The 144,179-nt window shown below is 37.9% G+C and overlaps 1 protein-coding gene across 1 annotated transcript; it reads left to right on the forward strand.

Annotated features, from left to right (window-relative positions):
- Window positions 1-32,369: 32,369 nt before the first annotated feature.
- Window positions 32,370-108,787, forward strand: ARHGAP20 (Rho GTPase activating protein 20; the record flags this gene model as incomplete). The annotated part of the gene is made up of 14 exons (XM_080709939.1): window positions 32,370-32,449; window positions 57,065-57,229; window positions 64,543-64,692; window positions 71,897-71,938; window positions 72,893-72,977; window positions 77,293-77,370; window positions 79,298-79,364; window positions 82,285-82,473; window positions 89,746-89,924; window positions 90,936-91,097; window positions 95,338-95,447; window positions 104,075-104,264; window positions 105,364-105,478; window positions 106,947-108,787. The coding sequence occupies 14 exons, from the start codon at window positions 32,370-32,372 to the stop codon at window positions 108,785-108,787; spliced, it is 3,453 nt and encodes a 1,150-aa protein (XP_080566065.1).
- Window positions 108,788-144,179: the final 35,392 nt, after the last annotated feature.

Consider the following 144,179-nt stretch of genomic DNA (forward strand, 5'->3'; position numbering starts at 1 on the left):
TAAGTTTTGCAAGAAAGAAAGTTGTGGAGGTAGATGGTGGTAGTGGTTTCACAATGATATAAATTGTACCTGCTACCACCGAACTCAATGCTTAAAAATGATTTATGACTATTTATTTCAGGTTTGGTTTACCACAATAAAAAATTAAAACAAAATTATACCAAATCTTGAAGACGAGGCAAACATATCATTTAGAATTTAATTTTCACTCTGTGGGAAGTCTGCTACCATACCAGTTACCTGAACCTCTTCTTACAAAATGCGTTTGATAACAACTAATACAGAGTCCTGAGGACCAACTACCAAGATGGAAAAGGAAATTTTTAGTATGCTTTTATTGATGCATTATAGTCTCACATCTCAATGTAAATCATGTTGACAATGGCATACATGCACACAGCACTTGGTGGGCCACCCTTATATCCCCCCTTCCTATCTTCCTAATATAAAGCACTGAGATTGCCATTGGTATATTCACATACATACACATAGACAATGGCAGTGTTTCTATTAGTGAACCTCAGTCTTTTCCCTCCCCTTCCCTTAGACCATCTCCCTGGCTCCACTGAGGTTTCTCTCCCATTACCTGGAGTCCCTCTGTTATCCCAATTACTCCCTAGGTAATTCATATTAGAGAAAACATATGACCCTTCACTCTCTGTGACTGGCTAATCTCATTTAACATAATGTTCTCTAGGTCCATCCATCTTCTTACAAAGGACATAATTTTGTTCCTTTTCATTGCTGAGTAGAATTCTATTGTGTGACCATTCCATAATTTTGTAACCCGTTTATTTGTTGATAGACATCTAGGTTGGTTCCATAATTTGGCTATTGTGCATTGTGCTGATAGGAACATGGGTATGCAGATATTACTGTAGTTCTCTGATTTCAGCCATTTTGGAAAGATACCCTGGAGTGGCACAGCCAGATCATATTGTGGGTCTGTTCCCAGTTTTCTGAAGAGTCTCCACACTGATCTCCATAGTGGCTGAACTAATTTGCAATCACACCAACAGTATAGAAAAGTTGCAATTTCCCCACATCCTTTTCAACATTTATTGTTTTTTGACTTCTTGGTAATTGCCATTTTGTGTGGGGTTAAGTAGAATCTCAGTGTAGTTTTGATTTGCATCTTCTTGATTGCTAATGATGTTGGAAGAAAAACATTGAAGATCTTAGAAGATGGAAAAATCTCCCTTGCTCTTGATAGGCAAAATAAATATTATCAAAGTGGCCATTCTATCAAAAGTGACCTACAGAGTCAATGCAATCCCTACCAAAATACCAATGTCATTCTTTTTTTTTTTTTTTTTTTTTTTTTGCGGGTCTAGGATGGAACCCAGAGGCATTTGACCTCCGAGCTATACCCCCTGCCCAAATTTTTCTTTATTTTGAAACAGGGTCTCACTGAGTTGCAGAGGGCCTCACTAAGTAGCTGAGGTTGTCTGCAAACCACGATCCTCCAGTCTCAGCCTTCCAAATGCTGGGATTACAAGTGTGCACCACCACGCCCGACTCCAATGTCATTCTTCATAGACTTAGAAAAATCAGTCATAAATTTCATATAGAGAAACAGGAGATCCTGAATAGCCAAATCAATTCTTAGAAATAAGAACCATGCAGGAAGCATCACAATTCCTGACTTCAATTTAGACTACAGAGCTATAGTAGTAAAAACAGTTTGGTATTGGCACAAAAATAGACACAAAGACCAATAGAACAGACTAGAAGAAAGAGAAACAAACCCACATTCTTATAGCCAATTGATTTTCAATAAAGGTGCCAGTACATACATTGGAGAAAAAAAAAACAGCCTTTCAACAAATAGTGTTGGGAAAACTGGCTATCCATTTGTAGAAAGATGGAACTAAATCCTTACCTCTCACTCTGCACAGGCGTCAACTTGAAATGAATCAAAGACCTGGAAGTTAGATCAGAGACTGTGAAGCTACTAGAGGAGAGTGTAAGTCCAACACTTCAACATACAGGTCCAGGTAGAAACTTCTTCAACAAGAACCCCAAAGCTCAGGAAATTAAAACAAGAATTAATAATCAGGATGGCATTAAACTAAAAAGTTTCAGCACCTCAAGAAAAATCAAGAGTCTAAAGAAGAGGAATGGAAGAAGATTTTTGCCAACTCTCCCTATGATAGAGGACTAATATCTAGAATATACAAAGAACTTAAGAGACTTTACACTAAAAAAGCAAATAACCCAATAAAAAATGAGCAACTGAATTGAATATACTTCATAGAAGAAGAAATACAAATGGTCAATACATACATTAAAAAAATTTTAGCCTAGTAGTTTTATGGCCTTCTATGAACTATATAAGACTTTAACACACTGTGATTAAAAAAGAGTGTAGCTACTACAAGTATGGAGTATTGGAAAAGTCAAATTGGCTTTGTTTCTAATATAGACTTTTCTCCCTTCCTGAGTGGCTTTAAAGACAGGTACTTAAGGTCTCCAAGTGTCAGTAAATTTTAGGCATTAATATCTCTACTTGGTATTAGTATAAAGATCAATTGAGATAATTTAGATAAGGTCCCTGGCCTATAGTCAGCTCCATAAATAGTGTTTATTTGCACTAATGATTCTTTATGTCTGTTCTTTTCCTACCTCCCCACACTTACCCTAGATAAAGAGCTAATTCTAGAAAGCCTTACTGACCTAGACACGCTTACCCAATCCGTAGTGTATCAAGTACGTTGAATTCTACACTTGCTCTTACCACATGAATTTTAATTGCTTGTATATGTGTCTCTCTTACTATACTGTGAACTCTGAAATCAGAAATGGTCATATATCTTTATATTCTCCAAATTTAGCAATGCTTGTTATATACTTATGAAAACAATGTGATATGGTCACTAATGTAATCTTCAGGAGAATTTATAGAAATAGTGTATCTTCTTTTAAAATGTTTATGCATAAATTTGATGCCATCTTGTAGAACATTAGCTTCATGGTTGGGTGAGATTTACACTTCCCAAGTGTTTGAGGGTGTGGCAAGGGAGGGGAAAAGCTTTTCAAGCATTCTTTCTTGGAAAACTCTTCTGAGACAGTTATTATATCCTTTTGTGATGAATTACCCCTTTTTGAACAATAAAAACAGGATAATAATATATGAATATTTAGGGAATTGGGATTGTTTAACTCATTTGGTTTAATATTCTTAATTGTCAAAACTAAAAAGTGGAAACTTTTCTGTTCATCACCTCCCTGTATCCCACATTTTAAAAAAATTTAGTGGTCAGTGAAACCAAAAACTCAGAAACCAATAAACATTTACTTCAGACCTCAGTCCTCTAGATACAGCATTTAACTATACATATAGGAAATTTTAGAGTTAAGGAAACTGAGAAAATATTCCAAACTTATACTACCAACTTCCAGTAAGATTAATTCTAGATTTTAGCTCAATGACAAATGTTTAAAAACTCAACTCAAGTCATTAAACCTATGCCCTCTAACACTGAGAGATTGGGTTTTAGAAAGATGTACTAGGGCTGGAAACATGTGGAGTCCTGAGAGAACAGTTCCACTGGTAAAGTGAATGCCCCAGTTGACTGCAATAGACTGCAGCTGTAAAGTTAATTTATTTTCTAGAAATAAAATCTAGGAAGGAATGACCAATGCCCAATCAGCTATTCTGTGGAAGTGTTGCTACCACAAACAGACTGCTTTTTACCAAAACTTTATTAAGCCTTCATGTGATTTTCCAGAATTTCCTTCCCCAACAATCCTAACCAGCAAGATGCATTAAAAAAAGAATTGGTTCAATAATTCCCTAGTCTTCGTATTAACTTAAATATGTAAAAACCAGTATTTATGACATTTCAGTGATAATCCATACACTGAAATTGGCTGATGATAAATAGCCCACTATGAATAGGAACTTCTACTAAAAAAGTTAAGTAATTAATATGCGGGAAGATGGTAAGTAAAAGAAGGAATGGAATGTGGTTTAGAGAAATCTTGATAGAGAAACTAGACTATTGTTTGAGCACTTACACTCTTCCAATATTTTTAAATAATTTATTTGTATGAAAAAGCTCTTGTCCACAGATCTGGTTTTATAAGTTTTAAAAAAGGAGCTGTTTACTATTATTTGTGATTCCCCTAAAACGCAGCCTTAATAAGTAGGGGAAGAATAGAAATAATTCTAGAACCACATGTTGCCTCTAAAACTAATTTGTGGACAAAAGTGGCTGAAGACTATCCTGATACCTAACAAGAGTTATTTAGAAAGTGTCAGAAGGCTAAATAGTCTAATGGCTACTTATCCTGAAAACAATCCTATTGTCAGAAATTTTACTGCAATGATCCTCTTGACACTAGGAAAGAAAGCAATTCATTTTGACTAGAATTGCCACATATCCCAGGTAGTATTTATCTTTCCTGCCACAAAGCCTTGGCCAGTACCATCATCATATACCCTATGAAGAAAAAGTGCCATTTTCTAAGCCAACATAAACTCTGTGAGGGTCCTTAATGTCCACCTGGGTCATTTCTTGGTACTTCAGTCCAGTTTTGATTGTAAATATACAAGTGCTGCAGCCATGGTGTAGGAGGGCATGGTGACCAAGGCATAAATGCCTCAAATAGAAAAGACTTCCAGCCTACCAATTGGGCCATTTAGACCTGGAGAGGGGCTAGGGTGAAGATCAAAGGACGCTAGAATGGGTAGTAGAGAGATATGAGGTGTGACCACCAGACCACCTGTAGAAGAAAGGGCTATACTAAATCCTACTAATCTTCCTCTTAGAAGTTTCCAGGAAAAGAGACCAACCATAATCTGGAGATTTTCCCAGATGATAAGAGCATCCTACATGAAACAGATATCTGAGCAATCTAAGAGGTGAATTTTAGTATATTCTGTTATAACACCAAGAAGCTTCTTCATGACCAAGACATATATGCTTCCAATAACCAGGAGTATTTGCTGCTGCTGATCTGCAACTGTGTCTTGTTCTAGGGCTGGCCCTCAACTAAAGGGAGTGACCTTGCCCAAAGTTATGCTCCTTTCCCCAGGGCAGATCACTTCTGGTGTCTGTTCCAAGTGGGTTTACAAGGGCTCAGTCCTCTTGCCTCGACTGTGGACCTCTCTGAGGATCATCCCTTAGGAGTTCCCATGAGACTGCCTGAGGCCTGGGTTGCAAATGCATCGTAAGTCCACATTTCTATCTGCCCAATCCTGTTTCCTTTGCTTCCTGATCAATCTAACTTCATATAAGTCTCATCATCTCACAGTCTACCCTAGAGGAGCTGATGCTACTGTAAGTAGAACAGGTAGAACTTAGAAAGAATATGAGTATGAGAAACAGCTATAAAATTGTAAGGATCTAAACAAGAGAAGTCTAATGCCTGAACTAGGAAAGTGTGTGCCTGAAGTGAGGGCCGGGAAGTAACGGGGAAGGGGAAGGGAGAAGATATTTATTTGAGAGGTATTTCAAAAGGAGAACCAGTGGTATTCCAGATGTATTCATGATAGTGAGGCTGGAGTCCTGAAAGTTTAGACCCCCAGATGACTAAAAAAAAAGGCACAACAAGTGAGAGAGAGGAGGGGAACCAACATAATGGAGAAGAGAAAGAGTTCCGCCAGAACTTCACATTTAAGTGATGGTGTACACTTGAAGGATAGGAAATTACTATATGTAATGGAAAACATCTAAATTGAATGAGTACATCAGCTCCTCAGCTGTCCTTGTGAATAGATACTTTAGGCCTGTAGGGCACTAAGGGTGAGCTTCACTAGACCACAACTGGAAGGATAATATAACGCTTAAGTTTTCTTCCCTTCATTGTTCCCATATCTACATTTAAGGTCTGTTGGCAGAAATGCTCTGGGAGATATCAATCTTTACAACATTTTTCTTCAAGAAATAAAAAAACAGACCATAATTATACAATATAGCAGATAGACTTGTAAACTAAATAGAAAAAAATATTTGACAAATCAGACCACAATTCCAATGGAGAGATTCATAAAAAATATCCCTCTGAAGTCAAAGGAGAATATCTTTATTTTTTAGAGAAGGAAATACACTTTTCAATGACAGAGAACTACTAATGGCATTCAAACCACAACAACCTATATGGAAAACATTCTGTAAGACAATCTAGTCAAGACAGCCTATCCTATTATGTGTTACTTTCCTCAACCCATCTGCAGTTTGGGAAAAATCTGTTTTTAAATTTTAATTATGTGGAGTCCTTCTATTGTATGCTCTTTTAGCCATTTAGCTTTTCATCTGCAATACGTTTCCTTCCTTAAGAAAAGGCAGGCACTGAGCCGGGCGTAGTGGCGCACGCTTGTAATCCCCACGCTTGGGAGGCTGAGACAGAGGATTGCACAGGTTCGAAGCTAGTCTCAACTACTTAGCGATGCTCTCAGCAACTTAGTGAGACACTGTTTCCAAATAAAAATATAAAATAGGTCTGGGAGTGTAGCCCAGAGGTAGAAGGCCTCTCCGTTCCACCCCCAGTACCACAAAAAAGAAAAAAAAAGAAAAGAAAAGGAAGGCACTGTAGTCACAGAGTACTGCAACCAGTTTGCACAATGTACTTCAGAAGAGGGCTTGAAGTGCTTCGGTGTCTTCTCCACTATAGGCAATTTCTAGTTAATGTGATTAAAGGCTTAATCATTTTCTATTTCCTAAACTTAGGTCAGTCCTTCACATGCTGCTTAAAGGTTTGGCAAACCAATGCTTATTTGTACATAATTTCTTTTCCTCCCTTTTTCTCTCTCCTTCCCTCCCTCTCCTTTCTTCCGTCTGTCTCCCATCTTCTCTCCCTTCTCCCCTTCTCCCTTCCATTACTAAACACAGATCTGGAGTCTTCAAGGGCAGCAGCTTGACCTTGATAGTTCATGGAATGTGATCACCTGTGGGACAATTGGGTGCCCGTGCCTGTGTTCTGGCACAGAATAAGACATATGTGCAAAGCATCAGCCAAGAAAATACTTACATTCAGGGAAACCCGATTTCATTAGCATTTAGGAAGAGTACTAATATTTGGTTAAGCTATGTCCTGTTGATGCTTTTGTCATGATAACATAAAAGTGCCCTATCAGCTGTAATTTTTATCTTGTCTTCTCTTAAAATCCCCCTATAGAGCAAAAGTATGCCTGCAGCCATCGGAGGTGAGCTACTAGATATATCTTAACTTGATGTTCAAATATTATTTTCTCACTCTGCCCTTGAATTCAATGTGAATGGCACCTAACCAAAGGATTTAAAATAAAACCACTGCTTTGATGTAGCTATCACATGTTCTTCTGAAAATGAATGTGTATTTCCTCTCCCTTCCTTGCCACACACAGTGCAAACAAAAGGTTCTACTGGATCGCCTGACCTGATCCGGCTAGCCCTTAGGCCATGTAAGCACATCTCTGTGAAATTTAATTTGCTAAAAAAACCCATTAAACATTCATGTATACTTTATTTCCTTCCATTTTTTGCTGATTGCTAAAGCATTTCTGTGTGTCAACATAAGCATTTTCTATTCTCATCATTCCCCTCTTCCCGCTCTGTTCTTTGAGTTATAATGCCATTCAGTAATTTAGCACTGCAGTATTTTATCACTAAAACTGTGGAGACAGCTTTGGGTGCCTTAATAATCAGATCACCTCAGAAAGCAAAGTCTTCCAAGTCTAATTTACAGGCAATCAATTTCTATTGTTTCAATCTTATTTGCATACTGTCTGGCTTTGTATGACTTTTTGCATGGCTTGGGAAGGAAGAATGGAAGGCACCTTCCTTTCTCTCTTCCCCTCTTGCTCTTCTCCCAACATCTTCTCTTTTCAGGAACATAGCCTGTGCCTGTCACAAGACTTAGATAGCAGAAGAACTGGATGGGGAGGGAACACGGTGGGAATTGGGTAGGGGCTAAATGGTCAATGTGTACGTGTATGTCCACAAGTTTTTTTTATCCCAATATGATGTATGAATACAATGTACCAATAGAAATTTAAAATAAAATAAAAGTTTAAAAAAATTCACCTGAGAGTTCCAACCTAGAACTAAGGTTCAGGAACATCCATATTGGATTAAAAATTAGAAGATAATAAATGTTGCTCTCATTGTGCTTTAAACAACAGTTTTATTTATATTCATCTCATATATACCAAGCCAACAAACCCTTAAGGTAAATATTAAAGATATCTGAATGAAAGTTTAGAGTATATAAGTGATGTGTCAGTGTTTGCACGGTTGAGAAATGGAACCAGGAAGCAATGTGAACTTGTCTCTGATATTTTTCTTCTAAGAAGCATTAGCAAAAAACAGAGAAACTACATTTGGAGTCAGAGATTGATGCTTGCTTCCTGGTTCCATATTTCAACTGTGTAAACAAATTCACAAAGTTAAGCTTTTAAAGTTTCTCTTTTTAAGGATTAATAAGTTTCCAAAGTGCTAGGTAGTCAAGAGTTATCTGGTTATCAATAATGTACATGTAAGTGCAAGGAGCATGCAATGACTGCAAAAATAATGTAAGTATACTTGTAGAGATTTTAAAAATATTTTTATGGGCTAGCTACTTGTTCTTACTCAGCATAAATAGTGCAAGTTTTCTTGAGCATTGTAAAATAAAATAGCTTTCAGGATTCATTTTTTGTGTGGTTCTGGGGATTGGACCCAGTGGCACTGTACCTCTGAAATAAACCACCAACCCTATTTTATTTTATGTTTATGTTTCTAAGCATTTTTGAAAGAAAAATACATCTATTTTGTATGACTTATATGGAGATCATAATTTTATTATTTAGGGAAAAAGCATCCTGGGAATTTCTGAGATGCCTAAATATTAGCAAATATTAAATATATTATGAATTCCACATGTGATGGAAGCAGAACCATTAAAAATCAAATTTCTGAGAAATATTAAATAGCATGATAAAATGTCATGATCTAATAATTTAATCAAAAACAAGATATAAAACTGGATCTATTGCATTATCCCAATTTTTTTTTAATTTTTGAAGGTAATATGAGAAGAAAGTTTCATTGACAATGATTTGATGTTTCTCTTTTATACCTACTTTCGATGAGCAAGTTTTGTCTTTATACTACAAAAAAAGTCCCACCTTATTATCTTCACAGAAATAAAAAGTAACCATAGAGGCAGATTCTTGCTAAATTGCTGAGGCTGGCTTTGAACCTAAAGTCCTGTCTCAGCCTCCCAGCTATTGGGATTACAAGTATGCACCTGTCCTGTTATGATCCATACTTTAAACCAACTACAAAATCTCCCCATTCAAATGGACACCATGCAGTAATATTGTTGGCCCAACCTACTTATAGATGGGAGAGTAATGAAGTGCACAGACTGAAGGCTGTTACCCAGAGAAGGACCTATTTATAAAGTTATAAACCCAAACCAGCTAACTGCCTGAACCAGCTAATCAACAAATACTATTCTAGAAAATCATACTATTTTATATTAACCTAAATATGGTAAAATTAATAAACTACTCATCTTATCAAACAAAATTTGCACATTCCTAAACCAAATGTAAATTATTAGTATGATTACCTGAAGTTTGGGATTCATTACATGGCGAATCATCTGAATTTTACAGTTTTTCTAAAAAACAGTAAACACAAAAACAAATCTTGTGGTTTAAAATTTTCAGGGATGAATTTCTGATTCTTTTATCTATGATTCCTTGAGGGCATATCATTCTCTCCAAGAAACTAAAGAATAATTTGGAGAGAGGATGGTGGGAATTTCTTTCTATGGCCCATTACCTCAGAATGTCGGTTTATAACATAATAGGATAAGACATAATAGGGTAAAATCAGAACATAAATTACTAACTGAAACATTAGTTTCTTCCACAACAATCAAAATTACATTCACTGATTTGCTCATCCCTGAAGCAATTTGACGGTGTGCAGTATATAATTCTGTAGACATATCGACCACTTTTATTTTTACAGAGCCCATCTCAAAGCAATTGCTTCTCTTAGGTTACTGTTTTCAAGTTCACAAACATAAGCACTTGGTTATTGCTCCATAGAATCATACTGTAAAACATCTCCAGATCTGTCCATCTTACAGTAACTTAAAACCTTTCATTTTAAAGTTTTAAAAGTGTGCGTATGTGTGTGTGTGTGTGTGTGCGCGCGCACGCGTGCGCGCATGTGCACAACAAAAGAAATAGAACAATAGTATTTAGTTGTATTTTGAGAACCTCACATTCTGCCCTTCTCTAATTTCTTGCACTTCAGGAACACGTCTAGAACCACAAGCTTTGTAGGTACACAATTTGGTTCTGATTTGGAGTAAAAGTTGCTTCAGGCATGTTTACTAGATCACAAAGTTGAGTTGGTAAGTGAAAGTCTTAGGAATCAAGCTATTTTCTATAACACATTTTCAAAAAAAAAAGGTGAAGAAGGAGGAAAATGGATAGAAATCAAATAATATTAAGTCACTATAAAAATTGTCTCTGTGGTAGCACACGTGTGATTGTATATACATACATACCACATATACACACTACATTAAAGACTGGCATACTGGAAATCCTTTGAGTGGTAGAACATATAAGCCTGGATTGAATCCTAACACTGTCATGTGATTCTAGAAAAATTATTTCTCCTTTAATACTTCAGTTTTCTGATCTAGGGGAAGAAAATATCCACCACAGAATTAATATGATAATAACTGAGATAATTAATATAAAGAATTTTTAAGTCATATAACCATTAGAATCTTGGCTCAGGAACAAGTGATTTAATGTCATAGAATTCTCATTTTTAAAATCAGGAACAATACTACTGCCTATATCATAGGTTTACTGTGAAGCTAAATGAGATAAAAAAAAATAAAGGACTTAGTCTAGTGCCCAACACTTAGTAAGTATTCATGAGTTGGTCATTGCCTTTTCTTAAATTTTGGAATGCATCTTTCTGTATTGCAATTATTCTTATTAAAATTTTTATCAATTTAACTTTTATCAAATGCTCTACTATTAAATTTTAGGGCCAGGTATAGTGGCACACATTTGTAATCCCAGTACTTGGGAGGCCGAGACAGGAGGATTGCAGGTTTGTGGCCAGCCTCAGCTACTTCGTGAAGCCCTCTGCAACTTAGTGAGACTCTGTTTCAAAAATAAAGAATAAAATAATAGGTCTGGGGGTATAGCTCAGAAATAGAATGCCCCTAGACTGAATCCCCAGTACCACATTAATTAATTAATTATTTAATAGAAATCTGGGCAAAAAAATCATCTGAAACTATCTGAGATGTTAATATGCCTATTTGCAAGTGCTTTTTTCTTTAAATTCAATGAGTTTCTAAAGTTGTTTTAATTTTTTGTTAACACTTTTTAGAAGCAGAAAAATGTTAAGTACAAGAAAATGAAAATAAAAGATTTTTATTATCAGAATTACTGTAAACATTTAACCAGATTAACTTTCATTTTCTCCTTTATATTAATAAAAATCATTCTATTCTTTTTGCAAAGATGACACATGTTTATTATAATAGATCACACACTTCAGAAAAGTAAAGATTTTTAAATTGCTTTAGGCCCCATTACCCCAAAATGACTATTATTATCATTAGAGAAGGTTAATTCCAGATATTTTCTATACAACTACAGATGGATGGATGAATGCATGCATGTGTGTGTTTATGGATGGATGGATAAATGTATCAATGGAGTGTTTTTAAATTTTAGTTCTATTTCCTTGAATTTTATGAAATAAAACAATTAGAGAATTTTACAGTATTTTGCCCTGGTTTCTATAGTCTCGCATTCTATATTTTGATTCATCTTTTATCTGACTAGAATTTTAACATATTCACTCAATAAGGCTTTGTTCCTCAAATTATATTATGTTTGAGAATGTCTGTTTACTGCCTTTATTTCAAAATGACATTTTAGCTCAGTGTGATTCCAGAGTCACATCTACCTTCAAAACTTTGTAGAAATTCATTTTTATTTTTTTCTGGCTCTGGAAAAGACTGAAGTCAGCCTCATCTATTAATTTTTGGTAAATAAACTGTGTCTTATGCCTGGCTAAGTGAAGATATCATTCTTCATTCTTTCATTCATTCAACAAATATCTTCTGAGCACCTACAGCTTGTCAGACATGGTTCTAGGCAATGACAATGTAGCAGCGAAAATCAAATGCCCTATTTCCATGGAGCTTGTATTATAGTGGAGTAGTGTATATTAGAGTTTTATAAAGAATTCTTAATGCTAAGTATTAAATTTACCAAGTACACAGGATGATCTTTTTATTGTCAGCTTAAGTTTTAGTTAATTTTTCATTTGTTCTATAATGACATTGATCTGTGTCTTCAGTTTATTTTCTTAGGTATGAAACTTCTTTTCATTACATCTGTCACCCTAAGCATTCATTTCACTGAATATTGGTTTTCATTTAGTCATTTTATAGCATGTAGCATCTTATGAAGGCTTGCTACATGATATACCAGACATAGTGTATGCTGTCAAGAAAAATTATGAGGCATTCCAAAATGAAAAGTGCATGTATTTTTTTTTTCAGTACTGATAGGTCTTGCTTTGTTTCTCAGGTTTCCCATGAACCCCAGGGTTCAGAGAATCCTCCAGCTTCGGCCTTCAGAGTAGCTGGGACTACAGGTGTGTGTCATCACACCCAGCCCAAAGAACAGAATTATGAAAGACAAAGGAACTATCAGAAACTGACATGACAAGCATGATAAAATCATTAGTGCAGGAATGTTAAACAACTATGATTAATATGTTGAAGGCTCTATTTGATACAATAGATATCACATAAGAACCATTGGTCAACGTAAGCAGAGAGACCGAATCCCTAAAAAAGAACCCAAAACACAAACACAAGAGTTCAAAAGTACCACCACAGAAATTTCTCTGATGACTTTTTCTTTTTCCTTTCATTCAGGGATGAGGGAAAAGAGAAAAAGAAGACCACAAAGAGATGTGAGAAGAAAACCAGGAGAAAAATGAGTCAGCGATTTTCAAGGGTTGAGTGAGGAAGAACCCAGTCCATGGTATGGTGTACCACTCTGTCTACTCCTACTAGTTTCTCAATTCTCCTGCCCTATTGTTCTTCATCAAACTCAGCTGGCAAGCCCTCTCCCAGAGAGAGAGAGAGAGAGAGAGAGAGAGAGAGAGAGAGAGAGAGAGAGAGAGAGAGAACGAACTAGGTATTGAACCCAGGGGCATTCTACCTCTGAGCTACACCCTCAGCCCTATTTTATTTTTTATTTTGAAGCAGGGTTTCACTAAGTTGTGAAACCAGTCTGGCCAAGACCCTGTGATTCTCCAGTCTGTCTCCCAAATCTTGGGATTATGAGCGTGCACCACCACACCTGAATTCTACTTTCCAGAACCCTTGTCTATATACTGTGCAGGCAGTCCACTATGAATTCATGGCTGTGAGCCTTGGCTGAGCCCTCAACAAATACTTGTTCTCATTCTTCCGAGTCTATTTAGAACACTCTACTCTCCAAGCTCCTATCCTTAGATGCCTCCCCTAATTCCCTGCAGAACTCACTGATTCACAAATTACTTGAAGAAATATTTACTGACTCGCTAGCCCCAAACTGTGTTCAGTGTCTCCTACTTTATAAAGAAAATAGAAACATCAGAATAGATTTATGCTTTTGCCCCCAGTCCTTCCTGCCCTCCATTATGATAATGAAATCAATGCCCTTGCTCTGATCTAGACGGACCCCTTTATTTTCTGTGCTCTAGAGATCCTGTTGCCATTCCATTTGTCTCAGTATCTTTAGGTTCTGTGTCACCCCTAAAGCCTCCCCCTCAGTATTTAAACATACTCATGTCTATAGTTAGAAACATGTTGGTTCCCTTCACATCCTTATCCCGCCTCCCAGCTGCCTTCTCTGTTCTTTGTCATATGCAGCCTTCTGAAGAGGGCTGTGCACATTCACTGTATCCCCTTCCTCCTCGCTCCTCAATCCCTATTTCATTCCAGCTATTCGTTAAGGTCACCAATTACCTCCTGATTGGTAAATACAATACACATTTTAGTCTTATCTTTTGTAACATTATTGATCACTTTCTTTTTCTAGAAACATCTTCCCTGGCCTTGTTTTCCAAGTGAAGATTAACATCTCTCATTTACCAAACCTGCCTCTTAACTTTAGCAATAAAATAGATCCCAACTTCCTCTGATAAGAATTTCCCGTTTGTTTGTTTTGTAGTACTGGGGATTCAACCCAGGGACATTCTACCTCTGAGCTACACCCCCAACCCTTTTTAGTTTTTACTTTGAAACAGGGTCTGCGCTGCCACGCACGCTCATGCTGAACCTGCAATTCTCCTGTCTCAACCTCCCAAATTTGGGGAGGACAGGTGTGAACCACCATGCCCATGTTCCTGCCCTTTCTCATCCCTATTTCAGCTAAGCTTCTTTGAAGAGCAGTCTCAACCTTCCCCCTTCCAGTTACACCTTAGTCTTTACCAGCTTGATCTCTTGCAATACAAAACACTATTAACCATTTTTCTTATTAAAAACGCTATTATATTGAAAAATTTTAATGCACCCACTTGGCATTACTCTTTCTCCTCTTTTGTCTCTTGCCAGATGTTTACTTCTCATTACTTGTGAAGAAAGAAAATATAAATGCAATATTTTATTTTCAGGTAAGTAGATGATAGTAGTGTAATATGAGTTATCAAGAGAAGGAAACACACACTTTTCAGGCGAGGAAGTTGGTCAGATGGTTAAGACTGCAGATGCTGAAGCAGACTCCCAGCTTCCAAGCTTGGCTTGATTACTTTGCAGCTCTTTGAGGCACAGTATCTAACATTCTCCTAGCTGGGTTTTCATCTGTAACATGGTGGAGTAAAGGGACCTACCTCATAGAATTAGGTATAAAATTAATTAGTAAATGTAAAATTTTAGATGAGTGGCAGAAAGTAAGCACCAATAAATGTTATCACAACTATAGAAGATGCACTTAACCCTGTATGTCTGGAGGTAAAGAGAAACAAAGTCAGGATGGTTTTATCTGAGGTAATTACTGATTGAAGTTCTAAAGATTTCCTCAACAAATATTTAGTGTGCATTTTCTATGCACCAGGTATTAAGTTTAAAGGGGAGGGATATAGAAGGAACACTTCTCCAGCAATGAGAACAGCAGGTTCAAAATCACGATAGTAAGAGTCAAGGTGAGTTCTTGAAAGTATAGAGAGTTCAGTGTGCCAGTAAATAAGGTGAGAATTGAAGAGGAGCAAGAAATGACAAGCTAAGGACTCAGGGATATGGTATCAGATTAGAGGACAGCCTTTCATATCTTATATACCATGGCATTTGACATTTATCCTTATAAACTCAAGGGCCAAACAAGGGTTTACACGGGGGAGTGATATGATCAGGTCTGTGTTCTTAAAACCTTACTGTGGTGATCATCTGAGCCAATTCCATTTTCTTTAGGAAATGAAACTTGCCTCAGAACTCATGAGGAAGGGGTAAGGTGGTGTTCTATGCAAAGCCAAACTAACAGATTTAGAATAAAAGCACTTACAAATTAAGAAGTAAAAGTGAGTTTTCCATGCGTGTAGTAAAAATTATACTTTGAATTGGATCAGGAGGCAATTATCCCACACACACAAAAAATACTTTATATGACACACAGGGCTCTCTGAGTGAAAATATAAAAGACTAACTCTAGTCTGGCCCATCTGGGCATTTCTCATATCCTTTGTGTGTTTCATTATTCATTTATTGCCCCAGATACCATCCTATGCCCTTGGAATTAAACACTGAAGGAAAAAGTACAAAATATCCCTGCCCTCTGAAAGCTTACACTTCTCTGAGATACAGAGAAAAAACTCTAAACATAAATTACATTAAAATTAGGAAATAAATATTCAAATAAAACTAAAGCCGAGTAACAAAAACTGGGAGTGTTCATTCATAACAGAAATTAAGGGAGGCGAAGAGTACGATTCTAACAAGAAATGAAAAGAACCGCAAGCCCTCTGTTGTGCAAAATCCATGAAAAACCTATGGTGACTGCAAATCCCTGTTGCTGCTCTTCGATCTCAGCGGCCACAGGAGTCACCCTGAAAAATGTGTGTCTGCGATTACCTATGCTTTAAAAACCTCATCTGTATGTATATGATTCTTAAAGACCTGCGTAAGCCTACTTTACACAATGTCGTGGAGGACGTGGCTTAAAATGAGCTAGAACCCGGTCTCTCCGTTATTTTCACCATAATTCGGGGTTGGGTGGTGGTGGTGGGCGTGTGTGTTTTGGACAGCATCCCTGCTTGGAACATAGCCGGCCAGAGTCCAATGAATGCTTCTGCAACCGTCCTAACAACAGCCGAACCTTGCGTTTTTCCTCATCACAAAAACAAACCGGCGACAACCTAGTATCATAGAGTGTCCTTTCTTCCTTAATCAGCTGCCGGTTTTTTGTAATCCTGACTCCAAGGGAAGAATGCCACCTACCGAATCATCCGCACCAGTCAGCCGGCCGGTCCTGCAAAATGCTGCAATACTCAACCCAGGTCAGCTCCAAATCCCCTCCCTCTGATTATGCTTTGGCCAAAAAAAAAAAAAAAAAAAAGTCGCTATTTGGGCTAACAGGAAGTTATGCTCTCAACGCAGATATCTGATAAACACTTCCACAAATTGTGGCCCTCTCAATAGCCAGCCCAGATTTCCGCGTCCTCGCTCTCTGCCCGCATTTTCCTGAATTGAGCTCCGGCGGTCAATTAAGAAGCGCCCGCACCTCTGCAGCCCGCAGCCCGCGGGAGCCCGGCCGCCCGTGCCGCCGCGGGGCGGGGGCGGGGCGGGGGTCCCGGCGCGCGCCGGGCGGGGCCGCGGGCGATCTGCCCCCCGCAGCCCCCGCGCGGGGCGGGGCGGGGCGGGGCGGGGCCGGCCGCCGAGCCGAGGTCGCCCAGCTCGCGGATGCTCGCGCGGCGGCGCCGCCTTCCCCGTCCGCGGGCGCGGGAAGGGATGGAGGCGGCGGGCGGCGGGCGGCGTCCCGGAGGCCCCGGAGCGTGACCGGCCCGAGCTGCTGCGAGCGGCGCCCGGCGCGGCGGCCGAGGTCAGGCCGGAGGGCGGGCGGGATGCGCGGGCGGCGGGCGGGCGGCTGCGGTCCTCGGCCCCGACGGCCGCCCGAGCCCGGCTCCCTGCGGCGGCGGGACGCGCAGCTCCGCGGGGGACGCGGCGTCCCGCGGCGGGAGACCCTCGGGCGGCCGGGGTCTCGGCCCGCGGCGCCGGCAGGGCGAGGAGCGGAGGGGCCCGCGCTCAACGGCCCGCAGCGGGCGCCGCGCGGGACCCGGGCGGGAGCGGAGCCCCGCGGCCCAGGCGGGTCCGGCCGAGCCCGCGGCGCACGTGGCGGGGCGGCCCCCCGCAGCGCAGACCCTCCCTCCTTGCGGGGCGGCCTCCCGCAGTGCAGACCCTCCCTCCCTGCGGGGCGGCCTCCCGCAGTGCAGACCCTCCGGCGGGGTCCGTGCCCGCGCGGCCGCGTCTCCCCAGCCTCTCGGCAAACGGGTGGCGCTGAGAGGGCTCCTCGGGCTCTCCCCTCCAATGTTAAGACATTGCCGCCCTGTGATCCGAGGCTGGGGGCCGCCCGGGCCGGTCCGGGTTTCACAGCCCTCGTACATCTTCCCCCCGCGGTGGTGGCGGGCTGGCGAGGGCTCGGATGGAGAGACGTGAGGGCGCCCTGCCCGCCGCGGACGTGCCTGGAGATCCCGGGGACCTCGGCCGCGGCGCAGTCACCTCCGCTGTCCGTGAACTGGATGCGTGAGGCCCCAGCGCCAGCTCAGCCTCTGATGTATGGAGGCTGCTGCTGGTCCTTGGCGTCTTTCCCCTTCAGAAATGGAAGGGAGGTGTGTGTGTGTGTGTGTGTGTGTGTGTGTGTGTGTGTGTGAATCAAATCTTTACAAAGAAAACGTGATTTTACCAGATTAGAGGTGCATTTGGGAAGAAGGTAAAAATCATTATTTTCGTAAACTTAAAAGAATTGAGAAAACTCGGGTGATTTTCCTTAATTTTCTTCTTTTCCTTTTTTTTTTTTTTTAACTGAGGCTAATTAAGAATGCTGGGAACTGGAGGAAGCATTAAAGAGTAGCTTCATCATTTATCAAGTGCTGCTTGTCCAGTAAATTAAGGGTTGCTTTGCCCTTGTGTTCTTTTTATGGAGCATAACCACTGTCTCCAAAATGGTGGCTTTTATTAGAAAACATAATGGGTTGATACGTTACTAAATCTACCTTCCCAAGATTGTTGGGAAATTAAAAGTGAAATTGAGTGAATAATGACATATGACAGGCACTTACGATTAGCACTTATTGTTTATAATTTTCCCCATATTGCTCATTCATAACATTGTGTCCCAGTTGTTTAGGCCAAAAATCTAAGATTCATTTTCAACTCATTGCCTCACTCTGCAAACAACCCATCAGAAAAGCCACTATCATTCCAAATCTGTCTTGAGCTTCTCCACTTCATCTCCACTGCTGCCACTGTTGTCTCAGCCAAGCCACCACCATCTCTCACTTCATATTCTGCCTTTGTAGAATATCCTTAACACCATTCTTATCCTACCGTGATGATCCTGTCACTTTTAGCAGCACCAGGATGATCTTTTAACACTGAATGCATCGTGTTGCTCAATTTTGACCACTTTCTTGGCTCTGTCTTCTTCTCTCACCTATCTACTTTGGGGTGTGTGTATTCTTCAGTCATGTAGGCGGCCTTTGTCATCCATCAGATTGTCAAGTTCATTCCTATTTTGAAGCCTTGGTGGTGCTGTTTTCTCTACATCTGCCCAGGTCTCCCAGAGGCCTGTGGTCACTACCTAAAAGGAGTCTCCTCTCAGTCATATTCTGTACCTTCTGCTTTATTGTCATCAGGATTATACTTTACCTAATATTTTCTTCTTATCTATTACCTGTACCCCTCAACAGATTGTTAAAACCATGTGAATAGGCATGTTACCTGTATTGTTTCAGGCGCTCTCTTAGGAAGCCTAGAATAGTGCCTGCTATGTATTATGTATTCCGTAAATATTAGTTGGGTGATGTAGAGCAGTAAACCTGTCCAGGTATGTCCTCTAACTTGAGGATTTCTGATTTAGAGCTGGGTTGGCAAACCTTTTCTTAAAGGACCAGACTGTAAATATTTCAGGTTTGCAAGCTATATAGTCTCTCTACAGCTTTTAACTCTGCCATTCTAGCGCTAAAGCAGCCGTGGACAACGAACAGGATAAACTGTTTCAATAAAACTTTATATTTTCAAAGTACAGTCCATCCTCATTGTACAGTTTCCTGACCTCCATTCTAAAGCATTGCTTTTGAGTGAGGGTTTGTGCAGTGATGGAACCTTATCTGTGATGTCTAATTTAGTAGTCACTAGGTACATTTACCTATTGAACTCTTGAAACGTGGCTGGTACAACCACAGAGCTGAATTTTTTTAAATAGCTTCATCAGGTATTATTGATATACAATACTTCCCATATTTAAAGTATCTAAATCTATCAGTTTTAATAAAAGTATACACCTATGAAACCATCATTGCATTCCCAGGTAAACACTGGTCTGCTTTCTAATGCCATAGATTAAATTTACATCTTCAAGAATTCATTTAAAGGAAATCATACTTTATATTACTTTTTAATATAAACTGTACTGACTCCTTTTTTATTTTAATACTCATCCCATCCATGTTTGCATGTGTTTTAGTAGTGCCTTTCACTACTAAGTAATAGCTTTTGAATATTCTTTATTCAGAATGCTTGGGACCAGACAAGTTTGGGATTTCTGAATCTTTTGGATTTTGAAATATTCGCATGATATTTGGGATTGTGTTCAAGTCTAAACATGACATTTATTTCATGTATATTTCATGTATATATATGGTATATACACCATATATACAAGACCTTAAAATACCTTTATACAGTATTTCTTAGTACAACCTGTCACAGTAAGTCTTGTGTGGAATTTTCTACTTAGAGCATCATGTCATCACTCAGAAGTTTCAGATTTTGGAGCGTTTTGGATTTTCAAGTTAGGGATGCTAATCCTGTAGACCATAGTTTGTTTAATGATTTACCTGGTAGTGAGCATTTGGGTGCTTTCTAGTTTGGGGCTTTTGTAACTAGAGCTGCTATGAACATTCATGTATATGGAACATTCATGTATATGGAACTATACTTTTATTTCTTTGGTGTGTAGAATAACTGGGCCATATATTAGGGTATATTTAACTTTATAAGCAATTATCCAGTTGATTTTTCCAGTGATTTTACATTCCCACTAGCAGTATTCGAGCGCCCAATTTCTCCATATTCTCACCAACACTTATTAGTATCTATCTTTTTTGTTATAGTCATGGTTTGCATTTTCTTAATGACTGATGACTTTGATCATCTTTTCATGTGCTTATTTGTCATCCATATATTACCTTTGGTGAAGTACCTGTTTAAATATTTTCCCCAGTTTTAATTGGGCAAAGTTGGGTGGCTAGCTAGCTTTACCATTGACTTTTGAGAGTAATTTATACATTCTGGACTCAAATCCTTTATCAGATACGTAATTGGAAAAATGTTTTCTCTCAGTCTGTAACTTTTTGTTCTCTTAGCATCTTTCAGAGAACAAAAGGTTTTCATTTTGGTGAAATCCAACTTGTTAGTTTTTTAAATTCATTTAATTGTAATTAATTTGAATTTAAATTTAAGTAGTTATGTGTGGTTAGTGATTATTATATTGTACAGCACAGGTCCAGAGGAAGAGACAAAAATAAAAACAAAGAATTACTAAATGGTGATAACTGTTAGAAACAAACATGGCCCTGATTTGTATAAAAACAGATTTGTTAAGCTAGATCACTTTGCTTTAGAATGTGCAAGAGAAAGTCTTTTTTTTTTTTTTTTTTTTTGGTGGTACTGGGGTTCCTGGAAGCCCTTCTACCTCCGGGCTACACTCCCAGACCTATTTTTACATTTTTATATTTGGAAACAGGGTCTCCTAAGCCAACGCGCGCGGCTGGCTTTGAACCTGCGCGATCCTCCTGTCTCTGCCTCCCAAGCGCGGGGATTACAAGCGTGCGCCACCACGCCCGGCTAAAAGAGAAAGTCTTTTAAAAATGACCCTTAACTTTTTTTTTTTACCTTTCGTTTATATGGATGAAAAAGAACATGCTATAAAAAGATTTCAAGAGTGTTTGAGGAACTAGTTTGTAGATGCAATGCAAGAACTAGTTTCTTTATTTTACGGTCACATTTATTAATTTAGCCTGGCTGGACCCTTTACCTTTATTTGCTAGTCAGAGAATTTTGACTTTTTAAAAATCAAATCCACCCTCACAAAACAAAGATTTTTCCATTGCTGAGACTTTTCAGAAAATATATAATAAATTCACACAGTAATTCCTGAAAATGAGGTAAAATAAAATGATTGTCATATAGATAATACTTTAAATTCTGGAACAGTGCCTCCTTGAGGATAGCCATACTTGTACAGAACAGTTTAATGCATGTAAGCACATATTAGAATCATTTCTGTTAGGGATGATATTTGTGTCAGACTCAAACACATTGACCCCTTGGTTTCACTTACTAGTTGAAAATTCTTTAACTAGGTGAGTGTTGGAATAGGGAAGAGAAACTTGCACAGAAAGACAGTCAAGGAGAAATCACATTAAAATAGCTCTTAACATTTTAAAACGTAGCAGCTGCTGTTGTAAACTTCATTCCTTCTTTTCTTTCCACATTGTCTGGGTTTAATCTATTCATAGCACCTCATGGTAGAACACCCCCAAGAACTGACTTTGGCCATGTGTGTGTCTGGTACTCAGGCTTGAATGAAACATTTTAATTAATAATCTTTAGTTTTACTCTTCAATACTGAGAAAAATATGTCTGTGGCTAAACCAGTATCCTACTAAGCCCATTTCTGGTGTTGTTTACCAAGCAAATTGCATAAAATCAGGTATATAAGATTTTTTTTGTTATATTCATTGCATCCACTAGGTAAATGTGAAGTAAACATTGCCCAGTAGTGACAACTAATGACACAGTCACTGGACTAATTACTTTGGTACCTTTGAGGGGTTTATGCCTCAGTGTCTGTCACTTTCCAATGTTTTGTATGAGGTAGATATATTTTAAGAGCTCTTCAGCCAGGCCTGGTTTCCATGCTGGTACCTCAGCCTTTCTTGCTGTTAGAAAGCTTAGCATATTCTCCAGATAGACTTAAGGACTCTATTTCAAAGTTTTGTGTGGGTGCAACAAATCCTCTCCTCAAATAATTCTGCTGTGGAAAATCGTGTGTGGGGGAAACCCAGCTGAAACATTCTCAGTTCAGTAGGCTGTTATAAATCTTGAGTCTGAGAAAAAGCACTCTTACATCCAGTTATTCTTACTTAAAATGTGAGCACAATTATGTATTTTAACAGGGCAAGAGAAAAGTGAGTTAAGTTATGTAACCTTAAAATTCATATATTAGAACAGAATAAATCATAGTTTTTGTAAAATAAAAGTGATGGACAATCTTTTAATGCATTTCTCTAAAAGAGTAGTTATTAATTTTAAACATTGAGTCCCCTACATTAAGACAGTCATAGCTTATAGACTGAAACGTCACAAGTCATATATACCTAAATAGTTACTGCGGTTGTTGCTATTAGTTCTGAAATGGAGATTGCCATGAAGCACTTCATCACAGCTGTGACTTGAGGTTAGGATTTGGTGAAAAATCTGCAAGACAAAAGGTGGAATATGTTCAGTCGGCCCAGGAGAAGGGAGAAAACTGACAGTACATACAGAAAATCAAATTCCTTTCCATCAATAACTTAGATGTATGAATTCTTTCAGTTTTTATTCTTTTGTCTAGGATGTGGTACTTTTTTTTTTCAACCAAGAGGCATCTTGTGCCTTAGAGGACCACATACAATTTACCCAAAACCTATAATTATAAAACTTGACTTCCTGTCAACTTAAATTGCCACAGATGTGTTAGAAAATATAGAGTGTCAAAAGATAGCTATATAATGTCAAGACTGTATATGTATAGTCTTGGCTTGCAGGCAACATAGCCTAGTTTGTTTGCTTTTTTGGTTCTGGGGATTGAACCCAGGATCATTCTACTTCTTTTTTTTTATTTTTATGTGGATCATACTGAAAATGGCATACATTCACACAGTGCTTGGTGCACCCACCACTTCTTTCCCAACAATGAGTGTCCAGGTTGACCATGCTACATTCACTCTTATACACATATTCAAATATTAATCACCCTCAGCCTGCTTCCTCTCTTACCCTTGCTTTCTAGCTTTGCTGAGGTTTCCCCTCCATTATCTGGAGTCCCTCTAGTATCAATACTGTTTAGTTTGGGCATATTAGAGAAAACATAGCATTCTACTTCTGAGATATACCCCAGTCCTATTTTTTTTTTATTTTGAAACAGAGTCTCACTAAGTTGTTGAGGCTGGTCATGAACCTGTGATGCTCCTATCTCAGCCTCCCAAATCCTGGGATTTTACAGGCATGTGCCACCACATCCAGCTCACCTTCTTTTATAATTTTATTTCAGCCTTATTTTCTTTATCTAGGACAAGTTTAGATTAGAAACACCCAACTGACAGCAGAAGCAGTCCCATCAGTCAGTGATGTGTGCTGAGCAGGCTTGACCTAATTTTGACAGACACCTGTCAAGTGACATAACTGAAATATAAAACCTGTTTTTGGATGTCTGGTCACTTGTGTGTGGCCTCTGAAAATGGAATGTGTGTGTGACCACATTAGCTCACATATCAAAGATCTGGAAAAACCCAGCTGTTCTGTAGCCTTTTGCTTTCCTTATTTACCTGGGACCTAATTTACACCTAGGAGAGTGTCTTAATTCCCTCTTTTAATCCTACATTCAGCCTCTTGAACATTAATAGTAATCATTACTAGGTGACACTATATCTGAACCTAGATAGATTTGTACTTTTTTTCTCATTTAATATACTCCCCCCTCTCTTTTTTTTTCTTTTTTTTTTTGGTGCTGGGGATTGTACCCTCTAGGACATTCTACCTCTAAGCTCCACCCCCAGCCCTATTTTATATTTTAGTTTTAAACAGAATCTAAGTTGCTGAGGCTGACTTTGAACCTACAATCCCCCTGTCTTAGCCTCCCAAGTACTGGGATTAAAATTGTGTGCCACCAAGCCTGGCTTCATTTATCTTTTGATTGTTTGTGATAGGGCAGGTATTATGTTCATTTTGGAGAGAATATGAGAAATATGGGGTAGGGCCCATAATTAAGGTGCAATGTCTAGCTCAGTACTCATTCTATACCACATAGATTCTCATGTTTAACATTGTACTCCAAAGTGGTAATTGTCATGTGGAAAGAGGAAAGAACCAAAGTAAAATAATTTCTTTCTTAACCTCAGAAAGGAATTTATGTTCCTTCATAGCAGTCTATACTATGATGATGTTTGTTTTAGTTAGATGCTCAAAATGATTCTGGATGGGGTGATTTACGAGTAAATAAAAGATTATACTTACTACAGCCCAGACTGACAATAGTGGGAAACTTGAACTTATTCAGTGGTCAAAATCTTGTAATGATAGGAGCCAGAACCAAAGTACAAGGTTAAAAAATAATTCTCTTTTTCCCTTGTAGACCCAATATCTTTGAACAGTAATTGTTCATTGGCTCGGGTTTTGCCTTCACAAATAAATGCTGCAGGCATGCAGGAGAGGCGAAAAGAAAGTGTACTGCTAACCAAATTGCACAGGATAGCAACAGAAGGACAAATAGTCAAATTTGAATAAGCTAATTTATGAATTTGATTGAAATTTTCTAGCCTTGAAAATTTAGAGTTCTTTTCAAGCTTTCTTCAAAGCCCATAGGATATGCTGTTTATTTATTTTAAATGCTTGAAAGTGACTTCATCACCATTTCACTTAAATTTGACTGAAATGCTTGGATTTCATTTCTAAACAAAACATGAAAATTTGCAGTTCACCTCTGACTTAAATCTTTTATCGCATTCTTTTTTTGATATGCTTTATTTACTTTAATTGCTACAAGAGCTAAGAATGGCTAGATTCAGAATGAATTAGAGGTTGCAAAATAGTATTGCATCTCTTTTTTGAGATGAAGTTAAAAATTCTGATGAGAGTTCTTAGACAGGTTTTCATGTAAAAAGTGTTTTTGGAAATGTTGAAATAAAAATATAATTTTTTTTCATTTACCTGTTTGTAACTTTATATTTCTACACAGGCACACTTTTATTACCAACTTAAATACTCATCTATATGTGATGTTAATTCATTCACTTAATATGCAACTCTTGAGAATTTACTTTGTGTGTGTGTGTGTGTGTGTGTGTGTGTGTGTGTGTATGTGTGTGTTACTAGGGATTGAACCTAGGGGCATTATGCCTCTGAGGTACACTCCCAGCCCTTTTTTAAAATTTTTTTTTAAAAACAATCTAGGTATGGTGCTGTGGCCGGCCTCAAATCTGTTATCTTCCTGTCTCAGCCTCCCAAGTACTGGGATTACATGCATGCGCCACCAAGCCTGGCTAAGAATTTACTTTATGAAACCATAAGTAGGGCACAGAAGCAGTAGGGAAGGAATGGTGGCAAACCACAATAAGCAGGTGGGAGATTCCTAGGGTATCTGAGGAATCCAATGGAATAATACTGAAACATTTTGTCTAATACAAAAGTATATCAGACAAAAAGCAAATAAGTCATTTTGCATTTGCATATATTATACTTCAGGTGATCGCTATAAGAAAGAAATTGAAGCTCTGGCTCTGAACCATTTTGCTGGGATAGGGCCCAGTGGTTAGTGGTTAGGTAGTTTTATTTGTTGTGGGTTTTTTTTTTTTTTTTGCTTTTAGACAATATAATTCAAATACCATATAATTCAACCAAGTGAAGTATACAGTTCAGTAGCTTTTAAGGTCATAATAGAATTGTGCATCTCTAACCAGTTTTAGAGCATTTTCGGTACCTCAGAAAAGAGCACACCTCTTAATCATCATCTAACAATCCCTCCATCTTCCCAATCCCTGGACAAACGCTAATCTATACTGTCTTTACCAATTTACTTATTCTTTTTATCAATTTGCTTATTCTGGACAGTTTATACATATTATATGATTGCAGCATATCCTAGAATCATATAATATATGATCTTTTATGAGTGCTTCCCCTAAATAAGGGTAATGTTTTCAGGTTATTCCATGTTGTAGCATGTATCTATTTCATTTCTTTTATCGCCAAGTAATACATCATTGTAAAAAAATACCATATTGTTTATCGATTCATCAGTTTAGGGATCTTGGGGTGGTTTTCACCTTTTGACTATTTTGAATAATGCTACAGTGAACACTCCTGTATAAGTTGTCATGTGAACATATCTTCTCATTTCTCTTGAATGCAAGTAGGAGTGTAACTGCAGGATCACGTGTACAGTACTCTGTTTAACCATTTGAGGAACTGCCAGATTATTTTGCAAAGTAGCTGCATCATTTTACATGCCTATCAGCAGCAGTCTGATTTCTCTTCATCCTCACCAATAAATTATTTACCTTTTTTATTATAGTCATTCTGTGTATGAAGTAGTATTTCATTGTGGTTTTTATTTGCATTTCCCTAACAGCTCATGATGTTGAACAATTTTTCACGTAGTTACTGGCTGTTTGTATCTTTTCTCTGGAGAACTGCCTATTCTGATCCCTTGCCTGTTTTTTAATTGTGTAATTTGCCTTTATTATTATATATTCTAGATACAAGACACTTATTAGATTCATGATTTTAAAAATTGTCTCCATTCTATGAATTACTTTTCCCTCTCTTCCACTCTTTCTTTGTGTGTGTGTTGGGGGGGGGGTTGAACCTAGGAGTGTCTGTCAAGCGAAAACACCAACCCTATTTTTTTTTTTAAATAGGGTCTAAGTTGTGTTAGGCCTTGCTAAATTGCTGAAGCTAGCAGCAAACCTGTGACCCTTCTGTCTCACTCTCCCAATACTGGGATAAAAGCATAGCTCCTTGTCTTTTCACATTCTTAATGGAGTCCTTTGAAGCATAGAAGTTTCAAATCTTGAAATGTCCAGTGTGTCTAGTTTTTTTGTGCTAAGGGTGTCATATTTTAAAAGCTATTTATTCTCTCATCCAGGATGGTCAGCATTTATGCCTATTGTTTTAAGATTTTTATAATAAACTTTAGCTTTTTCAAGTCTTTATTTTAAATCAATTTTTTGCATGTGGTATGATCTAGAAGCCCAACTATATTCTTTTGGATGCAGCTATCTAATTGTCCCTGCACTGTTTGTTGACCAATAATCCTTACTCTGTCACAATACAGATGTTTCCCATGTAGTTCAAAGTAATAAATGCCAATAGTATATTCAAATTATGTAGTTTTCTCTGTACAAGTATGCCTCTTACTTTCTAGTTCCAGCAGAGCCCCTAAAGAATTTTTCTATGTGTGTGTTTAAGGATGATATTAATCTGGTGGATAAGTGGCTTTCAAAATTATGTAACTCCCTCATTTATTGAGTACATAGTGTGTGCCAAACATACTAAGCTTTGGGGTTACAAAGTAGAGTTTCAAGAAATAATTGTAGAAGGGAAGAAATTTAGAAAGGAGCTGGAGTTCCTGCTCTTTATAAAGATGAGAAAGATAACAAGAAATACTATAACTTTTGAGATATAGTATGTGACACAAGATAGTAATACAGTGAGTTGAACATATAAAACTATTTAAAAATGACTAGAGTGCTGGGCATGGTGGTGCATGCTTATAATCCCAACATTTGGGAGGCTGAGACAGGAGGATCACAGGTTCATACCCAGCCTCAGCTACATAGTGAGGTCCTGTTTCAAAATAAATAATAAAAATAGGACTGGAGGGTAGCTTGGAGGTAGAATATTCCTGGTTTCATCCCCAGCATCACAAAAAGAAAAAAGACTCTAGGTGAAAAGCACCTTGCTAATTAGTTGGTAATGTTACTGAAGTTTTTGTTAGTATTGAAATATAAACAAAAAATTGTAGGCATTTAGTTTTTCTCATCTTTAATTGTGGTTGCTGTTTGTTCTTGGACAGAATAGACTTTTTTGACCTACAAAAAAAAGAACATAACCAGGGTGTGGTGGCACATGCTTATAATCCCGCGCTTGGGAGGTGGAGACAGGAGGATTGCGCAGGTTCGAAGCCAGCCGCTCTGGCTTAAGAGACCCTGTTTCCAATGTTTCCAAATAAAAATATAAAATAGGTCTGGGAGTGTAGCCTGGAGGTAGAATGGTTCCATCCCCAGTACCACCAAAAAAAAATAAATAAATAAAATAAAACATAGATTAAGAGGCAATGACATAGGAAATTAAAGATCTAATTTATCTATAATGTTTATGCTAGACTTCCCTAATAAATGGTTATTGTAAAAAGACAGATTTTAAATTTTGTCACTATTTTCTTTTACAATTTTTGCCAAACTCCTCCTCTTTTCCCATTTGGAGGCAGAAGAGAAATAGGTGCTACATTTTGTTGACTTTTTAGCATACATAAAATTTTTTAATTTTTTTTTTTGCAAGGAGCTGCTTAACACTAGATAAATGATATTAAAGGAATACTTTCCAGAAGATAATGTAATTGTTTTTTCTTCTACCTAATGTGTAGTTTGCCAAGTTTATTTATTTATTTATTTATTTATTTATTTATTTTTGGTGGTGGTGGTGGTGGTACTGGGGGTGGAACCAAGAGGCTTTCTGCCTCCAAACTATACTCCCAGACCTATTTTATATTTTACTTGGAAACAGGGTCTCACTAAGTTGCTGAGAGCCTCACTAAGTAGCTGAGGCTGGCTTCGAACCTGTGCAATCCTCCTGTCTTAGCCTCCCAGTGCGGGGATTATAAGCATCCACCACCACGCTCATTTTAAGATTATCTTTTTAAAAATATTTTCTTCCAGAATAGAATTCATCTTGATAGAAACATCAAAAACAGATTCTGAAGAATAGAATAGAATCACACAGTGAATAGTAATTCTTTAGGTAATAAAGAAAATGCACACTTTTCGAAGTTTACCTTTTTCTGTGAGGTAAAGAATCATAATTAACTGTCACAAAACAACTGTAAAATTTGTTGATCCTAGTATAAGCATAAACTCAACCTGTCCTAAAAAGTTTGTAGTATTGTACATTTGCAAAGTAATCAATAGTCTCATATTGTTTTGATGTATTATGCCTCATATAGTTGTTACAAAAAGAAAATTCAAGTTGTTACTGCTTGAGTTAAAGATCATTAAATTTATTTTTAAGTTCCCATTGGCCCTTTGTTTCGCTACATCTGCAGAAGGGATCCCTGTGTCTTGAATGGATTAACACCCAAGTCTGTTTATTAAGTAAATTACATTTGATGTTCATAAGACTTACTGCATAAGCAAAATGGGTATGTTCTTGTATATCTAGGATAAATATCAGAAACAGGACCTAAGAAATGATAAAAATCCAAATGTTCTCATTTTGTAGGCAAGGAAATGGCCCAAAGAAGTTATATGAGTTGTCTTGGGTTGTATATAAAATAAATAAATAAAAATAGTATTCTGCTTGTAGCTTGATTATACTCTCTACAATATGAACGTAGCTGGTATTATTGATAGTGAGGTATTTGAACCTTTTTATATATCTGACAGTTTTGTTACTCATAAAACACAGCCTAATCACTACACATACAAATGATCTTTTACAATTGTTTTTCATAAACAAGTTCTTTACCAAGTCCTTTACTTTTTATAAAAGTACCTTTACCAAGAAATACTTAGCACCCTTCTTTGATTATCCATTCTTATGTTTGATAGCAATCACTCTCAGAAATATTTCCTTAAATCAGAAGATTGGTTAATCTTGTGCTCAGATCCCCATGGAATCCATTTTATGGGGGTTTCTGAATCCTTTGAAATTTATAAAACTTGGTTCTACGGTAGTGTTGCATTAATTTGCAAATTATTTGTTCCCATATGAGAAATGTCAGATTTTTAACCTTGTATAAAATCATTTTATGACTATTTTTTAATCCTTTCCAAATTCATCATAAATCTGAATGCCAAGGAGCTCAGAATTAGAAATCATGTACTGATGAAGATCTAATTTAGGATGTTGGGTCTGTTGACAGTGATGTCAAAGAGTAAGGGAAATCAAACATAAAACTGCTAAAATAGGTCTGAGAATGACCCCCACAAGAGGATAGGCAGCTCCTCAAAGTCAGAGTAGACAGGGTAAGTCATTCAGGTAAAAGTAACAGTGTCAGGTACATTTCAAATTTTAAAGTAAAAGCATATATGAGTCCTGAATAAAGGGAATCAGCATAGGGAATAGGAATCAAGCTGAAGCCTGGTGGTAAACAGAATTCTGCCAAAAACCAAACAAACAAAAAACCTAGAACATAGCTTAATACATATGAATAAACTTCTCCAGTCACTTCTCCCATCTTGATCAAATCAACCCAGTCTCCCAGTACTGAGGTTCTTCAAATAGGCAGATGCAGCTATAGCTTGCAGTACAAAGACTTGTCTCCCAGATTCCACCCACACCCCAAGTAACCTCTGCAGTCACCGCAACCTCTTCAGTCATGGCAGCCTCAGGATGTTAGATTCCTGTTCCTGAAGAGTGTGACTAATGGAAACAGAGTAAGCTTGCAAGCTATAATACTTACACTAAGGAGTTGAAATCATCGGAGTTGGGAGGACTTAAGCTTTTCTGGGAATCCAGTGACAACTGTGGGCTAATTGTTTTTATAAGGAAGGCACTAAATACTGTTGTGTAGAAAATTCTTGTACAATAACCTGGTTATAACACCTGCCTAAAGTATTTTATCTTCTCTACTTCTTAACCTACTTATTAACTCTGTTTTTATAATTGCTTTAGCTAGTGCCTTATCTGCTAAGGATATTTGGGCATATGCTTTTCTCATGTGAGCTAAACAATTAATGAGGTGGTGAACACTAATACTAAGGCCAGAGTAATGGTAACAGTACTAATGTGGGCGCGATCCCTGGGAGCATGGTGACTTTGTAGGATAACCATTATGCCAAAGAAATCCAGCATCTCTATCCCACTGTTTTTTTTTCCCTCAATTTCTGTGTTAGGATCTAGATTTTATTTTACTGGCTACGAAAGAGTTCCTTTGTGAATCATGTAATGAGATGCTGACACTGAGCCAGTTAAGTAGTTAGTTTTGTATGGTTCTTATTAGAGAGCCAGAAGATTCCCAAGCATGACTGACCTGAGCTCAGAGGCAATAGATGAAACCTCTGTGTCTGAGAGGATAGGGTGAGAGGGTGGGTAAAACAGGAAGAATAGCTTCTTTGAACTTCATTCATGACTGTGACTGTATTGTTATTACTCATATATCTTTAGAGGCAGGCCCTCTGGCTATATCTAGAGCTGTTAAATATGTACATATGACTGAATTTAGAGAGTAATTATCTAGATAATTCAAATTGAATAAAGCCTCATTTATCACAAATTCTAGATCATTGGAATCAATGTATCTATTTTATCTTTCTTATATAGCCAGTCTGCCTTACATATATACTACCTAAAAAAGAAGAAATTTTTTCTTTTTTTCAAGTTATAGCAAAAAAAAGTCTATTTGTAAGAAGGAATTCCAAAATGTATAAATATTGAGATTTAAAATAAAATGTAAAAACTGATTATATGTTTAGGTAAGAATCCAGTTGATTTGCTTTTGCTTTAACTTTTTCTTCCTTTTTACTTGACCTCTCTAACTCCTTTCTTTCCTTAAAACCTAGTTTAGAGCCTACCCTGCTTTAAAAAATAGAGATAATAGTGCCTACCCTTGTTGCATTTTGGAATATGAATGAGATAATTCATCTCTAGCCTTTATCATAGACTCCAGCAATAATAAGCAATATTAATGTGTTTAACCTCTGTTCTCTGGCCATAAGAAAACACTCACTGCCTCTATCACTTTTTGACACTTAACTATCCTAGTTAGATGTTATAGTTCTATCCACAATGAAATTCTTTTTTTTTTTTTTTTTTTTTTTTTGCAATACTGGGGTTCCTGGAAGCCCTTCTATCTCCGGGCTACACTCCCAGATCTAATATATATATATATATATATATATATGTATGTATGTATAAAATTTGGAAACAGGGTCTCAAGCCCGCGAGGCTGGCTCCAAACCAGCGTGATCCTCCTGTCTCCGCCTCCCAAGCACAGGGATTACAAGCGTGCGCCACTAAGCCCAGCACCACAATGAAATTCTAGTCTCCTTGAAAGGCAACACAAAACTTGTTGAACTGGATCCGAAACTCAGCATTTACTTAGCTTACAAGCCATACAGTATTCATTTTGATGTTTCGGGTTTTTTCCTCAACAGAAAATGAAAACACTAGCAGAAAGGAGGAGGAGTGCTCCATCTCTTATCCTGGATAAAGCCCTGCAAAAACGGCCTAGTACCAGGTAAGTGCGAAACTTTGTGTGTGCATTTGGTGTGTGCTTAGAACTTAGATGAAGTGTTTTTCAGATCACATGTGGATATTGTATGTTCATTGGCTCCACGCTTCCCTGATTAATGTTAGAAAATAATGACTTCTGAAGTTATTAAGAGATTCTTTATGAGAATCAGAGCCTTTTAGATTGAATATATATATATATATATATATATATATATCTCAGGTGTTTTAAAACAGATTCAGCCGGGTGTGGTGGCGCACGCTTATAATCCCCATGTTTGGGAGGCTGAGACAGGAAGATCACGCAGGTTCGAAGCCAGCCTCAGCTACTTAGTGAGGCTCTCAGCAACTTAGTGAGACCCTGTTTCCAAGTAAAATATAAAATAGGTCTGGGAGTATAGCCCGGAGGTAGAAAGCCCCTGGGTTCCACTCCAAGTACCCCCCAAAATTAAAAAACAAATAAATAAAACAGATTCAGAAGTGAATCTCACATCACTAGTACACAAATATGAAGGTTCTACATTTTGTAAAACTTTTATTTATGGAAACAATTAGAACAATTAGAATTTACAACACTGAAAAATTAACTTTTGTTTATGCACAAAGATTTGCTAATTTTTTATCATAAGGTGATACCTGTACATGGATGAGGTCATTTTTAGCCAATTTTAAATGTGAAGAAGAATATAAAAGAATTATAGTGAGATTTTTTTTTCTTTTTGCAGTCCTGGGGATGGAACCCAGGGGCCTTATACCTCTGAGCTACACTCCCAGCCCTACTTTTTAGTCTTTTTATTTCTTGAAACAGGGTTTCACTGAGTTACAGAGGGCCTCACTAAGTAGCTGCTGTCCACGAACCACGATCCTCTGGTCTCAGCCTCCCAAATGCTGGGGTTACAAGCGTGCACCATCATGCCCAGCTTCATAGTGAGATTTTTTTTTTAATGAAATATTGATTCCTTTTAGAAATTATTAATTGATGAAATTTGAAGTGGAAAATAGGCTAAATAAAGTTTACAGTGAAATTTTAAGGAAGTCTTCTATACTGTGTAGAAATTGAATGGATATTCAGTCATTAATTTCAATCCTTTTTAAATGGAATTTTACTCAGAGTTTTTATGTTCAAAAGAACCCTACGATGGTTTTTTTGTTGTTGTTTTTGTTTTTTTCGAGTCTGGGGATGGAACCCAGGGGCATTCGACCTCTGAGCTATAACCCCTGCCCTGTATTTTGTTCTTTATTTTGAAACCAGGTCTCACTGAGTTGCAGAGGGCCTCACTAAGTAGCTGAGGCTGTCCATGAACCGCGATCCTCTGTTCTCAGCCTCCCAAATGCTGGGATTACAAGCATGTGCCACCACGCCCGGCATCTATGATGTTATTTTTTAAGTAGTCAATCATGTTATATATATCATAAATAATATGTATGAATCATCACATATTCAGAGAGAGAATTCTGTGTTAATATACTAAGAATTTCATAACACACTAAAAAACAAGGAAAATCCACTGCTGAAAGATAAAGCAGCCTGGTGTGGCCACTAGCTTGTAATCTCAGTTCTTAGGAGGCTGAGACAGGAAGACCGAGGTTTGTGGACAGCCTCAGCTACTACTTAGTGAGTCCCTCTGCAATTTAGTGAGACCTTGTTTCAAAATAAAGACTAAAAAATAGGGATTGGGATGTATCTTGGAGATAGAATTCCCCTGGGTTCAATCCCCAGTACTGCAAAAAAAAAAAAAAAGCAATAAACCAGACTAAGATATGAACAAGATATTAGAATTATAAACAGGGACATTAAAACATGTTAGTATACAAAGGATCTAGTGGAAAAGATAGACTATTCACTATCAGAAAATTTTCACAGAGAAATGGAAATTTTAAAAATTCAAATGGAAATAATAAAAATAAAAGTATGATATCAAAGATGAAGAATTATTTGAACCATCTTATCAACAGACTTGACATAGCTGAAAACATAATGATCCTGAAAGAAGGTTCAATAGAAATTTTTCAAGGTATAACAGTATGAAAATTAAAAACTATTATGCATGTAGAAGCTGTGAAACAATCTAGCTTACATGTAATTCAGGTCCCAGAAGAAGAGAGAGAAAAATGAAGGAGAAAAAACATTTGAAAATATAATGGCCAAGAATTTTACAAAGTTATTGAGCAAGCTGAGAGATTCTTAAGCAGGATAAATAAGACTCAGATCTTTCTACATTGGTAGTTAGGGAGACTATCCAAATGAGGAAGAATGACTAGAACCCTAAATTCAGTCTTTTGCCATTCGACTACTGTTCTGCATTGGGGATCTCTTCCTAGTTATTGCTGCTATCATTTAACATTCTGGCCCAAGTGTAGAGATATGAATCCTCCCTTAGTACTAGCATCACAACCAAAATATATTAGATAGGACTACCCAGGCAAAGCACAGAATGGCATTTCTCACTGTGGGTTCAGTGTGAGTAGCAAACTACTCCTGCCAGATGTTCAGTTAGGAAGTATACATGTCATCCATCAGTTGTCAGTATTGATATACCATGCTGATATAGTAAAAACTCTTTTATATATTTATTTTTATTTAATTTTATTTTTTATGTGGGACATACTGAAAATGGCATACATTCAGACTATGTTTGGTACCCCCCCACTTCCCCTTTCCCAGGCACAAAAAGAGAAGGGACTTATATTCCCTCTAATATGCCCAAACTAGGGAGTATTATGGATCCCAGAGGGACTCCAGACAATGGAGGAGAAACCTCACCAAAGCTAAAATGGAAGGATAGGAGAGGAAGAAGGCTGAAGTTAATTAGTGAAGGAGCTACATCCAAATTTGTGTAAAAATATAAATATAGCATGGTTAACCTGGACACTCATAGTAAAAACTCTTGAAAAATATGGAGATAAATTATTCTATTTGGTGGTTACTCAAATTTCCTTTTCCTAGTCTAGGGTATGTATCTTTTATCTAAATATGCTTGATACCAGACTTTGTTTTGTTTTGATTTCAGGTTTATTTAGATTTTTAAATATTTGCACATACATAATGGATTATCTTGATATCTTGCACAAATCTAAAAATGCATTATATTTATGTTTTAGATATACGCTCATATAAAGTGTTGTTTTGTGTTTTTTTGCAGTCCTGGGGCTTGAACCCAGGAGCATTCTGCCTCTGAGCTCCACTCCTAGCCCTATTTTTTATTCTTTACTTTGAAACAGGGAGGGTCTCACTGAGTTACAAAAGGTCTCACTAAGTAGCTGAGGCTGGCCACTAACCACAATCCTCCTGTCTCAGCCTCCCCAGTACTGGGTTTACAAGAGTGTACCACCATGCCTGGCTTCTTTAAAGTGTTTTGGGGTACTTGCATTCTGACTGCAGCCTGTCATGTGAGGGCGAGTGTGACATTTTTCACTTGTGGTATCATGCCAGCACTTAAAGTTTCAGGTTTGAGATTTTCATGTTGTATATTATGCCTTCACAGAATGTAGAATCTAGAAGAGACTTTTTGTCTCATTCTCTAAAACAGTGCCTGGGAATTGTTCGTTTATTCAGCAAATATCTTCACAACAAGTACATATCAGGCACTTTCCCAAGCATTTTGGGTATATAGTTATAAGGCCCCTACTTTTATGAGGTTTACATTTTAGTGGGGGAATATGAATGGCAAAATATCATCAAGGATATTAGAAAGTAGTATCTGGTATGAGAAAGTAAATAGGGCAAGTGGAGAGCAGTGAGGTTAGGGTAGTCAGTGGCAGGTCTCCCTTATTGGAGACACCTGTTAACATCTTATGGCCTATACTCAGGGTGCTGGCCCTCAAGGGAAATTAAGGCATTCACATACCCACAGGAAACTGCACTTATAAATGAAGACTGTTCTCTATTTACAGTCATCTCTTGCCAATCCTAAGGAGTTCCACTCTTTCTAAATCACAGAATCAAGAAGTAATGTGCCAGAGGTAGGCATTCTCACCCATTTCAAAGGTGTGTATCTTCCTTGGTCACTAACCATGAGGATATATACCTTCTTCAGAGGAGAGCCATGATTGTATTTATGGAGCTTTATGAGACCATTAGAAGATAGGCAGTCAGAATCATAATTCATTTAGCAAATATTCATTATTCCTAAGACCAGATACTCCTAGGAACATAGCAGTGAACAGGACACACAAAGCCCTTGGGTTTCATGGAGTTTGTCAATATTCCAATCCAAAACACATCAACCCAACTGTTCCATTCACAAAGAGTTCTGCCATCTCTCCCTACTCCAGATATAACTCCTAGAAATTTATTGATATCAGAATTAAATCATATTTCCAATGACTTGTAGTCAGGGATTTTTTGTTGTTGTTATTTAAGACAGTGACCCTTCTTACTATATTCCTAGTTGGTACCATCTAGTTTAAAGATTTCTGCTCTCTAATCACTTCACATGTACTTGCCTTGTCTCATTAGATTGTAAGCTCCATCAAGACAGGAACCCTGGTCTCTCCTGTTAATGTTTTGGACACAGTAGGCGTTGGTTCCAAATAAGGAGACATGTTCCCCATACTCCTTGGGTTTTATTCTATTAGAGAAAACTATATACTTAACTTACCAGTTTAAAAATAGAATACCATCTAGGCAGCTCAAATGTAGTTAATTTGACTTTTTTTAATGGAGTTGAGGTCAATAGAGAAGCTTTTCATGAAGAATGAGAATGAAACTCCTACTCAAACTAAATTATATTCTGTTTAAATATTTATTCTATGATCTTCTCCCAGTGTCTTGATTCAGAAACTTCTGCATGTTAGGTGCAATATAACATTGTTGGGAATAATAAAATTGGTAGAGCACTTTCCTAGTAACCTCTTTTTCCAGGAAGGCCCCATGAAAGGGAACATTACTTTAGCACTTGCACTGAATGGTCAGAGGAAGGACTTTAGCATTGCACAAAAATTTTCATAGTCTGTAAAAAAAAATCAGGCCACATGTGTGTTCACTCAGATTCAGCAACACAGATGCAATGTGGGCTTTCTGCTTTATTAAGGGGATGATGTCATTTAGCTATGTAAAAAATGACTTAAAATGTGGTTTCATTTTAGTCAAGCTGTCAATTTTTATTTTACATAGCTTTTAATATGCAGGTTTCACACTTTAACATGCATCAGCAGTTACTTGTAAGTATCCCATTTTACTAACATTTTTTTAAACTGAGTAAAATAGAAACTAAGATAGTTGTTATTTAGTGTTCACAGAATGTGAACATTGTGATTAATATATTTTTTAAATTTTTTATTGGTGCATTATATTTATACATCATATGGGGGTAAAAAACTTGTGTGTACATACATGCACACATCACTGATTTAACCCCTATCCAATTCCCACCCCATTTCCTCCCCATCCCTTCTTCCGTTACTTGGCTTAGTGGTTGACTTCGATATGTTTAAGTACATTGTGTGTTTTAGAGATTCTCCTTCTTCCCCCCTCCTTTCTCCTCCTTTAGGTTGTCTTCTTTCCTCCTCTATGGGATTTCATTTTTCATCTTATGACCCATTTCTCCTTAGCACTCACATATTAGGGAAAATATCGGATTTCTTAGTTTTGAGACTGACTAATCTCACTTAGCATAATGTCCTCCAGTTCTATCCATTTCCCTGAAAATGATGTAATTGAGTTTTTTTAAATGGCTGAGTAAAATTCCATTGTGTACATATCCACAGTTTTGTAATCCATTCATCTGTTGATGGACATCTTGGCTGGTTCCATAGTTTGGGTATGGTGAATTGTGCAGCTATGAACATAGATACACATGAATTAGTTTGGTAGTTGGTTTCCTTTCTTTTGGGTAGATACCCAGAAGTGGTATTGCTGGATCAATGGTAGATTTGTTCCCATTCTTCAGAGTGGTTGCACTAATTTGCAATCCCATCAACAATGTTTTAGAGTTCCCACTTCTCCACATCCTCGCCAGCATTTGTTGTTTGTGTTTTGAATGATCGCCATTCTAGTTGGGGTTAGGTGAAATCTCAGGGTAGTTTTGATTTGCATCTCTTTGACTGCCAATGATGCATTTTTTCATGCATTTCTTGGCCATTTGAACTTCTTCTTTTGTGAAGTGTCTATTTACTTTGCTTGCCCATTTTGTTATTGGATGCTTTGTTTTCTTAGTGTTGAGTTTCTTGAGTTCTCTGTATATTCTAGATATTAGTCCTCTATCGGAGGGGTAGGTGGCAAAAATCTTCTCCCATTCTTTTGGCTCTCGATTGAGGTTCTTGACAGTTTACTTTGCTGAACAGAACCTCTTGAGTTGCATGCAATCCCACGTATTGATTCACCTTTTAGTTTGTTGTGCGTTTGGGGTCTTGTTGAGAAAGTGTGTATCTGTGCCTGTGTGTTGCAGTGTTGGACCTATACCCTCTTCGAGGAACTTCAAGGTCTCTGGTTTGATTTCCAAGTCTTTGATCCATCTTGAATTGACTCTTGTACAGGGTGAGAAAGTGCGATTAATTTCCAATTTTCTGCATATGATTAACCAGTATTGCCAACACCATTTGTTGAAGGCTATCTTTTTTCCCAGTGTGTATTTTTGGCCCCTTTGTCAAAAATCAATTGGCTGAAAGTGTGTGGACTTGTTTCTGGGTCTTCTATTCTGCTCCATTGGTCTATATATCTGTTCTTTTGCCAGTACCATGCTGTTTTTATCACAATGGCTTTGTGGTATAGTTTAAAGTCAGGTCTTGTGATTCCTCCTGCATGTTTTTTGTTGCTGAGAACTACTTTGGCTATGCTGGGCTTTTTGTTATTCCAAATAAATTTAAGCACTGATTTTTCTATGTCTGTGAGGAATGATCTTGGTAGTTTAATGGGCATTGTGCTAAATCTGTAGATCACTTTGGGGAGGATGGCCATTTAATGATATTTATTCTGCCAATCCATGAACATGGAAGATCCTTCCATCTTCTAAGATCTTCTTTGATTTCTTTTTTCAGTGTTTTATAATTTTCTTTGTAGAGATCTTTTACCTCCTTGGTTAGGTTTCTTCCTAAGGATTATGTTTTTGTGGGAGATTCTGAGTAGAAGTGTTTTCTGAATTTCTTTTTCAGTGGATTTATGGTTGGTTTACAGGAAAGCTACTGATTTTTTAAGGTTGATTTTGTATCCAGATACTTTGCTGAATTTGTTGATCAGATCTATAAGCCTTTTGGTTGAGTTTTTGGGTTTTCTAAATATAGTATCATGTCATCTGCAAATAGTGAAAGTTTGAGTTATTCTTTTCCTATTTGTACTCCTTTGACTTTCTTTTCTTGCCTTATTGCTCTGGCTAGAGTCTCTAGTACTATACTGAAGAGAAGTGGTGATAACGGACATCCTTGTCTCATTCCTGTTTTTAGGGGGAATTCTTGAAGTTTTTCCGCATTTAATATGATGTTGGCGGTGGGCTTACTGTAGATTGCCTTTATGATGTTGAGATATGTTCCTTCTATTCCAATTCTCTGCAGTGTTTTTATCATAAATGGATGTTGAATTTTATCAAATGCTTTTTTAGCGTCAATTGAAATGATCATGTGATTTTTGTCTTTGATTCAGTTTATATGGTGAATTACATGGATCTATTTTCATATGTTGAACCAGCCTTGCATCCCTGGGATGAACCCTACCTGGTCATGGTGTATGATTTTCTTGATGTGGTTTTGAATGCGTGTTGCTAGTATTTTGTTTAATAGTTTTGCATCCAAGTTCATCAGAGATAGAGGTCTGTAGTTTTCCTTCCTTGAGCTGTCTTTATTTGGGTTGAGTATTAGTGTGATTTTGGCTTCATACAATGTATTTGGGAGAGTCCCACTTTTTTCTATTTCACAAAATAGTTTGAGGAATATTGGGGTTAGCTCTCTATAAAGGTTTTATAGAATTCACTTGGAAAACCATATGGTCCTGGGCTTTTCTTTGATAGTAAACTCTTTATTGCTGTTTCAATGTCTATTATTGTTATGGGTCAGTTTAAGTGTTCTATATCTTCTTGGCTAAGTTTAGGAAGATAGTATTTATCTAGGAAGTTGTCAGTTTCGTCCTGATTCTCCACTTTGTTGGAGTATAGTTTTTCCAAGTAGTTTCTGATAATCCTCTGGATTTCTACACTGTCAGTAGTAATGTCTCCTTTTTCATCTCTTATCTTCATAATTTAGGTTGACTCTCTTTTTTTAATTAGATTGGCTAGTGGTTTATCTATCTTGTTAATTTTTTCAAGAAACCAGCTTTTGGTTTTGTTGATTTTTTGTATTTTTTTATTCTCTACTTCTTAATTTCTGCTCTAATTTTAATAATTTCCTGTATTCTACTGGCTTTAGGCTTCGATTGTTCCTGTGTTTCAGGGGCTTTGAGGTATGTCGTTAGGTTATTTATTTGAAGATTTTCTGTTTTTCTTATGTGAGCACTCAGTGCTATAAATTTTCCTCTTAATACTGCCTTCAAAGTGTCTCAGAGGTTTTGATATATTGTATCTTTATTTTCGTTTGTTTCTAGAAATTTCTTGATTTCACCTCTTACGTCTTTTATGATCTATTCTTCATTCAGAAGTGTGGTGTTCAGTCTCCACATGTTTGTGTTGTTTCTCTGGGTCTTCTTACAGTTGATTTCTAGTTTCATTCCATTATGGTCTGAAATGACACAGGGAAGTATGTAACATTTTTTAAATTTCTACTGCTCATTTTGTGTCCCAGGATGTGATCTATTTTGGAGAAGGTTCCATGAGCAGCTGAGAAAAATATAAACTCCACTGTAGTTGGGTGAAATAATATTCTATATGTGTCCAACAGGTCCATTTGATTAATGGTGTTCTTTAGTTCTGAGGCATCTTTACTGACCTTTTGTCTGGAAGATCGGTCTAATGTTGTGAGAGGTGTGTTGAAGTCTCTCAGTATTATTGTATTGGGATTTATGTGTGACTTCATATCACAAAGAGTTTGATTTATGAAAGAAGCTGCACCTATGTTTGGGTCATAAATGTTTCTTACTGTTATTTCCTCTTGCTGGATTATTCCTTTTACCAGTAAAATATGACCACCTTTGTCTCTTCTAATAAGTTTGGGTTTGAAGTCTAACTTGTCTGATGTTATAGTTGCTACTCCTGCTTGCCTTCGAGTTCTGTTATCATGGATTACCTTGCGCTAGCCCTTTACCTTGAGTTTGTTCCTATCTTTACTTGTAAAGTGTATTTCTTGTAAGCAGCAGATGGATGGATTCTGCTTTTTAATCCATTTTGCCACTTTATGTCTTTTGATTGGGTAATGAGACCATTTACATTCATTGTGATTATTGAGAGATAATTTTTAATTCCTAACATGTTAAGATTTTATTTATGTTTGAGATATTGTTTATTCTTTGGTTAGTTGTCTGCTGGATGGAAAATCTTGTTTCTTTGGTTCTGGTGCGTATTACCTTTTTCTTCTTTGCAGTTAATCTTGAATATTTTCTCTAGCACTGGTTTTGAAAACATAAATTCCTTCAGTTTCTGTTTGTCGTGGAAGCTTCTTATTTCCCCATCTAATTTGATACGTAGTTGTGCTGGGTAGGACATTTTTGGCTGGAAATTGTTTTCTTTCAGAGTTTGGAATATTAGTTACTCCAAGCCCTTCTGGCTTTCAGGACTTGGTTTGGGAAGTCTGGCATGATTCTAATTGGTTTGCCTCTGAATGTCATAAGATTCTCTCCTTGGCTTCCACATTGGTCATTTTGACAATTATGTGGCGTGGCAAACCTCTTCTATGATTGTGTCTAAAGGGAGTTCTAGAGCCAGGCGTGGTGGCGCTCTCTTGTAAACCAGCATTTGGGAGGCTGAGACTGTAGGATCATGGTTCACGGACCGCCTCAGCTACTTAGTGAGGCCCTCTGCAACTCAGTGAGACCTGGTTTCAAAATAAAGAATAAAAAATCGGGCAGGGGATGTAGCTTGGAAGTCAAATGCCTCTAGGTTCCATCCCCAGACCCACCAAAAAAAGGGGTGGGGGGTCTATAAGTTTTCTGGACCTGTGTATTGACCTCTTGCTCTATGTTTGGCTAATTTTCTGCTATTACTTCCTTGAAGGGATTATTGATCCCTTTGGTTTCACCTTCTTTTCCCACCTCTGTTTCAATTATTCTTAGGTTAGCTCTCTTAAAATGGGTCCATATTTCTTCAATGTCAAATTCCTGCTGTCACATTTTTTTTCTCAATTATAAACTATGTGTTCATTTTTGGAGTGATCATCTTTTAGGGATGAAATTCTATTCTCCATGTGTTCTAATTGATTTTTTTTACTTTGAATTGAGGCATTTACTTCAATGATTGCATCCTTTATTTCTTTTAAACTCTCTCTAAATTCTTTTCGAAGGTCCTGTATTATTTCTACAGTTATATTCTTGATTTGATCTTCTGGAGATCTCTCAATTTCTGTGTTATCAGGTTCTGATGTTGTGGGGTTGTGGGCGTTCATTGCTCCATTGTTATTCCTCTTTCCCATGATTCCAGAAGTTTGTGCCTTCTCTGGTTTCTTCCCTGGGTCACTCCGACTTCACTTAGGGTGCTCTGGATGTCGAGTCTGTGGTAATCTCAGTCACCACTACTCCTTTACTGGGTTGTATTGCAAAGTCTCAGACCCAGGGAGTTAGTCCAGGCTGTGAGAGACCATGGGGGGTGCCAGGCTAGGTGTTTTTCCCACGGGGAGCTGCGACTAGGGTGTGATATCTCTGCCACCGCTACTCCTTCACTGGGTTGAACTGAAAAATATCACACCCAGGGAGGTTATCAAAGCTGCGCAAGTCCCTGGGGGTGCAATACTGAGATTTCTCCTTTAGAGGCTGCAATTTGACGGTTGTTGAGTGCTCTGATCTGTAGCTGTTGTGGACTAGGTGAACTCGCTGCTGCCACTGCTGGCAGTATAGCACTGCTGCCACGCCCCTGGCTGTGAGGCTGGCGTATTTTTTTTCTGCTTTTGAGCTTCGTTCTGAGTCCCTGGAGGGCACACAGAGCCTGGGCCCTGGGAGCTTTAGATGTTCCTTGCACCGAAAAAAAACTGCTGAATTACACCAGGTTGTTCTGCAGCTGCTCACCTCAGCTCCCTGTCCACCTCTCCTCTCTGGAGCCTGGTGGGATGTGGAGTGTGCTGATCTGGAGACATTGCAGGCCCAGTGAACTCTCCGCCACGACCGGTAGTATGGTGCTGCTGTTGCGCCTTCGACCATGAGGCTGGCATATCTCCTCTCTAGTTTGAGCTCCATTCTGAGTCTTTCCTACTCTCTGGAGCCTGGTGCTGCGAGGGAAGATTGTGCCTGCGCGACTCTGCCGCGGCAATGCAGACTGGTTTCTTTTCTGGTGTCTGGGTGTTCTTATAGCCTTTTTTTCTCTGTCCCTTGTATTTACAGTTTTTATATCTCTGCTTATGGTGTTTTCTGGCTATGAAAAACACTGATTTTGTGGTAATAAAGATTGATTGTTAGCGAGACTCATAAATGCCGCTTTTCTCCGTCACCATCTTCCTGGAAGTCTCCTGTGATTAATATCTTGATAATTTAAATATGAGGAAAAAATCTTAATATTGAAAGGACTTTTAATACAATGATTTTAATATGATAGTTTTCCATGATAATGTCCAGTGGATAAGTACTTTATTTTTTTAATTTATTTTTATTGGTGCATTGTAATCATACATCACATTGGAATACAAGACTTGAGAGGATATACAAGCACACATCATCCAATTAGCCCTCATCCAGTCCCCATCCCATTCCCTCCCCCTCCCTTGATCCCATGCTTGTTTGGTGATTAACTTTGATACATTTGTTTGCATACCTCCTGAGTTTTAAAGAGGCTCCATCCTCCCCTATCCCATACCCTCTCATTGGTCACCTTAATTGCTTCACTATAGGGCCCTTTCTATAACTCGACCTCTTCCTCTTATCCCTTTCCTCCTATTGCTGATTAGGGGAAGCATCTGGTTTTTATTTTCTGCGATATTTCTCTGTGCTTGCCACTTGCAAATACCTATTCTACTCTTGACAGCCCCAGTAGTGGCCTGGCTACCCGGTGGACTGATCCAGACCTTGCTGGCTCAAGCAGCAGCCTTGCCTCTGATTCTGGCCTCGCTGGCCCCTGCACCGGCCTAACCCCTCGGCTGGCTCTGATCCCGGCCTCCGTGGCCCCAGCACTGGCCTTGCCTCAAGGCAGGCTCTGTCCCAGCCTCGAGATCAGCAGGCTCCGATCTCGTCCTCGGAGGCCCCAGCACTGGCCTTGACTCACGGCAGGCTCCGATCTCGGCCTCACTGGCCCTGGCACCAGCCTAACCGCTTGGCAGGCTCTGATCCCAGCCTCAGAGGTTTAAGTAGTGGCCTTGCCTCACACCAGGCTCCAATGCCGGCCGCTGGCCCCGGCACCAGCCTAACCCCTCGGCAGGCTCCGATCCCTACCTCGGAGGCTCCAGCACTGGCCTAATCCCTCGGCAGGCTCTGATCCCGGCCTCACTGGCCCTGGCACCAGCCTTGCCTCACGGCAGGCTCCGTTCCCAGACTCGCTGGCCCCGGCACCTATCTACCCTCTCAGCAGGCTCCGATCCCGGCCTCAGAGGCCTTAGTAGCAGCTGTGCCTCATGGTAGGCTCCGATCCCGGCCTCGCTGGCCCCAGCACCGGCCTTACCCCTGGACAGGCTCCGATCCCGGCCTTGGAGGCCTCAGTAGTACTTTAATATTTCTTGATTTTCTTTGTTTCACTTTGGATTTCAGTTCAGGAAAGGTTTATTGAGTATCTAAATGCCAGGCTTTGTAATTTTTTTTATAAGTGGAACATATTGAGAGTGGTGTATATTTACATTGTGCTTCATGCCCTTCCCCATCATTTTCTCTCCCCCCCAATAGAGAGTGTCCAGGTTAATCATGTTGTATTTATGCTATTACGCATATTCTTATGTAGCTCCTCCATTGAACAACCTCAGCTTTCTTCGTCTCCTATCTTTCCGTTCAAGCTTTGCTGAGATTTCCCCTCCATCATCTGGAATCTCTCTGGTATTACCACTACTCCCTAGCTTGAACATATCAGAGAAAACATATGTCCCTTCTCTTTCTATGCTTGACTAACCTCACTTAACATAATGTTCTCTAGTTCCTTCCATCTTCTTGCAAGTGCTATTATTTTATTTTTCTTTATAGCTGAATAGAATTCCATTGTGTGTATTTCCCATAATTTTGCAATCCACTCATCTGTTGATGGAGATCTAGGTTGGTTCCATAGTTTGGCTATTACGAACTGTGCTGCCATGAACATGGGTATGCATATGTTAACGTAGTTCTCTGATTTCAACCCCTTTGGAAAGATACCCAGGAATGGTATAGCCAGATCAAATGGTGGATCTATTCCCAGTTTTCTAAGGAATCTCCATACTGATCTCCATAGTGGTTGAACTAGTTTGCACTCCCACCAACAGTGTAAAAGAATTCCTTTTTCCCCACATCCTCACCAGCAATTGTTGCTGTTTGATTTCTTTATGTTTGCCACTCTGATTGGGGTTAGATGGAATCTCAGCATTGTTTTGATTTGCATCTCCCTGATGGCTAGTGATGTTGGACATCTTTTCATGTATCTATTGGCCATGTATCTCTTCTTTTGTGAAATGTCTATTCATTTCAGTTGCCCATTTCTTGATTGGATTGTTTGTTTTGCTAGTGTAGATATTTTTGAGCTCTTTGTGTATTCTGGATATTAGCCCCCTATCAGAGTGGTGGGGTAAAGATCTTCTCCCATTCTGTAGGCTTCCTCTTTAGGTTATTCATGGTTTCCTTTGATGAGAAGAAACTTTTTAGTTTGAAGAGATCCCACTTATTAATTCTTGCTTTAATTTCCTGCGCTTTGGAAGTCTTATTGAGAAAGTTACTCCCTGTACCTATATGTTGAAGTGTAGATCCTATGCCTTTCTCTAATAACTTCATAGACGCAGGTCTAATTTCTGAGTCTTTGATCCATTTCAAATTGTGTGTATTTCCCATCTTTTTTTTTTTTTTTGCAATCCACTCATCTTGTAAGGTGGGTTTCTTGTAAGCAGCAAATGGATGGATTCTGCTTTTTAATCCATTTTGCCACTTTACATCTTTTGATTGGGGCTTTGAGGCTGTTTACATTCAGTGTGATTATAGAGAGATAATTTTTAATTCCTAACATGTTAAGAATTTTTTTTCTGTTTGAGATACTGTTTATTCTTCTTTGCTTAGTTGTCTGCTGGGTGGGAAATCTTGTTTCTTTGGTTCTGGCATGTATTACCTATTTCTTCTTTGCAGTTAATCTCCTTGAGTATTTTCTCTAACGCTGGTTTTGAAGACATAAATTCCTTCAGTTTCTGTTTGTCATGGAAGCTTCTTATTTCCCCATCTAACTTGATAGATAGTTTTGCTGGGTAAGAAATTTTTGGCTGGAAGTTGTTTTATTTCAGAGTTTGAAATATGTTACTCCACGCCCTTCTGGCTTTCATGACTTGGTTTGGGAAGTCTGGAGTGATTCTAATTGGTTTGCCTCTGAATGTCAATTGGCCTTTTGTTTTTGTTGCCTTTAAGATTCTCTCCTTGGCTTCCACATTAGTCATTTTGACAATTATGTGGCGTGGGGATCCTCTTCTCTGATCCTGTCTAAAGGGAGTTCTGTAAGTTTCCTGGACCTGTGTATCGACCTCTTGCTCTATGTTTGGAAAATTTTCTGCTATTACTTCCTTGAGGAGATTGTTGATCCCTTTGGTTTCACCTTCTTTTCCCTCCTCTATTCCAATTATTCTTAGGTTAGCTCTCTTAAAATGGGCTCTTATTTCTTCAATGTTAAATTCCTGCTGCCGGATTTTTTTTCTAAATTATAGACTATGCATTCATTTTTGGAGTAATCATCTTCTAGGAGCAAGATTCTATCTCCATGTGGTCTAATCTGTTGTTTATACTTTGAATTGAGGCCTTTACTTCAATGATTGCATCCTTTATCTCTTTTAGACTCTCTCTGAATTCTTTTCAAAAGTCCTCTATTATTTCTACAGTTATTTTTCTGATTTGATCTTCTAGATATCTCTGAATTTCTGTGTTATCAGGTTCTGATGTTGTGGGGTTGTGGGGATTCATTGCTCCATTGTTATTCCTCTTTTGCATGATTTCGGAAGTTTTTGCCTTCTCTGGGTTCTTCCCTGGGTCACTACGACTTCACTTAAGGTGCTCTGGATCTCGAATCTGTGGTATCTCAATCACCACTACTCCTTTACTGGGTTGTATTGCAAAGTCTCAGACCCAGGGAGTCAATCAAGGGTGCTTTAGACCATGGGGGTGCCAGGCTGGGCTTTCTCCCATGTGGTGCTACAACTATGGTGTCATATCTCTGCCTCTACCACTCCCCCACTGGGTTGGACTGCAAAAATCTCTGACCCAGGGAGACTATTTGCGCAATTCCCTAAGAGTGCAGTACTGGGATTTCTCCTCAGGGGCCACAGTTTGACTCATGATTGTTGAATGCGCTGATGGAGCTATAGTGGACTCAGTGAACTCACTGCTGCCACCACTGGCAATATGGTGCCGCTGCCATGCCCTTGGCCATGAGGCTGGTGTATTTCTTCTCTGGTTTTGAGCTCCACTCTGAGCCCCTGCAGGGTCTGCTGAGCCCAGCCCCTTGGAGCTTTAGATTCTCCTTGCGCTGAAAAACCTGCTGAATCTTGCCTGGCTGTTCCGCAGCTGTTCACCTCAGCTTGCTGTCTACCCCTCCTCTCTGGAGCCTGGTGGTTTGTTGAGTACACTGGTCTGGAGCCGTTCAGTGAATTCGCCGCTGCCGCCGGCAGTATGGCACTGCTGCCACGTCCTCGGCTGTGAGGCCGGGATATCTCCTCTCTGGTTTTGAGTTCAGTTCTGAGTCCCCCTCCTCTCTGGAGCCTGGTGCTGCGAGGGAAGATGGCGCTGGTGCAGCTCCGCACCGCGGCTCTGGCCGCGGCACTGCAGGCTGGTTTCTTTTCTGGTGTCTGGTTGTTCTTCCAGCCCTCTTTTCCTCTGTCCCTTGTATTTAAAGTTTTTATTACTCTGATGATGGTGTTTTCTGGCTATGAAAAGCGCTGATTTTGTGGTGATAGAGATCGATTGTTAGCGGAACTCGTAAACACCGCTTTTCTCCATCGCCATCTTCAGAAATTTTTAAAAATTTAAAAAATAGGCCAGGCGTGGTGGCACACGCTTGTAATCCCCACGCTTGGGAGGCAGAGACAGGAGAATTGCGCAGGTTCAAAGCCAGCCGCACTGGCTTAAGTGACCCTGTTTCCAAATAAAAATATTAAAAAAATTGGTCTGGGAGTGTAGCCCAGAGTTAAAAAAAAATTAAAAATAAACAAGGTTAATGTAACATAAACATATTTGACTGACAAAAAATAAAACTACTTTATATTGTAAAGATTTGAATAATCATCAAAAAGCCGGATGTTTTTGTTTCAACTTCTGGGACTGAAAAATGATTCTAGATAAAGAAATAAACTTGTCCCACATCATAACCTGAAGTGATTTTTAAATCAATACATTTGCGATGTCAACTTGTGATAAAATATTCTTAGGTCTCTTTTGGATAAATGTACCTCAAAATACAATTGGTAACTGAGGTTTCCAGATAACATGGTTATTTTATTATACTAAAACTCACTTTTTCTAAGTGGTCTAAAAGCAATAACATATTAAGAAGAAGCTGTGATTTTAAGCAGGGATGACTTAACATATCTCCAGTTTCATTAAAACCTCCACTGGAAAATCTAATCTCGACATTCATCCTTCAAAACAAATTTAACATACTTTCCATTTTCAAATAAAGCCTTAAAATAAAAGCTTTATAGAGAAAATATACAACCGATACTACCAACACATGTGCTAAAATACTTTAAAACACTAAAGAAAAATTTTTTATATTTACTACTATATAGGAAACTATTTTCCATTTGGTAATGATTTTTACCTGATACTATCACCACTGGTGCAAATATTTAAATGGCACATGATATAACTGTATTTTATTTAAAGGGCCTGGAATTTTAAATAACTTTTCGCCTTGTGTAATTTTGACATCTTCCATTTCATTTCACTGTCACCAAAACAAGAAACAAAGCAAGATGCCTCTAAATTAACCAGTCACATGCGGACTGCCACCAATTATACTGAAAGCACTATAATTAGATATAAAAATTCCACCGAGCTAAATGTGAAAATACACTTAATTCAAATACTAAGGAAGTTTAGGAGTCACAAAGTGTTCTTCCAGATAACTAGGTGGTAAATGGGAGATGAGGGGCGAGCAGGGGAGATATAAGATATCAGAGAAAGCCTCACAAAGGATTCAGGAAAGATCTGAGTCTTTCTAAGGGTTATGTTCTGGACAAAAGAGAAAATGGTGCAGCATAAAAGATCAGGTGACCTAAAGGTCACAGAGCTACCTACTGCAAAGTCAGACCTGGAACTTCGGATTAGGCATAAAGTTTTGGACAGGAGTGGCAGTTTTAGCAATATTTTCATCTAGTTTTAGTAATAGTAAACGATCTTAGTCTAGTTTTCCATTTTTCTGGTTGGAATAGGTCACCATATAAAACGATTTGAAGCCAGGCATGGTAGTATACACTTGTAGTCCCAGTACTTGGGAAGCAGAGACAGGAAGATTGCAGGTTTACAGCCAGCCTCAGCAACTTGGTGAGGCCTCTCTCAATTTAGTGAGACCCTATTTCAAAATAAAAGGTAAAGTATTTCTGGAGGTGTAGCTCAGAGAAGGAACAGAATTCCCTCAGGTTCAGTCCCTAATACCAAACACACAAAATATATATTTTTTTTTTGACAAAAGGACACTGAAATCAGGAAAACTCCCACAGTTTATTTATCTTTTTATTTTCTTTTTGCTGTACTGAGGATGAAACCCAGGGACATTTCATCTCCAAGCTACACTCCCAGCCCTATTTTTTAGTCTTTTGTGTGTGTGTGTGTGTGTGTGTGTGTGTGTGTGTGTGTGTGTGTGTGGTACTGGGGATGGAACCCTTCTATCTCTGGGCTACACTCCCAGACCTATTTTTAATATTTTATTTGGGAACAGGATCTCTTAAGCCAGCATGGCTGGCTTCGAACCTGCACGATCCTCCTGTCTCCGCTTCCCAAGCAAGAGGATTACAAGCGTGCGCCACCACACCCAGCTTTTTTAGTCATTTTTAAATTTTCAAAACATGGTCTCACAAGTTGCTAAGAGCTTTGCTAAGTAGCTGAGGCTGTCCATTGACTGCGATCCTCTGGTCTCTGCCTCCCAAATGCTGGGATTACAAGCGTGTACCACCATGCCTGGCTATTTTTTTATTTTTTATTTTTGTGACACCAGGGATTTTATTTTTAAATTACTTATATCACTTAAATTTTCTTCTTTCTAAATACATTGAAATTAAAACATTTAAAAAATATCTACATCCTTATTGTATTTGCATATCTGAGTATAAGGTTTTATAGTTGCTTGTTGACTTTATATACTTAGAGTCTACAAATGTGCTACATTAGCACTTACATATATTTTATAGTTCATATTTAATGGCAAGCTCCTATTGAGTGATTTACTGTGTAGCAAGGTGTAATCTGTATCTTATTTCTGATCCTCAGTTCTCAGAACTATGCCTAGTACAGAGGACTCAAATGTTTGCAGAATGAATACACAAACAAACAAAATAAGTGTTCAGTTTCTTCCTACCACAAAGTAAAGTGGAGTGGCGAACTCATCATTAATTTGATCATTTATAAACTCACTTTGATGAAACTGGGGATTTAACTCAGGGACATTCTACCTCTAAGTTACACTCCCAGCTCTATTTTTGTTAATTCTTAGACACTGATCGTAATCTATCTTGTTAATTTTTTCAAGAAACCAGCTTTTGGTTTTGTTGATATTTTTATTCTCTACTTCATTCATTTCTGCTCTGATTTTAATAATTTCCTGTCTTCTACTGGGGTTCGATTGTTTCTATGTTCCAAGGGCTTTGAGGTGTGTCATTAGGTTATTTATTTGAAGATTTTCTATTTTTCTTATGTGAGCACTCAGTACTATAAATTTTCCTCTTAATACTGCCTTCAAAGTGTCTCAGAGGTTTTGATATGTTATATCTTTATTTTCATTTGTTTCTAGAAATTTCTTGATTTCACCTCTTAGGTCTTCTATGACCCATTCTTCATTCAGAAGTGTGGTGTTCAGCTTCCACATGTTCATGTTGTTTCTTTGGGTCTTTTTATAATTGATTTCTAACTTCATTCCATTATGGTCTGATAAGACACAGGGAAGTATGACACATTTTTTGAATTTCCTAGTGCTCACTTTGTGGCCCAGCATGTGATCTATGTTGGAGAAGGCTCCGTAAGCAGCTGAGAAAAATGTGTACTCTGTAGTTGGGTGAAATATTCTATATGTGTCCAACAATTCCATTTGATTAATGGTGTTCTTTAGTTCTGAGGCATCTTTACTGACTTTTTTTCTAGATGTTTGGTCTAATGGTGTGAGAGGGGTGTTGAAGTCTCCCAGTATTATTGTATTGGGATTTTATGTCCGGTTTAATGTCACAGAGTGTTTGTTTTATGAAAGTAGCAGCACCTATGTTTGGGGCATAAATGTTGATTATTATTTACTCTTGTTGTATTATTCCTTTTAACAATAAAAAATGGCCTTCTTCGTCTCTTCTGATAAGCTTGGGCTTGAAGTCTAACTTGTCTAATATCATAGTTGCTACTCTTGCTTGTCCTTGTCTTTGAGGTCTGTTAGCATGGATTACCTTGCTCCAGCCCTTTACCTTAAGTTTGTTGCTATCTTAACTTGTAAGGTGTGTTTCTTGCAAGCAGCAGATAGATGGGTTCTGTTTTTTTTTGGGGGGGGGGAAATTGAGGCCATTTACATTTAGTGTAATTATTGAGAGTTGATTTTTAATTCCTAACATGTTGAGATTTTATTTGTTTGAAATACTGCTTGTTCTTCTTTGCTTAGTTGTCTGCTGGATGGAAATTCTTGTTTCTCTGATTCTGGCATGTATTGCTTATTTCTTCTCTGTAATCTCTTTGAGTATTTTCTCTAGTGCTGGTTTTGAAGACATAAATTCTTTCAGCTTCTGTTTGTCATGGAAACTTCTTATTTCCCCATCTAATTTGAAAGATAGTTTTGTTGGGTAGGAAATTTTTGGCTGGAAGTTACTTTCTTACAGAGTTTGGAATGTGTTATTCCAGGCCCTTCTGGCTTTTATGACTTGTTTTGGGAAGTCTGGCGTGATTCTAATTGGTTTGCCTCTGAATGTCACTTGGCCTTTTGTTTTTGTTGCCTTTAAGATTCTCTCTTTAGCGTCTACATTGGTCACTTTGAGGTTCAAAGTGGTACCAACACACATGCACACAGCACTTGGTGAGTTCCCTCCAGATCTCTCCCCCATGCGTTGTTAGTGAGGTTGCTGTTGATACCTTCATACATGGGCATATCACATTATTTGTACTATTTCCTTCATTAAACCTCTTTTCTTTCTCTCCACCTTCCTCCTCTAATCCCCTTCCACTGTACAACTAGCCTTTCTTCGTTTGTTGTAGGTTCTTTTTATCTCCTGTTCCTCTCACATGTAGATAAAGAGAGAAAACATGCAACCCTTGACTCTCAGACCTCACTGTTTAGCATGGTACACTAGTTTCATCCATTTTTCTGAAAACTACATAATTTTGCTTTTTATGGCTAAATATCCATTGTGTGTATATACCACATTTTTTTATCCATTCGTTGACAGATGCCTAGGTTGTTTCCATAATGTGGCTATTGTGAATTTTCCTGCCATAAACAAGGTCATGTATGTATCACTGTAATATGCTGACTTTAATTCTTTTGGAAAGATATCAAGGAATGGGATAGGTAGGTCATATGATAGTTCAATTTCTAGTCTTTCCAGGAACTCTCAATACCACCGCCATATCACCTTATTTTAAAATAATAAAAGTGGAAAATTAGGTAGTATATATGAAGATACTTTGGAATTGCTTTAAAATGCAAAACATTTAAATAATAACCTAATTAATCTTTGGCCTAGGCTATCCCCAAGGAAAAAAATAATTCCCTAAGCATTTAAAAGTTATAGAAGTGCCGGGCATGGTGGCGCACGCTTGTAATCCCAACATTCGGGAGGCTGAGACCAGAGGATTGCGGTTCGTGGACAGCCTCAGCTACATAGTGAGGCCTTCCGTAACTTAGTGAGATCCTGTTTCAAAATAAAGAATATAAAACAGGGCACGGGGTGTAGCTGGGAGGTTGAATGCCCCTGGGTTTCATCCCCAGACCCACAAAAGAAAAAAGAAAAGGTTATAGAAATATTATTTAATGGTCACCAAACCATAGCCCAGACATACTGCTTGTTTTTGTAAATAAGTTTTACTGGAACACAGCCCCACCTATTAGAGTAATAGTTTGAGGATCTCTAATTTAAACTATGCTGATACATAATGATTTATTACAGTCAAAAATCAGTTATTTATTATAAACTTAAACCAAAATGCAAAAGATGATTTTTCCTTGCAAAGTTTTCCTTTCTTGCAGTAAAGAAATTAAAGGTATTCTTTAATTCATTCATTGCTTGCTAATCTTGTTCTTGTTCAGTTTTCATGAGAACCAGTGGAACTTTATTTTTATTTTCTGTAAATTTGAAAATCACTGCATATTATAATTATAGCATTATATTACTTCCCACCCCAAAATAATTAGAAAGGATTTTTCTCTGTAATAGTGAATTTTGGCCTCCTTTTCTCTATAATTAATTCTTTTTTATTTTTATTTTTATGTAGAACATATTAAAAATGGCATACATTCAGACTGTGGTTGGCGCCCTCTCCCCCAGCCCACTTCCCCTTCTCCCCCTCCCAACAGTGCGTGTCCACGTTAACCATGCTACAATCATACTTTTATACATATTCGGATGTAGCTCCTCCATTAATCAACCTCAGCCTTCTTCCTCTCCTACCCTTCCATTCTATCTTTGCTGGGGTTTCCCCTCTATTCTTTTTTTTTGTGTGTGTGTGTAGTGGTATCGGGGAATGAGCCCTTCTACCTCCAGGCTACATTCACACACAGACCTACCTTTTTTATATATTTTTTATTTGGAAACAGGGTCTCTTAAGCCAGCGAGGCTGGCTTCGAACCTGTGCGATCCTCCTGTCTCCGCCTCCCAAGCGCAGGGATTATAAGTGTGCGCCACCATGCCCGGCTCCTCTAGCATTCTTAAAACTCCCTAGTTTGGGCATATTAGAGAGAACATATATCCCTTCTCTTTCTAAACTATAATATCAGGCATATAAATTCCCTTTCCCTGTTTTTTCAAATGACTGTCTTTAAGTTATACATAATATATATTCAATTAGTAATTAGTATTCATTACTAGAAGCGACTATAGCTGAAAAAAAAACATGAAATGATAGAATAACTCTCAGAAGTTCACCTTAGCTGAAGTAGAAATGCATGCTACTTATACTTAACACATGATTGTAGAAATTCAGAATGTTAGAGTCAGAATGTTTTATAGACTTTTAAAGGGTAGTGGTTCTCAAACTTAATCATGCACTAGACTTAATGCATGGAGTGTTAAGATACAGAATCTGAGCCAACCCTTGAGTTTTCAGGATGATGTATGATCCTCAAACTTTTTAGTATGCCCAGCAGACATCAGACATCATGACCCACACTGTTTAAACCCCAAAACACATAGATTAGTCAGACTCTCCATTTATTATAGCTTCCAAGTAAACCAGGTAGTTGGGGAGATGGGTCATGGCCTCTTATACCCTACACTGATGGAGACCTAACATGGTCTTGTTCTTTGAGTTTTCTTTAAAATTAAATTGATAAGGAAATATCTCTTTAGTTCTTACTATTATTACTGCTGCTTGGTTTTTATTTCATTTAAGTTTTGGGTTGTTTCTCTGAAGTGACTTGTGAATATGCTAAGTTACACATTTATAAATGATACTAGATAAAAGCAGTTGTTCACACAAGATAGCTAATTATCTGTTTCCTTTCATCCGCCATTTTAATTATGCATTTCAGGTACATGTTATTATAGTTAGTCCCATATATAAATTATAAAAGGAATTTAAAGGTTTTTTTTTTTTTTGGTGGTACTAGGGATGGAACCCTTCTACCTCTGGGCTACATACCCAGACCCATTTTATATTTTGTTTTTAATTGGAAACAGGGTTAAGCCAGCGAGGCTGGCTTCGAACCTGCGCGGTCCTCCTGTCTCCACCTCCCAAGCGTGGAGATTACAAGTGTGCACCACCACGTCTGGCAAAAATTTTACCTTTTTTTTTTTTTTTTTTTTTTTTTTTTTGGCAGTATTGGGGATGGAACCCTTCTACGTCCAGGCTACACTCCCAGACCTATTTTTTTATATTTTAATTTTGGAAACAGGGTTTCTTAAGCCAGCATGGCTGGCTTCGAACCTGCATGATCCTCCTATCTTTGCCTCCCAAATGTGGAGATTACAAGTATGCGTCACCACTCCTGACTGAATTTAAAGATTTTATAGTCCCAGTCAAAGTATCTCACTTTTGGGATGAGGAAATTGAGGCAACCCAATTACTTGCCATATAATGCTACTTAGAAAAAAGATGTAGGTAAACCTCTCCATCCCCCAAGCCTTGAAGTTCTTAACTGTTGAGTTCAGTAACCATGGACGAAGGAGGGAATTGAGTCAATGTTATATGCTTGCCCATCTGAAAGGCTACATGGAGTTTTTTTTAAGTACTTGCTTTTAAAACATAGTTACTTGGAAATCACCTTCACTTATTAGCAGCATATTTTGGCTATTCTGAATAGCCTCTAATATATAAAATGAGGGATAATAATGCCTGTCTTCAAGGCTGATTATTTCTCTCTTCCTCCATTTCCTTCTTCACCTGTTCTGCTCCTTGAGAATTCTTAAAGTCAGCTTCTGATGTTTTAAGTTCCTAAAAAGCAATCAGAGTCCCCACCTTTAGTTCCTCACATCTCACTCTTTCATTCCTTACACCTCAACCTGCGATCCTCCTGTCTCAAGCCTCCCAAGTACTAGGATTACAAGTGTGCGCCACCATGCCTGGAGATTTTTGTTTTGTTTTGTTCCGTTTTTGTGGTACTGGGGCTGGAACTCAGGGGCATTCTACCTCCGAGCTACACCCCCAGCCCTATTTTTTATTCTTTATTTTGAAATGGGGTCTCACTGAGTTACAAAAGGCCCTCACTAATAGTTGAGGCTGTCCGCGAACCCCGATCCTCCTGTCTCAGCCTCCCAAATGCTGAGATTACAAGCCTGTGCCACCACACCCAGTTTAAGTTCTGTTTCAAAATTTTCGTAATGAAATGTTAAGACTACTCTGTGGAGAATAGACTGGGGACCAGTAAGGACACTGTGCCATTGCATTAAGGATATTACAGAGTTTCAGGCCTGTGGGTCTAGCCCAGTTGTAGAACACCCCTGAGTTCACTCTTGAGTCACACACACACACACACACACACACACACACACACACACTTCTTGACTAGTGGTAAGCTGTACTTTTATAAAAACTTGGTCCTGTTGTTGATCATTGACTAACTGATCTGTGGCATGTGATCTGTTACAGAGAAAGTCCTTCTGCTAGTGTGGACACATGTGCGTTTCTGTCATCATTTGTGTGCTCCAATAGAACTCTGCTGATTGATGGCCGGGTAGAACTGAAAAGAGGCCTGCAGAGGCAGGAGCGGCATCTTTTCTTATTCAATGATCTGTTAGTTGTGGCCAAAATCAAGTAAGTATATGTATTGTATGCTGTGTCCTATTTATTATTACAAAATTGTGTTTTCTAACAAAAATGCTCTTTCCACTCAGTGCATACAATAAAAATGTCTGGGCCTGACTAGTATAACTAATATCTGAAATAAGTTTTATTTTTGAAAAAAAGTCTCATTTGTTTATTCACTCAACAAGTGTTTATTTAGGTCCTGTTGGTGCTGTGCTTTAAATAAATGTAGGAGATTCAATAAAGAATGTGATGGTATGGTCTCTGCTCTTCTAGAGCTTTCCTTTTTTTTTTTTTGTATGAGCATGTAAAATATGTTTTATTGTTCCTTAAAAGGGTTTAGGGTTTGGTTTTAAATCAGGCTGCACACCTTTCATCAGTCTGACATTACTCTCACCATGTCAAACTGGCTTCAGCTAGCAATACTTCATTAAATCCAAAGGGAAAAAGGTTTTAATTTTGAGGAAAAAAATCCAGATCTAAGAATAGTGAACATTATAGTCTGTAATTTAAAACAAATGAGGGCTAATGTTTCATGTTGCTTTGTATACCTTTCTCCTCACACAGAACCAGGAATGTAATCTTCCTAACTCAGGCAGGAACTGATGCTGAAAGATGGTGTGTGTGTGCGCGCGCGCGCACACACACACACACGCACACAAGCACTCTCCCGCTCCCTCTTTCCTCCCAAATAACAAAATTCAGAGCTTGTCAAATGGAAGAGGTTTCTGATGGTATTGATCCAAACATTTGGAGTCAAGTCTGTCTAAACTTGGAAAATATTTTGATGTTGAACATTTTTAAAATCTATTGTTGCATTGAGAAATAAAAGATTTTGGATAGTACTTTAAAAATTCCAGAAACAATGTCAAAAAGCATTATTTTGTTTTGTTTCCTGAGATAAAGGAGAGAATCTACAAATTTTAATTTAGTTAAAACTCAAAACAACTCCAGCAATAGGAAATAGGCAGTTCACATAGCGGCCAACATCTGAGGTATCATCAGTGTGAGACGAGGTCCCAGTCCACTCCTTCTAGCCTAGTTGAAGCTAACAACTGGGAAGCTTATGGCTCTGCACAGCAAAATTCCAGCAAGACAAGATGACTCTAAGCCTGTATCCAGAGCCTTAGAAGCAGGGCACTATTAGGTAATAGGTAGAAAGAGTGTGTGAGAGTCCCTCTGATGGTTTCCCTCCTCTACTTGTTTTGTCCATGCAACCTGGTCATAACTACGTTCCAAAAATGAGAAAAAGCAGCTTTTCTAGATCAGCACATTGGGTGGGGGAGTATTACAGACTAAAATCAGTACTATGCAGAAAATGTGTCACTAGGTGAAGTAAAAGCATATTGGGGGAAATCTTTGAAGGGTGAATAACAACTGGTCGTTCAGGTACTGGGAGGGCAAGCTATATAACAAATCACCCCCTCCCAAAACGTAGCAGTTTAAAACTATATATCTAGTTAGTTTCTCAGGGCAAGGAATTGGGAGTGTTGGCTGGTTGGTTCTGGCCCAAGGGCCCTCGTGAGGTTGCAGTCGTCTCGAGGCTCCGTGGAGAATCCACTTCCAGATTCAGGCATGAGGATGCTGGCAGCCTCAGTTCCTCACTGACTTTGGCCAGAGGCCTTAGCTGCTCCTCCTATGAGCCTTTCATAATGCTTCTCATACATGTAGGTTGCTTCCTTCAAAGTGAAAGATCTTTTGGAAGTGATACACCATCATTTCTGATGTATGGTATTGGCCACACAGACCAATCTCAGTACAGTACAGAAGGGGACTATACAGGGGTGTGAGTTATCAGGAAGCAGGGATACTTGGGGGCATCTTGGAGGTTTGGAACCACAACGAATATAAGGAGTGTATGGATTTTATTCTCCAAGGATTTGGGTGGTGGAATTTGGGGGTTGAACCCACTGGACTTCTACATCAGAGCTATACCTCTAAGTTGTTTTGTTTTGTTTTTAACAAAGTCTCATTAAATTGCTGAGGGCTTCACTAAGGCTGACCTCAAACCTGGAAACATATTTCAGCCTCCTAAGTAGTAGTGGGAGAGTAGTAGTACACTGCCATGACTTGCCCTCTGCAGAATTTTGTTTTGTTTTTTCTTTTTGTGTATGTGTGTGGTACTAGCTCTTGAACCCAGGAGCATTCTGTCTCTGAGCTGCATCCCCAGTCCTTTTCTTTTTTCTTTTTTTTTTTTTGTCTTGAAATAGGGTCTATGTTGCTTAGAGTCTCAGCAATGTAGCAAGACCCTCTGTAGGGTTTTTTTGTTTGTTTGTTTGTTTGTTTGTTTGTTTTTGTGGTACAGGGGTTCCTGGAAGCCCTTCAACCTCCAGGCTACACTCCCAGATCTATTTTTATTTTTGGAAACAGGGTCTCTTAAGCCAGCATGGCTGGCTTCGAACCTGCGCGATCCTCCTGTCTCCACCTCCCAAGCGCGGGGATTACAAGCATGCGCCACCATGCCCAGCCCTCTGTAGGATTTTAACTGAGGAATGATTCATATTTTTTAAATACTTGCTCATGCTAGATAATTGGTTATAAAATAGAAGCAGGAAGACTAAACTGGGTTGTAGTAATGGTCCTGACCCTGATGAGGGATAGCCTTCAGGCTCTATATGGGGAAATAACAAGGATGCAGATATATTTGGAATATATTTTAGAGGTACCCAAGAGCAGAGGTTTTTTTATTTCTGAATACTAAATGACAACACAGTTCACCAGTATAAAAGGTGGTAGCTGCTACCTGCTCAGTAACAAATCCATTCTCAACAAAGAGAATGAGTTTTCTATCATAAATAAGGCAGGAGCAAGGCTAAATACTAACTTGACAAAATACTACTTAATCTGAGTGGTGGTAATATCAGTAAAAATAACACTTATTAGGATCTTATTGCATGTTAGGGAAGGACTTTAATCTTTATATCTGTTTGGGGGTCAGTATTGTTGCCCTCATTTTATAAAAGAAATAGATACTCAGGAAAGGTAAGTGATTTCCCCAAGATTACATTTAGTGATTAGTTGAGCCCACATTTGAACATAGGTCTATTTTATTTCAGAGTTCATTCTTTAAGCCAATATGTAGTCTGCTGCTTCTGTTACCTAGTTCTCTCCTTGTGAATTCTATAGAAGTTTCCTCAACCCTGTAGGGATTTTTAAAAATCACTTAATTTGTCTTTGTGATGAGTAAAAGGCTCTATTTATCTAGCAAAAAAATAGTATAGAAGGCTTACTGAATTGTTCAAATACTTTTTAAATATTAAAGGCAAAAAATGAAAGGCAAAAATAAGAAAACTTTGAAAATTTATAATGACCACAATGTAGCTTTGGAAGTTACACTATATTAAGGAGGATACAGAGGAAAGTCTCCATCCTCACCCTTGCACTAGGTGCACTTAAAGCTCTAAGTCAGGAGGCTGTTAATAGAGGAACCAATCGTTATTTTTAATATGTAGATTAGTTGCCATTCCTTTATTTAAAATTATTGGATGGGTAATTGCAAAGGTCTAATTTAATTTTTCTAACAAACCCCCAAGGTAAGAATTGTTTTTGATATTGAACTCCAAAGCTCAAGGACGTTTGTCATAACAGAATTAGCAGAGCTGGGTTTGAATGTAGGCCGTAATTCAAACAGCTAGCATCATTTGCTTGACTGCATTACACTCATTAGGTGCCTAGCCTTTGTTCAGCCTAGAGACAGATAAACAGACAACAAAAAATTGTTATAATAATCAAATTCTTGAATTTTACTACTTTAAAAACTGTTTACTTTATACATTTAGTTGTTAAGGAGAAATGCATTTTTCTTTATTTTTGGGGATTTCTTTCCCTTAACAATTATGATAGTATTTAGTTAGAATAGAGGACCTTGGTTTTCTTATCTAAAGTTACGAGCTCTGAATATTACAAGCATCTAAATGATTTTTATTCACCTATGTTTGGCTACAAGCCTTTTATAGAGTTTATTTTCCTCTAAAAATTTTCTCTTTTAGCCAGGCATAGTGGCACACACTTGTAATCCCAGTGCTGGGAGGCTGAGAGAGGAGGATTGCAAAAGTTCGAAGCCAGCCTCAGCTACTTAGTGAGGCTCCCAGCAACTTAGTGAGACCCTGTTTCTAAAAAAAAGTACAAAATAGGTCTGGGAGTGTAGCCCGGAGGGAGGTAGAAAAGCCCCTGGGTTCTACACCCTGAAATTGAAAGTCTGGGCGGAGAAAACACCCAAGGCCAGCCTTCGGAGATAAGCAAGCAAGCAAAAGCTTTATTAAGACAGTCCAGCTCCCTTTTATATCAGGCAGCTGGGGATTTTTTGAAAAGGAGGGGGCTTCCGCTCACAGCGGAAGATCGCACAAAGTACCGGGCATTTACTGATTGGGTGGTTCACCCCCCAGTGAGTGTGTTATCAGGGGATTGGTTGTTGGGCATCTGGTGGCCCCCTTTGGCTGGCTATGAGGTAGTCAGCACAATCCGGAAGAGAAGCCAGAGAGGCGCCATCTTTCGTGTGACTGGGCTGCTTATCCTAACACACCCAGTACCAACAATAAAAAATAAAAAATAAAAATAAAAAATTTCCTTTTTAGATACATTGGCAAAATTTGTGCCCATAATCTACTGCTACAGCTGATTTTGATTCTTTTTTTCTCAGATAAGGCTACACCACATTATTTTCCACATAGAGCTTTTCAGATGAATCCTTGGGTCCATTTGATTATTTTAATGAAGTGACAAGCTCTGTATCAGTTGATTTACATGTTGTTATTTAAGAGATTCAGTTTATAAAATATTATTGAAAGTATTTTATATGTCTACACTTGACTTTCACCAAGAGGCCAAGAAGCGATCAAAGTATTTTATGTCTATTAGAGGTAAAAGTGTGAATCATTAAATTTTTTTGTTTTTTGTTTTTATTTTTGGAAAAACCCAAGATCCTTGAAATAGAACATAGATATTTGAGGAGGTAACTATTATTATCAACTCCTGCCACCTTGCAAATCTTTTGAACACAGTTTTTCAGGAAATTTCAACCATATCCATTCTTGTATTAACATTTAGATATATTTACAAATTCTTTTAATATGAAAATCTTACATTTTTCTAAATAAACAACCAAGAAGAAATAACTCCCTGCAATACTAAGCCTCAGTCTGTCCTGTCGCTTTTCATCTTGAATTAGAAGTTGGGTGGTACCCTGGTCAGTTCATTTGTTGCAATAATCTAAGTGTTTTGTACCTAGTGGTTTTGTTCTTAGCCATAGAGGGAAAAGGAAGACCTTAGATTCCACACCATCTTAAGCCATCTTCAGGCTTCATTTGGAAGCTGCTTTCAGTCCTTAGGTTGAGCTTACAAAGTTAAACCCAGGTAGGATTAAAAACAAAACAAAAAACTGACCAGCTGCCACATGTTTATGTAATCAAGCTGGGCGAATTTAAGTACAAATCTAAAGGGTTTACATGATTTCTTTTATTGGCTGAAGTATTACATTTGCTTCCTCTTGTGCTGGATGTTAACAGTATTTGCTGAGAGTTGTTTTCAGTTTATTGTCTTTTTTCTATACTCAGTTAATACAAGTATTAAAGCCAGATGGGGCTTTACAGACCGTTCTTGATATTCACTAGAAGATAAGTTGATTTTCCAAAAAAAAGTATGACTTTTCATTTTTATAAAACAGTAAATATCACCTGTTATTTTTGGTAAAGGAGAATGGAAGGGATTGTTTCCCTTTTGAACAGTTTTTTGTTTGGGGCATCAGGAGAAAGAAAAGAACCTTAGAATGACTTTTTTTCCCTAGGTCAATAGATAGGAAGTTTCCACACAATATCTGTAGTATCTAATACATATGGAGACCTGAGATAGAAAACAAATGTGGAAAGATACCTCTCCTTCCAAAAGATCTGTAGCTTCAGTTCTGTATGACCTAAAGAGTTGCCAACAAAAACTGTTTGGGGGTTTTTGTTTTGTTTTTGCAGTATTTGGGGATTGAACCCAAGGACACTCTAACACTATGCTACATCCCTACCCCTTTTTATTTTTTATTTTGAAACGGTCTAAGTTACCCAACTGTCCTCAAGTTTTCAGTCCTCCTGCCTTTACCTCCTGAATCTCTGGGGTTATGGCATGTGCCACCACACCCAAGGAATAAAATTTTGTCTGTAATCAAGTCTGTTTCATGAAAATTAAAGCTTCATAGCAATGGGGTAAAAAATACATAAAGAAACCATAGTTCCACCATGCACTTTTCTGTTTTAACTTAAAGCCAGTACGCCTCTGAGAAAGCATAGATGAGGCTTTGAATCTAGATTAGCATTTATATTTCCTGTAGATTCCTTTTTCATTTTATAAATTCCACTGATGAGTTTTAGCTTTAAATATCCTGTGAATTAGTGAAGGTTTAGGCTACTTTCATACAAGGTATCTTTTATTTCAATTTATCTCTCATTATTTACACAAATAATTCTGAGTGTTAGGAAGTTCCAAGTTTCCCTGGGCATTTTCTTTATCCTTCTCAGTGCCTTTTAACTATTTATCAGTTCCATCATGAGCCTTAAATCTGACCATTAGGTCAGAAGATAATGGTGGCTTGCATATCAGGGACCTAAAGGAGACTAGGTAGAAATTGTCAAAAATCAATTTTACTACTAACTTAAGGAGGTCATCTTCTTAGGTTCTCAGATGAATGTTCATTTTATCAACCCTACACTTTATGCTTTTTCTAGTTTAATTTCATTTCTGTCTTTAGGCTACAATTTTTCAGTTTTTGCCAGAAAATGGTTAAACAAAATCATAAGAAAGGAAATTTAGAATAACCTATGTTTCTTAAGGCTGGCAGGTCTTACAGCCCTGCTGCTGAAAGTGTATTATAGATTCCTCTAATTATTCCAGTGGTCTTTTTTTTTTTACAACTACCATAGGATAATTTTGTAACCATTATAATAAATCATTCTTTTATTCAGCTACCTAAATCTTTTTGAAAGTAAGCAGGCTATAAATTATAAATGAATTACTTTTTGTAACAATAACAAATTTAAATTAAGTTTTTGTTCCAAATGTAGTATTCAACATATAGGAAAATAAAGTAGCTATTTTAAAAATAAAGCTACTATAAATAAAGACATGAGGACAGAATGTTTTACTAAATGTTTCAAAGGCTTTCCTTGGGTCTAGATAGCCAATCATGTTACAATTACTGTCCTAGGCACTGAAGATAGAAACAATAAGACATTCTTTGCCCATGATTAATAGAAACTGTCCTCTTAAAACAAGTACAGAAGCTCCTGCAAAATTTGAGAAATGAAATAACAAGAGGTCCTGTTTGGTTTTTATCTTTCTAGATATAACAATAACTTTAAGATAAAAAATAAAATAAAATTAACTGATATGTGGACAGCGAGTTGTGTAGATGAAGTGGGAGAAGGTAACACCAATGCCATGAAATCCTTTGTCTTGGGCTGGCCAACAGTGAACTTTGTGGCCACTTTCAGGTAAGAACCACCCCTTTGTCTTTTCCTGAGTTAGCTTCTATAATAATTTGTAGGATGAAGAGAAGTAACAAAATTTTGTTGCCATATTTTTAAAATAAAATATTATACTGTATGTGTTAAATAAATACATTTTGCCACACAAAACAAACAAACGTGCTTATGTACCTCACTTTATGTTGAATGTAAAGCCTTTTGGTTGACTATGAAAATTAGTGGTAAATTTTGGAAACTCTCGAAATCACTTACAGTGGCTTCACCAGTAATTTTTCAAGGAATTCTACTGAAACAACTGGAAAAAAAGGGAACTTCCAGGAATAAGGAAGTGGGAATAAAGTGGTCAGATCTCCAAGAACTTCCCCTCTCCAATATCCCCTTCCCCTAATATCTAGGTATTTAACATGTTTAGCTTTTGAGCCTCATCATTCTTTCTAAACCACTAGTATAGTCTCTTCAGTGAAGCAAATTTTATAAATAATTGAATCAAGCTCAAATAACTGGTTTATACTCCTAGATTTTATAAATAAATGTTTTATTATACAAATAAAATTAATGTCAATAAATGCTGAGTTTCCTAAATTGTACATTCAGTTTTGATTTGGAATCTATTAAGATATGACAATCAAAAGCAAAATTAGGATGTTAAATAGTGAAAATTAATTTCCCAAGATTCATTCCTAGGTTTGGTTGGGGGAGGAGAATATATGAATACAGAGTATTTTTTCTTTTACTCTGAAAATGCTTGGTTGGCACTGTACAGTTCAGGGTGAGCGTAATGAAAATCACACCTGTGATTTTGAGGAACTAAACCCCGATGTTCTATGCTTCATCATTCATTTTACACTTGAAAGAGAGAGTCTTCATCATACTCATTTCTATTCCCACCACCACCAAACCACTTGAGCATCATCCTGAAGCCAGATAACTAAGTTTTTCCAAGCTGTTACTCTCCTAATAAAGGACAGGCATGCAATTAAATTCTGTTATGCACTATTGGCCTAACACAAGATTTTAAGAGCTTATTTGGAAGAAGCATGTGTATCATTCTCTACATACCTTTTTTTCCATGACAGTTCTGTAGATATTATCATTTCTTATTTTTTAATCTTTTGGGAGTTAAAAGTGAAAGGAAGAAATTTCCACTTAGGAGTGACTACATGATATTTTTATTCAAAGAATTTTCATTCACCTTATTTTTAAAGGAGAAAATGTGGATACATGATATATGTACATATATATATATATATATATATATATATATATATATAGCCTTTAATCAATCACTTTAACCAAGTGATTAAGGTTAACTTCATGTGATGTGGATGTCATATACCCTTTATTATAAATTGAATAAAAAGATCAATTTACTTCTGAGGTATTCTTCTACCCTCTCAAAAAAAAAACCCTCTTATAACCTTTAAATAATCATGGGTAAATGATCCAACAAACACAAATTGAGGAAGATTCTATAGGATTCCTAACGAGTACTCCTGAGAACTATCAAGATCAAAAGCAAGAAAGACGGATAAATTGTTATAGAACAATAGCTAAGGAGACATAATAGCTAAATGGATTGACTTATAGACCAGAAAAAGGACATTAACAGAAAAACTGGTGAAATCCGAGTAAAGTCAGTAGTTTAGTCAATAGTGAGTACAAATATTTCTTAATTTTGACAAATGGGCCATGATAACATTAGAAGAAACTGAAACTGGGTGAAAAGTATACAAGAATTCTGTAGTATCTATGTGACTTGTCTTGAAATCTGAAATTGTTCCAAAATTAAGTTTATTTTTAATAAAAGTAGTGCTGAGGAGTTCTGCCTCCGATATGGCAGAGTGACCTCTTAAATGACTAACCACCCAACAAATAACAACTCTAAAATCTGAACAAAGTACAAACAGCAACTACTACATAATGATTCTGGAGAGTGGAGAAAAGTGGGAGATTTTGGAGAGGAGTTTAAACTTCAGAGAAAGCACCAACACTTGGTGAGTTTCCTGTTCTTAAAGTTTTGGTCTACAGCAGGCTGCAGTTACATTATGGTGCAGGGTAACTAAAACATCTGTCTGTCTGTCTGAGTCAACACAACTATTGAAAAGTGAAGGGAGAAAAATCTCAAACAGGAGCATATCAAAGCAGGAAAGCTCCACATTCTGTACAGATACTGTCCATTTCTCTGGATGATCTCTGACAGTCACGTGGTAGGATAGACTGAAAGCAGCTTGAAGCTAAAATTAAAATAACTGGACCTCCTGCTGACCACCACACTGAGCTAGAGCTTGTAACTTAGTCTATTAGAATTAGTTGTCTGCTAAAACAAAAACATTAACACTGTTTTGAAAATAGGACAGAATGCAGTATCTGAAACAAAATATTTATGTTGATGTCCAGAATACAGTCTAAGATTTCTTGAAATACAGGGCCCAACTTCCAGATGACCCATAAATTGAATTACCAGGAAGAATTTTAAAGCAGCTTGTATAAGTATTTATGACAGGTAAAAGGAAAATCCAGTTGAAGTTGATGAAAATACAGGAAATATTGGCAGTAAATATTTTTAAAAGGCCAAATGAAAATTCTACAACTGAAAAACTACAGTGTCTTAAACAAAATCTCCTGCGTGGCCTTAATTGCATAATGAAAGTGAAAGGAGTCGGTGAATTTGAACAAATTGTCAGATATAAAGATAGAGAAAACGGCCGGGCGCGGTGGGCACGCTTGTCATCCCCGCGCTCGGGAGGCAGACAGGAGGATCGCCAGGTTCCAAGCCAGCCCCGCGCGCTGGCTTAGGAGACCCTGCTTCCAAATAAAAATGTAAAAATAGGTCTGGGAGTGTAGCCCGGAGGTAGGAGGGCTTCCAGGAACCCCAGTACCACCAAAAAAAAAAAAGATAGAGAAAACAAAAAGCTTTTTTCATGGGAAAACATGTATGTCATTATCACTGTGAACATCATTATGATGTGAGACTGTAATGTGCCAATCAAAGTATAAAAATACATGTAATACTTTACATTCAAGTGGAAAAGGGGGCTAATGAGAAAGTATAAAACATGATAATATACATATAATTGGAATTCCAGAAAGAGAAGTGAGAAGGAACGGAGCAGAAGAAACACTTGAAGGAATAATGGCTAAAACTGTCCAAATTTGGTAAAAGAAATAAATGTACAGAAACTTTAAGCTCAGTGAATCTCAAGCAGGATGAGTATAAAGAAAACTATACCTTGTCATATGATAAAGTAATATAAATCAAAAATAAGAGAAAAATCTTGAAAGAAGCCAGAGAAAAACAATACGTTATATATAAGGAGGCAACAATTTGAATTATTGGGGACTTCTCACTAGAAACTGTGAGGTCAGAAGATGGTAGGAAAACATCTTCAAGTGTTGAATTTTCAATCTTTTAAATGTTGGAAGAAAAAAAAAACTTTCAACATAGAATACACTATCTAGCAAAAATAGAGGGAAAATAAAGATTTTTAAACTAAAAAATTACTGCCAGTAACTCATCTCTGACTATCCCCATTTAAAAAAAAAAAAAAAAAAAAACCTTCATACTTCTCTACTAAAACATGTTAATGGAAGTTTTCTGGGCTGAAGTAAAATATCAGAGGGAAGTCTGGATCTTTAAGAAGAGACCTTTGGAAATGGCATATATAGCTCAGTAAAAATTAAGGGAAATCAAAGTCAAGATCAGCTTCAAATGTCACTAGGCTAGGAGCTCAAGAAGCGATCTCTTCTACCCAGTTATTATACTATTAAAAAAAAAATAACAGCTTTGACATCTAAGACTGGCAACTGCCGCCACTTGTAAGAAGTTAATATTTGCTGTGGAACTGACAAAACAGTGTTGCTATGATTTAGGTTTGTAATGTCCCGCAAGAGGCTCAGGTACTTTAGCCTCTTCAACAAGGTTCAGAGGTGGGGCTTGGTTGGAGGAGATGGTTCTGTAGGAGCATGGCCTTAGAGACCTTGCCCGCACCCCCCGCACCCCGTCCTCTCTGCTTCTGGTGGCCAAGATGTGAGAACAGCTTTTCTCCCCCATGTACCCCGCCCAGCCATGGACTGAAAGCTCTGAAAAGCATGAGCCCCCAATAAACATTTCCTCCTCTCTGTTGTGTTTGCCAGGTTTTTTCGGTTAACAATGGAAAAGCAGACTAAAACAAATGTGAACTTGCTATGCTTTACTTTAAGAAATAGGTTAGTCACATCTCAAAAAGGGCCAAAAGGAATTTCATCTCTGTCAGTACATGCACTCTGGTAAACAAATCTAAGATCTATGCCCACCAGTAAAATAATATTAGGAACTTGGTTAAATATACAAAAAGTACTTAAAAATTTAGCAATGATCTATCTACAAGAAAAATCAGAAGAATATTATTTTACTGAAGTACCTAAGATGCGTCTTAGACTACAAACTCATATGCTTGTTTATTTGTAAAACTCACCTCAAGCTCCCATTTTGACAGGCTGGTAAGAAATCAAATTGTATTCCTTATTGGAACCCCGTTTTCTTAAACTGAAACCAGAATACAGGAGACTTCTGGGACGCCTCCGAAACAGGTGGAAGGTTTTAGCTATTTGGTCACTGCTAACATTCAGTCTATTGTGGTCACTACTAACTTCTTTTTCTCTGCCCATAGTTGTCTTTTTACATCCAGGGATGTTCTTAACTCTTCACCCTATGTGTGGTACAGGTATCTTTGCTGATATAAAAAGCTTTGGTGCCTAGAACCTAGCATCTCTAGTTTGTCCTTAAAAGCATTTCCTCTGGGGTCTTTTTCTTAAGGCATCTGAATTGACATCTGATTCCCAGCTCATGGTGACAGATAATGTATCTCTATAATTTGAAAACTCTTCCAATCTGACTTGACCTTTTTCTTTCTCCACGATAAACTGCATTCTTCTTCCCTGGATATTATTATCTTTTTAATGTTCTTAAGTATTTATAAAATTCTGAGTTAAAACTGGGCATGGTGGCACACACTTGTAATCCTAGTAAGACAGGAAGATCTCAGGTTCAAAGCCAGCCTTGGCAACTTAGCGAGGCTCTCAGCAACCTAGTGTGAACCTCTTTTCAACTAAGAAAATCGGGCTGGGGGTGTAGCTCAGAGGTAGAGTGCCTCTGAGTTCAATCTCCGGTACCAAAAATACAAATCTCTGAGATAGCCATTAGTTTCCAAGTTCTTTTGTTTTTAACCCTGTAAAAATGCTTGGGATGAAGTATGCCAAAGCAAAGGAGAGTTCTGAATTCTGCATGGTGCAAGGGAAAAGGCAAGACACAGATGATTACACACATAAATTAACCTGACACATATATAATTATTTTTAAAGTAATATATGCTGTATATTCAAATGATGAAAATTATATAGCAATGGTAGTAAATGATCTAAAACTATGTGCAATGATATGAATAAATCTCACAAACACAAAATTAAACTAAATTCCAGACACAAAATAGTACATACTGTGTAGATTATATTTCAATAAAGTACTGAAACAAGCAGAACTCTTCTGTGCTTGTTGCAAAGCAGGAAAGTGGGAACTAGAGCCTGAAAAGGAAGGTGAGGGAACTTTCCAAGAGGATTTTCTGTTTCATGATCTGAGCGTTAGTTACATCTGTATATTAAATTTGTAAAAAAATTCTTCCAGCTTTTTACTTAGTTTATGCAGCTTTTTCTATATGCCTTAAATGTCAGTTAAAAGTTAAAAAAAAAAAACATGTCTTAAAGGACCAGTTTCCTTCAGCTGGTTTGAAAAAAAGTTAATGATTCCAAAGAAAACATGTCATCTGTCTTTCAACATAGATTTTTTAGTAAATAAATCCAAGATTTCACATAAATGAACCTAGAAAATCAGTTTTAGAAAAGAGAACACATCAAAAGATAGTAAGGAATTGGTAAATATGGAAATTGTATATTCAGTGGTATAAAAATTTAACAAACTTTCTGATGCCCAATCTTGGAGGGTTGTTTATGAAGAAAATTTCTAACCAACAAAGTTAGAAATAAATTATAGTTACTTAAGCATATTTTCTGGAAGAAGAAAATGTTTCCAACTTTTATATGTTTTAATATAAACTTGATATTATTTTAACTTTAAGAATTACCTGCAACAGTGCTATCAATAGAAAAATATTAACAAATTGTATTTATTTTAAATAGTCATCAGAAGTTATAGTAATTAAGACTAAGTTTGTTTTTGTGGTACTGGGGATTGAATCCAGGAGCATTCTGCCTCCAAGCTACACCCCAGCCCCTATTTTGTTTAAGTCTTTTTTTTTTTTTTTTTTTGGTGGTACTGGGAATGGAACCCTTACCTCTGGGCTACACTGCCAGACCCATTTTTTTATATTTTATTTGAAACAGAGTCTCTTAAGCCAGCAAGGCTGGCTTCAAACCTACGCGATCCTCCTGTCTCCGTCTCCCAAGTATGGGGATTACAAGCGTGCACCACCAGATCCAGCTATTTATTTTGAAACAGGGTCTCACTGAGTTGCACGTGGCCTCACTTGAGTAGCTGAGGCTGGCCGCGAACCTGTGATCCTCCTGTCTCAACCTCCTAAGAACTGTGATTACAAGCATGTGCCACCACCCCTGGCAAGACTAAGTTTTCTATAAGTTAATTTCTTGTATTACAGTTTTTCTGTATGAATATAAAAGAAAACTTTTTCTTTCCTAAAAGTAGACTGCTTTCTTGGCCAAGACATCTATTCACATGCCAAATTTCTTCTTCATCTCAGTATTAAGGATACTCTTTATGTAGTGCTTTAAGCTATAAAAACACTCAAGATAATTAAATTATTTTACTCTTGTGGAAATTGAGGCTTAAGTAACTTGCCCATGATCATTTAGTTCACATATAATTTTGAAACCACGTATTGAGATTCCAACGTATTATTTCTCCAGTGCAGCTACCGTTCACTGATATACCACTTGTAAAAGAACAGTAAGTTATAAAAACTGGTCTATCTTGGATCCATTCAAGAGAGTTCAATAAAGCTGCACTTGGCTGTGTCATTTTTCCTAAGGGCACTCTTATCTGAAGGTCTGCAGAATGCAATTATGCCGAGATTGCTGCTTACACATGGAACTATATCATTAACAAGCTTGTTGATGTTTTCAGCTATATTGACAGTCTTAAAATGTTGGTAAAAGCATTATATGTGGATTAATTTTTCTCTTCCATTTTCTTTGATTGCAGTTCTCCAGAACAAAAGGACAAATGGCTCTCTCTCCTTCAGAGGTATGTTTTTCAGTATACTTATTTTTGTTCTTTAACCTGTAGTAAATGAATTAAAACTCTTTACAGAGATATGCCCCAAACTCTTCTCCCTCTCTCCTTAGTAGAAATTGTTCATTTTTCTCAAAATAAGCTGTTGATTAGGTTGTACGCTATTTACTACTTACTGTAATGTTCTCTCATTAAGTATTTTTCATTCTAAGGAGAACATTGAGGATTGATTAGATTATTTATACAGAAATTAGTTGGCAATCTCTTCCATCTCTTTCTGTTGTCTCCAAACTTCAGTTGAAGCTAACAATTTTTTCCAAGTATGCATTAAGTTTCTATAAATGCAAGGTTTCCTCTAGAGCACCTCAAAAATCCTATTTCTGCCACTGAGCATATGGACTAAAATGGTCAACGTAGGCTTCTCAGACCCATCGACCCACCCTCCTTCCTTCCCCTTCCTTCTCAGCACTGGGCTAACCAAGACTTACACTCTGCTCTAGAGCGAAAATGAGAAGAAAAAGGCCACTGCTTTGGGTTGCCTAGTAAAGTGTTAAACGTGTTCTTGTACTTTTTAACAAGGTTCCCGACCTGTCAGGGAGGGCAGGGAAGTTAAGGATAAAACACGACCAGAGGTTCCTGAAACTTCTCAAGCCGCACTGGATGACCCATTCTTTTTTGTTACTGTTACTGTTGTTGTTGTTGTTGGTGGTGGTGGTGGTGGTGGTGGTGGTGGTGGTGGTGGTGGTGGTGGTGGTGGTTTTCTGTGTGTGCCCATGCCTAATGTCCTGAAGTTTTTTTTACTTCTCTTTCAAACCATAATGTAATCTGATTTTGCTGAGTCTTTCATGTGTCTTAAAAATAGCATATGAATATATTGGAAATATTAGCAAAATTGATTTTAAAATAAGCCATTAGTGAACTCCATCTCACTCAGTGTTGTTTTGGATTGTTGTTGCATTTGACTAGATACATCAATCTAGAGAAAGAAATGGACTATCCGAAGAGCATTCCCCTCAAAATCTTCGCCAAGGACATTGGGAATTGTGCCTATGTAAGTGTTTCTAAGTCAGAAAATTAAATTCTAAGGCTCTACATAAGGCAGAAACCTCCATGGTCATATATGGAGGCAGGCAGGCAGGCAGTGTGCTCATGGGATTTAGGCATTTAGTAACACCATAAGGGAAAGTGCATTTTCCTCGGTATGTGTAGTGTAAATTTTTGTATATGAAAAAGCAGACCTAAGAGAAAATGAAAATAAAGAAATTTGTATTAACTACAGTTATCTAACATTTATTCTCGGGAAGAATTTTGCTTGGCAGGGGTCCCTTTCCTCCCTCTGGCATAAATGTTTTTCTGAAATCTTTTCAGTAGCAGCTGCAGAGACTACAGTAAGATTATTTCCACAAGGAGGTATTTTCTATTAATACTGAGCAATTTTTCCCCAAATTGTCACTTCTTACATTGAGAATGGTTTTGAAAAGCTCATCCTTTGAGTTTTTAAGGATTGAATCCCTTGTTAAGAAGCAAATGATATTTTTAAGGAATCAGCATGTTTCTACCTCTCATTATTTATTGTATTATCAAATAATGTCTTTAATATCAATTTTTATGTGCAATTTGTTGACTGAAATTGTAGTACAGAAACCAAGATATTATCAATGATGAACAAAATGGAAACATGTTTTTTGATTCTGTGATCTTTCATACTTCAAAGCAACTCTCGGCCACACAAAATAGTTGTACTTGTGTTTGGAAAATATGTCGTGTAAAAGAAGTATGTTTTGGCGCCGGGCGTGGTGGCGCACGCTTGTAATCCCCGCGCTTGGGAGGCAGAGACAGGAGGATCGCGCAGGTTCGAAGCTAGCCCCGCGCACTGGCTTAGGAGACCCTGTTTCCAAATAAAAATGCAAAAATAGGTCTGGGAGTGTAGCCCGGAGGTAGAAGGGCTTCCAGGAACCCCAGTACCACAAAAAAAAGAAAAAAGAAGTATGTTTTGGTCAAAAGCAAAAGTTATTCAGATATTCTGACCACCTCTTGTGCACCAAATGCCACTGCTTGAGGGAAATAATCAAATAATTTTATGGTTTGAAACTAGAGAGATCTCCTGTAGCAAAGTAAAAAATAAATAAATAAATAAAAATGTTGGTGCAATTGTTATGATAATTGGTTACATTAAGGATAGTGTGAAATATCCCTTGATTTTTAAGCACTTTATGTATGGGAAGTGTACTTGTTTGTTTTGACCAGAGCCGTGGTCAGGTTGGAGAGCTCGCTTTTATCATGAGTGCGATGAGTAAGTCAAGAATGAGGTGGGACGCTTTATTTTGCTCTCTGAAGTAGCTTTCTTGGCAAAAGTTTCTTCTAGGGAACCCTGCTTCCAGAAGGAGAGCTCCCCCAAATAGGAAGACAAATATGTATCCTCAGCCTGTAGTTGTACACAGCCTGTTAGTAAATCTTGCTAATATGGAACAAAATACCTACATGTTCAGTTTTGCTGGTGTTGATACCTGTTTGCTAGCCAAAGAGCTTTCTCTGCTGAAACTGTTTGGTCTCCCAGAAAGGCATGCAAGGAAAAATATACTTCCTGTTGACTACTATTTTGAGCATATATGCCTAATGTTAAGAAAAATTTACCTTAGAAATGAGGTTACTGAGAGAATTGGTTCTTCACTATACAAAAGACCCACAGGAGAGTTTCTTTAGATTGAATGAAAAGACTTTCAGAATTAAGGAGGAGAAAAAAAAACAGCCAAAAGCTTTTTCTGAAATTATATTTCAAGTTAAAGCCCAGTATCTAACATTCCTGTGCCATTCTGATAGAAGATAAATTCTGGATTGGGTACTCCAAACTCTCTATTCTGAGCTCTCAGTTTTGCATAATAGTCCTTGGGACTGCAAGGAGCAGATTGTGAAATCAGTACATTAAAATGTTTTTTTCTTTAAATTAATTTTTATCTGTGCATTGTAATTACACATCATACTGACGTTCACAGTGACACACTTATATGGCACACAGCATCACTCCGTCTGGTTTCCTCCTCATACCCCAGCCGCCTCTCTGGAGGCGCATGATCATGAGATCAAGCGCTGCGTTCATCTGTGTACTATTTCCTCCCTTCCCTCCCCTTTCACCATCCTACTGGCATCTGACCTTCTTTTCATGAGGTCCTTTTTCTTTCCTATTTTCTGTCCAGTTTCCACATATGGGAGAAACCAGGCTGCCCTTGACTCTCTGGAGTCTGGTTGATTTCACTTAGCCTGAGTCTATCTGGTTCCACCCTATTTTCTGAAAATGACATAATTTTGTTTTTAGGGCTGAGTAAAATTCCATTTTACTCATTTGCCTTTTTCAACAAAAACTAAAATTTAATAACTCTCAGAAGCAACTTTTCCTGTCAAGTAACTGGCTCATAGGAAAGAAATACTCTAACTGAAGGACTCATGATAAATTATCAGTGGATTTCACTTAGCTTTATTTTTGTATACTTTGTTTTTATACCATTTTGTTTCTATTTTTGGTACTTATTTATGCTATATGTAAGCTCTATTAAGGGCACAGCCCTAATTGCTTATTTATCTGAAAGATATATGTGGGGGGGGTGTGGGGGTGTGTGTATTATGTATATAGTGTTTGTAGCAAAATATTTTGGGGGGAGAAAAAAGGAAAGAAAAGGGTTCTCATCACAAACATATCAAAGTCAATCACTAAACCAAACATGAGAAGGAGGGAGGGGGAGGAAATGGAGCAGGAATTGGATAAGGGATAATTGAGTGCTGTGTGCATGTGTGCCTCTACTATCTTGTACTCCATTAAGATGTATGAATACGGCCGGGCGTGGTGGCACACGCTTATAATCCCTGCTCTTGGGAGGCTGAGACAGGAGGATCGCACAGGTTCAAAGCCAGCCGGGCTGGCTTAAGAGACCCTGTTTCCAAAAATAAAATAGGTCTGGGAGTGTAGCCCAGAGGTAGAAGGGCTTCCAAGAACCCCAGTACCACCAAAAAAAAAAAAAAAAAGTATGAATACAATGTACCCATAAAAAGGAGAAAATAGGAGGGACTAGTGGGTTGTGGAAGGGGGTTAGGAGAGGGAGAGGAGGGGAAGGTCTAGAAAAGGGAATGACCAAATGTTAAGTATGCATGTGAGTGCCGTGCTAGGAATCTCGCTGTTATGTACCACTGTAATGCACCAATAGAAATTAAAATACACTTCTGGTAACAGATCATCGTATGTAATGTCTTGGAATTCAGCAATCTCTATAGATATCTCAGAATCTGAATTATTTTTGTTTGTTCAGAATTACTATTTTTAAGTATGAATTCTCAATGTAGTTTAGCTCAGAGCTATTATGGATACCTTATTCAATGACACAGTTGGTAACAGAATTGAGCTTTTTACAACTTTCAGTTATTTTTTTCTAGGCTCATCAATTTAAATTCTCTAAAGATTTCAGTAATGAAAATCTTAGTAACCACTGTGCCAAACACATAGAAAGTACTCAATAAATAGTTATAAGCTTGAAATGTATTTTGTAAATGGTTCTTATTTTGTTTTTGCCTAAGCTGATTTTATACCATGCAATACATAAAATTCCATACTGTGAAAACAATATTCAGGAAGAAATACTTTTTGGTGTGGTACTTGGGATTGAACCCAGGGGCATTCTGCTGCGGATCTACCACACACACAGCCCTTTGTTACCTGTGTCAGCCTCCCAAGTATTGGTATTACAAGCACATGCCACCACACCTGGCACTGTCTCCCTTTTTAAATTCCCATTGCATTATGGAAGTACAATTATGGAACTCAGGCAAAGGAGCAGCCCTTGCTGACTTTTATGAGTGTGTGATTGGGAGTGCAGTCCTTATAATCTCTCTGAAATATAGGAAATATATTTAGACTCTTTCTTACATGCTTATTCAAGAGAAATAATAATAATTTAAGAGAATTAAATGTTTTATTAAAAGGCATAATATAGCCGGGCATGGTGGCGCATGCTTGTAATCCCCACGCTTGTGAGGCAGAGACAGGAGGATCGCTCAGGTTCGAAGCCAGCTGCGCGCACTGGTTTAGGAGACCCTGTTTCCAAATTTAAAAAAAAAAATGTAAAAATATGTCTTGGATTATAGCCCGGAGGTAGAAGGGCTTCCAGGAACCCCAGTACCACCAAAAAAAAAAAAAAAAAAAGACATAATATATAACGGGGTGAAAGTAACTTATTATCAAGGGTTCATTTTCTGCAATGCTTTACTCTATCCACATGTGAAATCAAGATTTGCTTTTGGATAATCATTTTACAGTTATTATTTGTTTACTTGTCTTAAAATGATTTATTTACAGTTGTCTTTTTTCTTTTTTCCTACAGTCTAAAACTATAACAGTAACAAATTCAGATACAGCAAGTGAAGTTATCAACAAGTCATTACCAATGCTAGGGATAACTGTAAGTTACTCTGCTAGAAATTATAAAGAAACTGATGCTTTAGATTCAAAGTGATATTGAATATTACCCCTTCTATCATAGGACAACTCATTGTTAGAGATACTGATGATGATGATGATGATGATGATGATGAAGAAGATGAAGAATAATTCTGAGGGACTTGCTCTATAGTAGTATTTTTACATAAAAAACACTTAAATGTAAGCCATACTAACTGGCTGATACCTCATACGAATTAGTCAGTTTGAAAATAGCTTTGAATTAGATTATGGATTTGAAAAGCCCTAGTGTACATACCATAATCTTCCATTTTGCTTTTAGGTTTTGCCCTTTTCTGTTTTCTGGAAGAAAGGCACATTTTTGAAATTTTATTAGTGAAAAAGATTGGAATATTTGAGGATGAGATAGAGAAAAAATATAATTGTAAGGTTTTCTTCATTGCCCTTCACCAGTTATATAAACGCCATACGATGATTGCCTTTTAGTAAGTATAGTGACCTTTAGAAGGATGGAAAACTAAGGAGAGCATTTGAACAGTATTATTTCTTTATCAACATTGTCTATTATTATTAAAACACTATTACTATGATGTGACAACACATTTAAGACATACCATAGTATCATTGATTATATTTAGATTTGCTCTTATATAGTGCTATAAGGCCCTTGAGAATTCTGGGCAACAAAAGTTTGGAATAGAAAATATGATTTATTAGTGAATTTAGTAAAACAGGCACCTCTGCATCGATTTCTTATATATCTTAGGATAGAGTAAGTAGTTTTAGGGGTAGAAAAGCAGATTAATACATGACTTATTTTATTATCAATCATTTTTTAAATAAAGTGATCAATCTGCTTAGCCAAAAAAATTATTATTTAACAATTGAGGCTATTTGGTTATATTTTCTAAGGGATTTTTGCAGGGTTTTAGGCAGCATATTAAAAAAATTTTATTAGACTCCTCTTTTTCTTTGACTAGGGAGGGAATGATAAACTGTTTGGGATAGGATAGGGAGAGGTTTGTTATAGTATTCTCCATAGCTAGGACCCTTTATTATAAGGGCAGGACCATGATTTTAATAAGAAATTAAAGACAAGAATATGAAATATTACCAGCAGAGTTGACTATATCTATATGTCCTATCTTCTGTTTAAAACAGTTTTGCTTTATTCCTTCCTTAATTCAGAGTATTCAGAAACCTGTGTACGTTGGTATTATTTCTTTCAAGTGGAATTTATTTTGTTGAGTTATAATTCTGGTTTATGAACAGTTTTATTATTTTCCATGTCTGGACCTATATAAAATTCTGATCCTTTCTGTTCCCAGAATTAGGCTTGCCCAAATTAAAGCCAGTACAGACTGCCTACTATCTATCTCCTGAAAGTGTTTTGGTCCTTCTGCTCAGAAGCAGCTCAGCTAATGATCAGACTTTGATATTTACTTTTTAATCATGGATATAGCAGTGTTTGCAGATTTCTTGGTAACAAGGGTTTATTTACAGGGGCATGTCGGAGGTTAAGTCTAATACTCTCTAAGAAATCCAAAGACATCAGATAAATTGAGGACTCTGAAAAAGAGATTAGCTTTTTAGAACCAGGCAGTTTGTTCTTCCTTTGGAAAAGGGCCATAATTTCATGGTCTGTAGGCTTACCTATATAGTGAAGGTCCAATTCCATTATAATTTGTGGATTCCTTTCCAGTACTGGGTGAAAAAGAGCAGAATCCTCCAAGTCCTCATGGGGAATAGGAAATGACTTGTAGGGATCAATATTGCCATCTTTAAAAACCATAACCACCCCATGAACCTGAGTAGCATTTATACTGTCCAGGTTTTTCTTTCTTTCAAAGCAAAAAATGCCCAGAAATGTGTCTTCATTCAAGACATAGAAGATTTATTATTACTTTCAATTTTTTTTTATCTCCAAGGGCTCTGAGAGAGATTATCAGTTATGGGTCAATTCTGGAAAAGAAGCAGCACCATACCCACTCATTGGTAAGTTTCTGGAAAAAATCTAAGATAACATTTGTTTTCATTATAATTGTGTCTCAGAATTGGTCATATGTTCCCAAATTTAAATACTATTAAATATTAAAACTCATGTGACAAGCATTTAGTACATTTCTATTAAGCATTTCTATTAAGCTAGACACTAGTATCTTTTCACTCAAACATCTATAATGGTATATGTGAGAAAAGAAATGTTCATTTTCTTCTCTGCCTTTTCACTTTATAGAGGTGTCTTACTAAGATAGTTCTTTTCTGTGGGAACAATATTTATTGTTATTTCTTTATCTCTATGCATTTGTTCTTATCTCCAGTTCTTACCCTACCTCCTACTATGTTGCTCAATAGAAGACCATTTGTAATTCAGTTATGCCTCTTAATTCATTAATGAGTATGTAACACCTCCCTTGTACCATAATTTTCCTCAGAGTCATAAATAAAATGATAGTATGGCTAGCATGGTGGTACACACCTGTAATTCTAGTACTTGGGAGGCTAAAACAGGAGGATCACGGGTTCAAGGCCAGCCTCAGCACTTAGCAAGATCCTCTTCCAAACTAAAAAATAAAATAAGGCTGGGGATGTAGCTCAGAGATAGAAAGTTCCAGGGTTTAACCAACCAAAGAGAGGATGGGATTAACCCATTGTGGCCTCTGGGTTCAACTCCCAGAAGAAAAAAGAAGGAAGAAAGTGAGGGAGGAGAAAGGAGGAAAGAAGGAGAGGGGAGATGAGCCCATTGTGGCTCCTGGGTTCAATCCCTACTACAAGGGAGGAAGGAAGATTAACCCTTTGTAACTTCTGAATGTCTTCACTGACTAATTTACCAACTATACTTCACAAAACTATCTCTAGCAGTATTTTCCAGAATTTTTTGAGGAACTAATAATAAGTAGATTACACCTCACCTTACTCACTTATTTAGGTAAAAAATATTTCCCCATAAGTAATTTAATTCAATGTAGTTAACAGAAATAGGGCAACTAAAATAAGGGACAGTATCTGTACGCAGGTCTTGAGATGATGACAGCAGTGGTAATAATGACAAGTAGTTGGCAATATCTAAACGCTAAACTTCTCAGTGTGCAAAGCATTATCTCAGGTAATCTTTTCATTACCAGTGGTGTTACTGTTGTCTCATCCAAACTGTTTTAAGTAATCTGAGTAATCTGAAATCAGATATTTCTGTGAAATGTTTCTACATATTCTAATGTTCATATTTAGAATATAGAAAATTGCCATTCACAGAGCTGAGGAAAAATTTACTTTTGCAGTGTTTTTTAATATACTTTTTGCAAAAGCAAGTGATAATGAAGATTGTCATTAAAATCAAATATATATGTAAAATGATGATTTTTAACAAATTAAACACTAGGTAGATGATAACTTTTAGGGCTAAAATAATTTCAAACTTCATTACTGTACTATCTCATACTAAAACACTATGGGACATGATTTAGCAGGAGCTTTTTTATTTTTACTAGGGATTGAACCCTTTTTGTTGTATTTCATTTTATTTATTTATTTATTTATTATTTATTTATTTATTTATTTATTTATTTATTTTATTTTATTTTGTTGGTACTGGGGTTCCTGGAAACCCTTCTACCTCCGGGCTACACTCCCAGACCTATTTTATGTTTTTCTTTTACTTGGAAACAGGGTCTCTTAAGCCAGCTCAGCTGGCTTCAAACCTGCGTGATCCTCCTGTCTCAGCCTCCCAAGCGCAGAGATTACAAGCATGCGCCACCACACCCGGCAACCCTTTTTATTTTTTAATTTTGAAACAGGGTCTAACTAAGTTGCTGAAGGTGTCCTCAGACCTGATCTTCCTATCTCAGCCTCCCAAATACTGAAATTACAGGTGTGTGCCACTATGCCTGGCTCAGCAGGTATTTTTAGTTAGATATTTTGATGTGCCTCATGAAACAGTTGCATATTGATTAGAAATTAACTATTTTGATAAATAAATTTTATATTATTGCTGTTATGGAAGACATTTTGCTTTAGTTCCTGGAAGTTACTGTAATGTGTAAATATTAATAACACATTACATTGTATGACTATGCTAAGTGGAAGAGTAAGAGTTCATTAAGGTATATTAAGTGATAAGAATAGAATTTACCCTCTGTACTCAAAAACTCAAGAGCATGATAGTATTTGAGGGTTACACTAAGAGGATGCCATTACTTGGCATACGAAAGAGCAAATATGTTGCAGTCAGATCTCCAAAGTTTAATTTTTCTAGTTTACAAATTCCTTTTAGCATCTGTCTCTATATATCTAATCCTCTGCAGTGTATTGCTGGAGAACATCAACCTCAGGGCAACAATGGGAGGAAAGCATAAGTCAAACCAGTCCTGATGCTCTTGAAATAAAATGTCCTTTACAGACAGACATGCTAGATAATAGTAATAGTGATGTTTGACATACAGGTCTTTGTCTTATTTAAATAACATTGGCCACTAATGTTTACTTACTTGATTTTTATAATATTTATATAAGAGGTGAGTAAATATATTAAATCATGGATTCAAGGCCAAGAGAATATGGGTTTGCTGAAGATTTACAGATCTAGTTAGTATCAGGAAAAACTAGAATATCTTTTAATGTTCTTAAGTTCAAACAGAAAAATCAATCACTATACAACTCACAGATTGATCTGTCAGATCATCCCAGTAAGATGCTCATTAAAGGTTTTGCTCTTCTTCCTTTTCTCACCTCCGTGAGTAGTGCCACCTGCACTGTGCAATGGTCTCCCACTGTAAGAGGACATAGGGTGCTCATTCAGTCAACAAAAAGATTCTGTGCCAGTGGTCCCAGGAATAAATTCAGTATATTTCAGTTTGTAGCAAACATGGTCACAGTACTTGTTGGCCTGAAGTCCACATTTAGATTTTTCTTTTTATAGGACATGAATATCCCTATGGAATTAAAATGAGCCACCTTCGAGACACCACACTCCTGACACAGGGATCAAAGGATTCTGCCACCCCTTCCAACCTCCAAGAGCCCTTCCTTATGGAGCAGCTACCCCGAGAGATGCAGTGCCAGTTCATCTTGAAGCCCAGCCGCCTGGCAGCGGCTCAGCAGCTGAGTGGTGAGTGCTGCCTCCTTCAGAGATCCTTCTTTTTTTTTATTTCTTCTTCTTTTTTTAAATTAGGGCCTTCTTTCAGAAAAAGTTTTCATTCCTGAACATGAATTTCCACCTAGATGAAGCTTTTTTTTTTAATTGCTAATAAGGATTTTTAAGAGTTGGAGTTTTAGAAAATGATTTTATAAATCAGCAGTTGACATTGCTGACTTATAAATAGCAGCAAGTAACAATGCAGTTTGTCCCTTCTTTCTTCACTGTCTTTCTCCTTTAACCTCATGCCTTCTGCAGAGTCAAAGACATAAGCAGTGCTGCAGGTGTTTCAATACCCTCTTTGTATTGTAATACACTCCACTGTGTGTCCCCCTAAATGGTCACATTATAAAAAGGGGGTTGTCAGTGACAGATGTCAGAAGACTGGTGCCCTGCCTGGATCCTGGTACTGATAAGTACGTGCAGACTAACATGATTTCTAAAGAGTCTCTCCTTAGCCTGCTAATCCAGTAGAATTCCCTGTGGACACAGCATTCTCTTACCCTCCCCCTTTAATGAAGGTTCCAGTGTAATAATAGTGATGTTCAACAGAAGAGCACCGTAACTTCCTTTCACCCAAGTTTGAGCTTTAAACTCTCAGACTTTTCAGTCTGAAAGTAAAATTGTATAAGAAACAAAGAATTGGGTAAGGGCTAATTGGGTGATGTATATATGTATGCCTCCACCACCTTGTGCTCCAATAAGGTATATGACTACAATGCACCAATAAAAAAAATTTAAAAGAAAATAAATACCAAAAAGTATAAATGTGATAGAAAATTGATACTCAACTTCTCTATCTTTGTCAGTTTAAAACAGTTGGAAGATCCAGTGAACAGTGGCATTGCTTTACGCATATGAGCAAACTGTGGCCCAAGGAATAATGAAATTAAAGGGAAGACATAGAACTTGAGGCCATGAACTGTCATAAAACAGATTACTGGCAACATCCAAGTGTCAGATGAAATTCTTCATCTGTGTATGATCCAATTGATATGGCATCAAGGAAAAAATAGCTCATACTACTTCAAGAAAAATCTTTATGCAGCTATCTAAACTTAGTGAAAGTTGACAAATCAGCACTCATTGTAAAGGACTCATTGTAAAGGTTTTCTTGCTTTCAGTGTTAATACCCACCAAGATCTTTTTTCAACAAAACCTTCTCTAATACATTGTGTGTGCGTGTGTGTGTGTGTGTGTGTGTGTGTGTGTGTGTGTGTGTGTGTATACACACGTGTGCGTGCCAGGGATTGAACCCAGGACTATTCTACCTCTGAACTACATCCACCAGCAGAATTTATGTTTTTATTTGGAAACAAGGTCTAAGATCCTGAAGCTGGCTTTGGGCCTGTAATCCTCCAGGCACAACCTCCCAAGTACTAGGATTATAGATGTGTACCACCATGCCCAGCTCTCTAGTACATTTTAAATTCTTGAATTTATATCTTTATTTTCATGCCAAAATACTCGTCGTTTCTTAAATAATTGCAACATCATAATTATTCACCCCATTGATTCAAGATTTTTTACTTACGGGGCAATGTTGTAACTGCCCTAACTCCTCTTTATCCAGCCTGTGTTCGTTGTGTTTTTCTAGAAGCCCAAATTCCATCTCTTTGTAACCTACTAAGCTATACCACATTCTCCGTCTTTTAGTCCCCTACTATCTCTAGCCCTCCTCCATTTCCAACATGAATGCCATGGTTTTCATGATAATCTATCTCTTGAAGATAACCTCAGCTTTTTTTTTTAATCTTCCTTCTACTTTCCTATATACCTAGTAAAATCCTATTTTGAGATGAACTCTGAGCACTACTAGAGGAAATCATACTGCAAGAGGGCAGTTTGTTATCATTAATAACCAACCTCAGCCAGACATGGTGGTGCACGCTTGTAATCCAAGCATTTGGGAGGCTGAGACAGGAGGATCGCAGTTCATGGACAGCCTCAGCTACTACTTAGTGAGGTCCTTTCCAACTCAGTGAGACCCTGTTTCAAAATAAAGAATAAAAATTAGGGCTGGGGCTATAGCTCGGAGGTAGAATGCCCTTGGGTTCCATACCCAGTACCAAAATAAAACAAAATAAAATAAAATAGCCAGCCTCAAATGGCCACTCCATATTGGCTAGGCAGTCTTTGTTTTTCCTAAAAGTGTTCCAGTTCTTTGAATCACCTGTTTTCTACATATCACCTCACAAGCACAGTCAACCTTGCCACTTTCCTTTGATGACCTATCCTCACCTTATCCTTTATTAAAGTTGCCAGGTCAGTTATCAGGGACTTCCTCATCTTACCAACACTGGGTATACAAACTAACTTCAGATTTCATCAGTCATCATTTTTGTCTAATAATGGTAAAATGAGTATGAGATTCTAAGGCTGCCTGCAGCTTTGGTCTATTTTGAAGGCATGCTATAGAGATATGGTTTACCATCCATTAAAATGAGAAAGCTGAGATTCTGTTCTATTTGTTCCTGGAACAGTGCCTCAAATAAATATTCAGCAAATATTTGTTAAATGAATGAACAGGTTAATTAATAGACGTGTTGCTAGCTTAGGAAAATAAAATTCTCTGACTCCTCTACCTTTATACCCATGTTTTTCAAAACTATTGCCCTTGTCAATTTTATTTTAATGAATTTGGCTAATAGGTTTTGCCAAATTTTGACATTGACTTGCTCAGTTAAACTTTAGGCATTTTTTATTTAACTTGTATCTGTTGGAAGTTAGTACAGTAATAGTTTCAACTTTAAATTATTGGTGGTAAATGGAGTGAAGGATGAAATGACTGTGTACCACTGGTGTGGAAAAGCCTCGGTGAGCATGAATTGCCTATGCAACAAAAATTACAGGTGAACCACTTACCTCTTTTAAATAAATTACAGACTTTGATAAACAGTTGCTTTGGAAATCGCTGATCTAACCAAGGATCAATTTGGACCTGAATACCAAGGATTACCTGTGAAAATATACAGCTCTTTGTATGTGATCCATTTGATAGAACATGAGAAAGATGTTATATAGGTGCTTATGTAACAAGAGAGAAAACAAAATTCCACAAAGTTTTAAATGATGGAATTGGAAATATAACTGAATAAATTCAAATATCAGTCTACTAATAAGAACAATTGAATTGAAAAAGAGGTAACATTTGGCTTAACTGGGATTCAAATTTGACAGCAAATGTTATCTATAATGAAATTTTTATATTTCATCTTTAAAAGTACCTTTTCACACATTAAGTACTGCCAAGTACTGATATAACTCTATAAGCATATAATTTTGATTATACATATTTCTCTCTGGAATGGTTTTTATAGAATTTTGTTAGGTTCTTATCTTGATATTTGCCTTTTATCATATTTCATTGCAAATTAATCACTCTCAATTGAGGGTTAGGTGGAAATTCCTCAAATACATAGTTAAGTGGGTTTTGAGATATGGAATTTTCCTTTGCTCTTGCATCAAGATTAGTAGGGCACTGCTGGAATTAGTTTGAGCTAAGAAAATATATCTGCTGCAGATGTATTTGGGAATAGAGATCTAGCTTCATCTTTGAACTTTTGGCAACATGAGAGGTATATGAAGCAGCTTGATGCTACTTATGATTAAACGTTAGTTTCTTTCAAAATGATTTGCTGAGCCAGGCATGATGGCGCACACTTGTAATTCCAGCATTCAGGAGGCTGAGACCTGGAGGATCACGTTTCGTGGACAGCCTCAACTACTTAGTGAGGCCCTCTGCAACTCAGTGAGACCCGGTTTCAAAATGAAGAATAAAAAATAGAGCAGGGGCATAGCTCAGAGGTCAAATGCCCCTGAGTTCCATCCCCAGACCCGCAAAAAAAAAAAAAAAAAAAAAAAGATTTGCTGCCAGAAATGTCATATATAATCATTGCTTTGCCTTATAATTTTCAAGTTTGATTCATTAGAAAACATCATCAAATATATAGCAAAAATTAAATTTCTAAAGCTAATCAATATCCAATAATAGTGGTTAAGTATAATTCTCATTCTTGAAATATAATAACAACAAAAATGGTTCCTCTTCCCTCAAACTTGTCTTCTCTTTCCCCTTTTCCCTCTTGCCTTCCTCCTCCTCACTTGCTTTTCCTCACTATTTAATTGTGGTCTAATTTGGTCTTCAGCTTTTACGTATTGCTAGTCTCATCTTTAAACTGTTCAATAAGAGAGCTTTGTTTTACTTTTGAAAATTGTGTGCCAAAACTCAAGTCAGCAGTTAGGTGACATCCCAAAAATGGAAGGAAGAAGAACTCAAACACTTAATTCTTTAACTTGCAAAAGATTACAATGAGACTTCCGGGAAGATGGCGACCGAGAAAAGCGGGGCTTAAGAGCCCCGCTAACAACCAATCTCCATTACCACAAAATCAGCGCCTTTCATAGCCAGAAAACACCATCACCAGAGAAACAAAAAAATCACCAGGCTCCAGAGAGAAAGCGGACTGAGAACAGAGCTCAGAGCCACAGAGGAGATACACCGGCCTCACGCCCGAGGACGCGGCGGCAGCGGCGAACCCACCGGACGGCTACAGCAAGCCGAGGTGAGCCGCTGCGGAACAGCCAGGCGGGATTTCTCACCGCAGGTAAAATCTAAAGCTCCCAGTGGCTGAGCTCAGCACACGCTGCAGGGACTCAGAGTGGAACTCAAAACCAAGAAGAAATATGCCAGCCTCACGGCCTAGGGCGTGGCAGAGGCGCCATATTGCCACTGGCGGCAGCAGCAGATAATTCACCGAGTCCAGTACAGCTACATCTGTGTACTCAAGAACAGTGAGTCAAATTGCGGGCCACAGAGGAGAAATCCCAGTACTGTACTCCCTGGGACTTGACCCAGTGGGGGAGTGGCGGTGGCAGAGATATCACACCATAGGAGAACGTGCAACCTGGCACCCCACATAGTTTAAAGCAGCCTCTATCGACTCCCTGGGTCGGAGACTCTGTGATACAACCCAGTAAAGGAGTAGTGGGGTCTGAGATACTACAGACTCGAGATCCAGAGCACCTTAAGTGAAGCCGTAGTGACCCAGGGAAGAACCCAGAGAAGGCACAAACTTCCGAAATCATGGGAAAGAGGAATAACACTGGAGCAATAAATTCCCACAACCCCACAACATCAGAACCTGATAAAACAGAAAATCAGAGATTTCTAGAAGATCAAATCAGGAAAATAACTGTAGAAATAATAGAGGTGCTTCGAAAAGAACTCAGAGAGAGCCAAAAAGAGATAAAGGATGCAATTAATGAAGTAAAGGCCTCAATTCAAAGCACAAACAACTGATTAGACCACATGGAGAACAGAATCTCGCTCCTAGAAGATGATCATTCCAAAAATGAACGCATAGTTTCTAATCTAGGAAAAAATATCCAACGGCAGGAATCTGACATTGAAGAAATATGGGCCCATCTTAAGAGAGCTAACCTAAGAATAATTGGAATAGAGGAGGGAAAAGAAAGTGAAACCAAAGGGATCAACAATCTCTTCAAGGAAGTAATAGCAGAAAATTTTCCAAACATAGAGCAAGAGGTTGATACACAGATCCAGGAAACGTATAGAACTCCCTTTAGACAGGATCGGAGAAGAGGATCCCCACGCCACATAATTGTCAAAATGACCAATGTGGAAGCCAAGCAGAGAATCTTAAAGGCAACAAGAACAAAGGGCCAAGTGACATTCAGAGGCAAACCAATTAGAATCACTCCAGACTTCCCAAACCAAGTCATGAGAGCCAGAAGGGCTTGGAGTAACATATTCCAAACTCTGAAAGAAAACAACTTCCAGCCAAAAATTTCCTACCCAGCAAAACTTTCTATCAAATTAGATGGAGAAATAAGAAGCTTCCATGACAAACAGAAACTGAAGGAATTTATGTCTTCAAAACCAGCGCTAGAGAAAATACTCAAAGAGATTAACTACAAAGAAGTTAATAGGTAACACACACCAGAACCAGAGAAACAAGCGTTTCCATCCAACAGACAACTAAGATTGGTTATCTGTGGAGATTCATTATTTATGTTAGTCTTTTACCTATCACTAAATGGTATTGTTTGCCTTTATTGTTGTTAATTTTTAGGATTTCTAGTTGGAATATTAATATACCTTCAGATATAGCATTTGGAAATATTTTATCCAATTCTATTAGTAACTGTTAACTCTGTTTACATTGTCTTTGGATATACAATTTTTTTTATTTTTTAGGGAGTTTGTATACTCTTCTGTTGCCTGTGCCATTGAAATCATATCTAAGAAATCACTGCCAATTTCAATGTTGTGAGGTTTTATGACCCAGATTTTCTTCTAAAAGTTTATAGTCTTAAGTTTATAGTCTTTTATCTATTTTGAGTTAATACTTGTATATGGGATTAGGTAAGGGTCCAGTTTTATTCTTTTCCATGTAATTATTATGTTTCAACAATATTTAGTTAAAAGATTAATATTTTCACCACCAAATGTTCGTGGAAACCTTGTCAAAAATAACTTAACAATATAGGGAAGAATTTAGCTCTAGGCTTGTATTTAATTCCAATGGTTTATATATCTGCCTTTAGAACAGTACTACACTGTTTCAATTATTGTAGCTTTATATGGTTTGAAATCAGAAAATATATATCTTCTAGCTTTGTTCTTTTTCGAGATCGTTTTGGGTATCTAGAATCCATATTCCATATTAGGATAGATTTTTTTCTGAAAAATAAATATATAAATATATGATAGTTTCACCTAAAAAAATAGAAAAAATATTCTCTGGTAAGAAAGAAAGCAAAAAGAAATATTGAAATGTTATCTTTAAGTCATCAAAAGCTTGGTATCAGACAAATGAAACTGTTATGTGAGATTATCATTTTTAATTTTGGATAAATTGCGATAATACTAGATGTCAACCACTAAGCCAAGCATGGGAAGGAGGGATGGGGAGAGAATGGGGTAGGGATCGGGTGGGGGCTGACTGGGTGATGTGTGCACGTATGTCTACAAAAGTTTGTATCCCACTATGATGTATGAATACAGTGCACCAATAAAAAATAAAAAAAATAAAAAGATTACAATGAAATTTCTAAAAACCTCTCTCTTCTCTTCTCTCTCTCTCTCTCTCTCTCTCTCTCTCTCTCTCTCTTTCTCTCTCTCTGCCTATTATAACAAGTATACTGTTCTGTACAATGGGAATTGTAGAAATAAGATTAAATGAATTGAACTAATTTTCTACTACTGTCATTTCTTCTTAGACTCAGGTCAGAAGACATTCAGAAGGAGAAGATCTATCATCAACTGGGCCTTTTGGCGGGGCTCCAGCACTCACCTGGACAACTCGCCCCTATCTCCCACTTCTCCCATGCCGGGACAACTGTTTGGAGTTTCTCTACCAGATGTTTGTGAGAATGACAACCTACCCAAACCTGTCTTGGTAAGTCTTGTTTTGGCTTCTAAATTAATAGGAAAGGAGATATAGGGAAAGCCAGCTCTGGGAGGTAAATCTGTCCCTAAATGAAAAAATTATCAATACTCTTGGCGTTGGCTGAGAATTTTTATTCTTCAAAATATTTTAAAAACAGGTTTATTTGTATTTAAATGTACATAAGGGTCTAATGAAAACCACTGGCTTTGTATTGTCTCCAATTGGTATTTTTTATATTTCTGTGTTTTAATTGGTGCATTTTAATCACACATCTTAATGGGGTACAAGCTGATAGAGGCATACATGTGCATATCACTCATTTAGCCTTCCCCAATTTCCACCCCATTCCCTCATCTTCATCTTTCTCATGTTCTGCTTAGTCATTGACTTTGATATATTAAATAATCACTAATAAGCAACAACTGTTGAGTTTCCTCCTAGTATACTAGATTTGTGGCATTTTTGTTCTATATTGTGCATCTATAAGTTCCATACACTATTGTAACTACTTTATTGTTTATTCTTCACCACAAATAAGAGGGTAGTTAACATCATCATATAAATTAAAAAAGAAAAAAAAATCCTCAGACCCTGACCCAAGATTATACTGTAAATATCATGGATTGCTTGTCTCCAAAACCCATTCACTTCTATGCTGCACTTTATGAGCAGACGGGGAGAAAGCAAAGGAAATTAGAGACAACTAAAATGTATTCTCAACAGTTATTAACAATATAGTGACCATGGTATACAGTAAGCTGCCAGGACTCATTTCTCTTGTATAGCTGAATTCTGTATCCTTTGGCCAATATCTTTTCACCCTGCCATCCCCCAGCCCCTAGTATTCACTGCTCTGCTCTGCTCTAAAAATATTGGCTTGGCTCCTTCCAGCCATCCATGTGGCTCTAACCCTTCAGCACTTTCAGACTGGCCTCTGACAGCCAAACAGGACAAGCACCTGTTCCCTTGTTTGTGTGAAATTCCATTTTGGGTTTCTTTTTTTCTTTTACTTCCCCATAGGATATGCTTTTCTTTCTTAATCAAAAAGGCCCCCTCACAAAAGGCATCTTCAGGCAGTCAGCCAATGTCAAATCCTGCAGAGAGTTAAAAGAAAAACTGAATTCTGGAGTTGAAGTGGACCTAGACTGTGAATCTATTTTTGTGATAGCATCCGTTTTAAAGGTAGGAAAAGTTTACACTCTGTTATATGTCACTGTGTCACTTTGGGGTAAGATTGTGATTTTTTTCATTATGAACATTATTGTTGCCTGTAAAGAGCCACAATAGGTTCTGAAGCTAGAGAGTGTTAAAAATATTCACAAAGCCAACATTGGACTTCAGAAGCCACCGTCAGTGATATGGCGGCTCAGCTTTAATTTTTTTCGTCCCACACTAATCTCACCTTTACTTTTGACACCCCATTCAAAACAGTTAAATTTAATTAAAATTTAAAACAAACACACAAAACCTGTTTACCAAAACAAGCATCCTACTCATAGTTATTTCCTATCTTACCACCTTCCTAATAAAGGCAAAGTTTTTTCAAAAATAAACTTTTATTAAGCTTTTGAAAGTAGATACAGAAGTTTACCACAATAAACATTTGTCTTACAACTAAAAAAATTGCTAAGACTACTGAATATACTGTTCATTTCCATAGTCATGCCCACAAATATTCCTTTCCCTCATCCCCTTCTACTTTAGAAGTAGAGTAGGAATGAGTCCAACATGTGGGGTTTTTTTTACCTTTACCACATTTGGTGTTCTTTATGTTTCTTCCCCTTCGCTTGTGTTTACTTAAGTCACGTCTATAGTTACAGAGTTATAAAGTTAGAGTTCTAAATTTTTTTCTTCCCCACATTCTTGGAAATGTCCCACTTTTTTTTTTAAAACCTCAAGTCAAAACCAGCTTTAAGTCAGGCATGGTGGCGCACGCTTGTAATCCCAGCATTTGGTAGGAAGACCGCTGTTCGCAGACAGCCTCAGCTACTTAGTGAGGCCTTCTGCAACTCAGTGAGACCCTGTTTCAAGGTAAAGAATAAAATATATGCTGGGCGTGGTGGCGCACGCTTGTAATCCCTGCGCTTGGGAGGCGGAGACAGGAGGATCGCACAGGTTCAAAGCCAGCCTCGCTGGCTTAAGAGGCCCTGTTTCCAAAGATAAAAAAGTATAAAAAATAGGTGTCTGGAAGCATAGCCTGGAGGTAGAAGGGTTTCCAGGATCCCCAGTACCACCACCAAAAATAAATAAATAAATAAAATATGGGGTTTAGGGTATAGCTCTGAGGTAGAATCCCCCTGGGTTCCATTCCCAGTACTGAAAAAAAAAAATTTAAAAAAAAAACAGCTTTAAGCAGAGCTTTTGACCTCAGCAGTAGTTTTTGCAGACCTTCCTCAGGCATCTAGCTCCTAAAGAGTTGGTATGCTTTAGAGCCAGAAGAAGGCCCAGCCTATATCCCCAGGGCCTACAATATAAAAAAAAAATGTTAAGGAAAACTCCTACTCCAGCTGAGTAACCCACTGTTTATAAAAGCAACTTCATTACTTTATGAAAAATCAGATGTTTCTTGGTAAGTGGGCCATATCTGCTTTTAAACCCTTTGTAGACTTAAGCAATAAAATATCACTCAGGAGAACTGAAGAACTTGAGATACAATAATAAGTTCTGTTTTTTACATGGTTTTAATTTACTTTTCAATCCTGGAATGCAGTAAAGATACGTATGTCATGTTTAGCCATACAAATATATGTATGCACAAATTATACTCATGTCATGAATTTTTCTTTTTTCCCATATAACTGGGTTTTCTCCCATCTCAATATCGAAAGGTAAAGTACCTTAGAAATTTTTTTAACCATACTATTCTTCATAGCAACACACTTTTTTAAAATGTCTTGCTAAACTGTTGAGGTAATTGCAGAGAAGCGTGGTTCTAAAAGGGTTAAGTTGTGTTTCAAATTGTGGGAATATTATTTGTCCCAAAACAAAACACAAAAAATGATCCAAATGGTTGAAGAGTCTGGTTAAATGGGTTCTAAGTAACTAAAGTTTTATGATCATGTAACTCTGTTTTACTCCTAGGTAATCCAAAGTGGTTGCATGAAAGTAGATATTTTTTGCCAAAATTTTAAACTTTTTTTAATTGATAGTTTTCTTGTTTTTAAGACTATTTTGAAGTGGTACTTACATTTTCCTTTAATTTTTCACTTATAGTGGATTTTGTTAAATGTAAGTTCAACTCCTCAAACTAAAATTGGACAAAAATTGCTCCAGTCACTATAACCTTGCTCCCTCAAACCTTTGAGGAAAGTTTATATTTAATGTACAGAATTTTATTTCAAATGAATTGGATAATTCTGATTTGCTTATGGTTTTGAAGGGGAAGAGAATTTCAGTTAAATGCAGCAAGTTAGTAATTGTAATTCAGAAATGCTCTCACATCCTTCTCAGCTGTGATGGTGGTTATATTTCGTAACTTGTTATTCCAGCTGTGGGAGAATTCATTGAGATGTTATGAGTTATTATCTTTCAAGTGTAGGTTTAACATTTAATGATGTTTTTCTTCAAGGCAGATCATAAGTGTTTTCCACTGAGATTTAAGAAGAAAGCTATTGTCAGTTCCCCATTTTTAAATAACAGATTTTGCCTCTTCTAAATCTGACTTTTAAAGTGGGTGCAGCATCTAAAATTAGTTTGGAATTATGAAAACTAAATAGTTTTACCCAAAAAGATAACTTTAGTGAATTTATCTGAATCACAAGCATCTAGGTTCATTTCTACTGGAAGATAGATTAAAACAGAGAAAGACTGAGTCACGCCATCTTCCTCCTTATTACCCACTCTCTCTCTCTCTCTCTCTCTCTCTTTTTTTTTTTGTGGTACTGGGGTTCCTGGAAACCCTTCTACTTCCAGGCTACACTCCCAGACTTATTTTATATTATTTTTATTAGGAAACAGGGTCTCTTAAGCCAACAAGGCTGACTTCGAACCTGCGCGATCCTCCTCTCTCCGCCTCCCAAGCCACGGGAATTACAAGCGTGCGCCACCACGCCCAGCTAGTCACTCTTTTTTTTAAAGTATGCTAATAAATGACATAACTGCAAAGTTCTTAAAATTATTTGAGCATCTCAATTACACCTCCCTTTCCCCATTAATATTTGACCATATGGCACACCATAACAGTTTAGTAACAGCCTCTTTGGCTGGGACCATACACAAAAATGTGAGGGTCTGTCCCTGCCCTGGAGAAGCTAGTCAATGTTGAGGCAGGGGAGGAGATTTCCACATAATTATCTAACTACAGCAATAAGTCATCACAGCTTCTGTATTAGTAACACAAACATTATATATGTGACAACTTGTATGTTGCCATCTATAAGGCACATAAAGTTGCTAATTTAGTTTTCTAGCAAGTTAAAATTTCCCAGTTACAGATTTGCACCTGTCTCTGTGTTGTAGTAGGAATTTGCAGAGCACTCACAATAAATGGAGTTCTCTCTGCCTCTTATTTACTGAAGTACAGATCAGACTGCAAGCTCCGCCTTGTTAATGCCATTCCAAAAGCAACGGAATTGGCCTAGAACCAACTCACTAGGACTGGAGCCAAATTTAATTTTCTTTAAGTTTTTTGTAAACAAATGCCAAACATCAAACGTACCCTTAGTTATATCCTGTTTGCATTATAGTCTGGTTTTATTGTGTCCAGCCACATTAGTGGTCTAAGTAGAAAAGGGTCTCTAGGAAAGGATAATATACTGTAGACATGTTGTTTAATATACATCAAGCATAGAGGTTCTGCCCCAAGTTTCCAGAACCAGCTATCGCCTCGAATGCTTTCTTCCCTCAAATAGATGAGAACCCTGCTACAGAGAATGCAGGGCGAAACCCTTAGTACCATGATGCAACTGTGCACCGAGTGCCATTAGAATATAATCTAAGATAATAAGGATTTTGTTTTGTTCCCTTCTCTATCCCAAGCACATCAAACATTGGTCTCACGTGTATGAGTAAATACACATAGAACAACTGAATAAATGTGACCCAATTACAAACTTCATCGATGTCTTGGTGCCTTTCCTCAAACTAGCGATTTAAGGAAAGGGGGGAAAGGGATTTAGGATGGCTTACTGCCAGATCCCACCATGCTGTACTAGTTTGCTAAAATGTAAAAAAAACAGATTTCAGCCCAAATAGGCTGTCTTTTTTTATTCCTCCACCATAATCCAGACTTCAATTACCCCAATAGGTTTTTATTAGAAAAACATCAAAGTATATATTCTGTATGTTCAAGTCAGTGGAGAGTTGGCACAGAGCTCTGGATACTTCAAAGAATGGCATTAACTTTGAAACACAATGTCTTCTCATTTCTCCAACATATATTTTTCAGTGAGAAAAATAATTTAAATTTTTTCATCTATTTAAGGATTTTCTACGAAATATCCCAGAAAGTATTTTTTCATCAGATCTCTATGATCACTGGGTCTGTGTAATGGATCAAGGGAATGATGAAGAGAAAATAAATACAATTAAAAGGTAATTATTTATAATTTGGTTATCCTAAACATATTTTAACGTACTTATATTTTATAGGCCTGTCTGCTGAAATAATGCCTATTGTCTATTGAAATAATTACAGTAGCCTCATAGAGACCAGTTTTAAATGGGTGTTTGCTGCTTCTGTCATAGTTTATTTCCTCCCTAATCTTACTAACATGGAATACTTTGAACACCTACTATATATCTGAATCTGACAGGACCTGAAATCCACTAGTTCACTAATATTGCAGGCCCAATATACAGTTTATGATCTTAATCTGAGAAAATACTTAACCAGATAACTCCTATACTTCCCTCAGCAACTGGAGTCATTTAGAGAAAATGACCTGTTCTCTCTTCTGTAAAAAGTTAGTGCTATAAAAGCTTTTTGGATGGAAACACAACAGAGAAATGTTGTGGAAGAGATTTGAAAGATACTAGTCTAATCGCAAAGAATGCAATGTTTGTACTCATGTACCGGGAGATCCTGGTAGAATTCACTACTCCACATTCCTGAATATATTCAGTATAATGAATATTTCCTTCATTATAAGAGAATAGGAAAAACATTTTTTTAACAAAAAGCCATACGCTAGTTCTATTAAAACATATGAATCCCAGTATCGTATGTTTTTCTCTTTTAGTATTTTCTAGAGCAACTTTCAAATATAAATTATCTACACGTGCTATTGATAGACATCTTTTATCAGTATAATACTCCACAGTGTTGAAGACACCAGAAAACAAAGCCATTTAACAAAATACCATATCTACTTTCATTATAGTTTGATATAAACTATTCATAGAATGCTAAACTTTGTTCTTTGTGCAAAATATTATCTTCTTTATAAGCTAAAAAGATGATACTTTTTTTTTTGCAGTGCTGAGGATGGAACCAGGGGGCCTTCTACCTCTGGGCTATACTCCCAGACCCCATACATACATATATATATATAATTTTTTTTTTAATTTGGAAAGAGTCTCACTAAGTTGCTAAGAGCCTCACCAAGTAGCTGAGGCTGGCTTCAAACCTGTGCAATCCTCCTGTCTCAGCCTCCCAAGTACTGGGATTATAAGTGTGCACCACCACGCCTGGCTCAAAGATGACACTTTTAAAAGACAAAATTATAGCATTGATGCAAATATAAAATAAACATGAAAGATTTAATTTAAGCCATTAATTAATGAAGGAACCCGTAAGATGTTACTGTCAGTTCAAAGAGATTTCACAGTACCAAAACTTACAACAGTTGGATCAGAAATGCTGAAACGAATTTACAGATAAATATAAATCTGGCTTTTTCTACTAGAGTAAGGGTACATATCAGTCAGTGTCTCTCCACCAGAAAGAATTTAACTCTATAGACAAGTATTAGGTACACTGCTATCAGTTATCTTAAGCTTGCAGAGTTATAAAATAGCTCAAAATCTTAGGGCTGCCATAGAATCAGATAACCCAAAAGAATACAGTTAGATGCTTGATTTTCCACTGAATACATTTCACAATCCTTTGATTTATCTCAAAGTTTCATAACTTATCCCTGTCAGCTACATTCATTGTCAGTCCTCTGACTGAAGAAAAGCCTTTGCTGTTTATATAACTGTAATTGGACTTATTTCCCAAAGTGTAAGTTCTAACAGGAAAAAACAAGTCAAAAATATCAGTATACATACAAAAATATGTGTATATTATATAATTTTTATAAATACATATACATAGTGTTTGGGATGATAGTATAACTAATCTTTGGTGAATGGGCATTTTAAAAATCCTTTATAAGTTGTAAAATGGGAACACTGGAAAATACACTACTTCAGTCTTGACTTATATGTGAAATTGCCACCAATGAGACAGAGATTGGGGACAAAATTGACCTTGGCAGGTGGTCTCAGAAGACCTGAAAGTCTCAATGGCTAAGGTTTGGACGCTCACCAAGAGGCAGCATTTCTGTGTTGCTACTTGGAAATTAAGAATCACTTAGGACTTCCGGGAAGATGGCGACTGAGAAAAGCGGGGCTTAAGAGCCCCGCTAACAACCAATCTCCATTACCACAAAATCAGCGCCTTTCATAGCCAGAAAACACCATCACCAGAGAAACAAAAAAATCACCAGGCTCCAGAGAGAAAGCGGACTGAGAACAGAGCTCAGAGCCACAGAGGAGATACACCGGCCTCACGCCCGAGGACTCGGCAGTAGCGCCATACTGCCGGCGGCAGCGGCGAGTTCACCGGACGGCTACAGCAAGTCGAGGTGAGCCGCTGCAGAACAGCCAGGCGGGATTTCTCACCACAGGTAAAATCTAAAGCTCCCAGTGGCTGAGCTCAGCACACGCCGCACGGATTCAGAGTGGAAATCAAAACCAAGAAGAAATATGCCAGCCTCACAGGCGAGGGCGTAGCAGCGGTGCCATATTGCCACCGGCGGCAGCAGCAACCAAATTCACCAAGTCCAGTACAGTACATCTGCGTACTCAAGAACAGTGAGTCAAATTGCAGGCCACAGAGGAGAAATCCCAGTACTGTACTCCCTGGGACTTGACCCAGTGGGGGAGTGGCGGTGGCAGAGATATCACACCATAGGAGAACGTGCAACCTGGCACACCCCACAGTCTAAAGCAGCCTCTATCGACTCTCTGGGTCGGAGACTCTGTGATACAACCCAGTAAAGGAGTAGTGGGGTCAGAGATACTACAGACTCGAGATCCAGAGCACCTTAAGCAAAGTCATAGTGACCCAAGGGAAGAACCCAGAGAAGGCACAAACTTCCGAAATCATGGGAAAGAGGAATAACAATGGAGCAATGAATGCCCACAACCCCACAACATCAGAACCCAATAAAACAGAAAATCAGATTTTCTAGAAGATCAAATTAGGAAAATAACTGTAGAAATAATAGAGGTGCTTCGAAAAGAACTCAGAGCCAAAAAGAGATAAAGGATGCAATTAATGAAGTAAAAGCCTCAATTCAAAGCACAACCGATTAGACCACATGGAGAACAGAATCTCGCTCCTAGAAGATGATCATTCCAAAAATGAACGCATAGTTTCTAATCTAGGAAAAAATATCCGACAGCAGGAATCTGACATTGAAGAAATATGGGCCCATTTTAAGAGAGCTAACCTAAGAATAATTGGAATAGAGGAGGGAAAAGAAAGTGAAACCAAAGGGATCAACAATCTCTTCAAGGAAGTAATAGCAGAAAATTTTCCAAACATAGAGCAAGAGGTTGATACACAGATCCAGGAAACGTATAGAACTCCCTTTAGACAGGATCGGAGAAGAGGATCCCCACGCCACATAATTGTCAAAATGACCAATGTGGAAGCCAAGCAGAGAATCTTAAAGGCAACAAGAACAAAGGGCCAAGTGACATTCAGAGGCAAACCAATTAGAATCACTCCAGACTTCCCAAACCAAGTCATGAGAGCCAGAAGGGCTTGGAGTAACATATTCCAAACTCTGAAAGAAAACAACTTCCAGCCAAAAATTTCCTACCCAGCAAAACTTTCTATCAAATTAGATGGAGAAATAAGAAGCTTCCATGACAAACAGAAACTGAAGGAATTTATGTCTTCAAAACCAGCGCTAGAGAAAATACTCAAAGAGATTAACTACCAAGAAGAAATAGGTAACACACACCAGAACCAGAGAAACAAGAGTTTCCATCCAACAGTCAACTAAGATTGGTTATCTGTGGAGATTCATTATTTATGTTAGTCTTCTACCTATCTCTAAATGGTATTGTTTGCCTTTATTGTTGTTAATTTTTAGGATTTCTAGTTGGAATATTAATATACCTTCAGATATAGCATTTGGAAATATTTTATCCCATTCTATTAGTAACTTTTAACTCTTTTTACATTGTCTTTGGATATACAATATTTTTTTTTATTTTTTAGGGAGTTTGTATACTCTTCTGTTGCCTGTGCCATTGAAATCATATCCAAGAAATCACTGCCAATTTCAATGTTGTGAGGTTTTATGACCCAGATTTTCTCCTAAAAGTTTATAGTCTTAAGATTTATATTTAGGTCTTTTATCTATTTTGAGTTAATATTTGTTTTTTTTTTTTATTATTTTTAATTTTATTTTATTGGTGCACTGTATTCATACATCATAGTGGGATACAAACTTTTGTAGACATACATGCACACATCGCCCAGTCAGCCCCCACCCGATCCCCACCCCATTCTCTCCCCATCCCTCCTTCCCATGCTTGGCTTAGTGGTTGACATCTAGTATTATAGCAATTTATCCAAAATTAAAAATGATAATCTCACATAACAGTTTCATTTGTCTGATACCAAGCATTTGATGATTTAAAGATAGCATTTCAATATTCCTTTTTGCTTTCTTTCTTACTAGAGCATATTTTTTTCTGTTTTTTTAGGTGAAACTATCATATATTTATATATTTATTTTTCAGAAAAAAATCTATCCTAATATGGAATATGAATTCTAGATACCCAAAACGATCTTGAAAAAGAACAAAGCTAGCAGATATATATTTTCTGATTTCAAACCATATAAAGCTACAATAATTGAAACAGTGTAGTACTGTTCTAAAGGCAGATATATAGACCATTGGAGTTAAATACAAGCCTAGAGCTAAATTCTTCCCTATATTGTCAAGTTATTTTTGACAAGGTTTCCACGAACATTTGGTGGTGGAAATGATAATCTTTTAACTAAATATTGTTGAAAAATAATAATTACATGGAAAAGAATAAAATTGGACCTTTACCTAATCCCATATACAAGTATTAACTCAAAATAGATAAAAGACCTAAATATAAATCTTAAGACTATAAACTTTTAGGAGAAAATCTGGGTCATAAAACCTCACAACATTGAAATTGGCAGTGATTTCTTGGATATGATTTCAATGGCACAGGCAACAGAAGAATATACAAACTCCCTAAAAAATAAAAGAAAATATTGTATATCCAAAGACAATGTAAACAGAGTTAAAAGTTACTAATAGAATTGGATAAAATATTTCCAAATGCTAAATCTGAAGGTATATTAATATTCCAACTAGAAATCCTAAAAATTAACAACAATAAAGGCAAACAATACAACTTAGAGATAGGTAAAAGACTAACATAAATAATGAATCTCCACAGATAACCAATCTTAGTTGTCTGTTGGATGGAAACTCTTGTTTCTCTGGTTCTGGTGAGTGTTACCTATTTCTTCTTTGTAGTTAATCTCTTTGAGTATTTTCTCTAGCGCTGGTTTTGAAGACATAAATTCCTTCAGTTTCTGTTTGTCATGGAAGCTTCTTATTTCTCCATCTAATTTGATAGAAAATTTTGCTGGATAGGAAATTTTTGGCTGGAAGTTGTTTTCTTTCAGAGTTTGGAATATGTTACTCCAAGCCCTTCTGGCTCTCATGACTTGGTGTGGGAAGTCTGGAGTGATTCTAATTGGTTTGCCTCTGAATGTCACTTGGCCCTTTGTTTTTGTTGCCTTTAAGATTCTCTGCTTGGCTTCCACATTGGTCATTTTGACAATTATATGGCGTGGGGATCCTCTTCTCCGATCCTGTCTAAAGGGAGTTCTATAAGTTTCCTGGATCTGTGTATCAACCTCTTGCTCTATATTTGGAAAATTTTCTGCTATTACTTCCTTGAAGAGATTGTTGATCCCTTTGGTATCACTTTCTTTTCCCTCCTCTATTCCAATTATTCTTAGGTTAGCTCTCTTAAGATGGGCCCATATTTCTTCAATTTCAGATTCCTGCTGTTGGATATTTTTTTCTAGATTAGAAACTATGCATTCATTTTTGGATTGCTCATCTTCTAAGAGCGAGATTCTGTTCCCCATGTGGTCTAATCGGTTGTTTGTGCCTTGAATTGAGGCCTTTACTTCATTAATTGCATCCTTTATCTCTTTTTGGCTCTCTCTGAGTTCTTTTCGAAGCACCTCTATTATTTCTACAGTTATTTTCCTGATTTGATCTTCTAGAAATCTCTGATTTTCTGTTTTATCAGGTTCTGATGTTGTGGGGTTGTGCACATTCATTACTCCAGTGTTATTCCTCTTTCCCATGATTTCGGAGGTTTGTGCCTTCTCTGGGTTCTTCCCTTGGGTCACTATGACTTCGCTTAAGGTGCTCTGGATCTCGAGTCTGTAGTATCTCTGACCCCACTACTCCTTTACTGGGTTGTATCACAGAGTCTCCGACCCAGGGAGTCAATAGAGGCTGCTTTAGACTATGGGGGGTGCCAGGTTGCACGCTCTCCTATGGTGTGATATCTCTGCCACCGCCACTCCCCCACTGGGTCAAGTCCCAGGGAGTACAGTACTGGGATTTCTCCTCTGTGGCCCGCAATTTGACTCACTGTTCTTGAGTACGTAGATGTAGCTGTACTGGACTCGGTGAATTCACTGCTGCTGCCGCCGCCGGTGGCAATATGGCGCCTCTGCCACGCCCTCGGCCATGAGGCTGGCGTATTTTTTCTTCTCTGGTTTTGATTTCCACTCTGAATCCCTGCAGCATGTGCTGAGCTCAGCCACTGGGAGCTTTAAATGCTGTCTGCGCTGAAAGATCCCGCCTGGCTGTTCCGCAGCGGCTCACCTGGCTTGCTGTAGCCGTCCATTGAGTTCGCCGCTGCCGCCGGCAGTATGGCGCTGCTGCCGCGTCCTCGGGCGCGTGTGTCTCCTCTGTGGTCTGAGCTCTGTTCTCAGTCCGCTTTCTCTCTGGAGCCTGGTGGTTTTTTTTGTTTTTCTGGTGATGGTGTTTTCTGGCTATGAAAGGCGCTCTTTTTGTGGTAATGGAGATTGGTTGTTAGCGGGACTCTTAAGCCCCGCTTTTCTCGGTCGCCATCTTCCCGGAAGTCCTTTTTCTTGAGTTAATATTTGTATATGGGATTAGGTAAGGGTCCAACTTTATTCTTTTCCATGTAATTATTATGTTTCAACAATATTTAGTTAAAAGATTATTATTTCCACCACCAAATGTTCGTGGAAACCTTGTCAAAAATAACTTGACAATATAGGGAAGAATTTAGCTCTAGGCTTTTATTTAATTCCAATGGTTTATATATCTGCCTTTAGAATAGTACTACACTGTTTCAATTATTGTAGCTTTATATGGTTTGAAATCAGAAAATATATATCTTCTAGCTTTGTTCTTTTTCAAGATTGTTTTGGGTATCTAGAGTCCATATTCCATATTAGGATAGATTTTTTTTCTGAAAAACAAATATATAAATATATGATAGTTTCACCTAAAAAAATAGAAAAAAAATATTCTCTGGTAAGAAAGAAAGCAAAAAGAAATATTGAATGTTATCTTTAAGTCATCAAAAGCTTGGTATCAGACAAATGAAACTGTTATGTGAGATTATCATTTTTTATTTAGGATAAATTGCATAATACTAGATGTCAACCACTAAGCCAAGCATGGGAGGGAGGGATGGGGAGAGAATGGGGTGGTGATCGGGTGGGGGCTGACTGGGCGATGTGTGCATGTATGTCTACAAAAGTTTATATCCCACTATGATGTATGAATACAGTGCACCAATAAAAAAATTAAAAAAATTAAAGAGGGATGGGGATGTAGTTCAGAATTAGAATGGCCCTGGGTTCAATCTCCAGCACAAAAATAAAAAAAGATAAAAGAAAACAATAACAAAAATTCATAAATTTATGTTTTATTCATTTGTTGCTTGTTGTTATAATACAAAAATCGACTTTTAAAACTAAATTTCCACATATGGATAATTATTTACCATCAGCCATTTGAAAGAACTTAAATTAGACCATAAATGGCTTAAGGTTGTCTATTATTGATGAATACATTATTTTACTAAAGTAGATGACACTATCTTGACACTCTTATTTAAATAGGTTTACAATGTTTCATTTTTATGTTTTAAACTATCTAATTTTTAAGAAATTAACAATTCAAATAGACACATACAAAGAAATAAGTGATATGTGCATGTATGCCTCTACCATCTGGTACCCCATTAAGGTGAAAGACTATGATGCACCAATAAAAATTTTAAAAAGGAACATAAAAAAAAAAGAATCACTTAAATTTTATCAGAGAGCTTTTTGTGGGTTCTGGCTGAGAATATTCTGAAATGTTATAGGATTTACCAAAGTTAAAACACATTATACTAGATTCAGGAAAATATTTCAGGGAAGTGTGTGTGTGGGGGGGGGGGGGTTACTGGGGGTGAAACCCAGAGGTTTTCTACCTCCAGGCTATACTCACAGACCTATTTTATATTTTATTTGGAAACATGGTCTCACTAAGTTGCTGAGGCTGGCTTCGAACCTGTGTGATCCTCCTGTCTCAGCCTCCCAAGCGCTGGGATTACAAGCGTGTGCCACCACGCCCAGCTCAGGCAACATTTTTATGAGCTATTTTTCTGCACTTTTACATTTTCATTGAGTTATAAAGATACTATACAATAAAAATACAATTTCAGTCTTATTTTCTCTGTGTTCTTACCTTGCATTATGCTAGTTGACACGCTTGTGTATCTGAACCATGTTCTTTACCCTTTTGATTTGCTTGGCTCCACGTGCAAAGAGAGGTTTGCTTGTCTTTACAAGTTTTTTAATGAAATGTCTTTCTTAAAGAGCTCATTTTTTTGTCTTTAGACTCTTAGACCAGCTTCCGAGAGCCAATGTTATTCTCCTAAAGTATCTGTTTGGGGTATTACACAACATTGAACAACATTCCTCATCCAATCAGATGACTGCATTTAATTTAGCAGTGTGTGTCGCGCCAAGTATTCTTTGGCCTCCTACTTCCTCCAGCCCAGAACTAGAAAATGAATTTACAAAAAAGGTAATGAGGTTTTTCATTTCTACACCTTGAGGGGCTAGATCCCCATTTTGAAACTGAAACTTACGGTATTTTGAAGGATGATTTCTTTAATAGCTTAAGTACAGATTCTTACACATTTCAGTTTACTCTCTATTGAATTCTGTCCTGGTAAACCATAAAAAGCAGAAAAATTATAGCACTTGAGTTGCTCCCAATAAGGATGCCAATCAGTAGAACTGACTCACACCATAGTGAGAAACAAACAGTAGTTAAAAAAACAAAGACATAAGGACTTTGGAGTTAGACAAGCCGAAGTTCACGTATCGGCCATAGTCCAGTTCTTGCCGTAGTACGTTGTCCTCATCCAAAAACTGGAGGTGGTGGTAATAAAGAAGTTTCTGGAATCGACTCCCTACAGTGCCTGGCTATTAATCAGGGGCTTGGAGATTCCAGTCCCTTTGCTCCCAGTATTTCTTCTACCCCTTGACCTCAGCTACTAGGGCAATGACACAGAAAGGTTCTAGCACAGCACAGTGGAGGCACAAAGCTCCCTCGCAAACGGTTTCTTCTTCTCCCGAGTACCTCCAGCTAGGGAGTGTAATGACGGCAGTGCTTGAAAGCACACTAGAGAGGAAAAAGTTTTTTTTTTGCTTTCTCTCTCCTCATTGTGCGCCCAAAGGAGAACACTCTCCCCAACCTCATGACAGCCTTCCCTCTCTATAAGAAAGATTTGCCATGAGCCTTTATTGATATTTTACAAATTTTAATAGGAAAGTATATTTCTTCACCCAAGATACACTATGGAGAAGTCTTGAAATTACCCTAATTTAAAAAAAAATAGAGCCACTAATATAAAGTGTTAGCATTAAGCTGATGCCACAAGTAATAACTTTAGTCTACTGATCAAAATTAATTTTTATGCCCAAATGACTCTTGACAACATTACAGTTTTTAGGGGAAACTTTTATATACTTTTTAAATATAAAAAAGCATACTTTTTGGGTTCTTTTAAAAAATTTTTTCTCAGGATTTTTGGTTAAAATCAGAATTCATGTATGAAATGAGATTTATAAACATGTTACATTAAAAGTAGCACTTTTAATTCTGTCCTTTTTTATAGGTTTCCCTGCTTATACAATTTCTAATTGAAAACTGCTGTCAGATATTTGGAGAAGAAATCACTTCCCTCTTGGGTGAAGTTTCAGCAACGTGTGACACTAAAGAAAATGCCCCAGGTATTGTGAAGAAGTGGATTGGGCTTTGTGAGAAATAGACACAGATGTGTGAAGGTGCTGGACGGTGGTTGCCCTGAAGCCCTGAGGTGGAGGGAGCCGCTAGCCTGGCTCAGTGGGGCGTGGAGCTTTTGCTCCTTCCTTGTAAGATCTGCCAACAGATCAGGGCATGTTAACACCATGATGGGGTCAAAAGATGCACAGGATGAGACCCCAGCCTTCAAGAAGTTGTTTATATGCTATGCTGTGATGGTTTGAACCATTTGTGTTTTTCATTTTTAATCTTTCTTTTTTTCTGTTTTGGTGGTGATACTGGGGATTGAGCCCAATGATGTTCTACCACGGAGTCCTCCCCCCTCTTTTTTTTATTTAGATTTTGAAATAAGATCTCACTAAGTTACTATGCAGTTGCCTTGACTATGATCGTACAGTCTTAGCTTCCCAAGTACTAGGCTTACAGGCTTTCTTTTAAATAAAATGTTGTGAGGAAATAATATATAATAGAACTACAGTGGTTGAAAAGGAGCAGAAGGCCCAAAGGCAGGCCTGGGTTTTTTGTTTATTTGTTTGTGGAGTTTTTTTTCCCCCTTTTCTTCCTCCTAGTGGACTCTGAGACACCTCAGAATTGTTTGAAACCAATTAGCAAATTTGTGAAGGGTGGAATTTTTTAATCAAAGACATACAAACAATAATAGTTATATCTCTGACCAGTTGTTTGTGCCACCAAACATTAGTATCTTTATCTGTAAAATACATCTAATAATAATAATATATTTATGGTTATTGTAAAGATTAAACAAGGTAATGAATGTGATTTTAAAACTTTGTAAAAGAGAAACTGATAGGGTTGGTAAATTATTTCCTCCAAGACTAGAGTTAATTATGAATAACTATCAGCAATCTACATTAAAAGGCAGAGTTAGCCAGGTATGGTGGTAGATGCTTGTAATCTCAGTATTTGGGAGGCTGAGACAGGAGGATTGCAGGTTCACGGCCAACCTCAGCTACTTAGGCCCTATGCAACTTAGTGAAACCCTGTTTCAAAATGAAGAATAAAAACATAGGGCTGGAGGTGTAGCTCGGAGGTAGTATACCCCTGGGTTCAATGTCCAATACTGAAAAAAAAAAAAAGTAGGCAGAGTCTTATAAAAAAAAAAATCTAAGTATACTTAGCATTAATCCTTCAGATTTTTCACCATTCTTGGTCTTAAAATATGTGTGTTGCTTTAAGAAACTCTTAATTTAAGAAACCTTATTTCATTAGAAACCAAGATAAGTCTAGTATATACCCCAACAGGTTTCTTCTGCACTAATAGTTGGGAAGGCTGTGAAAGATGCTTTTCTTCTTGAGAGTAGGAATTTGAACACTACATAAAAAGAGCAGTAACTTAACCATAGTTTGTTTTGAACACAGTATGGAATACGTTTGTCGTAAGTAAAAATGTTCATCGTGGTTTGATTTCTTTGACAGATATCTCTTGCTTCCAACTGAATGACTCCTCCTACGACAGCTTGGAAAACGAGCTAAATGAAGACGTGGACCCTCCATGTAGTGATTTGGTAAAGAAACTTGGCCAGGGAAGCAGAAGCATGGACTCTGTTTTAACCCTCAGTGACTATGACCTTGACCAGCCTGAGGTAGAAGGCCTTTTAACCCTGAGTGATTTTGACTTAGAGCATTCCAAGGATGAAGACATTCAAATGAAGCAGCCTCTTGACTCTAAGCTGATGAACGTTATAGTATACAAAAAAGCCGTAGTAGGGGAGCATGCCAGGGCCCCAGCTGGCACGTGTACACCCAGCTACCTATCTGCGCATGTCGCAGATGCTCCAAAAAGCTTACGGCGACACCGGCGTTGCTCAGAGCCCGGCGTTGACTACATAGACTCAAAGCTTTCCTATCTCAGGGAGTTTTACCAAAAAAAGCTACGCAAGTCCAGCTGTGATGCAATCCTCTCTCAAAAAGATGAAGACAATCTGAAGCGGAACCAACCCCTCCAGGAAGGGGATAAGACATATTTAGTCACAGGCACTGATATCAGTAAGAAAAATGCCACTAATCAAAATAGTAAGAAGAAAAGCTTATCCGGTAATGAAGGAAGCCATGTGAAACTTTTCAGCAAGTCAAAGCCAGTGGCCATTTCAGTGGCATCTTATAGTCACATGTCTTCCCAGGATCATTCCAGGAGCCAACCCTTTGATCCAGATTCATGTGAGTACTCCCCACCACACACAGCAGATGCCCTCAAGAGTTCAAGGACACATCGGCGCTGCTCAGAGCCCAACATAGATGACCAGAACTGCAAACTGACCTATCTCAGGGGGATTTATTCAAAGAAACAACACAAAACTAGCTGTGAAACTGGTCTCTTGCATGGAGAGGAGGATTATCTCAAACGGCATAAGTCTTTGCAAATGGAGGGGCAGAAGCTTATTAATCAGAGTTTGGTCATGGGGATTGAAGTGGGCAAAAACAGTGCCACAAACCAAAGTACTGAGAAAGTTTTGCCCCCGAGACTAAACCTATGCCCACGGTCTAGCTATTCCAGCTTATCTTCACCTGGCACTTCCCCATCTGGCTCATCTGTGAGCTCCCAGGACAGTGCTTTTTCTCAGATTTCTGAACACTCTGTCTTCACACCCACAGAAACTTCCTCTCCAATAGATTGTACTTTTCAGTCTCAACGAAAACAGGAAGAACTTTGTTCTGACTTTAGCAGTTCTAGCTTCATTTCTGGAATGCCTGGTCCCTCAACAGGGCAGGCCAGCAGCCACTCGGCTTACACAAAAAAGGACGGCATAGAGTGGCATTCACAGATGCATTCTGTAACTCTTCACCCCAGTGCATGGTTGAGAAATGGTGTGGCCAGTTTGAAAAACTGGTCACTCAAAAAGAAAGCAAAAGCATCCAGACCAGAGGAAAAGAAAATAGGTTCCCTTAAAGAACCCTTAGAGTCACCTTCATATGCTTCTAATGTTACAGAGGCCAGCTCACTGCAAGAGAGACAGACAGACAGACCCCTAAGGGCAGCTGAAGGACTGGGGGCTGTGCAGACCACCCAGTGGGGTGGTTCTTATCTCTGTCAGGACTTGGACTCTCCATCCAGCCTAGTAGAAAGTGGACTTGAGCTTTGTGTGCAGTCCCATGAGGGAGGAGAGAGGGGAGGGCAGTATTCTTCTGATCCTCTACCTTGGGGAAGAGCCTCTTCCAGCTCTGTGGCAGTGGAGGATGTGGAGGATTTGGACAACCCAGACGCAAGTTCTCCCGTGATTTGTGATGATGGCGACAAACATTCAACCAAAGACATTTAACCACAGTAAGAATCAGATGCCCGCAAAAACAAGACCTGGGCTAATAATAATGAAGAATTATGATGAGCCCTTTTTATATACTAGGATAGGTAGCATAAGGATAATCATTGCTATATTTAGAACAAAGAATATTTTGAGATGACTTGGCAAAAAAACTATGCTAAAAAAAAACTTTATCATCTAATATTTGGTCCTATCCTGAGATTTCTAGAGATACATGCAGAAGGCTAGAGAAAGCATCTTCTATAGAAGCCTACCTTTGTCAACAAGTCTGTGAGTTTAGTGTTTTGAGAAGACAAGATATAAATAATCAGATAATGGTACAGATACATCCTCCACATTCCATGGAATGCTTTTAATAAGGCAAGAAAAAGACCATTAATCAAAGTATTAAGAAAAGTATGTATGGTAATGAAGGAAATCATGCAAAACCTTTCCCTGAATCCAAGCCATTGGGCTCCAAGCAACTTCTTATGAATGAATACTTAAAATGACGGAAGGTGGGCATCTATATTTAGTGCTACTCCCTCCAGACTGGTTGGCAAGACCTGATAATTGTTCCTAGGTGAGGAGATATAACTGGTATAACCTTTAAGACAAAAGTCCATGGGTATAAAAAAAAAAAACTAATGGGGTCTTAGACATCTATAAACTGTGAGCCACTGGGACAAGAATATGGAAAAAATTATAATGATTAGGCAATAGGATCATGTCTACAGTAGGTAGGTAGCACCTATATAGCTAATATTTAAATAACTTCTTTGTTAGAGAAAACATTATTTTACCCTTTAATTTAAAACACAGCTTTTTTTTTTAGCATCCTATAGTCACATGTTCTCACAGATTCATTCCCAGAACCAGCCCATCGATACAGCAAGAGTGAGAAAACACTAGAGTAATTCAAGCATTATGGGTACCATGACATCATAGTATTTTTGTTGGTTGTATCAGCTGGTTAGTTTTTTTGTTCTGAATTGCTTTTTAAAGGCTCCAGGAAAATGGGCTATGATGAGAAAGAAGGAAATATTTGCTTATTTCCATACCCTTTCCAAAGGTGCTAGAAACACACTCCAAAAATGTAACTTCCTGTTTAGAGAGTGACCTCCTGACAGCATTCACTATCTTAATACGGAGAAAAAGACTACAACAGTCCCATCTCAGTTACACAAATACTGTTTCCTACCAATGACCAAAGCGTGGCATCGCTTTGCTGGAGTGTTTCTCTATAGTTCTGCCTCTTAGATTACAATCAGTAAGGGGAAAGTTACTTATAAATCATCCTTAACCTAGTTTTTTTTTTAATTAAGAGCAATTTAGTTGGTTGGCAAATTATAAGGAGCCACAGAATAGAGTACCCAAAAAAGGACTGCCAGGCCTTCTCAGATAATCATTGGCTTTGGGTGATCTTATTTCCAGAGGATTTTCCATATTTTTGTCCCAAAACCTCATGTTTTATAGATGGTGTTGTCCCTATTAGTTTATTTTATATCCATGGACCTTTCTCTTTCCTCTTGTCTCAAAGGTTATACCAGTGCATCTCCTCTTCTAGGAATAAATTACCAGGACTTGCCAACTGGGGTGGAGGAATAGCACTAAAAGTAGATGTGCATCTTCCTTCACTTTAACTACTCAGCTGCAAGAAATTGCTTACAGCCCATGTGATCACTTTTGCCTACCATCAGATGGACCTTTCTCCCACAGTCTAGCTAATTCAAAATTATTTTTCTTCTCAATTACCAGAAAACTCATTATCAGATGTTCTTCCTTTGTCTTAAAGGTTGCATTTCAGGTTATAGGATATAAAATGTTTTCTGTAAGACAAGTTATTTCAGTATTGGCCATAGGTGCTACCTACCTCTCAGGGACATGGCTATATTTGCCCTAATCATTATAATTAACTTTTAGAATTTTGTGTCCAAAAAACTCTTTCAGGACACTGGCCATCTCAGTCAAAGATGTGAGATTTCACCTTATAACCAGCTACTCCTAGATGAAGACTTCTATCAGCATACATCTTTTGTGATAAAATATGTTAACGTCAGCAGGGATTCTCCTTACCCTTAAGGCATACTACTGTCAGAACTGCAAGATGTGAATGAAGCTTTTATGGCTTGGAGTATCTTTCTAGAAGAAATTACTTCTCTACTTACCAAAAATAATAGTTCTAGCCTTTTTTTCTGTAGGTAGAAAACCACCCGCCCACTTTGAAGCATAAAAGAAAATAGTTGCTAAGGTTCTTTAACAACCATTCCCACATTCTGTGTACCCTTAGAAACTTCTGTAATACTTAATGTGAATACTTTGTTAATATCGCTGTAAAGTATTATATTGTATGATTTGGAGACAGACTACATGTCATTTTATTATACTTCATCAATCTATAATATATTAGACTGATGCTTTAAAATACTTTGAGTTTGTATAATATATCTTGACAGATTTTATTACCATATGTTATGTAATAAATGTGTATTTTTGTACTTGCAGAAGCTGCTGCTAACTTTTAAAGTTGTTTGTTTTCAAGGCACTGATAATGGATATGTATGAACTCCATGCTGTCTGTTAAATAAAATGCCATTCTGCAGAGTAAACAGTCTCAACAGAGTGATACTAACTTTGGGGAGTTGTTTTCATCAATAAGCCCAATATCTGCCTCACATTGGAAATTTCATAGAGTATAGTTAATGTTCAGCTCTGAGCATTTATATCACAGTCTTTTTAGAAAAAGTAGGGCATTTTTCCATTCATATTTTTAGAATCTTACTTGCTAAACAAGTTATGTTTTAAACACACAGTCTTCATTTCATCAGGAGTTATGTTTCTGTTACACTTTTAGAATAATATATAGTCCATGTTCTTATATCAAAAGAAATCATCCCAATTGACTTTCTGAGATTTTTATAGTCTAAACTTTGTACCATTCTGATCCGAGCACCCAGTTAACCTTATTTAAATACACACCAAGACATAAATTTCAATGCACCAATAAAAAACTAAAAAATAATCATAAAAGACATAACTTTGTTAAATGAGTGGCTTCTCATGACTGCTGCATCTTTACCTTCTCAAAGTTCACTGAAGTCTCTTCCAATATAAACCATCAGTCCAAGGGAAATCAGAAAAATACTCTTTTGAGTCCAAAAGAAAGTTATTTGCTCTCACTAGGTAGTGAGAACTCCAATTTCAGAAATGTTACTACTTATGTGGGGGCATTGTGTGCATCCACTGATAAAAATTTCTATCCAAATTTTATAGAAATACAAAGATGATTTTTCTGTTATAAAGATTTAACCCAATATTTGTTGTTTGTTTGGTTTGTAGTACTGGGAATGAAACCCAGGGGCCTTCTACCTCAAGGCCAGACCCATTTTATATTTTATTTGGAAACAGGGTCTCACCTCACTAAGTTGCTGAAAGTCTCACTAAGTCTTTGAGGCTAGCTTTGAAACTGTGTGATCCTCCTGTCTCCGCCTTCCAAGTGCTGGGATTACAAGTGTGAGCCACCATGCCCGGCTTAATCCAAAGTTTTTAATAGATTAACAATTTATCTCCTTTTTAAAACTTTTTTGTGAAAAAATACTGAATCAAAAGAACTTAATGTACCCTTGGTCTAATGGTATATCTTTTCTTTTGAAAATATTCCAAAAAATTATGTATTTGATCCAAATTCTGCTGGAAGTTTTTTAACTTCTACTTTCCTCGCAGATCATGTTTTGCAAACTATTTTAGTGCAAAGGAAAATTGACTACCAAGATATTTTTAGAGCCGGGCTTGGTGGCGCACACTTGTAATCCTAACATTTGGGAGGCTGAGACAGGAGGATTGTGGTTCGCGGACAGCCTCAGCTACTTAGGCCCTTTGCAACCGAGTGAGAGCTTGTTGCAAAATAAAGAATAAAAGTAGGGCTCGGGGCGTAGCCTGGAGGTAGAATGCCCCTCAGTTCCATCCCAAGTATCACAAAAAAAATAAAAGATATTTTTAGTAAATAAGTTTATTCCCTAAGTAATAAAGTTGGGGAAATGTTCATTTTCTTTAATATCTTTTATGAAGGCTTCTCATGAGCTGAGTTTCTTGCTGAAAGGACGAGTACTCTTGAGTTCTGTGCTACTTGCCCTAAGCAAATCCTGCTTTGCTTCTGCACCATCTTCATGATTCAGTTTCTTTCTTTTCTAATACATAGATTCCTTGAGTTTCACCTTTGCATAATGTTATGGCAGAATGAGTAGAAGGCCCTAAGGTGTAATTTGTAAAATTTTGCAATGCTTTATTTTTTAATTTTATTTTATTGTTGAACTATAGTTTTACATCATAATGTGGATCATGTTGACAATGGCATATATTCATACTTGGTGCCCTTCCCCCCCCCAGCTTCCCCTTTTCCCTCCCTCCCAAAACTAAGTGTTCAGGTTATCTATGTTATATTCACATGTATATGCATACTCAAATGTAGCTTTTCCATGAATTAACCTCAGCCTTCTTTCTCCACTACCCCTCCTTTCTGGCTTTGCTGAGGTTTCTCCTCCATTATCTGGAGTCCCTTTGGTATCTCTAATACTCCCTAACTTAAGCATATTAGAGAAAACATGTCCCTTCTCTTTCTGTGCTAGGCTAATCTAACTTAACAATGTTCTCTAGGACTTTTTATCTTCTTGCGAATATTTTGTTCTTTATTGCTGAGTAGAATTTAATTTTATTTACCATAATTTTGCAATCCATTCATCAGTTGATGGAGACCTCAGTTGGTTCCATATTTTAGCTATTACAAATTGTGCTGCTATGAACATGGGTATACATATGTTACTGTAGTACTCTGATTTCAGCCCCCTTGGAAAGATACCCAGGAGTGGTATAGGCAGATCATATGGTGGATCCATTCCCAGTTTTCTAAGGAATCTCCACACTGATCTTCATAGCGGCTGAACTAGCTGTATTTCCAACTGTAAAAGGGTTCCTCTTTCCCCACGTCCTTACCAGCATTTGTTGTTATTTGACTTTTTTATGCTTGCCACTCTGATTGGGGTTAGATGGAATCTCAGCATAGTTTTGATTTGCATCTCCCTGATGGGTAATGATGTTGAACATCTTTTCATGTATCTATTGGTCATCTGTATCTCTTCTTTTGTGAAGTGTCTATTCAGTTCAATTGCCCATTTCTTGATTGGGTTGCTTATTTTCCTAGTGTAGAGTCTTTTGAGTTTCTTGTATATTCTGGATATTAGCCCTCTCTCAAAGTGGTGGCTGGTAAAGATCTCACATTCTATAGGCTTTCTCTAGGTTCTTGATGGTTTCCTTTGAAAAGCAGAAACTTTTTTAGTTTGATGCCATCCCACTTGTTAATTCTCGTTTTGATTTTATGAGGTTTGGAGGTCTTATTGAGGAAGTTACTACCTGTGCCTATATGTTGGATTGTTGAGCCTATGCCCTCCTATAATAGCTTCACATTCTGGTGTGATTTCCAGGTCTTTGATATATCTCGATTTGATTCATGTGCATGGTGAGAGGTAAGGATTTAGTTCCATATTTCTACTAATAGATAGCCACTTCTCCCAGCACCATTTTTTTAAAAGGCTGTCTTTTTTCCAGTGTATGATTTTGCCAAAGATCAATTGACTATAAGTGTTTGGGTTTCTTTCTGTATCTTCTGTTTCATTGGGTTGTGTGCCTGTTATTGTGCCAATACCATACTGTTTTAACTACTATTACTTTGTAGTATAATTTGAACTCAGGGATTGTGATGCCTTCTGCATGGTTCTTATTGCTGAGAATTGCTTTGGCTATTCTGGATCATTTATTTCTTCATATGAAATTCATTACTGATTTTTCTAGGTCTATGAAGAATGTCGTCGGTATTTTGATAGGAATTGCATTGAATCTGTAGATTACTTCTGGCAGAATGGCCATTTTTGTTTGTTTGTTTGTTTATTTATTTATTTATTTATTTATTTATTTATTTATTTTTGGTGGTACCGGGGTTCCTGGAAGCCCTTCTACCTTCAGGCTACACTCCCAAACCTATTTTATATTTTTTTATTTGGAAACAGGGCCTCTTAAGCCAACACAGCTGGCTTCAAACCTGCGCGATCCTCCTGTCTCCAACTCCCAAACACGGGGATTACAAGCGTGTCCCACCATGCCCGGCTTCTTAAATTTTATTGGTGCATTATATTCATACATGATATTAGGGTAAAAAACTTGTGTGGACATACATGTACACATCACCGATTTAAACCCTACTCAATTCCTACCTCATTCCCTCCCCATCCCTCCTTCCCTTGCTTGGCTTAGTGGATGACTTCGATATGTTTAAATACATTGTGTGTTTTAGGGAATTTCCTTCTTCCGCCCTCCCATCCCCTCATTTAGGTTGTCTTATTTGCTCCTCTATAGGATTTCCTGTTTCATCTAGAGTTCCTCTTATGACCCATTTCTCCTTAGCTTTTACATATTAGGGAAAGCATCTGATTTCTTATTTTTCATGACTAATCTCACTTAGCATAATGTCCTCCAGTTCCATCCATTTCCCTGAAAATGATGTAATTGAGTTTTTTTTAATGGCTAAGTATAATTCCATTGTGTATATATCCCACAGTTTTGTAATCCATTCATCTGTTGATGGACATCTTTGCTGGTTCCATAGTTTGGCCATGGTGAATTGTGTGGCTGTGAACATAGATATGCATGCATTAGTTTGGTAGTTTGGTTTACTTTTGGGGGGGTAGAAACCCACAAGTGGTATTGCTGGATCAAATGGTAGATTTGTTCCCATTCTTCTGAGGATTCTCCAAACTGTTTTCCAAAGTGGTTGCACTAATATGCAATCCCACCAACAATGTTTTAGAGTTCCCATTTCTCCACATCCTCGCCAGCATTTGTTGTTTGTGTTTTGAATGATTGCCATTCTAGTTGGAGTTAGGTGAAATCTCAGGGTAGTTTTGATTTGCATCTCTCTGATTGCCAGTGATGTTGAGCATTTTTTCATGCATTTATTGGCCATTTGAATTTCTTCTTTCATGAAGTGTCTCTATACTTTGCTTGCCCATTTTGTTATTGGATGCTTTGTTTTCTTAGTGTTGAGTTTCTTGAGTTCTCTGTATATTCTAGATATTAGTCCTCTATCAGAGGGGTAGGTAGCAAAAATCTTCTCCCATTCTGTTGGCTCTCGATTGAAGTTCTTAACAGTTTCCTTTGCTGAACAGAACCTCTTCAGTTGCATGCAATCCCACGTATTGGTTCACCTTTTAGTTTGTTGTGCCTTTGAGGTCTTGTTGAGAAAGTGTTTATCTGTGCCTATGTGTTGCAGTATTGGACCTATGCCCTCTTCAAGGAGCTTCAAGGGCTCTGGTTTGATTTCCATGTCTTTGATCCATCTTGAATTGACTCTTATACAGGGTGAGAAAGTGGGATTAATTTCCAATTTTCTGCATATGGTTAACAAGTTTTGTCAACACCATTTGTTGAACAGGCTATCGTTTTTCCAGTGTATGTTTTTGGCCCCTTTGTCAAAAAGCAATTGGGTAAAAGTGTGTGAGATTGTTTCTGGGTCTTTTATTCTGTTCCATTGGTCTATGTATCTGTTTTTTTGCCAGTACCATGCTGTTTTTATTACAATGGCTTTGTAGTATAGTTTAAAGTCAGGTATTGTGAATCCGCCTACATGGTTTTTGCTGCTGAGAATTACTTTGGCTATTATGGGCTTTTTGTTATTCCAAATAAATTTAAGGACTGATTTTTCTATATCTGTGAGGAATGATATTGGTAGTTTAATGGGCATTGCATTGAATCTGTAAATCACTTTTGGAAGGATGGCCATTTTAATGATATTTATTCTGCCAATCCATGAACATGGAAGATCTTTCCATTATCTAAGATCTTTGACTTCCTTTTTCAGTGTTTTATAATTTTCTTTGTAGAGATCTTTTATCTCCTTGGTTGAGTTTATTCCTAAGTTTTTTATTTTTTTGTGGGAGATTATGAGTAGAAATGTTTTCTGAATCTCTTTTTCAGTGGATTTATGGTTGGTATACAGAAAAGCTTCTGATTTTTTAAGATTGATTTTGTATCCAGACACTTTGCTGAATTTTTGATCAGTTCTCTAAGTCTTTTCATTGAGTTTTTGGGTTTTCTAAATATAGTATGTCCTCTGCAAATAGTGAAAGTTTGAGTTCTTCTTTTCCTATTTGTACTTCTTTGATTTCCTTTTCTTGCCTTATTGCTCTGGCTAGAGTCTCTTGTACTATATTGAAGAGAAGTGATAATGGATATCCTTATCTCGTTCCTGTTTTTAGGGGGAATTCTTGAAGTTTTTCCCCATTTAATATGATGTTGGTGGTGGGCTTATTGTAGACTGCCTTTATGATGTTGAGATATATTCCTTTTATTCCAATTTCTGCAGTGTTTTTATCATAAATGGATGTTGAATTTTATCAAATGGTTTTTCAGCGTCAATTGAAATGATCATGTGATTTTTGTCTTTGATTCAGTTTATATGGTGAATTACATGGATCGATTTTCATATGTTGAACCAGCCTTGCATCCCTGTGATGAACCCTACCTGGTCATGGTGTATGATTTTCTTTATGTGGTTTTGAATGTGTGTTGCTAGCATTTTGTTTAATAGTTTTGCATCCAAGTTCATCAATATAGGCCTGTAGTTTTTATTCCTTGAACTGTCTTTATTCGGTTTGGGTATTAGTGTGATGTTGGCTTCATAGAATGTATTTGGGAGAGTACCACTTTTTTCTATTTCACGAAATAGTATTGAGGAGTATTGGGGTTAGCTCTTCTATAGAGGTTTTATAGACTTCACTTGGGAAACTATCTCATCCTGGGCTTTTCTTTGATTGTAAGCTCTTTATTGCTGTTTCAATCTCTTTGATTGTTATTGGTTGGTTTAAGTGTTCTATATCTTCTTGACTCAGTTGAGGAAGATAGTATTTATCTAGAAAGGTGTCAATTTCCTCCAGATTTTCCATTTTGTTGGAGTATACTTTTTCAAAGTAGTTTCTGATAATCCTCTGGATTTCTACACTGTCAGTAGTAATGTCTCCTTTTTCATCTCTTATCTTCATAATTTAGGTTGACTCTTTTTTTTAGTTAGGTTGGCTAGTGGTTTATCTATCTTGTTAATTTTTTTTCAAGAAATCAGTTTTTGGTTTTGTTGATTTTTTGTATTTTTTATTCTCTACTTCATTCATTTCTGCTATAATTTTAATAATTTCCTATCTCCTACTGGCTTTGGGGTTCAATTTTTCCTGCTATTTAAGAGCTTTGAGGTGTGTTGTTAGGTTATTTATTTGAAGATTTTCTGTTTTACTTATGTGAGCACTCAGTGCTACAAATTTTCCTCTTAATACTGCCTTCAGAGTGTCTCAGAGGTTTTGATATGTTGTATCTTTATTTTCATTTGTTTCTAGAAATTTCTTGATTTCATCTCTTACATCTTCTGTCACCCATTCTTCATTCAGACGTGTAGTGTTCAGTCTCTGTATGTTTATCTTGTTTCTCTGGGTCTTCTTATAGTTGATTTCTAGTTTCATTCCATTATGGCCTGAAATGACACAGGGAAGTATGTAACATTTTTTAAATTTGCTAGTGCTCATTTTGTGTCCCAGGATGTGATCTATTTTGGAGAAGGTTCCGTGAGCAGCTGAGAAAAATGTAAACTCCACTGTAGTTGGGTGAAATATTCTATATGTGTCCAACAGGTCCATTTGATTAATGGTGTTCTTTAGTTCTGAGGTATCTTTACTGACCTTTTGTCTGGAAGATCGGTCTAATATTGTGAGAGGTGTGTTGAAGTCTCCCAGTATTATTGTATTGGGATTTATGTGTAACTTCATGTCACAAAGAGTTTGTTTCATGAAAGATGTTGCTCCTATGTTTGGGTCATAGATGTTTCTTATTGTTATTTCCTCTTGCTGAATTATTCCTTTTATCAGTAAAATATGACCTTCTTTGTCTCTTCTAATAAGTTTGGATTTGAAGTCTAACTTTTCTAATATCATAATTGCCATTCCTGCTTGCCTTTGAGTTCTGTTAGCATGGATTACCTTGCTCCAGCCCTTTACCTTGAGTTTGTTCCTATCTTTACTTGTAAGGTGTGTTTCTTGTAAGCAGTAGATGGATGGGTTCTAGATTTTAATCCATTTTGCCACTTTATGTCTTTTTATTGGGAGTTGAGAGCATTTACATTCAAAGTGTGATTATTGAGAGATAATTTTTAATTCTTAACATATTAATTTTTTTTTCTGTTTGAGATACTGTTTATTCTTCTTTGCTTAGTTGTCTGCTGGAAGGAAAATCTTGTTTCTTTGGTTCTGGTTGTATTACCTATTTCTTCTTTGTAGTTAATCTCCTTGAGTTTTTTTTAGCGCTGGTTTTGAATATATAAATTCCTTTAGTTTCTGTATGTCATGGAAGCTTCTTATTTCCCCATCTAATTTGATAGATAGTTGTGCTGGGTAGAAAAATTTTGGCTGGAAATTGTTTTCTTTCAGAGTTTAGAATATGTTACTCCAAGCCCTTCTAGCTTTCATGACTTGGTTTGGGAAGTCTGAAGTGATTCTAAGTGGTTTGCCTCTGAATGTCACTTGGCCTTTTGTTTTTGTTGCCTTTAAGATTCTCAACTTGGCTTCCATATTGGTCATTTTGACAATTATGTGGTGTGGGGAACCTCTTCTCTGATCCTGTCTAAAGGGAGTTCTATAAGTTTCCTGGACCTGTGTATCGACCTCTTGTTCTATGTTTGGAAAATTTTCTGCTATTACTTCCTTGAAGAGATTATTGATCCCTTTTGTTTCACCTTCTTTTCCCTCCTCTATTTCTATTACTCTTAAGTTAGGTTTCTTAAACTAGGCCTATATTTCTTCAGTGTCAAATTCCTGCTGTCTGATTTTTTTTTCTTAATTATAAACTATGCATTCATTTTTGGAGTGATCATCTTCTAGGAGCAAGATTCTATTCTCCATGTGGTTTAATCGATTGTTTATAGTTTGAATTGATGCCATTACTTCAATGATTGCATCCTTTATTTCTTTCAGACTCTCTCTAAATTCTTTTTGAAGGTCCTGTATTATTTCTACAGTTATTTTCCTGATTTGATCTTCTGCAGATCTCTGAATTTCTCTGTTATCAGGTTCTGATGTTGTGGGGTTGTTGGTGTTCATTGCTCCATTGTTATTCCTCTTTCCCATGATTTCAGAATTTTGTGCCTTCTCTGGGTTCTTCCCTGGGTTACCATGACTTCACTTATGTTCTGGATCTCTAGTCTGTGGTAATATCAGTCACCACTACTCTTTAATGGGTTGTATCACAATGTCTCAGACCCAGGGAGTTAATTGCGGCTGCACAAGACTGTGGCGGTGCCAGGCTGGGAGTTTTCCCATGGGAAGCTGTGACTAGGGTGTGTTATCTCTGCCACTGCTACTCCTTCTCTGAGTTGGACTGCAAAATCTCAGACCCAGGGAGATTATCAAAGCTGTGCAAATTGCTGGGGGTGCAGTGCTGGGATTTCTCCTGTAGGGGCCACAATTTCACTTATGGTTGTTGAGTGTGCTGATCTGGAGCTGTCTTGGGTGTGGTGAACTCGCCGCTGCCACTGACAATATGGCGCTGCTGCCACACCCTCAGCCATGAGGTTTTGAGCTCCATTCTGTGTCCCTGGAGGGCATGCTGAGCTTGGCCACTGGGAGATTTAGACATTCTTTGCGCTGAAAAAAACTGCTGAATTACACCCGGATTATCTGCAGCTGCTCACTTCAGCTTCTTGTTTACTTTTTTTCTCTGTAGCCTGGTGCTGTGAGGGAAGACGGCGCTGGCATGGCCCTGCCACTGCAATGCAGGCTGGTTTCTTTTATGTTCTCTAGTTCTTCTTCTAGTTTTCTTTTTCTCTGTCCCTTGTATTTCCAGTTTTGTTTTGTTTTTGTTTTTTTTTTTTTTTGTTTCTCTGCTGATAGTGTTTTCTGGCTATGAAAAGCACTGATTTTGTGGCAATAGAGATCAAGTGTTAGCGGGACTCGTAAACACTGCTTTTCTCGGTCGCCATCTTCCCGGAAGTCCCAGAATGGCCATTTTGTTAACATTTATTCTGCCTTTTCATGAGCAAGGGAGATCTTTTCATCTTCCAGTGTCTTCTACGATTTTTTTTAATGTTTTATCATTTTCATTGTACAGGTCTTTTACATCTTTGGTTAAGTTTATTCTTAGGTATTTTATTGGTATTAAGATTATTGTGAATGGAATTGTTTTCTCTCTTTCTTTGTGGATTCATTGTTGGCATATAGAAAAGCAACTGATTTATTTAGGCTGATTTTGTATCCGCCACTTTGCTGAATTGGTTACTTAGCTCCAGTTGTCTTTTGGATGAATTTTGGGGGGGGGGATCTTCTAGATATAGGATCATGTTATCTGCAAATAAGGATAATTTTAGTCCTACTTTTCTTATTTGAATTCCTTTGATATCTTTCTTTTGTCTTATTGCTGTGGCAAGAGTCTTGAGGACTATATTGAAAACAAGTGATGATAATGGGCATCCTTGTCTTGTTCCAGATTTTACAGAGAATTCTTGCAGTTTTTCCCTATTCAATATGATGTTGGCTATGGGTTTATTATATATTGCCTTAATGATGTTGAGATATATTCCTTCTATTCAAGTTTTCTGCAGTGTTTTTTTTTTTAACATAAACAGGTTTTAGATTTTGTCAAATGCTTTTTTAGCATCTATCAATATGATGTCATTTTTGTTTTCAGTTCTATTTATGTGGTGAGTAGCATGTATTGATTTGCATATGTTGAACCAGACTTGCTTTCCTGGGATGAAACCAACTGATCATGGTTTACAATTCTCTTGATGTGGTTTTTAATGCATATAGCTAGTATTTTGTTTAGAATTTTTGCATCTATGTTCATCAAGATATTGGTCTGTAATTTTCTTTTCTTGGGGTATCTTTATTTGGCTTTGGAATTAATATGAAAGTGGCCTCATGGAAGGAGTTTGGAAGAATTCCATCTCTTTTAGTTCCCTAGAACAAGTTGTGAAGTATTGAGATTAGTTCTTCCCTGAAAGTTTTGTAGAATTCAGCTGGAAACCCATCTAAGCCTGGGCTTTTCTTTGATGGCAGAATTTTTATTGCTGTTTCTATTTATTTTCTTGTTCTTGGTTGGTTTAGGCTTGCTTTTTTCTCTTGGTTCAATTTAGGTAGGTTATATGTGCTTAGAAATATATCAATTTCTTCCATGTTTTCCAGTCTATTGGAGTAAAAATTTTCAAAATAGTTTCTGATAATCCTTTGAATTTCCCCAGTGTCTGTGGTGGTGTGTCCTTTTCCATTTCTGATTTTTTTTTTCTTTTTTGGTGGTACTGGGATTCCTGTAAGCTCTTTTACCTCCGGGCTACACTCCCAGACCTATTTTTATAATTTTTTATTTGGAAACAGGGTCTCTTAAGCCAACAAAACTTGCTTCGAACCCGCGCGATCCTCCTGTCTCCACCTCCCAAGTGCGAGGATTACAAGCATGCGCCACCACGCCTGGCAACAACACTGTTTTTCTTATGTGGGCACTCAATGCTATTAACTTTCCTCTTAACACCACCTTCAAAGTGCCCCATAGGTTTTGATATGTTGTGTCTCTATTTTCATTAATTCTAGGATTTTCTTTATTTCCCCTCTTATTTCTGATCTTATCCACTCCTCATTCAATAGTATATCATTAAATCTCCATGTATTTAAATAGATTCTTTTGGTCTTTCTGTTGTTGATTTCTACTTTCACTCCATTGTGATCTGAAAAGATTCAGGGAATTATATTACATTTAATTTTCTGGTGCTTGCTTTGTGGCCCAGGATGTGATCTATTTTGGAGAAGGTTCCAAGGGCTGCTGAGAAGAATGTATATTCTGCTATTCCTGGTTGGAATATTCTGTATTAGGTCCATTTGGTTTATAATTTTTTTTAGTTCTGAAGAGACTTTACTCATCTTTTGCCTTGAAAATCAATCTAGTGTTGTGATTGGTGTGTTGAAGTCTCCCAATATTATTTTATTTGGGTCTATTTGGGATCTGATGTCCTGAAAGTTATTTTTTTCTTTTTTCTTTTCTTTTTTTTTTTTTCTTTTTACAAATGTAGATGCACCCACATTTTGGGCATAAACATTTACTATCATTATATCTTCTTGGTGAATTGTTCCTTTTAATAAAAGGAAGTACCCTGCTTTGTCTCTTCTGATGTGTTTTAGCTTAAATTCGGTTTTATTGGATATCAGTATTGCTACCCCTGCTTGTTTTTTATCTCCATTAGCATATCTTTTCTTATCCTTTCACTTTTAGTCTATGAATGTCTTTGGCTGTAAGGTAAGTTTCTTGCAATCAGCATATATTTGGATTATGTTGTTTAATCCACATTGCCACTCTGTGTCTTTTCATTGGTGAGTTAAGTCCTTTGACGTTCAGTGTTATTATTGAGATATGATTTTTCTTCCCTGTCTTGTGTTCTATATTTTGTTTGATATAATGTCATTTCTTCTTTGCTTAGTCGCCCCACTGATCACATTAATCTCTTCTCTGATTCTGAATTTTGCCTGTTTTCTTATTGATGATTTATTTCTTTTAAGTATTTCCTCTAGTGCTGGCTTAGTATTCATGAATTTTTTGAGATTCTGCTTATCTTAAAACACTTTTATTTCTCCATCAATTTTGAATAATAACCTTGCTGGATATAGCACTTTTGGTTGGAAGTTGTTTTCTTCCAGGGTCTGGATTATGTCATACCATTCTCTCCTGGCATTCATGACTTGAGTTGTAAAGTCTGGAGTGATTTTTATTGTTTTGCACCTGAATGTCACCCATTCTTTTGTTCTCACTGCTTTTAAGATTCTTTCCTTAGCCTCTATGTTGGTCATTTTGATAATTACATGGCATGGGGAGGTCCTTCTTTGGACTTAACGGTGTTCTGTGTGTCTCTTGTACATGGATGCCTAGGTCTCTTTCCATGTTTGGAAAATTCTCTGAAATTATTTCTCTGAAGAGATTATAGATACTCTAGGTCTGTGCCTCTATCCCTTCTTCAATGCCTTTTATCTATGTTTGGAAAAGTCTCTGAAATTATTTCTCTGAAGAAATTACAGATACTCTAGGCCTGTGCCTCTATCCCTTCTTCAATGCCTTTTATCTGTAAGTTAGGATGTTTCATATTGTCCCATAGTTGTTGGATGTTTAGGTTCTGTTGTTGTAATGATTTCTGTATACTGTTGACTATGCTTGCAGTTTTGAATGAACTGTCTTCTGTGATATTCTGTTTTCCATTTCATTTAATCTTCTAGAATTCCTTTCTATTGCTGTCTTCGTTTCATTTATTGACTCTTTCATTTCATTCCAGGCCTCTTTCCAATTATTTCTTAACATCACAATTTCCTCTTTCAGTTTCATTACACTTACTGTGAGGCCTTTCATCATATTGAAGATTAGGATTCTGAATTTCCTTTTTGCATTTTTTGTAGGTCAGTATTCTTGATTTCCCTTATTTTCTCACTGCTCCTTGTTCTCATATTTTTAAAATTCTCAGATTTGTGTTTCTATTGTCTTGGCATCTTTCTTTTTATTTGGAAGTCTGTGGATAACCTGTCTTATCCAGTCTTAACAGTAGGGATTTAGAGTATCAGTAGGTTCATGCACATGTAAGTAGTGTTTTTTTTCCCCCAATGGTGAACGTTAGATGAGGGGGGAGGAGCTGGGTGGTGGGAATATCGAAGATATTAAGTTGAGTAAGAATTTAAGTATAATAAGGTAGTGTCTGGTTGAGAATAAAAGATGGTGATATATTAACTCCTATAGTTAATAAAGAGTATTTTGTGTTTGTGTGTGGTACTGGGGATGGAACCCAGGGGAATTCTACCTCTGAGCTATACCCTCAGTCCTATTTTTTATTATTTATTTATTTATTTATTTTGGTGGTACTGGGGGTAGAACTCAGGGGCTTTCTACCTCCAGGCTATACTCCCAGACCTATTTTTGTATTTTATTTGGAAACAGGGTCTCACTAAGTTGCTGAGAGCCTCACTAAGTAGCTGAGCCTGGCTTCGAACCTGTGTGATCCTCCTTTCTCAGCCTCCCAAGTGTGGGGATTACAAGCATGCGCCACCATATCCAGCTTTTATTCTTTATTTTGAAACAGTCTCACTGAGTTGCAAATGGCCTCACTAAGTAACTGAGGCTGGCTTCAAACCAGGATCTTCCTGTCTCAGCCTCCCAAATGCTGGGATTACAAGTATATGCCATCACTCCAGGCATGGTGGCGCACACTTGTAATCCCCGATCTTGGGAGGTGGAGACAGGATCGCGCAGGTTCGAAGCCAGTCTCTCTGGCTTAAGAGACCCTGTTTCCAAATAAAAATATAAAATAGGTCTGGGAGTGTAGCCCAGAAGTAGAAGGGTTTCCAGGAACCCCAGTATCACCAAAAAATAAATAAATACAAGTGTATGCCACTATGCCTGGCTAGTATAGAGTATTTAGATGTAGAAACATGAAATAGCTTGAGTATAAAAAAGGAGATACAGTAAGGGAAAAAAAGTTTTGAGAGAAGGATAAATAGGATAGAAGGAGGAAGCTTGTAAAAGGAATGGGGAAGAGAGAAAACAAACATGAATATAACAAAACAAGCAACAAAAACTAACAGCTGTAAGAATAAATCAAAGACAAAAAAACAATTTAAAAAAGCTGTACTGCTAATTAACATACACAGGGCCCATAAAATGTCAGTTCACTGTAGTAGATTCTGGAGTATTTTCCAATATCTCTCATTTACTCTATAACCTATTGTCAGCTTTTGGACCCACTTAATAAGTGTTTTCACCCCCTCTCGCCTCTGACAGCTTTGTGCTCAGGTGTCACGGTGGCAGTTGTCAGTAAAAATTACTTCCGAGTAGGCGCAGAGTTCTGAGTTTTCTAGCCCTGGGCTCCATACTTTCTGACCCTGGTCTCCATGCTCTCAGGCTCTGGGCTCAGCCCTCTCTGCCTTAGGCTTTGCAACCTTGGACCCTGTGCTTCATGCTCTCTGGCCCTGGGCTCTGACATCTCTGGCCCTGTGCTCTGCGCTTTCAGGCCCTCAGCCCTGAGACTTCCGGGCCTGGGCTTTAAGCTTTCTGGATGTGGCTTCTGTGCTTTCTGGGCCTGGGTTCTGAGTTTTCAGACCTTCGGCTCTGCTCCTTCTGGCCCTGGGCTCTGCGCCTTCTGGCTCTGGGCCTGCACCTCCTTACCCGTGCAGGTGGAGGATGTCTAGTGTAATCTTGGAACGACCACCTATGACCCTGTGCAAATACTGTGCCCTGGGTACTATGGGCCTTTCCTATGTCTGTAGAGTCTAACCTGACCACCTCAGGGGTGGGCCGCCAGATCTTGGCAAGCCAGTTTTCTGCGGCTGCTCTGGGTGGTTGTCTGCTGAGGAGCAGAATTACCTTACTGCCCTGCAGGCCAAGTCTCAAGGGGAGAGCACAGTGCACCTCTGTGGGTGCTGGCTTCTGGTGAACACATGGGATTTTGGATCTTTTCCTCCATCCCTGAAGCATGGTGCTAGTTGCTTAAGATGTTGGAGCTCTGCCGCCACTTTCTGCACTTCAAGTCCTTGGTTTACTTGCCAGAATTCCTTGGGGCTGGGGAGCCGGCAGTTGTGACTCCAGCTGCCAGCCTGAAATGGTGCTGGTTGCCACACCACATCAGGTGAGCACTCAGGCTCTCTGCTGTGGATCTTGCAATCTGAGTTTTGGATATTCTTCCCTATTTTGTATTTTTGTTCATAAGTATCTTCACTGCTTTGTTTTTCTTGTCAAGGATCTGTCTTCTCAACAGATGGTTTTTATTTGTTATAGCTAGTGAGATATGCTGCATCCCACAGTTGCCATTTTCTTCCCCTCCCCCTAAAGTATAATTTGGAAAGTTCTGCTTTGAAATCCCAAAGAAATATATATAATTGGTGGTATTAAGGTGAATATTCTTTAATCTGTGTTCTCATTGTGCAGCACCAGAGTACATATACATACATATATATATATATATATATATATATATATATATATATATATATATATAGGAGTTAGAGTATTTTCTATTTTTTCCAGTGCAAAGAAGAGTTTAATCTAGAGTTTAATCCTATAATACAAGATGCAGAGCTAGTAAAACATTAAGATTTAAATGCCAATTATTTTCATATAGTTCAATTTTAGATTATAGTAAGTTGGAATTAAATTTAGAACTTCTCATTGAAGCCTCTTGATCTGCTATGAGTACTGACTATGTTAGCTAAAGTCTTAAGATAGCCCTATTACTCTGAGTAAATAAAATTGATGCTATAAATAAATGTGCTTTTCCCAGCCAGATCACAGGAGCTATGTCTGACATTTTCAAAATAAATACATCTTTGTCCAAGAGTAGAATAAATGGGTAGCAGAGAATCATCAAAATACATGAATCCAGAGAAGCTCACTGCTCAATGGCACACCAGATGGGTAGAGGGAGAGGAAAGCCTTCAATGAGGTGATACAAGAAACTGAATCACAAGGAGCTCAAAAAAATCGAAAGAAGAGTTTGAGGAGGGGAAATGGAAGTGTTAACATGTAAAAATGCTCTTCAGACAATTAGTTTCTGTTGCTAGGTACTATTCTAGACCCTAGTGATATTGGTGGAAAAGAAACTGTTTCTGGCCTCAGAGCCTAAGGGGGAAATGAAGCTATGTGAAAAAGAAGAATAGTAACATTTATTGAGTACTTAACTGTTGTTTGCATGTGTTGTTAAAAATATACTAATCCTAGCCGGGCGTGGTGGCACACACTTGTAATCCCAGCACTTGGGAGGCTGAGACAGGAGGATCACACAGGTTAAAAGCCAGCCTCAACTACTGAGTGAGGCTCTCAGCAACTTAGTGAGACAGTTTCCAAATAAAGTGTAAAATAGGTCTGAGAGTAGAGCCCAGAGCTAGAAAAGCTCCTGGGTTCCACCCCCAGTACCACAAATATATACATCTCTATATATACTAATCTTATTTAATGCTCATAATGGCTCTTTTGTTAGGTACCTTCAGCTCTAACCTCATTCTGACCCTGTGGGTTCTTTTCCCTACTATTTCACCTTAAAATAGAGATGATTAAACTTAGAAGACTGAGACAGGAGGATTGTAGGTTCAAAACTAGCCTGAACAACATGGCGAGACTCCAAGCAACCCAGCAAGACCCTGTTTCAAAACAATAAAATAGAATGGGCCAGGAGTATAATCTGGAGGTATACTGCCCCTAGCTTCAATCCCCAGTACCACAAAATAAAGATGATAATATTTCTTCCATAATAAAGTAAGTACAATTATGTGTGTGAGGACCAATCCAAGCTTTACTAAATTATTGTATTTAGACAGGGCATCTCCAATTTAAGAAAAAAATTTAGTATCAGAAATGTAAAATAATTGGACTCAGCATTTGATCCAGACAAAATGGTGTCTATAAACTTGTGTTTCCCTGTTCCTCATCACTAATACAGCTATAAATCTTGGAAACAATACAAGAGAAAACCAAAGGAGAACCTGAAAGGGCAGTAGGAGCAAGCAAACTGGCTAAGAACTGGAGGAATAGTGGAAGAGCACAGTACAGAGAGAGCACCTTATCTCCTCACCCAGGAGATGGTAACTATGCTAGCTTTTCATCACTGTGACCAAAATACCTGACACAAACTTAGAGGAGGAAAGACTTATTGTGGCTTACAGTTGTGTAGGCTTCAACCCATGGTCACCTGGTTCCATTGCTTTGGGCTTGAGGTAAGGCAGCACATCATCACAAAATAACAGTGAAAGAGAGCTGCTCAGCTCATGATGGCCAGGAAACAAACGGGAGGGAGCCAAGGACAAGAGAGTCCAAAGCATGCCCCTAAGCACCCACTCCTTCAACTAGGTTTTACCTCCTACAGTTTCCTACCACTTTCCAGAAATACCATCAAATTCTTAATCCACTAATGGAGTTAGATCTCTCATCATCCAATCACTTCTCCAAAGCCCACCTCTGAACACTGCTGCATTGGTGACCAAACGTTCAACACATGAACTTTTGGAGGACAATCCAGCCCTGACCTTTTCCAACATAGCAACAAAAAATTCCAGATATGTTCATTTTTCTGATAAACCAGAGCCCTGCTGGCACTATTAAGGCAAGAGGGATTGATAGAATCCCTTTAAACAATAAAAAGCTACCAGAAGAGTTTTCCTGACAGGCCTGAGATTCCTCTTCTCCATTGGGAGATAGCAAGTTAATCAGACACCAGAAAAAGAGACTCAGCCACAAGCAGCTCAGCCTGTGAAACTATTTGGTACCAATAGGCCTAAGGACTTCTCTTCCCTGTCAAAAGACAATGGAATAGCCAGATGGTATGGACAGGAGAGATCTACCACAAGAAAGTACCCATCCAGAGAAGTCTTAAGCCCACAAGACAAAGAACCTTCTTTGTTTCAAAGAGAAACAGTTCAGAATAGCACAGACCACAAAACCTCTGAAAATTAAGTTCTGATTGTATTCACAACCCCCAAACATAAGTCAGGACCTGTGTGCTAAAGTTAAACATAGTAACCATCAACTAGAATAGATTTAAAATATGAGCCAGAATATATTAACATAATAGACAAAATGCTAGGAATAGGACTTCAGCACTCCTCTCACACAACTAGTCCAATATTCTTGAAAAAAGGTCAGTAAAGATTCCTCAGACTTAAAGAACACCATAAACTAAATGGACCTATTAGACACATACAGAATATTCCACCCAACTACAGCTAAATTCACATTTTTTTCAGCTGCTTACAGAACATTCTCTGAAATAAACCACATCCTGGGCTACAAAGTGAGTACTAGCAAATTTTTAAAAATGTGACATAATCCCCTGCATCTTTTCAGACCACAATAAAATGAAACTAAAAATCAAGTAAAAAAAAAAAAAAAGCATAGTAACCACATAAACACATGGAGACTGAACATCACACTGCTGAACAAGTAATGGATCATAGAAATAAGGGGTAAAATTAAGATTCCTAGAAACAAATGAAAATAGATACACAACATATCAAAACCTCTGAGATACCTTGAAGGCAAAGAGGAAAATTCATAACACCGAGTATTCTCATAGGAAGAATAAAAAATCACCAAATAAATAACCTAATGACATACCTAAAAACCTTTGAAAAACAGGAACAGTCTAACCCCAAAGCCAGTAGAAGATAGTAAAATTATTAAAATCACAGGAAAAATCAATGAAGTAGAGAATAAAAAATAAACAATATAAGTAAACCACTAGCTAATCTAACCAAAAGAAAGAAAAAGCCAATCAAAATCACTAAAATAAGAGGTAAAAAGGAGATTTTGCCACCAACAATGTGAAAATATAGAAGATTATCAGAAACTACTTTGAAAAACTACCCCAACAAAATGGAAAACGTAGAAAAAAATTGACAAGTTTCTAGATACATGCAACCGTGCTAAACTGAGTCAAGAAGATATAGAAAATGTAAACCAACCAATAGCAATCAAAGCAATTGAAGCAGAAAAAAAGGCCTACTATCAAATAAAAGCCCAGGACCAGATGGTTTCTCAAGTGAACTTTATAAAACCTTTATAGAAGAGCAAATCTCAACACTCGTCAATCTATTCCACAAAATAGAAAGAAATGGGGCTCTCCCAAATACATTCTATGAAGTCAACATGATATTAACACCAAAACCAAATAAAGACAGTTCAGGAAAATAAAACTATAGGGTTATATTTTTGATGAATTTAGACACAAATCTGCTAAACAAAATACTAGCAACACACATTCAAAACCACATCAAGGAAATTATACACCATGACCAAACCAGCTTCATCCAAGGATGCAAGCCTGGTTCAACATATGAAAAACAACTGATATAATTCACCACAGAAACAGAACTAAAGACAAAAAATCACATTATTTCAGTAGGCACTTAAAAAGCATTTAATAAAATCCAATACCCATTTATGCTACAAGTACTGCAGAGAATCAGGAATGGAAGGAACATACCTCAACACCATAAAAGCAGTATACAATAGGCCCACAACCAACATCATATTAAATAGAAAAAAATTTTGAGAGTTCCCCCTAAAAACAGGAACAAGACAATGATTTCCATTATCACCACCTCTTTTCAATATAGTAGTTGAGACTCTAGCCAGAGCAATAAGGCAAGAGAAAGAAATCAAAGGATTAAAAATAGGAAAAAAGAACTAAAACTGTATTTGCAGATGACATGAAACTATACTTAGAAAACCCAACAAACTCAATCAAAAGGCTTATAGAACTGATCAACAAATTCAGCAAAGTGTCTGGATACAAAATCCACCTTAAAAAATTGGAAGCTTTCCTGTATGTCAACCATAAATCTACTGAAAAATAAATCCAGAAAATATTTCCACCTACAATATCCCTCCAAAAAATAAAATACTTAGGAATAAACCTAACCAAGGAGGTAAAAGACCTCTCTAAGCAAAATTACAAAACATTGAAAAAAAATCAAAGAAAACCTAAGATGATGGAAAGACCTTCCATGCAATTGGATAGGCAGAATAAATATCATCAAATTGCTATTCTTCCAAACATAATCTACAGATTCAATGCACTACTCATTAAATTACCAAGGTCATTCCTCACAGACAGAAAAATTAGTCCTTAAAAAATTAATCATTTGGAATAACAAAAAAACAAGAATAGCTAAAATAGTTCTCAGCAACAAGAACCATGCAGAAAGGATCCCAATACCTAATTTCAAACTATACTATAAAGTCATAGTAATAAAAACAGCATGGTACTGGCACAAAAACAGATACATAGACCAATAGAGCAGAATAGAAGACTCAGAAACAAACCCGCATACTTATAGCCATTTGATTTTTGACAAGGGGGCAAAAACATACACTGTATAAAAGATAGCCTTTTGAACAAATGGTGTTGGCAAAATGGGTTGACCATTCTTTCAAAAGTGGAAATAAACTCCACTTTCTCACTCTGCACAAGAGTCAATTCAAGATGGATCAAAGACCTGGATATCAGAGCAGAGACCATAAAGAGGGCATAGGTCCAACACTTCAATACATAGGTACAAGGAAAAATTTTCTCAACAAGACTCCAAAGGCACAAGAAATTAAAAGGAGGATCTGCAGAGCTTCTTTGCAGCAAAGGAAACTTGGAAGAGCTGAAAGAATGGGAGAAAATGTTCGCCAACTACTCCTTCAATAGAGGACTAATATCTAGAATATACAGAGAACTCAAGAAACTCAACACTAAGAAAACAAATAGCCCCCCCCAATTAAAAACAGGCAAGTGAACCATATAGACACTTCACAGAAGAAGAAATTCAAATGGCCAATAAATGTATGAAAAAAAAAGTTCAACATCATTAGCAATCAGAGAGATACAAATAAAAACTACCCTGAGATTTTACCTAACTCCAGTTAGAATGGCAATCATTCAAAACAAACAACAACAAATGCTAGTGAGGGTATGGAGAAGTGAGAACTCTCCCCCATTGCTGGTGGGATTGCAAATTAGTGCAACTCACTTTGAAAAACTGTAGGGAGGATCCTCAGAAGAATGAAAATGAATCTACCCTATGATCCAGCAATGACACTTCTGGGTATCTACCCAAAAGCATGAAAACCAAACTATCAAACTAATGCATATCTATGTTCATAGCCACACAATTCACAATTGCCAAACTATGGAACCAGCCAAGATGTCCATCAGCAGATGAATGGATTACAAAACTGTGGATATATACACAATGGAATTTTACTCAGCCATAAAGAAGAACAAAATAACATCATTTACAAATAATGGGTGGAACTGGAGAATTTAGCATAATTGCTAAGTGAGATTAGTCAGTCATAAAAAGTAAGAAATTGGATGCTCTCCATAATATGTGGAAGCTAGAGAGAAAATGGGTCATAGGAGGAACGCTAGAAGAAGGAAAAGCTATAGATGAGTAAATAAGGAGACCTAACTAAGGGTGATGGGAGGGAGGAAGAGGAAAATTCCCTAATGTACATGATGTACATTCAGAAACATATCAAAGTCAATCACTAAGCCAAACATGAGAAGGAGGGAAGGGGAAAGGAATGGGGAGGGAATTTGGGAAAGGCTAAATGAGTGATGTGTGCATGTATGCCTCTACAATCTTTTACCCCATTAAGATGTATGACTACAATGCACCAATAAAATAAAAAAAATTAAAGAAAAAAGTAGGTTGACTGCCTGGCCTCTAATCTGTTATGTTGGCAAACTCAGAATGATTTTACCTTCTCCATTATTGTCAACTCAATCACTGGCCAAATGCTCCCTACCCTCTGACTATGAGAACAATTTACATTTCTGATCTCCAAATCTTATTGCAGGATTGTTAGCCCTTTTATTAGCCACCCCTATTTTAATGACAAGAGGCCAGTACATTCTTCTCCAAACACACAGGACCTCCAATATTGTCACAGTGTCTGCCACACAGCTTCTAGTCCTAGGTCCACCTTTGCCCCATATCAAGCATGATGTAGCTTGAATGAATATGCCACCCATTTTGCCAATATATGAATATTATAAAACCTCTGAAATGTGAGCACTGTGAGATCTAACCATGAGGTCTTACTGGAGGAAACCAAGAACAAAGAGACCCAAGAAAAGGCCTGAAAGAAAGAGAAATGACCCCTGACCTTTACTCTGCCCTGAGATGACCTGGTCAATAGCCCACCAACCAGCAGCATACACAACTACTCCTGTACCCTCCCCCTTCCTTGCCCCATAAAAATTTCCTAGTCTATAAGGAAGGGGGCTCCTGACTCAATTACAGTTACAAAAAGAAGAAAATTACAGATGGCATCTTGTAAAGTTTAGAATCCAATATCCTTTAACAAATCAAAAATAGAAAACCAAATCTAACAATTAATTAAAAAATTATACACTATGACTGAGTGGGATTTTTTTTTCAGTTGTGCAGGGAGTTCAACATTTGAAAACCTGTTAGTATGTCTCCCTTATCAAGAGGCTAAAGATAGAAAATCATAATATATCAATCACCACAGAAAAACATTTCTGGCTCTCCTCTCAGATACATGACTGCTCAGGAGACACAAGGACACTGTCAGCAGAAAGCACAGCTCCCCACCCATCCCAAACCTAATCATCAGAAATGGGTTCCTCAAAGCGCTGAAGGGGAGATACAAAGATACACTCTTCTCACTTTCCCATCTGTAAAATGGTGATTCAAACTCAAAGGACAGAAAACAATTTTTTTTTTCACTCCACAGATATGATCTTTCAATCAGTATCAGGGGCTGTCTTGCTGGTAGTGCACTGGGGGGAAGTCCTCCCTCCTGGAAGTTAGTGGAAAGCAGACCATCAGTAGGACCACTGGGGAATGGTTAGCATATTGCATACCGGGTGTGGCAGGGCTACTGAGAAGAGTAGAGCAGGGGAGACAAGGTCAGGAGTCCAGAGCCTTGCTGAGGCAGGCGGCAGTGCTGAGGATATCCAGGCTGAGAGCATTTCTAGCAAGGCCAAGAAAGGGAAAACTGCCAAGAGTTTAAAGCCCTCTATGTGCGGGCAGGTGAGGAGAAGTAATCTGACATCTTAGGTATTTTGTGGTCTTTTTCCCTTCTGTTGTCTCCAGGTTTTGTCAAGAGACATGAAGTAGTATCTAAAATCGGAGCCACTAGACGTGACCTTAGAAATGGGCAGGCTGGCTTTGAATGACCTCCTGAGAGGTCACATCTGGAAGGGCTGTTTCTCCTGTTTTTCTCCCAGCCCGTGTTCATCCCTGGCCTTTGCTGACCTGCAAAGCTGGCTACCTGGTGCTCACTTAGAACTCAATACTGGTGGTAGCCAGAGACTGGCTTCCCTAGCACATTTCTGCAATGCAAAATTGGCGCCTCTTCAGCTTCTAATCCTCTTTGCGAGCATGGAAGTGACCCTTCTCCATCCTCAACAACAGGTTCCTTCCAAGGATCTCCACAAACGTCACACCTCCACTCAGCACGTGGCAGTGCATACAAATGCTTGGTCCTTCAAGACTGAGACACAAACACTGTGCCCTGTTTCAGCCATGTCTCAGAGATGCTGGACTCTGCCTGGCTCTGAGGAATCCTCTTACTATAGATTTTTCCTTCCTTCCTGGAGGTGTCAAGTGCAGGATACCCACAATGGCCAAGTAGCTGGTGTCAGTTTAAAAAGCTCTTGGTGGCATATGGCACCAATCTCAACAACTGGTTTCCTATTACCAGACTTTTATCTTTTTTTTTTTTTTTTTTTTTGGTACCAGGGATTAAACCCAGGGGCATTCTACCTCCAAGCTACCCCCATACCCCCAGCCCTTTTTATTTTTTAATATAGGGTCTTACTAGGTTGTTAAGAGTTTTGCTGTATTGCTGAGGCTGGTCTTGAACCCGTGACCGTCCTGTCACAACTTCCCAAGTACTGGGATTACAGGCCTGCACCACCGGCCTTTCTGAGGTCTCCCTTTTCACCCAGCCCCAGGCATTGGCATGAGTGTGGGTGGGCCCTCCACCATGAAAGCCTGTTTTCCCATTGTCCTTGACTGTGTGAGGTGCTTCATTTGGAGGATGAGGCAACAGGAGGGGACTAATTTGCGATGCTAATTAGTAGGATGAGGGTTGAGTGTGGGCTCCTTAAACTGGAAAAGCCTTCCCAGCTCCTGGGTTTTCCCTCCTGTCCAGAGCGGACCTGCCAAGGCCTCCACATCCCAGCCAGTGCCAATGTCACTGACCAGCCTACAACAAAGGCTTGCTGGGAATCTGAGGTTCAGAAAGATGAAGGACCAGTGCCGCCCGTCTGTCTGCACCGGGCACATTGGGTAATATTCATTCCCTCTGATCTCCCCTGTGCAAGTTCTTGGTGTCCACTTCTCCCTTTCAGCTCTGTAACCTAACACTGCCCCAGGCTTCTTATCTGCACTGCCTCCTGCCCCACCTCCTACCTCTCCTCTCAGATAGCCAGAAAACAGATTCCACCCCTGCTTTGAAGCCTTGAGGATCCTGTCCTTTCCCTTAACACCCTTTGTTTCCTGGACTCCTTTTCCAGTGATGCTGTAGCCCTAAGAGGACCTTAACCCACCCACCTATCCGTCCTCCACAGCTTCTGCCAGCCTCATTTCCTGCTTTGCTCGGGCCACCGGCCCTCATTGGCTCCCAAGGCCCATGGGGGGTGTGGACAGGGCTTGAATTTGAATATTCAATCCAGAGTTTTTCAGCTCTTCTATAAACTCAGAAGATAGGAAAAATAAGACTGCTTGCTCTGAACTTCCTTAGCTTCGTGTTGTTGTTTGTTGTTATTTCGGTACTGGGATTAAACCCAGGAGCATTTTACCTCTGAGCTACACCCCCAGTCCTCTTTACTTTTTATTTTTAAGCAGGGTCTCTCTAGGTTACAGAGGCTGGCCTTGAACCTATGATCTTCCTGTCTCAGCCTCCCAAGTACTGGAATTATAGGCTTGAGCCACCATACCCAGATTCTCTAGCTTTTATACCTTCTAAGTGTGTTCTGAAGGGGAATAATAAAGTCCTAGGGTATCAGACTCAACCCAGAGAGATGACATTTTTTTTCTGTGGGGAAATTTCTGGGTCACCACCCTCTGAACCCCTAGACTTGGCCAGGGGGCAGCAACCTGATGAGCTAGGGCATGTAGACTCCAGCTCCCCTGTTCTGTAGAGCCCTAAGTCCCCAGCTCAGAAGAGGTATTGTGTAAGTACTTCCTAAGTTTCCCAAACCTGGAAACAGACCATCGCCGTTACAATTTGATAATTTGCTTCTTAAGAAGAACCTCTGTCTGCTTCGTCTGTTTCCTTTGGTTGTTCCAAGAAAAAAAAAAAAAAAGATTATGATTTGAAGCAAGGAAAAAGAACACTCACTCTGCAAGTAGCTAATATATTCTTAGCTTCTCCCTCCCCTTAAACAGGGTCTCCCTAAGTTACTGAGGGTCTCACTAAGTTGCTGAGGCCAGCCTCAAACCTCTGATCCTCCTGTTTTAGCCTCTCAAGTACTGGGTTTTCAGGTACACACCACCATTCCCAGCTCGTCCCTCACTTTCCATTGTATATAACTCACATAGTTGGTATGCCAACTTGTAGAAAAAAAAAGTCTTTCTCCTGACAAAATAAATTACTTATAATCATGTGGGTGAGTCTTTGGGGTGGAAAAGTACGTTAAAATGTGGGATAACAAAGGGGAAAATAATGACAGTAGCCATTAGAGGCCAGAAGGCCGGGCGCCTTTGGCAGTCTGCTCAGCTGTTCATTCTTTGCCTGCTTCAGCTGCCAGCTCTCGGTGCTCCTGTGGCCTCCACTGCTCAGCGCCTATCACACTGTTCCATGGGACTAATATGCTTCAAGGATATTTTTCTAAGAACACAAACAAATGACAAGAGATGGATCTGAACTTTGCAATCTCTCCTACCTGCCTGTCCCCCAAAGAGACAGGAGTGCTCAGAAGTGAGGGATGGAGAGGAAGAGGGATTAGATAAAGTAGGATAATGGGTTTATGATAGTGAAAATGATAGGTAATTATAATATTCATGATCATCTCTTGAGCATCTTATAGTTGTCAGGGTTTATTCAGATCCAGTTTTCAACACCCATGATTACATGGGCTGAGTAAGCACGATTACCCCATCTTACAGATGAGTACTCTGGTAACTCAACTAGAAAAGAGCTGAGCCATGGCTGGATTTAGGTCTTCTGATTGCGTACTAATGTTGAGCCTTTTTAAAGCACCAAGCTGTAGGGCTCTTGTACATTTAAAATGTAAAGGTTCTACCACCCATTCCTCTCCCAGTTATTCCAGGATTTTTTCTAATATATTGTTGGTGGGATTGCAAAATAGTGTAACCCACTTTGGAAAACTATATGAAGGACCCTCCGAAGAATTAGAATGAACCTACCATATGATCCAACAATACCACTTCTGGATGTCTACTCAAAAGAATGTAAACCAAACTAATGCATCCATATCTATGTTTATAGCCACACAACTCACCATTGCCAAACTACGGAACCAGCCACGACATACATTAACAGATGAATGGATTGCAAAACTATGAGATATGTATACAATGGTATTTTATAGCCATAAAAATAATAAAATTATGTCATTTGAAGGGAAATACATGAAACTGGAGAATATTATGCTAAGTTTGATTAGTCAGTCACAAAAAGTAAGCCAAACATGAGAAGAAGGAAGGGGGGAGAGAATGGGGTGGGAATTAAGGAAGAGCTAAATGAGCCATGTGCACATGTGTGCCTCTACCATCTTGTACCACATTAAGATGTATGACTACAATGCACCTCTAAAAAAAAAATGGGTGGATGAGTAAGAATGAATTTGGATAATAGGAATCTGGACATAAGCCATCAGCGTGATACTTATTTATAATAAGGAGGAGGAGCATGTCACCAGAACCAGCCATGATGGTTCTTTGGTTACAAACAACAGAAACTGAGTAACTTAAGTAGGAAAAGAATTTTACTAGAAAACTACTGCTCAGAGAGTTCAGAACACTACCATGTCTGGTTGGGAGATGGCTAGCACCTGGCAGACCCAAGTAGCAGGAACCAGGGAGAGGTCTGGTGGCAGAAATGGCAGAGGCTGAGCCCCACCCTGTAAAAAAGAGGCAGGGCTTGGGCCAGAGGCACAGCGTTTCTATCAGATTCTGAGGTGGCCAGGCCAGATCTGAGCTCCAGTTCTCAGTGTCCACTTTGTTTCTTGAAGGAACAAGCACAGTTCAAAATGGAATATACTTAGAAGAGGACCCTCTGGGAAACTTGGTTTCACTGGGCAGTCTGGGAGTCTCTGCTCAGGCTCCTCAGGAGTGTTAGAAGGGACTCACCTCTTGTTACCTCACAAAATAGAACTAGACACGATGAGTACAAGTTTCAAGGAAACAGACTTGAGATCAAAATGACAGGGATTCTAATAAGTAGAGATATGCATCAACACACTTAGCAGACTTCCATGGATTTATGCTTCCTGGCTACTGCAGTTATTCAAAGGGAAGACAGTTCCCTCTGATGAGATACAGGAAGGAGATCCTTGCACCAATAGAAAATTGGCTGAATGACCTATAAGGCCCCTCTTGACTCCTTGATTTGTGATTGCTGTCCTGCAAATGAACATTCTTTTCTAGTCATTTGCTATGTAGATAAAAGATTACAGATAAAAATGAATCTACAGGACTCTGGGAAGATGGCGACCGAGAAAAGCGGGGCTTAAGAGCCCCGCTAACAACTAATCTCCATTACCACAAAATCAGCGCCTTTCATAGCCAGAAAACACCATCACCAGAGGAAAAAAATAATCACCAGGCTCCAGAGAGAAAGCAGACTGACAACAGAGCTCAGAGCCACAGAGGAGATACACCGGCCTCACACCGGAGGCCGCGACAGCAGCGCCATACTGCCGGCAGCAGCGCCAAATTCACCGGATGGCTACAGCAAGCCGAGGTGAGCCGCTGCGGGACAGCCAGGCAGGATTTCTCGACACAGGTAAAATCTAAAGCTCCCAGTGGCTGAGCTCAGCACACGCTGCAGGGATTCAGAGTGGAAATCAAAACCAAGAAGAAATACGCCAGCCTCACGGCCGAGGGCGTAACAGTGGCGCCATATTGCCACCGGTGGCAGCAGCAGAGAATTCACCGAATCCAGTACAGCTACATCTGCGTACTCAAGAACAGTGAGTCAAATTGCGGGCCACAGAGGAGAAATCCCAGTACTGTACTCCCTGGGACTCGACCCAGTGGGGGAGGGGCGGTGGCAGAGATATCACACCATAGGAGAACTTGCAACCTGGCACCCTCCACAGTCTAAAGCATCCTCTATTGACTCTCTGGGTCGGAGACTCTGTGATACAACCCAGTAAAGGAATAGTGGGGTCTGAGATACTACTGACTCGAGATCCAGAACACCTTAAGTGAAGTCATAGTGACCCAAGGGAAGAACCCAGAGAAGGCACAAACTTCCGAAATCATGGGAAAGAGGAATAACACTGGAGCAATGAATGCCCACAACCCCACAACATCAGAACCCGATAAAACAGAAAATCAGAGATTCCTAGGAGATCAAATCAGGAAAATAACTGTAGAAATAATAGAGGTGCTTCGAAAAGAACTCAGAGAGAGCCAAAAAGAGATAAAGGATGCAATTAATGAAGTAAAGGCCTCAATTCAAAGCACAAACAACCAATTAGACCACATGGAGAACAGAATCTCGCTCTTAGAAGATGATCATTCCAAAAATGAATGCATAGTTTCTAATCTAGGAAAAAATATCCAACAGCAGGAATCTGACATTGAAGAAATATGGGCCCATTTTAAGAGAGCTAACCTAAGAATAATTGGAATAGAGGAGGGAAAAGAAAGTGAAACCAAAGGGATCAACAATCTCTTCAAGGAAGTAATAGCAGAAAATTTTCCAAATATAGAGCAAGAGGTTGATACACAGATCCAGGAAACTTATAGAACTCCCTTTAGACAGAATCAGAGAAGAGGATCCCCACGCCACATAATTGTCAAAATGACAAATGTGGAAGCCAAGCAGAGAATCGTAAAGGCAACAAAAACAAAGGACCAATTGACATTCAGAGGCAAACCGATTAGAATCACTCCAGACTTCCCAAACCAAGTCATGAGAGCCAGAAGGGCTTGGAGTAACATATTCCAAACTCTGAAAGAAAACAACTTCCAGCCAAAAATTTCTTACCCAGCAAAACTTTCTATCAAATTAGATGGAAAAATAAGAAGCTTCCATGACAAACAGAAACTGAAGGAATTTATGTCTTCAAAACCAGCACTAGAGAAAATACTCAAAGAGATTAACTACAAAGAAGAAATAGGTAACACACACCAGAACCAGAGAAACAAGAGTTTCCATCCAACAGACAACTAAGATTGGTTATCTGTGGAGATTCATTATTTATGTTAGTCTTTTACCTATCTCTAAATGGTATTGTTTGCCTTTATTGTTGTTAATTTTTAGGATTTCTAGTTGGAATATTAATATACCTTCAGATATAGCATTTGGATATATTTTATCCCATTCTATTAGTAACTGTTAACTCTGTTTACATTGTCTTTGGATATACAATATTTTTTTTTTAGGGAGTTTGTATACTCTTCTGTTGCCTGTGCCATTGAAATCATATCCAAGAAATCGCTGCCAATTTCAATGTTGTGAGGTTTTATGACCCAGATTTTCTCCTAAATGTTTATAGTCTTAAGATTTATATTTAGGTCTTTTATCTATTTTGAGTTAATATTTGTATATGGGATTAGGTAAGAGTCCAACTTTATTCTTTTCCATGTAATTATTATGTTTCAACAATATTTAGTTAAAAGATTATTATTTCCACCACCAAATGTTCGTGGAAACCTTGTCAAAAATAACTTGACAATATTGGGAAGAATTTAGCTCTAGGCTTTTATTTAACTCCAATGGTTTATATATCTGCCTTTAGAATAGTACTACACTGTTTCAATTATTGTAGCTTTATATGGTTTGAAATCAGAAAATATATATCTTCTAGCTTTGTTCTTTTTCAAGATCGTTTTGGGTATCTAGAGTCCATTTTCCATATTAGGATAGATTTTTTTTCTGAAAAATAAATATATAAAGATATGATAGTTTCACCTAAAAAAATAGAAAAAAAATATTCTCTGTTAAGAAAGAAAGCAAAAAGAAATATTGAAATGTTATCTTTAAGTCATCAAAAGCTTGGTATCAGACAAATGAAACTGTTATGTGAGAGTATCATTTTTAATTTTGGATAAATTGCTATAATACTAGATGTCAACCACTAAGCCAAGCATGGGAGGGAGGGATGGGGAGAGAATGGGGTGGGGATCGGGTGGGGGCTGACTGGGCGATGTGTGCATGTATGTCTACAAAAGTTTGTATCCCACTATGATGTATGAATACAGTGCACCAATAAAAAAAAATGAATCTACAACCTTCTCCTATAATATAATATTATCCTCTTAGAACTATTTTTATAGCCAGATGTTATGGCACACACCTATAATCGCAGTACTTGGAAGGCTGAGAAAGGAGGATTATAGGTTCAAGGCCAGCCTCAGCAACTTAGTGAGACCCAAAATTAAAAATGAAGAGTATAGCTCTGAGATTTTAAAAACGCTATTTTTATTCATTTTTCTCATTATAAATTTATAATCACACTATATAAAGTCTGAGGAAACAAGGAAGAGAAAAAAAGACATCTACAATCCCAAACTAAAAATGTGGTAACTTGAGTTGTTCACTAACGTGAATTTTTTTTCCTAAATAAAAATAATTCCTTCAATTAAGATAATACACTATTAGCATGTTAAATCAACATAAGAAAGCATTAAAATAATATTGTTAAAAATATCACCATTTCAAACATTTAACAAATCCTTTGTGATGCATAGATAATATATTTATACATACTTATGCATAATATATATATATATATTTGTGTGTGTGTGTGGTACTGAGGGTGGTACCCAGGCCGTTTTCTACCTCCGGGATATACTACCAGACCTATTTTACACTTTATTTAGAAACAGGGTCTCATTAAGTTCCTGAGAGCCTCACTAAGTAGCTGAGGCTGGCTTCGAACCTGTGTGAACCTCCTGTCTCAGCCTCCCAAGTGCTGGGATTACAAGCATGCGCCACCACACCCAGCTATGCATAATATATTTTTAACATTTTATATAAGTGAGGTGCTCTATAAATGGGTGGTTTGTGATTCTCTTACTACTTTGCAATATATTAGGGAACTCATCTTATGCCAATGAATATATAGATTTGTCTCCATCTTTAATATACTCCTATTGATATAATCATACATCATAGTGAGGTTCAAAGTGATACAGACCTACAAGCATACAGCACTTGGTGTGATTCTCTCTGCATCCCACCCCACTCTCTATCCACCAGACATGTGATACTGGCAGTAATGCCTTCATATATGAACTCAGCATTGTTTGAACTGTTCCCTTCATCAGGCCTCCAATTTTTTTTCTTTTTTAATAATCCCATAGTATTCTTTAGATGGCTATTACAGAATTTAACTGATAAACTATTGATGAAAATTTAAAATATTTAGGTTGAATCCATTTTTTTTTTTTTTTTACTTTCTAATCAATGCTACCTTAAACATCCTTATCCATCTGTCTTTGGGCTGTCTGACTGCAGAGCTTGGTGATAGAGCATTTGCTTAGCATGTATTGGGTTCAGTCCCCAGCACTACCGTTCCCATAAAAGTTCCTGATCATCTGTCATGAGCTGTATTTTCTCAGAATAATTCTAAAAAATATTTTTAATAATTCCTTAATTATTAGAAATTGGACTAGAGTGGTAAAGTAGATAAAAGAAAGCTGGCTAATTCCAGCAGTTGATGTAACAAGAGCATATTTTATGTATGGGCAGAGAAACACTTCCTACTGGCAGAATGCCTACTTCATAAGAGAGCCCTGTACACTCCTAAGACATTTATCAACAGAAGTCCCCCACCCCAGAACTCTCCACTGGTTATCCAAACTGCCCCCAGTGAACAAAGCTCTACCTCTTCCAGGTCCTACCCTGCCCCACCCTGTTGCTAACTCTTCTTACCCCCTGAGAAAATGCTTTCTTCCTCTATAAAATAAAGGTGAAGAAACCTGCTTTCTTATCCTTGGGGCAAGCTTCTCTGCATCCAAATTGCAGAGCAAACTCATACCTTTGAGTGTATCTTGGGTTAGTCCAGGTCAGAATTTCTGCCTTCCAGGAACTAAGAAGTAAGAAATAGCCACAAGTGATCTCGGGGCCTCTGAGTTACATCAGAGATCCTTCTCATATGGAGATTCAGTTTTAAAGTCAATTAAAAAAGCAAAAAAATCAATCCAGGCATGGTGACACATACCTGTAATTCCAGTACTTAGGAGGCTGAAACAGGAGGGTTGCAGGTTTGAAGCCAATCTCAGCAACTTAGTGATATCCTGTTTCAAAATAAAAAAAAAAATTAAAGGTCTGGGGTTATACCTCAGAGGTAGAATACCTCAATCTTCAGTACCTTCCCACCCCCCAAAAAAATATCCTGGCAAAGTGTTATTTTTCTGACACTCATTCTCTCCTTCTTCCATACTAATAGAACTCAAATTATCTTCTGGGCAAAAATACACCCAGATAAAATATCATATTTCCTAATGTCCTTTGAAGTTAGGTGTGGCCAACTATATATAAGCCAAAGTCATTGAGTGGAGCTGCCAGGAAAACATTTAAAGTAAGTCTCCCTTTTTTTCCTTCCTTCCTTCCTTCCTCCCTCCCTTCCTTGCTTCCTTCCTCCTTCTTGCCTAGA

The sequence above is a fragment of the Muscardinus avellanarius genome (genome assembly GCF_963383645.1).
Source record: "Muscardinus avellanarius genome assembly, chromosome: 1".
In the NCBI taxonomy this organism is placed as follows: Eukaryota; Metazoa; Chordata; class Mammalia; order Rodentia; family Gliridae; genus Muscardinus; species Muscardinus avellanarius.